The sequence below is a fragment of the Mya arenaria genome, chromosome 13, assembly GCF_026914265.1.
Source record: "Mya arenaria isolate MELC-2E11 chromosome 13, ASM2691426v1".
Classification (NCBI taxonomy): Eukaryota; Metazoa; Mollusca; class Bivalvia; order Myida; family Myidae; genus Mya; species Mya arenaria.
In genome coordinates, this window is record NC_069134.1 from 68,452,232 (window position 1) to 68,573,361 (window position 121,130).

A 121,130-nucleotide genomic window follows, 5' to 3' on the forward strand; every position below is an offset into this window, starting at 1 on the left:
ACTGCGACAGTAAGTGTTCTCCGTATGGTTGTACAGTGGCATTGTTACAGTAAGTGTTCTCCGTATTGTTGTACACTGGCACTGTGACAGTAAGTGTTCTCCGTATTGTTGTACAGTGGCACTGTGACAGTAAGTTTTCTCCATATTGTTGTACACTGGGACTTTCACAGTAAGTATTCTCCGTATTATTAGACAGTGGCATTGTGACAGAAATTGTTCTCCATATTGTTGTACAGCGGCACCGTGACAGTAATTGTTCTCCGTATTGTTGTACAAGGGTACTGTGACAGTAACTGTTCTCCGTATTGTTGTACAGTGGCATTGTAACAGTAATTGTTCTCCGTATTGATAGACAGTGGCATTGTGACTGTAACTGCTCTCCGTATTGTTGTACAATGGCACTGTGACAGTAATTGTTCTCCGTATTGTTAGACAGTGGCATTTTGAAAGTCATTGTTCTCCGTATTGTTAGACAGTGGCATTGTAACAGTAAGTGTTCTCCGTATTGTTAGACAGTGGCATTGTAACAGTAAATGCTCTCCGTATTGTTGTACAATGGTACTGTGACAGTATTTATACTTCGTATTGTTGAACAGTGGCACCGTGACAGTAATTATTCTCCGTATTGTTAGACAGTGGCATTGTGACAGTAACTGTTCTACGTATTGATGCACAATGGCACTGTGTCAGTTATTGTTCTTCGTTTTGTTATACACTGACACAGTGACAGTAATTGTTCTCCGAATTGTTGTACAGTGCCACCGTGACAGAAATTGTTCTCCGTGTTGCTGTACAGTGGCATCGCGACAGTAATTGTTTTCCGTATGGTTGTACAGTGACATTGTGACAGTAATTATTATCCGTATTGTTGTACAGTGGCATTATGACAGTAATTGTTCTCCATATTGTTGTACAGTGGCATTGTGACAGTAAGAGTTCTCCGTATTGTTGTACACTGGCAATGTGACAGTAAGTGTTCTCAATATTGTTTTACAGTGGCTTTGTGACAGTAATTGTCTTCCGTATTGTTGTACAGTGGCATTGTTCCAGTAATTGTTCTCCGTATTGTTGTACAAGGGAACTATGACAGTAATTGTTTTTCGTATTGTTAGACAATGGCTTTGTGACAGTAATTGTTCTCTGTATTGTTAGACAGTGGCTTTGTGACAGTAATTGTTCTCCGTATTGTTGTACAATGGTACTGTGACAGTAATTGTTCTTCGTATTGTTTTACACCGGCACAGTGACAGTAATTGTTCTCCGTATTGTTATACAGTGGCATTTTGACAGTAATAGTTCTTCGTATTGTTAGACAGTGGCATTGTAACAGTAACTGTTCTACGTATTATTGTACATCCGCGTTGTGACAGTAATTTTTCTCCGTATTGTTGTACAGTGGCACCGTGACAGAAATTGTTCTTCGTATTGTTAGACAGTGACATTGTGACAGTAATTGTTCTCCGTATTGTTGCACAATGGCACTGTGACAGTAATTGTTCTTCGTATTGTTTTACACCGGCACAGTGACAGTAAATGTTCTCCGAACTGTTGTACAGTGGCACCGTGACAGTTATTGTTCTCTATATTGTTGAACATTGGCACCGTGAAAGTAATTGTTCTCCGTATGGTTGTATAGTGTCACCGTGACGGTAATTGTTCTCCGTATTGTTGTACACTGGCACTGTCTCATTGATATGCCTGCCTTTATCCGTCAACTCACTTGCATAACATAAGCGCATGTGATGTTACTGTGCACAGAGTTAAATGAAGTTATTTCTAAAATTTCCTCTTAAACATTGTGCTCTATTGATTTAAGGCGAAACCGATGTATCGAAAGTTGAAGCCAATTGTTTGCTGATATTTAAGTGGGCTTTTGCGTATCGTATTAGTTAAGTTTGTCGTAATAACTAAAGCTTCCTAATGATTTTTTTGTTTTTTACTTTTCAATGTTTATTTATAGAGGATATATTCTAACAAAACAATACATTAAAAGTTTATTTGAAAAGATTACAAAATATAATTGTCAAAAATTTCAAGAATGGATTTAAAGATTTTGTGGATATTAAATTTAGTGATTATTTTGAAAGAAGGTAAGCTACCGTTACTATATGAACTTGTTTAAAAATAAAGAATACTAGCTTATAATGGCTTAGCAGTCATTTAAACATCAATATTACGACACAGGGAGTGACTTATTATGTATTATGTTCATAAATAGCTTGAAAATATCAATGATGAAACATGAAAAAATAGAAATAAAATAGCCTTAGACGTTTACAATGAAACATGAACCTATATTAACTTTTAGAAAAATAGTTTGATTTTTGTATATATACGGCCAACCTGATAGCTATACCGGTATTATTTTCAGTAGTATTTTAAGTTTCTAAAATAATTATGCTATATTCATGAAACTATCGATATGAGGACAACCTTTGCTTGTAACGGAGTGTTATTGGTACATTTTATGTACTCATGTCAATAAATATACTCATAAGCATAAATTTTTAAAAAGTGTCATTTACAGTCAGGAGGAAACCACTGAACACATTGATTTCAGCACGAATAATTTATAAGGTAGAGGAATAAAAGGAACATATTGACTGATTCTCTTAATTGATTGTCTTGGGAATTAAAATGTGTTTATAATATATTGAATATTGATGACATTAAAAAACAGATTTTTATAAACAAAACAGATTTATGGGTTTTTCAAACAAACACAAGCCATATGCCTTTTTACATTACAGTCAAATGAGTTTACCATATTTATGCAGATAATTTATAAAGCCACTTTTGTGAATTTATCTAGACTTTTAACGTTTTATGTAGCTCTTGCTGAAACTCAACATGATGTTTATCATGTGCATAATTTGTAAGAAAAGAAATCTTGGTAAAGGGCCACTTAATGAGATTATACACCAAGTATCAAAGTTCTGAGAATTGAGATGTCAGAGAAAATGATTTTCAAAGATATTATTATATAATATACAGAAACATTACACCCTTGGCGCATGGCCACTTTAGACATCAGGGCCATGATTTGAACAATAATGGTAAAGAACCACTAAATTAGACTGTATGCAAAATGAAAGCAGATGTGGTAAAATCTTCTGTAACCGCCCGGATAGCTCGGTACCTCTACAAATGAATAAGGTGGTAGGTTCAGTATTCCCCAATATGTCATACCGAAAGAAGACGCTGACAATGGATACCAGTTGATCAATTTCCTTGCACTCGGATTTAAATGAACATTGACACATAGAATGCTCAGTATTTGTTTTAAACTCAGAAAACATGCTTCACGCATGTCGGTACTTTGCATTGAGCAGGTACTTTAACCCGGCAAAGGTCTATTAAAAATGCTAGAGTTTCGCAAATTATTCATTGTATCTTTATAGAACAGTGTTTCAATACTTCTGATTTAACTAGATGTGACTAAAATAACACCAACTTTGAACTCAAATCTTGATGGCGTCTCAGCTGATCAACCAATAATGCAGTCTTTATTTCACATACAACACAAATTAATATACGAACATTTTCTTTCAAACTAACATTTTATATCTTTTGATATAAACCATTCCTTTATATCTTTGATAATTCGTGAATCACTAAAATTCATGTCTGAATTGAATCGTAAACTATTTATCTGGACAAGTTGTCCTGTACGTTTGAAAACCTAGTATACCTAAAGACGAAAGTGTAAAACACGTAATACCATACAAAGTCATACCTAGCATACATTAAGTATACCATTAATTTCTATTCTTAAGTTTTAGTCCACATTAGCTTTAGTAACATTAAATTAGCAATGAATTTAAACATTTTGCATAACATAGCAATACAGTATGATTTCTATTAGTGACGATCAGAGATTTCAAAATTTTCTTCACGTACAATCAATAATTTAACTATTAGAACAACTATTCTCATCATATTTCTAATCAATTAATTGTTTCAAAAGGCGGAAAAGTGGGGATACTATATGTATTATATGTAGAGGTAGCTATCGTGTTACTCGCGTTGTTTTATTTCATTTAAGGGATGGATTGCGGGGCTGATGTCTTTATCGGGTTATTAGCGCAATAGGGCTGGTCAAAGTATGTGGAATCCGAAAGGCAGTTCTTTTTAGGAATGGAAGTTGAGGTGTTAATATTATGCAATAACTTCGTAAAAATGCACAAAACTAAGATTGAAAGGAAGAAATAAACATGCTTATCATATCTACCATAAGAATTTGTTCAATGGAAATTGACAATCAGGTTTATAATCAAAATTTTCCATCTATGCAAATGATTAAAATCAAATTACAAAACGTGTATTAGGTATGACTGTTATCATTCAATTTTGTAACCTACATGTTGCTTGTGATAGTAATTTTGCATTTCATTTAATTTTGAAAATATTTATTGCAAAAAAACAATACGGGTTTTTTAATAATAAAGATAATTAATCAAAACTGTATAAAATAAGCTATTTATCTTAAAGAAAAGAATAATAATAGCTGACTCCATCAAGTTTAGACATCTATTTTCTAAACAAACATTGTGGATGTTTACTTTAGTTTCCAAAGGAAAATTAATACAGGTTCTGTTTACCTAGCATCTTCGACAGGGATCAATAACATCCTACTCCCAGCTGACATTGAGTTTCCTAATAGAGACTTTTCATCTTTGTAACAAAGGTTTGAAGTTATAACGTAATACTTTTCTTTTGCCTTTTACACATGAAACTATGTCTACCTAAATCGAATATGAAATTTAATCAACAATAAGCAAAATAAATATTGTATTTGCTTTTAATGTTTCGGGTAACCAATTTTATCTTGATCTAAATGCCAAGCAGAACTTCTGTATATTCTTATTATCTGATTCTTTGTACTAATCAGATGGCACTTACTTGGGGATCACGTGACAAAGTTGGCGTTGTCCTATGGCTATCAACATGATGTCAATGTGTCAGGTGCGTGCTTAAACCCTCATTCTAAATACACAAGCCAAGCGGTTGTCTAGTTTAAAATCGCCAGATTTGGCAGTCTCGCTCTGACTTGTTATGAATAGTGCGTTAATTTTATTTTGTGGCAATGTGTATTTCACTGACCGTACCGTACCGTACCGTACCGGCTCCTTAGTATTTCAACAGTTCCAAAAGATGAGATTGAACTTTGAAACATTTTGAAATGCCATTTAAAACTTGCCAATGGGAAATATTAAGATTATAATTTTAGCATTCCAAAAGAATTGAGCAATAAACTGTAAAGGGAGTTAAACATAAGTGAGGTCTTACATGTGAGGTATGCATTCCGACATCTTCACTCTGAATTTGATATCGGGAAAGTAAACAAATAGTTATTAACAATATTATTGTCATTTATATCTAAACAAAAGCAATTTGTTGACCTTTAAGCTGTCTTTTATTACTGACAGACATTAAATCTTCATAATTTAACCACATGTGAACTTCAGAACTGTCACTCAGACGAGCAGAACGCCTTACACCTTTATTCAGATTGAATCCAAATTTTACAGTCAAGACCATCGGACCGATGGCATGGTTAATCGTAATGTCTGTGTTTAATGTATGAAGTTAAAATGTTATTATCCTGAAAAATGTTCCAAAGACTTTTTTCAAGGCGCCAGTTATTTGCCATTATTTTCATGATCTATGTGCATTGTACCTATTCATACATTTAGTTTCGTTGAGAAAGTTACCATATGAATACATATGATTTTATTTCAGATATGTTTAAAATTTCTAATCTAATTCCTTTTGTAGAAGAACAATGACTTTGATTTGACATGTGCTTGACCACGTTTTTGATCGTGCAACGAATTTGTATTGTTTGTTATATTTCGTGTCATATGTTTCATGCTACTAACGATAAGTTGTAAATGAATTCGTATAATGATGCAAACATTCCAACCATGGGCGGCTTAACTGCTCAATTACTTCTCTTGAACTTGAAAAAAATCAAGTTATCCTGAAGAGGTATTGACATTGTCCATATTTTACAGATTTGATTGACCGTTGTTATATCATTTAATCGGTTACTTTCTTTTTTATAAATATTACTTGATTATGTCATACATTCTGCTAAGCGTGTTATCATTTGTATGTTGTTGACTTCGTTTAATCAAACAACATCATGGCTGCGGTCAGTTTCAGTTTAAGAATGGTCAACTAGAAGAACTATTTTCATCATTTCATGTTTTACATTGTTATCAGATCTGGTACTACTTTGATTATTCATATCTGGCAACAAACATACAATCAAACTGCAGAGCGTAGTGATACATGACGTAAGTGAAGTGAAGAGCTTGCCAAATACCTGGTTCACTACTACGAACTGTGCACAAGTGACCTTGTCCAAACAAGAGGGTCAAGATTAAGCAGTAAAGAATAACTGTTAATCTTCAAAAAACAAGGAAAATCGCCATTGTTTTGTATAATCATCTAAATTAAAAGAATTAAAACAAATTATCTGACGATCTATGGTACTACAAAACTTGTATAGATATACATATTCTGGGGAAAATGGCATATGTGGCAAGGACATTTTGAGAGACACTGAAATTCTAGTGTCATACTTGTTTCTTTTCAAAGAATCAAATGCCGACGATGATAGTAAGTAAAAGTACAATTTTCCCTTCTGCTCTTAATGATATCAAATCAGACGCATACGTTGCGTTTAAAAATATTATTCTTGTTTGCATGTAAAAATAGTACGCTCTTCAAAATGTAAACATTCGCAACCATGTAGATATTATATAGTATATGTACTCTTGTAGTATTTCATCTTTTGTATTTAGATTGGTTTGATGTTATAGATTTCCATCTCCACACAAGAGGTTGTGTGTTAAATCCAAACCAATGAAGGTGCATCATATGTCATGTTTTGTTTGTACTTTAAAGGTATCTTGTCTTATATGACACGATTGATCATCAGATACAATTGATACTCTTACATTACCTATTAACATGAGTGACAATTTTACATTTTATCCAATGTTATGTCTTGTGATTGTTTCATTGCGTGCATACTCGTCCTTTGGAAAGACAGAAACCAATCTTCCAGAAAACTCTTGCAAAATCGACGAAGGGTCGCGAAAATAAAATAAAAGAAGTATAGCACTGTTTACTGCAGAAAACATACGGCTATATAGAATGTACCAGCACCTTTAACGTCTCTCCAAAACTGTACATACATTTAAATGCCGTTTAAAACGCATTTTATAACAGGAAAGTGCCTGTGCATGCTTGATTGTAATATAGAAATGCGTCATAGTTACAGTCAGTATATTCCAATAACATGATTGCTCGCATTGAAATGGTAATATACCGTATGCATATAACTGAATTGAATATTCATATATAAACATGTATCAATAAGGAATTCTTATATTTGACTCAATAAGGAAGTCTTATATACTTACCTTAATAGGGAAGTTTTATATCCAACTTATTTTGCATTGCTTTTTTTAGTTTTGGACTTCTTTATACGCATGAGCAATATTAGTAAGAAACATTGATACCGCCAAAGGATATTCACTATTTTTCTCTTTTTTTGTAAAAAGTCATTATCTTTTTTTGAATATTCATCTTTCATCAAAATTTATCGAAGCAATTTAAAAATAATGTTTGTTTCCTACTACACAGCCCAAATATAGGTAGGTCGGGATTTCTTGTGGTAAAGTTGTGTTTGATTATCGTTGTCTCCCTAAACAGCGCCAATGCGTCTGAATTAAGAGCGCTAGATATAAAAAAAATACATTGAGGCGTCTTTTCGAATCATGAAACAACCAGAAATATGGTACCAAATGGCAGTCAGGAAAAATGTCAGATAGCAACATTAGGGTCTGATTAGAAAGGTAACGGTAGGTCGGGAATCCGGAAACAAACAAACACGTTTTGCTACGCCTCAGCTTCTGTCAATCTGTTATCAATAAAATGGTATATATGTTTTATTTACAGACAATTTTAATAGGAAAAATCTTCACTTGCAACTGTTAACAAACAATTACTAATACGTTACTCTGTTGTTTGTTGTATGAAAAAAACGTTTCGATGGTAAAACAGTACCTGTCTTTTCCACAGCCTCCTCGGACGAGAAAGTTATATGCCGGGAACCATGGATTCGCATCCACCGCTCATGTATCTACTTCAACAACACTTTGACAAACCAATCAGAAGCAGCCGTAACGTGCGACACAATGGGCGGGTACCTGCTTGTGATCAGTAACGTTGCAGAACGAGTAAGTGCATTTTGTTTTAGAGAAATAAATATTTCCTCTCTTGTGTCTGTTATTGCAAATGAATGGCTGCTATAGAAGTATGCATGTTATCAAATAGTGTGAAAACCTTAATAAGTATTATATGCAAGTTAACCAGTAGTGAGCTATTGTTAACGAATACTTTGTATCTGTATATGAATAGTATGTGACTGTAATTAAATACTGATTGCCTGTTAACGAAAAGTATATGTCCGTCAACAAATAGTGCGTGTCTGTTGTCGAAAAGTGCGGGTCTATTACAAAATTTGAATGATTGTTTTCGAATAATGTGGGTATGTTATCGAATGGTATGTGTCTATTCTCCAAAAAGTGTGAGACTGTCAACAAAATATTTGTGTCGTTTATCAAAACATTTGCGTATTTTAATGAATAGTGTGTATCTGGAATCAAATAATTTGTGTTTGCTATCGAGTAGTATGTGTCTGTTATTTTATTTTCTGTTATCAAATACTATGTGTTTGTTATCAATTTAGCATGCCTGTTATCCAATTATGTGTCTGTTATCGAAAAATGAGTAATTGTTACCGAAATAGTTGTGCCTGTTATCGGTAAGTGAAAAGCTGTCACTGAAACATGTGTGCCTGTTATCGGTATGTGAATAGTTGTTGCCGAAATAATTGTGCCTGTGAACTAAAAGTGAGTAGCTGTAACCAAATATGGGTGCCTGCTACCGATAAGTGAGTATTTGTTATCGAACTATGTGTGCCTAAAATCGATAAGTGAGTAGCTGTTACCGAAACATTTGAGTCTGTTATCAATAAGTGAGCAGCTGTTACTGAAACATGTGTGTCTGTTATCAGTAAGTCAAACATGTGTGCATGTTATTAATAAGTGAGGTACTGCAACCGAAACATGGGTGCCTGTTATCGATAAGTGAGTAGCTTTTACCGAAATATGTGTGCAGGTCATCGATAAGTGAATAGCTGTTACCGAAACATGGGTGCCTGTTATCAATAAGTGAGTAGCTGTTACCGAAACATGTGTGCCTGTTATCGATAAGTGAGTAGCTTTTACCGAAATATGTGTGCAGGTCATCGATAAGTGAATAGCTGTTACCGAAACATGTATGCATGCTATCGATAAGTGAGTAGCTGTAACCGCCACATGTGTATCTGTTATCCATAAGTGGGTAGCTGTTACCGAAACATGTCTGCCTGTGATCGATAAGTGAGTTGCTGTTACCGAAATATGTGTGCCTGTTATCGTTAAGACAGTTGCTTTTACCGAAATATGTGTGACTGTTATCGATAAGTGAGAAACTGTTGTCGAAACATGAGTGCCTATTATCGCAAAGTGTATATATGTAACCGAAACATAAGAGCCTGTTTTCGATAAGTGAGTAGCTGTTACCGAAATAGGTGTGCCTGTTATCGGTAAGTGAAAGATATGTGACTGTAATCGATAATAGAGTACCTTATAATATGTACCTTTTTTCGATAGTGCATGTATGTTATCAAATTGTTTGCGAGTATTGCATTTCCGTCTAACAATAAGTGCGTCTGTTTTCGGATAATGTGTGTCTTTCCTTATTCGGTAAATTTCATTTTTTGGGGGGGTGGGGGTGGCTTTTGGTGTTTCAAAGAGCCCATATTAAATTGCAGAATGGTGTAATAAATGAAATGAAGACGAAATTACTCCAGCTTCGGTCAAACAAACACCTGGATTGGTGGATGGGGCTAGAGTTTGATAGCGAAACCGCGAAATGGAACTGGACTACCGACGAAGACTTTAACCGTAGACTTACGTGAGTAACTTGACGTATTTTAAAATGGGAAGGAATCACGATTTAATTATTACTATATAATATGTTATATACCAATCGTTTTCCCTCTTTTATTTCTCAAAGTTCAAGGTCACATTTCGAGGTCAATACATGACACAAGTAATGTGCGTCCAAATGCAGGTAAAGTTCAGGAATAAGTTTTGACGGTGAATTATTATTTAAAAAATCATCTCTGGAAGCAATTAAATTGTTTCATCATCAGTTTTACTTATTATTATTGGTGATATTTCATTACTTAAGACATACTACGACTAGTGTTAAACTTATGTATATACAACTTTCAAATTCTGACTGGAAAACCCAACAATAACAACAACACCAATAACACCACCACCAACAACAACAAACAACAACACAACAGCAGCAGCAGAAGCAACAAAAAAAACTATAACATCAATAACAACAACAACAACCACAACACAATCTTGGACCATAAGATGTTTATAGAAATATTTACTTCAGGGAATGGGAGCCGGGATGGCCGAGGAATGAGTCCTGTGCTGTGTTCCACTACAAGTGGAGTCTTAAGGATGACAAATGTACTATGGATCACCCGTCCATCTGTGAACAAAACCGCACAGGTATATAAGAGATTTTGCCTTGTGAAAAAGAATTCTGTAATCTTAGGGTTTTTTTCTCAACTATTAAATGGCCGACAGTTAAGGATAATTCATCATAACTTTTAAATGATCTTTAAATAGTAATTAATATCACTGTTTTACGAAATCAGGAAATAAAACTAATATAGCCGTCATATTCCTAAGTATTTAACATAAACAAATATAACTAACTTTGTTTTCTTTTTAAAGTTTTAACAACCACAACCGCCCCCATAACTCCCACTTTTACTGTTGCGCCAGTCACCACCACTGAGGAGATGGTAACGAAACAAGAACCAACTAAAAACATAACTGGATCAACGGATAAATCACCGAACACCAACAAGCCTACCAGCAAAACCAACCCGCCAGCGCCGACGACACCGTCTGAAGAGAGAGAAAGGGAAGCTGAATTGGAAAATTTTAATGTATGTTTGCCGCTCAATTAAAATGTAACACGTCGTAAAACACACAAAGGTCGACACAACCATACATTATTGCAAATTCAAAATACTATCTACATAGGCAACCCAATGGGTTGCAATTTTTTTACTACACTACTGTCTACTTGTAAATTTTAATCAAAAGCATAACATTCAAAAATAAAAATATAACCATATATAATTATTAACTCATTTGTTTTACTTTCAAATGAGAAACCTATTGTCTAACTTAAAAGGGCTGTTACGCTGTAAACTACGAGAGCATTTGCCCACCCGTGCAGGCATTCGGGATTTCGTGGCCGCGCTCAAACCCCGGACTTGTGCGGGTCCAGTGTGGACAGGGTTAGTTACGTGATTACATTGTATCCGTAATTCACGCCCCGCTTCCTTTCTAGATAGTTTAGTACCTTTCGTACAACAACGTTTTATGTCATAAATGATTAAATTAATAATAAAAAGAATGATCAAACATGTGTTCTTGTTTGTACAAATAACAAATTGTTTACATTTACATAGGAAAAGCAATGTGGCACTGTTCTCAGAACCCAGTTGTGTGCTGGCGAGGGGAACCAAATGTTCAACAATGTACTTCACCGGCTGTCCAGATTCTTACCAGACAGGTAACAGTTTTCTAATTACAATATATGTGCAAAAAATAAACCAAACATATCCCTCTCTCCGGTTGAGACCTAGTATATAGTACCAAATATATCCCTAGCTCCGGCTTAAGCCTAATATATAGTACCAAATGTATCCTTTGTGTCCTGCCGAGGCATGATGTAATGTACCAGATGTATTCCTCGTGTCTTGTCTAACAGTGATATAAAGTGCCAAATTTATTCATCAAGTCTTGTCGGGGCGTGATATATAGCACCAATGCTTCCCCCGTGTCCTGCCGATGCGTGATATATAATACCAAATGAAAGGCAATGGTTTGTTCATTGACATAAGTTTTTCATTGGTGATGGAACATCAATGGTAGTGGTCAAAAGACGACCCCGGTTCGAATTTTATTCCCGGCCTGGGTGCATGTGAGTTTGGCTAAAGGTCACCAACTCGGTCACGTGGGTTTTCCCCGGATACAACGGTTTCCCCTAAAACACAAGACTACACACTCGCGCAACATCTTGCCTACTAGAGTGATGACTTCGTAATAGTTATCATAGCTTTCTTAACAATCGTAGCAAAATATTTAATGTTTAAACTGACATGCCGTATATCGTCACATTAATGCAGAAACTCTATAACTGTTGCTTTTTTACATGCAGTTATTGTAAAGGTGTCTGCTGTAGGATGACGATACGATACACGGAAACATGTGAAAATCGTTTGTGATAAACGCATTTCAATCTTGATTTATCTCGATGAATGTTGTTTAGTTCGTTTATCAAATATGATAATGGAGAAATCAATGTATTTAACAATGAGTGTTGCTTCATTTAACTCCGTATGTTATCAAGAATATACTGGTTATTTGCAGCGCTGCATAATTCTGCTACTTGTGAAAGTAATGCATGCATGCATCAGTTATAGATTCCCCGGTAAAATGTCCTTAATGTTCATGTCTGCCGAATCTGTTATTTCATAAAGTGCCATTATGCAATTAAATGCATTTGTAGATCTAAATGCATTAATGCTTTGGTTAATGTAATTCCCGCGTACAAGATTTAATCATTAGACGCTGCAGTTTTCCATTATTTTACGGACGCTTTCAGTGATTGAGAAATCTAAAAATGCATTAAATGCAATGCCATATCCTATTATCTTAACTCCTTTCCAAACATTATTCAATAATTATATGAACTGTTTTTTTTACAATTTCTTACAAATAACTCGTATGTTCGTGCTTTCTTCATGTTATTGGCTTCATTGCCGTTCGTGTTTGCCGGATATTGAAATTGAGGGAGATTCAGTTAAACCATAGCAATCCTGTGATTATGTGCCCCATAAAGCACAAGTCACGTGATTTACACAGTCTTTTGTTTTGGGATTGATTTACAAATGCACATTTCTTGTATTGTCTGTTTTCAGAGCGAATCGTTTCTGGAGGACCCCGGTAACGAGGAGGCGACGCTGGCGTTCACCGGAAGTTTGGCGGCCGCGGCCGAAACCCCGGCGATGTCGGAGCAGGATCTCTACCAGACGACCGTCCTCTTGGAGACGACCGGTCGCGCCAAGCCCAACAACGCCTCACAGGCCAAAACCATCATAGAGGTTATTATTTAGTTTGTTACTTTAATATTTAACATTCAGACCATGCAGTGGTAGGGTTGCTTCAGTTCATTACAAGACAGGCCAGTTGTTTACGATGTTGGTAATGGTGGTGGTGATGCTGCTACTGCTGCTGCTGCTGCTACTACTACTGCTGCTGCTGCTACTATTGCACCGGAACCTCTGCAATCAGATTGAATCCACAGTTTTTGAAATGTAATAATGCTCATTTTAGGACGTCCTAAAGTGTGGTAGCGGTCTTGTCTCCAATGACAAGAAGAGCACGTGGGCGGGAATGGAGCCGGCGACACAACGGATCGTTGCCGCCTCCCTCATGCGTTCCGTCGAGAACGTGACGTTGGCGATGGCGGAAACGTTCACGGAACCCGGGGTTCAGACGATTGAGGACGAGAACATAGGTAACAAGGCGATGATCTAAGATGTATCTGACGTGGTGTTTGGTAAATTAGGTAAACAAAGGTTCAACAGTATTATTTTTTTTTAATTTCATCGAAAATTCAATAATATTGCCAATATAAGCCGAACGGCTACACAAATATGTTATTAAATACAGTATATGTAGTTTGTACATATAATACACGCTAAATATATGTAGTTTGTACATATAATACAATCTTAATACGGGCTTGAAGAGTAAAGCATTTGTCTGAACAAGCCCTCTTACGATTTGTACGTGTATGCAAGGGAGTACTACCTTTTTGCCAGAGTGATAGGTATGAACAAATTTGGGCACCACTGAACCATGAAAATGAGAACCAGAAAAGTTTGTCATTCATTGTTCATATAAAGCGCTTGCATACCGGCAAGCAAATTGTACATGTTTTGGGCGGGGTATCGCTGAAACTAAATGCTTATGGAATCAATCTTGAATATATCAATCTGCGTTTCACGCTACAATGAACTTGATGAAGATTTCAATCGAGCATTGGACGCAATTGTGTTTATATATGGAAATGGAGCCATAACAAATCCCGGAATTTGGAAGCAGAACCAATAAGTCAGGTTTATTTATGTAAAGGTGAGTTTATCTGAGATGTTTTTATTTTTTATTGAATTACGTATTTTGAAAACTGTTCACTAGAAACTTCACGTTTTATCTATCTTCGCGTTCCAATCGAGGTACGGGGGTTTCCCGGATTTATGGAGATTTCGTACTAGTAACCACTACACTATCGTTTCAGGAGCATTCGCCGATAATTCGGCTGGAAAGAATGTTAAGATATGACAGTGGTATGATATTGAATGGGATCGACATCCGTTTTCCTATACGCTTCTGAAACATTGTAAATATTGCCTTTTCTAATTTTATTTCACATGGTTTTCTCATTTGTTGTTTGAAAGCATCAGTTGAAACGGTTTAGTATCGGCTTTACAACGTTTGTTTGCGATATTAAGCTGCTAAAAAGGTTCAACAAGGCCAAAAATTAGGTGAAATAATTGTTGATGTCATGCCGACGGCTGCGGCAATTTTGAATATTCAGAACGATCTGCATTATGACACATAACACACAAACACAAACCAGAAACGTTACTTAGGCTGTACTTTCTAAATATGTGAGTCGCAATGCTTTTCTTTTTTAAGATTGAATGAATTAGTGAATGAAATAAAAGAACAGTAATTGAGCTAGTCTTATTTAATTGCAGTATTGTTTTCAACTGACAGGTACACATTGCAAATTGTGATATGGTTCAAAAGAGAAATCAGAGTCCATTTAAACCTAATTTTGTACATGTAGATCGTATGGTTTGTATATTCATGTGTCTTTTTTATCTTATATAAACAACTTCTGCACTAGTCAATTGTAACCACTGCCCCCCCATCCCCTGGTCCGGGGAATAGCGGGACTTCAGCTGTAGTCCAGCCTGGGAGTAAGATTGAATTATTGGTACCAGGTCCAGCCAATCCCAGTAACATCCCTGCCCTGCAGGGACAAACTGCTGGTAAAATCCCCCCAAAATAGCCAGGCAACCGGGGAACATCCTAGGTAAGACCCTTTCCTGCATTTTTTAGCACAAAAACAAAACAACACGCATTTCCCCAGCTATCCCCGGACTAGCTTCAATAATGAGGGATAATTTTTTATTATTTAGACATTTGTTATGTATCCCTGTCTTGAGTCTACGGTAGTAAACAAAACGTCAAAAGACTCGTTGATGGCCATTTAAGTGGACTAATTCCTAGTCTAAAATAATAGACGTGTTATACGGGGTTCTTTAAATCCCTAACTACGTGATTGAATTGCCATATCATAAATCGTAAAAAATCTGTCAACGTTCAATTATTTGGACTAGACTAACCCCTTGACCTTGAGGAGCCGTAATAACAATTGGCTGGTGCATGACTGACTTTTGTATTGATTATAAGGGCTTTAATGATTGTAATTTATTGTAAGTATTTGGTGGTGGTTGGAATTACCGAAAACACTCTTCAAACCCTACCCCATCCTCTCACGCACACAATAGTCAGTACATTCAATAAGTAATACTCATTTTACATTCCGACCCCAATGTCAACTCAGTGCTTCATTAAAAAGAAATGTATGGAAATGTCCAACAATATCAGTGACTTGATTACTATTTTGTATAAGCTATATAGGTGCTAAATTTAGAATATACTTTCAGCTCTGTTGAATGATGATTGTAATTGCAATTTATCATTTCTTTTATCAACCTGTGGGTTAATATTTTGTGAGGGTTAGAAGTAATTGTCTGTAATTACGCCTTGATAAGTTTAAACTTCTCTTACATAATGGGTCTTACATGATATGGTAATTTGGTTTTGACTATTTCCATGCTTAATTCAGAATAGACTTGATGTAAGAAATGTTAAGACAAGGGCAGTAATGTCTGGTGCGTCCATATTTCCTGGTTCATGGTTTTGGCTGAAAAACGTCCTCGATTCGGTGATTATTTACACAGTTTTCTATATGTTTTAATGATATTCTTTAGAAACGTCCTTGTGCACCGAATGAAGAGCAATTGCTTGTTTACAATGATGCTGGTTTTCGATGAAATTTATGAATGTATTAAAATATCTCGTGAAAACAATTCACGTACTTACTAGGCTAACCGACTCACTCAATGCATTTTATTTTTCAAAACAACGATTTAGAACCATTCTTTTTCGTGCAAACCTCATTCCATACCTTGTTTTGGTCAATGATAGCATTATTACTATACACTTGTATAATATGATAAGTTTACATTACTGAAACATATCGGGCTTTAAAAGTGTAGAAAATTTAAACATGAATTTATTAATAGAAAGCTGTAAAAATATGAATTATTTGAAATTTAGTTAATTTTGATCATTAAACATGATGTTTGTCAAATTCATTTTTCATTTAAAACACAAATTATTTTAAATGTTTATAGAAAACATTAGATAATTCTGTAATGTAAGCAGTATTTGTATTTGCCCTTAAAATCTAAACAACACATTTTTTTTCATATTTAGCATTTGCAACCTTTTTTGGGTGGTTATGTTTTTTTGTAACAAACAAATAATATATTTTGTATTCTCGCTGAGATATTTTGCAGATGTTTGCCATGTTTTACCATCATATTTAAATGGATTTTTGCCCATTTAATTCTAGTGAATATATATTAAGCCCTGATTGTAATAAACCGCAGTGTAACATTATTGTTATGAGATCATTTTTATTTATTTTCTGTTTGTAACATATTCTCCAATTGCGTTTGTATACTTGGTCTCAAATGCATAGTAGTTCTATTTTAGTTAAATAAGAAGAACAACTCTAAACTTCCATATAATATATATAGAAATGCATTTTATATAATGTATACAATATTATTGTTGATGATTGTGAATCTAATAAATAAATTGCCAACAACAGCAGAAGTGCTTGTTAATTAAAATGGGGTGGAGACTTCCAAGTTTCATTAACTTCTACGAAAAACGTTTCCCTTTTACTCCTAGTATATTTCACTTAGTCATTAAGTAAACTTTAACTTAAAAGTGTCCGGCAATAACACTTCAAACCCGTAGAGGCAGCGCCTTAGTTCATATTAATTAGGCTCGCTCCACAGAGAGAGCCTTTTTTAGTGATTGTTTTATGAGATCGCACTGGAGACGGAAATGAATGATTTTAGCCTTTCGATTTTAAGTGTATGCACAAAAAAGTGTTGTTGAAAATTTAGAATTAGAGAATGATATTATTTTGATTACTGTTGGGGTGATATCTATTTTTTTTTCTTTTACCTAATTGGCAAAAAGTGTAACGAAATAATGTAATTTGTCTATTTCGAGGCGTATAAACAAGGGCCCTGAGGTCAATAACTCCTTTCAATTCTTGAGCATGCGCAAAGTAATTCTACGCATGCGGTGCGGGGTGATACAGGAATCCAGTGGATCACGTGAAATCACTCAAAACGTGAAATCCATTCATAACTCATTTAATCTAATGAATAAATTATTTTTGTTGTATTTATTTTGGGAAGTGCCCATGAAGGGTATATGATTTAAATTTTATTGAAATCTGTCAAACTATGAAGAAGTTAGAGCATTTTTTCGAATTATTTTCGAAAATAGATCGGAAATCGAGGTGAAATCCAGATTTCGAGAAGTGATATCTACTCATAATTCATTAATTTTAATTAATAATTTTACTTTTTTGTAAACATTTTGGAAAGTGCCTCATAAAGGGTTTATATTTTAAATTTTATCGAAATTGGTCAAAATATGAAGAAGTTAGAGCAATTTCCACAGGTGCAAATCACTTCTTACGGCTATATATTGACATTGCAACTTTTGCAAACCTTAGTATTTGAACTTTCGCTTTTTGTTTTAAATACTTCCCACAGTTGCAAATCACTCTTACGGCTATTGGCATTGCAGCCTTTGCGAACCGTAGTATTTGAACTTTCGCTTTTTGTTTACAAATACTTCCCACAGGTGTAAATCACTATATTTTGCACACACCTAAGTATTTGAACGTTGATTTTATGCTAAGAAATACTCTGCACAAGTGCAAATCCCTCATAATGGCTATTGACTCAGCCACTTTTGCACAACTTTGTATTTGAAGTTTCGATTTTTGCTAACAAATACTTTGCACAGGAGCTAATCACTCTTTAAATAATGACTATTGACACACCAACTTTTGCTCATTTTAGTATTTTAACTTTCGAACATGTTGAACAAACTTTGAACAGGTGCATTTTAATCTATTTTATTTACCATTGACACAACAACTTTTGCACTCCTCATATTTAAACTTTCTGCATTTTGACACCAATATTAACACGATGTGCACGTTAATACACAGATTGCAACTGATTTTCAATATTGATCTCCAACAGAAATTTAGCCAAATTGTTGTATATTCTCTGACCGTTGAAGGCCGCAGTTTGATTAACATGCTATTGTTAACTACTCTTATGTATGGATCTCCAACAGTAATTTGGCCACACTTATACTTGTATAATGTCTGACGGTTGAAGGCCGCAGTTTGATTAACATGCTATTGTTAACTACTCTTCAGTATTGATCTCACACAGTAATTTGGCCACACTTATACTTGTATAATGTCTGACGGTTGAAGGCAGCAGTTTGATTTACATGCTATTGTTAACTACTCTTCAGTATGGATCTCCAACAGTAATTTGGCCACACTTATACTTGTATAATGTCTGACGGTTGAAGGCAGCAGTTTGATTTACATGCTATTGTTAACTACTCTTCAGTATGGATCTCCCACAGTAATTTGGCCACACTTATACTTGTATAATGTCTGACGGTTGAAGGCCGCAGTTTGATTAACATGCTATTGTTAACTACTCTTCAGTATGGATCTCCAACAGTAATTTGGCTACACTTAAACTTGTATAATGTCTGACGGTTGAAGGCAGCAGTTTGATTTACATGCTATTGTTAACTACTCTTCAGTATGGATCTCCAACAGTAATTTGGCCACACTTATACTTGTATAATGTCTGACGGTTGAAGGCAGCAGTTTGATTTACATGCTATTGTTAACTACTCTTCAGTATGGATCTCCAACAGTAATTTGGCCACACTTATACTTGTATAATGTCTGACGGTTGAAGGCAGCAGTTTGATTTACATGCTATTGTTAACTACTCTTCAGTATGGATCTCCCACAGTAATTTGGCCACACTTATACTTGTATAATGTCTGACGGTTGAAGGCCGCAGTTTGATTAACATGCTATTGTTAACTACTCTTCAGTATGGATCTCCAACAGTAATTTGGCCACACTTATACTTGTATAATGTCTGACGGTTGAAGGCAGCAGTTTGATTTACATGCTATTGTTAACTACTCTTTAGTATGGATCTCCAACAGTAATTTGGCCACACTTATACTTGTATAATGTCTGACGGTTGAAGGCAGCAGTTTGATTTACATGCTATTGTTAACTACTCTTCAGTATGGATCTCCAACAGTAATTTGGCCACACTTATACTTGTATAATGTCTGACGGTTGAAGGCAGCAGTTTGATTTACATGCTATTGTTAACTACTCTTCAGTATGGATCTCCAACAGTAATTTGGCAACACTTATACTTGTATAATGTCTGACGGTTGAAGGCCGCATTTTGATTTACATGCTATTGTTAACTACTCTTCAGTATGGATCTCCAACAGTAATTTGGCCACACTTATACTTGTATAATGTCTGACGGTTGAAGGCCGCATTTTGATTTACATGCTATTGTTAACTACTCTTCAGTATTGATCTCCCACAGTAATTTGGCCACACTTATACTTGTATAATGTCTGACGGTTGAAGGCCGCATTTTGATTTACATGCTATTGTTAACTACTCTTCAGTATGGATCTCCAACAGTAATTTGGCCACACTTATACTTGTATAATGTCTGACGGTTGAAGGCCGCAGTTTGATTTACATGCTATTGTTAACTACTCTTCAGTATTGATCTCCCACAGTAATTTGGCCACACTTATACTTGTATAATGTCTGACGGTTGAAGGCCGCAGTTTGATTTACATGCTATTGTTAACTACTCTTCAGTATTGATCTACAACAGTAATTTGGCCACACTTATACTTGTATAATGTCTGACGGTTGAAGGCAGCAGTTTGATTTACATGCTATTGTTAACTACTCTTCAGTATGGATCTCCAACAGTAATTTGGCCACACTTATACTTGTATAATGTCTGACAGTTGAAGGCAGCAGTTTGATTAACATGCTATTGTTAACTACTCTTCAGTATTGATCTCACACAGTAATTTGGCCACACTTATACTTGTATAATGTCTGACGGTTGAAGGCAGCAGTTTGATTTACATGCTATTGTTAACTACTCTTCAGTATTGATCTCCAACAGTAATTTGGCCACACTTATACTTGTATAATGTCTGACAGTTGAAGGCAGCAGTTTGATTAACATGCTATTGTTAACTACTCTTCAGTATGGATCTCCAACAGTAATTTGGCCACACTTATACTTGTACATTTCACACATTCATTTTCTTACATGTCCTTTTTAAACATTTTCTTTAGTTTTCAATAACTATTTGCCAATGTATAAAACTGTGTATAAAGTTGTTTTTTTGTTCTCTTAATGAATGCTCATAATGTCACTCTATTGTATACCAACATTTCCGTTGAACTTTTGTTACACAATGATAACATTCATTTGTGCAAACAACTAAATTTATTCCATTTATAAGATTTTTCAATAATCCTTTTATTAATACTATTGATTTAAATATTCTGACATGATCATTCCCATTTGTTATCATCGAACGGCTAGAATAAAATGTAAAAACCTTGCACATTTGCAACAAATGTTCATTTCATTAAAATGTTCCTACAAATTGTTCTGCTTCTTTACCCTTTGAAAGCATTCATTTGTATGTTAATGTTATTCACATTCAAAAAATTACCAACATTTGTTTTGCATTTCCTTTTAAAATTTTGAAATCATCTATTTGTATGTTGTTGTTAAAATTCTTCATCTTAAAAACTAATGTACTTTAATCTTTATTTCTCAAATATCCTGCCTTTTGTATTGGACTCTTCTAAATACTGCTTCACTGCGTTGTGCTTTGTTGTATATAAGTATGTATATATGTTAACATCCATTTATCCAATTTCAAACTATTCATTTGAAGGGACTGTAAACCAGATTGGCACCAAAAAAGGTGTTCTTTTTGAAACAATTTTTTGTAAAAGCAGGACAATTATTGAACAGAAGGTGTTACGCTTTGATAATCATAATTGAAGAAAAGGAACCAAAATGTAAAAAAAAATTGTGTCGGAGACCGGGTTCGAACCCGCGTCGCCAAAATTGCAGTCAAACGTCGTACCCACTGAGCTACGAACACTTACTTTGATATCAAGACATAATTAAGCTATAGACCTAACTCGGTAATAACACGTGATAACACCAACTAGCAAATCACGCTAATTTAATGGAAAATACGAACTAACTGCTAAACTTAAATAAATTGTAAACTATGTGGTACCTCAGTTAGTAAGTTTCAATGCATTGTACACATCAATACCAAGTTTATGACAGCTTTCGAAAATTTTCTTTTTTCCGCAATTTTATCATACGGACTGTAAGACTTTAAGTTTGCTATTTCTCAGGGGTTTTATTAGTACCTGTATATGTAATGAAACTGTGTATTTCATGTTGCATATTTCATTCTTGAAGGACACATCTGTGTTTCAAAACCATATATTGTTGATTGCATTCTGATTATCATGTCACCTTCAATTCTAGTCACTTCTTTTTTAACTTGCATTTATATTGTTTCAATTTCAAATTTTGAATAAAAGTGCCATTTTTTATTTCTCAGTTCATTTTGCCCCATTTTACATTGTTTTCCTGACTAACATGACTAGAACATATTAGCCTTATAGTCATTTATAGTGCCTATTCGTTCTAATTTCAGCACTTTAAAATACACAAAGTGCAGCTTTTTTATTTCTTCAAACAAAGTTCTCATTACAAAATGTTTAATGTATATTACTCAAAATCTGTCTTAAAGTAAAATAAAGCTTGAAAGATATCCTGCATTATTTGAATACGATTTGTGAACTCATCCATGTTTGCATTATATATATATATATATATATATATATATATATATATATATATATATATATATATATATATATATATATATATATATATATATATATATATATATATATATATATATATATATATATATATATATATGTTATAAAACGAACCTAGGCTGATTAAAATTTCCATGTGTTAGTACTGAAACTGCCCATTTCACAAAACACTATCTGTACATTGCTATGGATCGTTTTAGAGCGAGCCTTTTTTGCTGTCTCCTACAGCAATTTTGTACTTGTATTATGAAGTCGTCTGGTTTTAGCCGCTGAAGTGCACGTGTGGGTAATGGCGAATACGCTTCCAGGGGAGGGAAATGTGAAGTTTCAACGGGAAGACAACTCTTTCTACATACCTGAGGAAAATATACTAGCTCATAGCTCAGGTAGGGTCAAATAAAGTGGAAAAATAAACATTAAAAGATATTCAAAATTTATAAAGATTCTTTATCAATTTCACGAAAACAGGTTTGAACAGATGTTCAGTTAAGTGCTTTTTTATTTTTTATTGTTATAATAAAAATGGTGTATATCGAATTATAAATAGTATTTCAAAAGCAATACCATATATAGTGTTTAAATGAAGGAACCCTTATAACCAAGTACATAGACATGAACAACATAATCTGCAATTCAAGGCGGCATATCGCGGGCGGTATTCCTGGAGTATCGAACATTTGGCGTTCTGTTGGAACCCCAGCAGCCAGCGGATGTGAGGTCAGAGCGTCGTGTGGCCAGCCGCGTGTTGAGCGCCACTCTCGGAGGAACGAAGGGCCAGGTGCAGCTGACAGAGCCGGTTATTATAGCCTTCAAAACGGAAAAGGTACATTGCTACATGTTTGTCGTAGCCACAGCACTTAGCCTACGGTAACCTTCGGACGGATAAAATGCTATTTCTTGAGAGGAACAAATAGCGCTGCCTATAAATTATATCATGCTAATTTACACAGTATGGGGTCGACTTTTTAGTCCTTTGGTATATTAGAGCTTCAAATTACCAAGTGTACTTCCATCGGAGCTGTGTCAAAAGTAAACTAACAAAAGCATGTATTCACTCGGTACGCAGGTGGACGGGGTTGAGCGATACCAGCACAAATGTTCGTTCTGGAACTATAGCCTTGGTTTCACGGGCTCCTGGTCCCAGAAGGGTTGTGCCCTGGACAAAACTAACGATACCCACACGTTGTGTCGCTGTAACCACCTCACCAGTTTTGCAGTTCTCATGGACATACATAAAACAGAGGTATTCCATTGTACTTACCAGTATCCTGTATATCGCGTTCCCTGCGGCGGCAGGTGACCACATTGGCGTTGAATTACTCATTGCTCTAATCATGTTTAAAAAATACAATTGGATCATAATTCTTTTAAGATATATGCAAATCTGTTTTTAAAGATAGTTATACGGATCTGATTTTAAAGGGACTATACACCAGATTGACACCATTTTTTTTATTTTCTGTAACGGATACCAGGGCAATTATTTAATAAAATGTTTTACTCTTTGAGATCAGAATTGTAAAAAAAAATACCAAAATGTAAAAAAAAATCGAGTCGGTCAATCGGGTTTGAACTGGTGTCGCCAAAATTGCAGTTCAGTGATGTATACACTGTACTACGAAGTCTTACATTAAACCGTTGGAATATTTAAGCTATATACCTAACTTGTTAATATCACGTGATAACACCGACTAGCCAATCACGCATAAGAATGAATTCTACTAGGTAAACATATTTAGTAATCTTTTTTAATTGGAAAAATACGAAAAAACTGCGAAAATAAATTATTGTAAACTAATAGGTACATCAATTAGGTAGTTTCAATGCATTGTACACATCGATACCAAGTTTATGTCAGTTTTCGACAATTTTCTTTTCTTTTTCGCTATATCATCATACGGTGTATAGCCCCTTAAATAGGGTATATAGTAATATAATAATATATTTCTAATGACATATGTTATCATCGTTTTCTAATAAAATTGGATCATATGTTTCTAGTTACCAATATAATCATCAGTCTCTTATAACCTATGTGCGTATCTGTCTATAATAGCATACATGCATATGACCATCTGTCTCTGGAAAATATCATCACGTGACTCTAATAACGTATTTGATCATCTGAATCTGATCAAGTATATGAATGCATGCCTCTAAAAGCAAATGTAATCATTTGTCTCAAATAACAAACGTGTATATGATCGTCTGAGTGTTATACCTAATATGATCATCTGACTCTTACAACCTATACACTCATCTGTCGCTAGATCAAGGGTGTACATGCGGTGGTCCTGTCATACATCACCTACGCCGGGATCATCATCTCTGTCATCTGCTGTTTCTTCAGCTGGCTTACTTTTGTCTGCCTCAGGTAAATAATTGATCCACATACCTCAAAATGATTTTAAACCTCAGTTACACAAATGATCTATTTACCTCGGGTAAACAAATTATCCATATAACTCAGGTAAACAACTGATCAATATATTCGGGTAAACAAATGGTCCATATACCTCGGGTGAACAAATGATCCATCAAATACCTCAGTTAAAAAAATTGATCCATTATTCAGTTAAACAATTGATGTATAAACTTTCGGTAAACAATTTGTCACCTTAGTGCAAGAACTCAATATCTGCTTCTATATATATGCAGTTATTGAGTTATTGCACTAAGGTGACGAATTGATCCATACACCTCAGATAAACAATTGATTTATAAACCTCAGGGAAACACTTGATCCACATACCTCAGGTAAAGTATTGATCCGCATACCTAAGGGAAATTATTGATCCATATATCTCAGGTAAACAAATGATCTATATACCAGGTAAACAGTTGATCCATATACCTCAGGGAAGCAATTGATCAATAAAGCTCAGGTAAACAATTGATCCATATACGTCATGCAAACAACGGATCCATTTATCTCAGCTAAACAATTAATCCATATTTCTTTGGGAAGTAATTGATCCCTATACCTCAGGCAAACAATTGATCCATACATTTCAGGGAAGCAATTGATCCATATACCTCAGTTAAACAATTGATCCATATATCTCAGGGAAGCAATTGATCCATATACCTCAGGTAAACAATTGATTAATATACCTCAGGTAAACAATTTATTCATATACATCAAGTAAACAATTGATCCATATACCTCAGGTAAACATTTGATCCATCATTTACCTCAGGGAAACAATAGATCCATCTGCCTCAAGGACACATACGTTATACGTCAAGGAAACAATTTATCCGTATGCCTCAGTGAATCAATTGAACCATATACCTCAGGTAAACAACTGATGCATATATCTCAGGCAAATAATTGATCCATATATCTCAGGGAAGCAATTGATCCATATACCTCAGGTAAACAATTGATTCATATACCTCAGGTAAACAATTGATCCATATACCTGAGGTAAAAATTTGATCCATGCGGAAAGAAGATATTTGTAAATATAGGGCTTATTACAAACGTGTTTGGTAATAATGTCCAGTTCCTGTACTTCTGTGTAAGGATTCAACCCATTTAATATAAGATTAGGAAAAACTTAAATAAAATATGTTTACACATGTGGTTCTTTGTTTAGTAAATGTTAACACTTCATTGTGACAGTTATAAAATTAATTAAATCTTGTAGGGGTCTTGAATGCATGACGGTTAAGTAGGCAACAGTTCGACTGTTCAGGAAATATGATGTAGATGATGTAGATAACGAGTCCGCAATGTGGTGATGACCTTATTTGAGTTATACCCAAGCATTGTAGAATAATGGTTATTGTTCTATACAGATAGCTTTTGTAGACGTAAACCTTAAGATCTTAGATGTCTTAATTAAAAGAAAATCTTTGACAGAGTGCATTTTCTTGGACAATTGTTTACAATGCAGTCTTAGTTATGTTTTAAAGGTTCTTAGAAAAGGCCAGTCTTTGTGCATACTGTACCGGGCATGGTTAATATGAATATGTTAGTAAAAATGAGTATAAATACTAGCAACCCGGTTCTAATTGAGTTAACTAAAGCATGGTACATTCCAACTATCTCGCATTGTGAAAAACACGTGACATTTGCTGCATGAGTGGTTCCCGTCTTACAGCTGTCGCTGCATCAAAGGACCCCGTAGCAGCGCCGACGAACGGGGTCACAGTGGTGGAAGTAGCTACGCGGGCTCCGCATCTCGGTACGGATTATTTCAGATTTAATCGAATGACTGTCTTGATTGTAGATTTCCAGGAGTGTATTTGCATGCAACACCATATTAAACCAAGTCATTCAAAAAGTAACTATTTAATTGAAAAGACCTGTGTTTCTTTCATGGATTTGCTTAAATAATATTTTCATGATTTAAAAACTTTTTCCAACAACTTATCTGTTCTAGACTACTGGATGCGCAATTGTCTGTGTACTTCTTTACTTACAAATTACTCATTTCATGTATAAGGAATTTATGAAACGCCTAAAATGTTTAAGTAAACTTAAGAGCCAACACTTAATCTTACCTCGTAGCATGTGCACTTTAACAATTGCCTATCATGTAGTCCTAAGTGGTTTGTGGTCCCCTGCTTTTCGTTATTCACGGGCATCTATAAGTTAAACGGTGCCAGTCATGTTTTGCTTAAATAATATAATATCGCAGATATACTAAGAAAAGTTAATATCTATTCCCAACCTCTACCCCATAATCTCCGGGCCAACCAACTTTACCCGTGCCACGCTTGTTGCAGGTCCGTTAACGGGGAGCGGAACTCAATCCACAAACATCTCGTGTTCACAATATTTGTGGCGGAAATCCTCTTCCTTGCTGGTATACAGAGGACAGATAATAAGGTATGTACAATAATCGAGGGTGATGGTGGTCTAGTAGAAGAGGTTTTGGGTTCGATCCCCGTCAGGTCGTGGTTGATATTGTGGTAATACTTGTCCGCCTCCCATCCAAGATGCTGTGGGTTCGATCCCCGCCAGGTCGCGAATGATATAGTTGTATATTTGTCCACCCCTCATCCAAAAGGTTGTTGGTTCGATCCCCTCCAGGTCAAGAGTGATCTTGTGGTATAGTTGTCCGCCTCTCATCTAAGAGGTTGTGGGTTCGATCCCCGCCAGATCGAGAGTGATCTTGTGGTATAGTTGTCCACCCCTCATCCAAAAGGTTGTGGGTTCGATCCCCTCCAGGTCAAGAGTGATCTTGTGGTATAGTTGTCCGCCTCTCATCCAAGAGGTTGTGGGTTCGATCCCCGCAAGGTCGAGAGTGATATAGTGGTATAGTTGTCCGCCTTTCATCTAAGAGGTTGTGGGTTCGATCCCCGCAAGGTCGAGAGTGATATAGTGGTATAGTTGTCCACCCCTCATCCAAAAGGTTGTGGGTTCGATCCCCGCAAGGTCGGGAGTGATATAGTGGTATAGTTGTCCGCCTCTCCTCCAAGAGGTTGTGAGTTCGATCCCCGCAAGGTCGAGAGTGATATAGTGGTATAGTTGTCCGCCTCTCATCCAAGAGGTTGTGGGTTCGATCCCCGTCAGATCGAGAGCGATCTTGTGGTATAGTTGTCCACCCCTCATTCAAAAGGTTGTGGGTTCGATCCCCGCCAGGTCAAGAGTGATATTGTGGTATAGTTGTCCGCCTCTCACCCAAGAGCTTGTGTGTTTGATACCAGGTCGAGAGTAATCTTGTAGTAAAGTTGTCCGCCTCTCATCCAAACGGTCGTTGGCATGGCCTCTGAAAATGGACACCTTTACTGGTTTCTACCTAGGAAAAGGAGTCGATCGTGATTCTATAATTATTTTCGTCACGTACAAAAAATGCCTATATACTCTAAGTTGTACTTTAAGTAAAATGATTTATATCTGCGAACAATCCAAACTTATGTTATTGTTAGAACCAAATACTTTCAGTTTCATATACAAGTATGTAATGCCAGATCAGTGACAATTGGCATAGACTTATGTTTTGGGAAATGGTGGCTTAGGGCCATTAAGGGTCTATTTCTATAATCAAAAATCCAAAACTGCACAGCAGGATACTCAGATAGGAGATCTTATTAGACAATAAGGCATCTTGATCCAATCATGTTGTATATTATAAATCATATTGATAGGCTGTATTATATACAACGTATATACTCTCAAGATTCTAAAGCACTGCAATAAAAAATTTGATATCATTTGAAAAAGAGAACAAAATTTACTAGTGTGATATAAAGAACTTGTTTTTATTATTTCTTTAATAAATCTACCATTACTTAAATTTAGGCCAACAGGACATTCAGATCTAAGATCTTATAGAAATGATAAAGATTAAGATCAAAACACAGAAATTGAGTACTTTACAAAAAAGAAATGGGGTGGGGGGGGGGGGGCACTTATAGGATGCTTTAACCAGGCACTTAAAGTTATTCGTTAGTTTGTGTTTGAAAAATGCCCGTTATCAGATCAATCGGGACAAAAAAAATTTTTTTTCAACTTGTCAAGTACTACCAGTAATCTTCAAACGGATTTTCTGATATGACGTCATATTTCAGATCGCGTGTGCGGTGATCGCGGGCGTGCTGCACTTCTTCTTTACATCAAGCTTCTTCTGGATGTTTCTAGAGGGTATCCACATCCTCTTCATGCTCGTCCAGGTGTTTGATGCCGCCAGGTCAAGGGTCAAATACTACTACCTAGTCGGATATGGTACGTGTAGTGGCCGGTCAAATACTACTACCTCGTCGGATATGGTACGTATAGTGGCCGGTCAAACACAACTACCTCTTCGGATATGGTACGTATCTTGGCCGGTCAAACACTACTCCCTCGTCGGATATAGCACGTATCGTGGCCGGTCAAACACTACTACCTGTTTTGATATGGTACGTATCTTGGCCGATCGAACACTACTACCTCTTCGGATATGATACGTACTGTGGCCGGTCAAACACTACTACCTCTTCGGATATGATACGTATCTTGGCCGGTCAAACACTACTACCTCTTCGGATATGGTACGTATCGTGGCCGGTCAAACACTACTACCTTTTCGAATATAGTACGTACTGTGGCCGGTCAAATACTACGACCTCGTCGGATATGATACTTAGCGTGGCCGGTCAAGGATCATATACTGCTTCCTCGTTGTATATAGTAGGCATCGTGACAGGTAAATACTACTCTCTCTTCGTATATAGCACGTATCGCAACCAGTCAAACATTACTACCTCGTCGTTATGGAACGTATCATAGCCGTTAAACACTACTTCCTCGTCGGATATGGTACATATCGTGGCCGGTCAAACACTACTATCTCGTCGTATATGGTACGTATCGTGGCCGGTCAAACACTTCTACCTCGTAGGATTATAAGTATCTTCCATGGCCGAGAGTTAAAGATAGGTTCGTTCCGACCAGAGCGTAGGGTGTTTTGCGGAAACGAGGTTTACCGAGTTTCTGCAAAACAACCTGCGCGAGGGTCAGGATGAACCTGTCTTACACGAGCGGCTATGGTAGAAGCTTTTTCTCCCACCTCAGTTAAACAAAATTAAGTAAAAATGTATTTTTTGCTGGAACTCTTTTCTGCTTAGTGAAATTAATTGCGTATGGATATGCGATAATTCGTGGTTGTCATGGATACGCGCGCAGTGATTCAGATTATGTTAATAGTCAAATCAGTCTTTAAATAGTTTTAAGGAGAGTGAAGCATTATTTCTTGAAAGGTGCGTGAAAACTGTTTTATGGTGACATTTGAAGCGAGAAATGATTAATTAGCGTTTTAAATATTGCCAAGGTTTCCATGGTGCTACAGACGACAGTCTGGGAGGTAATTACAATGTGGCGACCATTAAAAAGGAGGAATGTCACTCATCGTGGTCAGTCACACACTACTACCTCGTCGAATATGACACGTATCGTGGCCGGTTATACACAACTTCCTCGTCGAGTCCGGACGTGAATTTGTGGTTTGAATGAAATGTATAAGTAATCAACACACAAAAATAGGGATAGCAATTTATCTTTGAGGCACTAAATTGATAGTTTTGTATCACTGTATTGTATATTGTTTTCTGGGTAAACCATGTTTTTGTATAGTTTATATATACATATGAGCACAATGGATTGATTTCAGTATGCAAATGTATATTTAATTTTTCAGGATTCCCACTTTTGATTGTTGGAATATCTGCTCTTGTTTATCATGATGGATATGGCACTGAGAAATAGTGAGTGAATATTTTCTTACAATCATCTTCACAACAACATGCATTGAAACTGTGTTGTTCCATTGTGCAAATGCAAATACTAATTGCAATATACATGTTTGTGACTAATCAAACATGGCGGATTCTTTTGCAGTTGCTGGTTGACATCGGACAGAATGTTTTTATGGAGCTTCGCCGGTCCCGTAGCATTTATATTACTGGTACGTATATTGAAATATTAGTGTTGTTTTTATACGTTTTGTAAATACTTCTTCGTAAATACTTTTAGAACTTTTCTAACAGATTTGGATTGTAACTCAGTCTATATATATAACCGACAAAGCAAGTTAAAGGGTGTTGTTTTTTTAGTCACCATGTGGTTAGTCGTTCGGTCGCTCGGTCGTTGCATTTTTTCTTGTCCGGAGTATAACTTGAAAACCACCGAATGCAATTGAATAAACCTTCATACGATGGTAAAACATAATAAGAGGAAGTGCAGTGTTCAAGAACAATAACTTCTTTTTGTTATTTTTCTTGTCAATTAAATTCCATATAATAGTATAACACAACAAAATGAAGTGCATTTAATAAGAACCATATCTCCTTTGTAGCTAATTACAGAGTTATTGCCCTGTGTTTCATTTTCTTGTCCGGAGCATAACTTGAATGAAATCTACTTGCCGGATTTCATTTAAACATCACACGATGGTAAAGAACAACGAGCTGAAGTGCAGTGTATAAGAACCATAACTCTCTTTCCGTTAATTACAAAATTATCGGCCTATGTTACTCTTCCTTGTCTAAAACATAACTTGAAAACTACTGGATGGGATTTAATTAAACCTCATACGATGGTAAAGCAAGGAAGTGCAGTAAACAAGAACCATAACTCTAGTTCAGCTTATCATAGAGTTATTGCCCTTTGTGTCCTTGTCTTGTATGTCGATAAATTCAAAACAACTGTATATAATTCATTAAAGCTTCATACAATGATAGAACATAAATGAGAGGAAGTGATATGTATAACAACCACAACTCTATTTAAACTAACTACAGAGTTATTTCACTTTGTTACTTTTTCTTGTCGAAGCGTAGTTTATAATTTTATCAATTAATAATAATTAAACAACACACATTGGTCATGCATGATAAAAGAAAATGTAGTGTGCAATAAACTCGGAGCTATACATAATTTTGTTAAAGAGTTGTTCTATGACCTGACTAGTTGATAAATTCTTTTGCATTAAAATAGTTGTGGAATTTCCGATTAGGATGAACAGTTGATATTTCTCTTTCATATTGCAGGTAAACCTGTTTATACTGATATACGCCATGACAGCGGTGTGTAAACATTCAGAGTATGTTTTCACGAAGGACAAGTCCCCGACAGGAAACATAAGGTCGGTGGTTAATAGATCTGTATGATTAAGAAATAATATGTTTGAGAGCAATGAGCCTGGTATGTGGATATATTGTATGCATTTTGCAGGAGATTTGTGAACGAATTTAGTCAGTGTTCGAAGCTTGCATCATAGTTTGGAAGCATAATTTACCGGGTGAAAAAGCTTGATTCTGAAAGGATCGCCATGTTGTTGAAGCGCCCAAAAGATCGATAAAAAGATTGGTGCCATGAAAAATATTTCTCGGGCGCTTTTTCATACATGCAGTTCTAGGTCAAAGTTTACAATTAATCTTCCTAAAAATGTGGCTGTCTAATTGTAAAATCCCCCGTCCCAGTTTTCTTGTGGACGAACGCAAGAGCATCATTTTAAGACCCTCAGTTTGACTTTATTGAACTTTAACATTTTTGACTCCAGGGCGTGGATCCAAGGCGCCCTGGCACTTGAAGTGTTGCTGGGCCTCACGTGGGTGTTTGGCTACTTCTACATCAGCGATGAGGCCCTTCCATTCGCATACCTCTTCACCATTTTCAACTCCTTCCAGGGCCTCTTCATCTTCGTATTTCACTGTGTACTCAATAAAAAGGTAGAGGTCTCTTACAAGCAACAAACATACCTGTATTACTTTTCCTAATCATGCCTAAACCAATGACACATGCCTTATTGTAGAAAACCGTTTTCGGTTTAGTCAAAGTTATGCAAAACGTTTATTGGTTGGTCAATATTTATCCAATAATAACTAATAGCCAATCAATTCATTTTTATTAGTCCACTTGCCAAAAGATAACATGTGAACAACTTTTCAAAGTGTAATGCAATTGAATGCCGTTCATTTAATTTGATACTTGAACATACAACTTTGCATCTCTCTGAGTGGTAAGAACCCCCTTTCCAGATCCGCAAGGAATACCAGCGATTTATCGACTACAAGCGGAGACCGACGTCCAGCGGCACCCACTCCACCAAGGCGAACGCTTCCGGTCACTCCAGCGGCCTCCAGCTCCACCACCGCTCAGAGCCAGGCTTCTCCGACAGCTCTAAAACCGCCAACGGCAAGGACTACCGCACGTCCACTGATGCGTGAACGTCCGGTATCACGAGGACCAAATAACAAGATAACTATTATACTCGTCACGTGCGTGATAATGACACGTGTTCCATGTTGTTGTAAACCAGGCCTGTATGCGTTGGCTCTTTAACACATAGCGTGAGACTCGTGCAATTAAAGAATTGTGGATTATAAGTGCAAGCACGTTTAATACGTTGAAATATCGATGAAGATCCGTAAAAAGTTAATCTACAAATTTTTTTGAAAATAAAATATTCGTATGAACATGTGGACGGAGCTTTCTTGCCAAGGTTAACTTTGTGTATTATTTAAAAACTGAAAATTATGTACCGGTGTCTGTCTATTTAATGTGCTTGTTCAATATCGTGTGGACCATTTCTTTTTGTTCACAGAATGTTAAGAAAGCAATGCTTTACTAGTGCAGGGACAAGTTGCTATGTTTGTCCCTCCTAAAATACGAAATCGCTCCAAGAATTCTTCATGAAAAAACCTCTGAGTTTTTATCCTCTTTTATACCGATGTTGAACTCATATAAACTCTGTGATATCACTCAGTGTATAGTCATTTCAGCCCACATTTTGTTTGATACTTATTCTAAGTATATTCTTTTATCTGTACCAACATGCTTCAAATGCAATATACTCATTAAAAGCAATGCCTTGTTATAGTATATCCTTACAAAGACATCTTCAAGTGCCCAAACTTGTCACTAGTCGCCGAACAAAACATAAGCTTATGATAATAGTCATTTAGTCCAAAAGTACACTTGAATAAGAGAATTATGATGTATGGGATAAAAGATGACTCAATTAGTACATTTTGCAAAGACCCATAACTCTGGCTTTTATAAATATTGAGTTATGCCCTTTGTTTAGCAGAAAAACAAGGAACGAGCATTCGCATTTACATCCGGTTCTCTTCTTGAAACTAATCATTAACTCACTCCAGCTTTCTCCCTTCATCAAATCCTTGAATAAATAAAGTCTGTGAAAATCAAGTTCCTAATAAAGTATTATGTGAGTGTAACCTTAAAATGAATAGATAAAATCCTACAAGAAAAGGTACAATCTGGTATAATTCTGGAAACCAATTTATAAGTATGAACATTTCTTTTAATAGTTTCTTGTTGAGTATGAACATTTCTTTGAATAGTTTCTTGTTGAATCTCAAATTGTTTTGGACAATTATGATTTAATCGTTATAAAAGAAGAAATATCTTTTTCAAGATGCCTATATTTTTTAACTCAATAATTCAACACATTAAACAGTTAACAGTTTTTCCATAGACAAAATAGAACGGTGTAAAACAATATCACAGATAAAGACTAAGTACATTCACATTGATGCTTTTCAAAATCAAAATATTATTGTATTAAAAATTTAATATATTATACTTTTGTGCAAAACATGACCCGAGTGAAGGAAAGGGACATTTTCCAGTAATGCGCCTCATTAGCAGGTAATCATAGGTAGTTTTTTTAATTTTCGGAAATTATTTCTATTTATTTTTACATACTGATATTTTTTGGTCCGATTACTTGGTTTCAAGTTGATAACTAGAACACCTTTCATGACAGGACCCTTTATAGATTAAAACGATTGACATAGAACGCATTAAACAAAAATATCACTAACAAGACACATGAAACAACAACAAAAAACCCCACAAACAGCACAGTGTGCATATATACTATAAAAATAGGTATGTTTATCAAGGATTGTTAGGTACCGCCTCGGAACGGTCAGTAAAATGTAAATTTACTGGGGATTTTAACAAGTTTGTGTGCACAACCTCACTCATATTCTAACAATCCCGAATAATGTAAAAGAGTAAATTTCAAATTTTATCAACGTATGCATTAACTTGAGGAAATATTAACCCGGTTTAATGGCACAGGGTAAACGCCAAAGACATAGAACACAAAAACAATCATAAACCAGAACATGGAACAAGGGCACAAAACTCCACAAACATCTGTACATATATACTAAGTATTGAAAAAAACACTAGGAATGTTTATCAAGGATTATTAGGTACCGCCTTGGAACGGTCAGTAAAATGTAAATTTACTGGGTATTTAAACCAGTTTAAGTGCACAAACCTCACTCTTATCCCAACCTTCCTAAATAAAGAAAAAACGCAAAAGGTAAATCTTCACCGGGGAGTATCACGTGATCTCTATAGTACATTGTCCGCACAACATGGCTGAAAAAACCGTCGATTCGACCACGAAATAAGGGGTATGCTCATTGTTACTGATATTTCAGGATATGCAGAATAGGCGCAGAGTACCCGCCTAATGATATAATATACTTACGTGCCTTTCGTTCGTCCGAGGGCTTCTTGGTTTAGGCCTGAAACTCGATACAAATTTTATTTTTGTATGTACATCGTCTGAACAAGTACTTTATTCGGGTATTTCAGCGCTAAATGCAAATTTAAGTCGAGATCTTCTACAAAAAAATGATTTAATTAGTAAATGTATCATTCGTGCCAAGTTTCCATTGTTTTCTCGGTGTTTTAAGAAAGTTATTGATTCCTTTCTTACCGAGTACACAGTCTGAACAAAATATTCATGAGTACATCGTCTGAACGTTTTTTTTCAACGCATCTATTGCTGTCACGAAGTCATTAGGACTTATTCTGAATACAAAATACTACGAAAAAGTACTAGAATATCTCAGAATATCTCTTCGATGTGGTAATGTCTTTTCACATCTGATTCTTAATTGCATTATTTAATTTATTTCAGAATCCGATATACATCTATCAGAATGGTACGTATTTCTACATGATAATTACCATTAAACGTCTTTTAAAAATATTATAGTTGTTTTCGCTTACGGAATTATTTTCTTGATGTAAGCATAATTCACGAAAATTGTAAAGAGCGTCAGATTTAATGATCATATATGACAATACAGTTAATCTGCAAACTGTCAAACTGATTGTTAATGTTGTTTGTGCAAACGTTGAAATGCTGTATGATATAAAGATAAAGTCCTGTAAATGTTTGTAAAAAAATTGATCATAAACGTCTAATGATATATAAAGTATACGTAGAAAACGTATAATTTCAGGAATCTGGAAAGGAGTTGATGTGCCGTCACTGCGGAAAGTCGTATAAAGGCAGATCTGGGCTTTATCAGCACGAGAAAAGCCATGACGGAAGGCGCCGTATAGATGCTGTGGAAAGCTTTTCTACAGCAAGTCGAAAGTTCAGAGGCACAGGTTTGCACAATTATTTTCTTACTCAGTATTTCAATAGGCAAAGATGATTTAATCTGGTCAATAGATGTTATTTATACAGTATCTATGAATACATGAGTGTTGTCTTGTGGACGGCACATGGTTAATATAACAGTATCAAAAATGCATTGTTTATATGCATTATTTTCAATATAATTAAGTTGTGTATTAATAGCAGGGCAGAAACCCAAACATAAATTATCAGTGTGGCAATGCTGTGAAGTTTGTGCTTGGTAATGTGTTAGTGTATTGTATTAAGCAATGTGTTTTCACTGATAACCACATTTTACTAATTTTAGGGCTTCGGTACACGATGGTCCCAAGTTGTTTTGCTGTGACACATGTGGTCACAAATTTGCCACTAACGGTGACCTGAATCAGCACAAGGTCCATCATAGTGAACCAAAGTGGAAATGTAACGATTGTACCAAGACGTTTCGGTTGAAGTCGGCCCTAATGGACCATCTCTCCGCTCATACGGGTGTAAAGAAACACAAGCGACAACGACGGCTTCTTTCGGCGCATTCTAAAATAATATACCATTATTTGTATATTGAGTTTAAATAGACGATCTGACATGAGTGGTCATTTAATACGGAATGTATAAAACGAGTATTTTTCTTCTAAATTTGGTATAAACGAGCCTTCTCGTATTTAAAGAACACTAATTCGATATTCTAATAAACGCTAAATACATAACACGTCCCTATATATAGCGCATATTGTCATTGCTATTTATTTATTTTGTTACGTCAAATACGTTTATACTAACTTGCATATTTATTACACTAGTTAAACGGTAATAGATCGTATATAAAAATATATATAACGACGTAATTTCAAGACGGCGACATCTATGTGATATAAATAACTAAGTACGATAGTATATATTTTGAATTTATATCTAGTGTAATAACTGTGTTTGGAATAATATCATTTGGCGTAACATTGAAAAACGTTTTAACTATCAGCGCTATATTAAAGGACGTGTCATGTATTTAGCGCTGTAAATCATCAGCCAGATATGTATTTTATAAAAATAATACTAAGTATTTCATCCGTGTTCATGCAATACAAATTTTGTTAAACTCGTTGATCAATTTAGACAAGAAAATAGTTCAGTAAAGACCGTTTTGAATGACCACTTATGTAATTGCATCTACATATCAGTTGGTTTTAAATTCTTAAAGACTTTACTATACAAGAACATGAACACAAACTAAATGCTAAATAAGAATATGAATCGCAAATGGTGAGTTTATTCCTGTTCAAGTGTCGACAATTAAACTATATATTTTAGGGTAATATTATACAACTACAGGAATATTCAATCAACAACACAAAACTACAAAAACTGTTATAAGACTATTGTTAACCAAAGACTGACTCATTTTCATTAAGATAGTACGATTCCGATTGAAACAGATTGGTTTAAACTATATTCGTATAACGTGTAAAGTAGACCAGATATACTTCACAAGTACACTTGTTATAATTTTTTATATTACCTTCTTATCTGTGTATCCCTTGGTAACCATGCAAGAGCAGGAACGAAACGCTTGTTGTGTTGCCCCAAACTACAAAGAAGAAAGTATAGATGAGAAAAACGGCGTTGAATAAATTAAGAATCAGTTGTGTAACGACATTATCACATCGAAGAGATATTCTGTGATATTCTAGTACTTTTTCGTAGTATTTTGTATTCAGAATAAGTCCTAATGACTTCGTGACAGCAATAGATGCGTTGAAAAAAAACGTTCAGACGATGTACTCATGAATATTTTGTTCAGACTGTGTACTCGGTAAGAAAGGAATCAATAACTTTCTTAAAACACCGAGAAAACAATGGAAACTTGGCACGAATGATACATTTACTAATTAAATCATTTTTTTGTAGAAGATCTCGACTTAAATTTGCATTTAGCGCTGAAATACCCGAATAAAGTACTTGTTCAGACGATGTACATACAAAAATAAAATTTGTATCGAGTTTCAGGCCTAAACCAAGAAGCCCTCGGACGAACGAAAGGCACGTAAGTATATTATATCATTAGGCGGGTACTCTGCGCCTATTCTGCATATCCTGAAATATCAGTAACAATGAGCATACCCCTTATTTCGTGGTCGAATCGACGGTTTTTTCAGCCATGTTGTGCGGACAATGTACTATAGAGATCACGTGATACTCCCCGGTGAATCTTATCAAAGTTTGCATTAACATGAGGAAACTTAACAATAAAACAAATAATAATTAACTTATAGGTAAACCCAATTACTTATATGATTAGAGATCCCAACTCTATCTCCAGACGAAGAAATACAATTCAGAGCACCTAATGCAAAAACATTTCAAAGATACGATGCAGTCATTGTTTGAAACTATGAGCATCACACACAGTCTGCCTGTGAACATAAAAGGTTTAAAACTGTGTGATCATAGGGTTTCAAAATAAAAAGCATCAATGTACTAAAACTGGGAACCGATAATAAAACATTATTAAAAATAAAAGCGACAAATATATGTCCATTTTTTTCTTGCAAATGATTACCTATGTAAAATATCAACACACGCAGACTCAGTCTGTGAAAAAAGGAAATATAAAACAAACAGGCAAACAGTTTTCGAAAATGTTTTAAATGTGTGTGCATGCTCAGACAAAATCAGGAAACAGTATTAAAATTGAAATTATTTATTTTATCATGGACAATCTTAATTTATAGATGTGTTTCGATATTGAGCCTACGCGATGATAATCTCATTTTGCTGAGGGCATTCCTATACTTTTCAATATTAACACACTTTAAATTAAATTGGAAAATATGTATATATAAAAATGAGACCCTAGAAGAATCGTTAAGTCTTCCATAAACAGTTTGGACAAAGTTATCTGTTAGTCTTTTTTTAAGAAGTAGTAACACTTTAAGGTAATCTCCAACAGTTTGTGATAACCAAACATGATACAATACCAATAAACTTAGAACAAATTTCACTTGTTCAGCCCAGTTATTTTAGAGGACGATTTTCAATATCATCTAACATAAGTTTATAAATAAGCTTAATGTATTTGTTTTCCGGCAATCAGTTTACTTTCAACCTGTACTTAATCATGTTTAATGTACTTAACGTCATATGGTCTAGTCTTCCCGTCTCTGATAGTATAAACTCGTTATGTGTACTAGTTCTTACTGAAAGCTAATTTGTGTAAATTGCGTATGTATTCGTTCCATATGAATTATTTTCACGGAGCCCCATACTTCAGACCTATACTACAAAATTGGCTTAACCAGTTTATCAAACAGTTCAATTTTATGATCAGGAGTAATACTGGAAAACTTTTTGAAATATTTTCTTACCGTGTAGATTGCCTTTTGCGCCTGAATAGGTAGTGTTTTTGTGGCCTGCGTAGAAGATACCTCTTTTGTAAAAACTATTCCAAAGTAAATACAATCTTTAATAATTTCAATGGCGGTACCATCATTTAAATTTATCTTATGCTCTTTGTGATATTCCGCCTTTCTGAAAATTAGCACTTTTTTATTTATATTGACCTCAAGCTTCAATTGTTATTATAATATTGAAGTTTCTCTGCAGAATTGGTCACATTACATAATCATTTGCGTACATTAGTAAGACAAATTTAATAACCCAGTATCGACTCCTTTGTCTCCTTTCAGATAAAGCGCAACTTCTAAATCATTAATATAAAGAGAAAACAAAATTGGAGAACGGCATTCACCCTGCCTTAACCCTAGATGAGTTTGAAATATTGCACCTTTGTCATTTTGAAGCTTAATTCTTTTATATATACGGTTATACATTGACTTTTACCACGAATACCTAATCTATACATCTTAAACCAAAGGTTTTCCTATACAATATAGTCAATGGCTTTAGTAAAATAAATAATGTGCAGAATAATTGCATACTTTGGTTTATAAAATGAGTTATTAGTTCATGCAAGGCAAACATATTTTCTGAGGTTCCCATCTTATCTCTTAAACCTGAATGAGCTTCAAGAAGAACATGATAATTTTCTGCCAAATTTGACATTCTACTATAAATTAATTAAATTCGTTAATTTTCTAATTACACTTAAAGTGTAATATCTCTTAAAAGTTTTTGATCATTGATACTCCGTTTTCTATGAATTGACACAATCAGGCCTTTAGTTATTGAACAACTTTAACAAGAAAGGTGAAAGTTCATTATTCCCATTGATAAGAAATTCATTCAACATTAGATCTGGTCCTGCATTTCTTCCAGTACTAATACTTAATATACCCCCTTTGCATCATCGTAAAAGGGAATACCCCATTCTTAAAACATGCTATTTCTGCACTATAGTACTATATAAATAAATTAGAGAAAACCTCAATTATAAAACAGTCATTGTTTTTATTTACATTAACAATCCTTATTTAAAAGAAATCTCTGCTGAAGTCCAACTGAAACAATAAAAATGAGCTCTTCAACGAAAATTGATCGTAGCATAACTTTGACTGTTTGAATAGCATTTGCTTCAATGATGTCACATTTTTCACGGACGTTAGTTTCGATCATTCAGCTGAATTACGCCAATACGTTCGCATTGAACGGTTAGGACGTAGATCAGATGTATACGTCTTCATGATCGCGATCAAATGCTCGCCACATATTTTGTCGCCACATACATTTGTAGCGTGCGAGCCCTACAAGGGTAACCGTTCCTTTCAGAGAAAAGCGTGCTCGACCACTGGTCTTTATATACAGTATATTTTCCATCCACACGGAGACCTGGACATGTCAATTTGCATATTAAAAAGTATATCAAAGTACTATATACGCACTTCCGCCTACAGCGGAATGTTGAATTACTTTTTTCCTCCGAGAAGACTCGTCCCGAGTTTTGGTCTGGAAAACTCGTGGGTTGGGAGACTCTGGCCCGGCAGTTGTCTTCATTCCACCGCTGCCACCATTTGTAACGTGGGCGGCCCAACAGGACGCAACAAATCCCTTCTGATAAAAGCATGCTCAACCATAAAGGGGTCGACTGGTCTTTATATACACATATTCGCCATCCACACGGTGACCTGGATATGCCAATTTGCATAACAAGTACATCAACGTATTATATACGCACTTCAGCATCTAGCGGAGCGTTACACATTTAATCTAAATAACAGGTCATTTGAAAACATTTTTGTAAGATCCGGGGTGTTCTGAAGATGTTGAAGTCATCGGAATATGAATGCAATTGAATAAATATGGTTTCATCAAAGGAAGCGCAATACTTGCAAGTGTTGATTTCTATGCACGCCGAAATATATATATAAATTTGCATTGAATAATCATTAGCTCCGACATTAATATGGCAGAGCAAAAATGTTAAAAAAAGATGTTTCTGTTCTCTGCAAAATGAAAAATTAATGTATACGTTTTATGCTAATTCGTGAAAGCAAGAGAAACATATTTTTTTTTAGTCCTTTGCTTGAAGATCCTTTATCGGGAGCACAGATTTGCTTTTGGACTTAGCAATCTCGTGCTTCTCATCTGCTGAATGCAATATTATGCATTATTCATATAACGAAATATACATTATTCAAACAATTGATAACGCTTTCTGCAGAATTTTGACGACATTTCTTTGAATTGTAACACTCTTTTATACCCTTCCGTTTTGGATGGGACGCATATTCATTTTCTAAAGAGAAAAATTGTGCGTATTTACGCAAATTTCGCTCATCAAACTACTGATCTAAGACTATTTAAGGAATGTAGGAAATCTTTTAAGATTCATAGCGATGCCAACATTCTTGAATTACAAATACTAAATAGACAAGAACTAGTCAATTGTCGAAATAATTCATGTCTTATGTTGAAGAAAGTTATACAGGCGAAAACGAAGCAGTCTTTTGATGCCAGTATAGAAGCCAGATAGTGGAATGATCATTTTCGTAATTTGTTATATGATGATGGAGTCATGCCTAAATCTGCAAAATAAACTCTATGCATAATACTAATATTAATGATAATGAATCCGAGAATTTAACAAGCCTATAACACACTCTGGAATTGACATGAGATCCACAAGCTGCGGAAAAGACGGAATTCTATCTGAATTTTATAAAGCACTTTCGATAGTATTGCGCCTTACTTATTGACTATGTTCAATAGAATGTTTGAATCAGAGATGTTCTCAATTTGACTGGGTAAAAGTATATTGTGTCTTATACATAAATCAGTACCCACACATGATCCTCAAAAATATCGCAGTATCTCACATACCAATACTATGAATCAGATATTTCAGGTATCAAAAACAAGCATTTATATCAATGGGCTGAAAATAATAACAAAATAGATGAATCACAATCAGGGTGTCGCTTTGGTTATTCAGCCATTAAAAATGTATTCTGCCTCCAAGCAATGGTTAAAAAGTGTAACAAAATAGAGGGGTGAGCTTTATTGCTGATATGAATCGTAAAGCTTTTAATAAAATAAATCACCAGATTCTGTTCCAATCGTTGTAAAATAGTAATATATTGAAAGTTCTTACAAGTTTTATAGGAAATGTATAACACAGTGTACTCTTATGTGAAAGTACCAAATGAGGGCTCTGACTCACATTCAAACTAATAACGTCCGAATAACGATTACCGATTTCTTTAAATTTTATTTAGGGACAAGACAAGGAGTAATTTTGTGCAAACATTGTTATGGAATTTAATTGAGACAAAACTGAAATAATAGTTTCTAGAAATGGCGGAACGCTAAGAAACTACGAAAAATGTTGTTAGATAGCACAAAAGTCAACACTGTATCTTTCTATAAATATATGGGTTTACTAGGTCCTCAACAATTATCTTGGAGTGACAAATTATCTGCACAAGCACAAAAGGCATTCATTTCAATATATAACTATAAGAAACTTTTTGGAGCATTTTCAACTAAAGAGTTATTTATATTCTTTGATAGCATGGTTAAGCCAATTTTGTGTTACCATAGAGACAGTTCAAAACAAGTTTTGAAAAAGACATCTGTATGTAAAATATATATAAAGACATGTATAACTCTGGCCGAATTGGACATCTTCCTCTGTGTGTAACTTATTTTGGTACTTGCATTAAATACTGTTGTAAGCTAATTATGTCATAGATACTCTGCTACAAAATGTTAAAATCACTAGATGACGCCGAGCGAAATGTTTTGGCGACCCCCATTCAAACTTTAAAGACATTATTGAATACAGAAAGGTACCTACATCTGGATATTACATTAAAACATAAGATTGCTTTTGCTAGATTTCGCTGCCAAAACCATAAACTAAACATCAATCTTGGTAGTTATATTAATACTCCACAAAATTGGAGACTTTTTATATATTGTCTATATCAAATGTTGACAGTTATTTAACGTGAATATCATGCATTTTTTAATGTCCTTTATTCGATACTATCCGTAGAAAATATTTTGTGAATTGATATTCATCTAGTAATAAATTAAATGATTTCTACTCTTTAATGTCTACTACGAATGATAATACAACATTAAAGCTAACAATCTATGTACAACCTCTGTTAAACATGATCAATATGTTAATCTTATTGTGCAACTACAATACTATTTTTTGTAATTGTTGTGTATTTAGGCCGATGGCCTTTGTTTTTTTTCCTCAGTATTGTACAGTGGCGCTATGACAGAAATTATTCTCCGTATTGTTGTTCAGTTGCACGGTGACATAAATTGTTCTCCGAATTATTGTGCAGTTGCACTATGACAGAAATTGTTCTCCGTATTTTTGTACAGTAGCTCCGTGACAGTAATTGTTCTTCAATTTGTTATACAGTGACATTGTGACAATAATTGTACTCCGTATTGTTGTACAGTAGCTCCGTGAAAGTTATTGTTCTCCGAATTATTGTGCACTGGCACAGGGACAGAAATTGTTCTCCATATTGCTGTATAGTGGCACTGTTGCAGAAATTGTTCTCCGTATTATTTTACAGTGGCACTGTGACAGTAATTGTACTCCGTATTATAGTACAGTGGCACTGTTACAGTAATTGTTATCAATATTTGTGTACAGTGGCACTGTGACAGAAACTGTTCTCCTTATTGTTATACAGTGATACTGTGACAGAAACTTTTCTCCGTATTGGTGTACAGTGGCACTGTGACAGTAATTGTTCTCCGTGTTGCTGTACAGTGGCACGGCGACAGTAATTATTCTCCGTATTGTTGTACAGTGGCACTGTGACAGAAACTGTTCTCCATATTATGATACAGTGACAGTGTGACAGAAATTGTTCTCCGTATGGTTGTACCGTGGCACTGACACAGTAATTGTTCTCCGTATGGTTTTACAGTGGCACCGTGACAGGAAAAGTTCTCCGTTTGGTTGTACCGTGGCACCGTGACAGTAATTGTTCTCTGTATTGGTGTACAGTGGCACCGTGACAGTAATTGTTCTCCGTATTGTTGCACAGTGGCACCGTGACAGTAATTGTTCTCCGTATTGTTGTACAGTGGCACCGTGACAGTTATTGTTCTCCGTATTGTTGTACAGTGGCACCGTGGCAGTAATTGTTCACCGTATTGTTGTACAGTGGCACAGTTACAGTAATTGTTCTCCGTATTATTGAACAGTGGCACTGTGACAGTAATTGTTCTTTGTATTGTTGTACAGTGGCACGGTGACAGTAATTGTTCACCGTATTGTTGTACAGTGGCACCATGACAGTAATTGTTCTCCGTATGGTTGTACAGTGGCACCTTGACAGTAATTGTTCTCCGTATTGTTCTACAGTGGCACGGTGACAGTAATGGTTCTCCGTATGGTTGTACAGTGGCACCGTGACAGTAATTGTTCTCCGTACTGTTGTACAGTGGCACTGTGACAGTTATTGTTCTCCGTATTGTTGTACAGTGGCACTGTCTCGTTGATATGCTTGCCTGAATCCGTCAACTCACTTGCATAACAATAGCGCATGTAATGTTACAGTGACAGTGTTAAATGGTGTTATTTCAAAAGCTTCCTCTTAAGCATTGTGCTAAATGGATTTAAGGCGGAACCGATGCAGGAAAGTTGAAGCCAATTGTTTGCTGATATCTAAGTGGGCTTCTCCGTATCATATTAGTTAAGTTTGTCATAATAGCTAAAAGCTACTTAACATGATGATGCTGTTGTTTTTTTTTTTGTTATTTACAATGTTAATTGATGGAGGATATTAAAAAAAATTGTGAAGGATTTCAAGAATGGATTTAAAGAAATTGTGGATAATAGTTTTAGTGGTTGTTTTGAAAGAAGGTAAGCTACCGACACCATAATTAATTGTATAAGTTCAAAATAATGAGTAATACCTAATTATGGTAGTGACTTTTGGTGTATTATGTTTATAAACAGCTTTAAAATATCAATGATGAAACGTGTTGAAAAGAAGAAATGAAATAGCCTAAGACGTTTTTAATGAAACACGGACCTAGATGAACTTTATCATTACAGTCAAATGAGTAAAATATAGTAATGCATTAAAATTAATACGTTTCTTTTATGAATATTTCTAAACTCGGTACGTTTGATATAGTTCTAGTTGAAACTTCACATGATTTCTTATCATTAAAAGAAATATTTTGTTTACGATTTTTTTGGAAGTATGAATTACTCCATTTAAGCTTTGTTTAATTTAGTTTTAAACTGTTTCAAAAATAAATGTTTCCAATGTAATGTTTCATATATCTTATCAAAATCCCTGTTTTAATATACTCAAAAAACATTCTAAATATGTGTTACTATGATAAGGTACGAAATTGTTACCGTATAGCCGCAATAATCAATTTCAAACAAATATATTATTTTTAAAACGAGATCCAAAGTCAATTTTGCTCTTTTTCTTAAGTACATTGTTCAAGGGTAAAAAACACCAATTTGGAAGTGCCTACTCATTGTTACATGCCTTATTTCTTTTAATTAACATATATCATTTGATCAAAGCATGGTTATACCATTTCAGACCATTTGCTTTCTTCCAAATTTATAGGTTTTAAAGCTGAACGATTGGTGATTTCAAAAACAGGCTGAATATGTTGGATCTTCTTGATCTACTTTTTAAAGTTAACATTTTCACCGGATTGTTTATCCTCGTGCATCAGATTTAGCCATTTTACCGATTACACAGTGGTTACGTTTACCCAATTTCATTTTTCTAAGGAGAAAACTTACCTATTGCTAACGTTGTTAAATGTTTAGTACACAAGTGTAGCTTTCTTGCCATATATGGTGTTGGGGGTCGTGAAGCGCTTGAAATCATTGCAAAATAATTTTGCTGCTTTTTTCAATGATTCCAAGCACTATATTTCCCCTTCTTGTTAAGATTTTTATTTTTATTGATAAATGAAGAATTTATCCTGAGGCATGGTGCAAAGGCGTCATTGTACCTATCTTCAAAAATGGTGATCGTTATTCAGCTGCTTACTATAGAGGGATAGCATTAATAAATAGTATTGGAAAAACATTTTTAATTACCTTTTGCGAAATAGAACAAACAAGTGGTGTGAACGAGATAGCCTTAGTACCACTAGTGTATTTTATAGAACAAACTATTATTCGGAATGTTATTAATAAGTAATCCAAGTTGTTTTGTGCTTTTATAGACTATGAATAAGCGTCTGATATTTTCAAACATGAATCGCTTTGAATTGAACATTTGAAAACTGGTATGCGTTGCAAAATGCTTAAAATGATTCGAGCTATTTATCTCAATGTTAAGTCTTGTATTAAAGATTCTGCTTGTATGTCATATTGTGAAATGTTTAATGTTACTCTTGGTATTAAGCAGGGCGAAACCCTCACTCAATCAGTGTTTATATTATTATAAATGAAGATTGTTTAGATTTTACCAACCTTACTGAAAAGGACCTACGCTTGCTTTCAATATTTATGTGACTATTTGCTGACGAATATATATATATATATATAATTGATTTACGGTGCAGAATATGTCACCTTTCATGTAATGAGATTCAAAGGTAAATGCAAAAAAAGTATGTAAAGTTTGCGAAAAGACAAAGCAACTGTGCATTCAATTGGTCTTATAATGGTGATGTTGTTGAGAATGTCAATCAATTTTACTACATAGGAATTAAGTTGCATTACACTGGTCACTTGTAATACATACTTTAAATGAACAAGCTTTCAATGTAGATAACCATTTATTATCGATATTTAATTGTGTCAATATTGATGTTAAAACAAGTCTTTCTTTGTTTGATGCACTTACTGTACTAATCATTGTATATAGCTCAGAGGTATGGGGATTTACAACTCAAATGGCGTTGATAACTTGCATTCGCAAATTTGTAAATTGCTCTTATGTGTATGCACCATAGACTTCGAATGCAACTGTTTTTGGTAAACAGGGTAGATTCCCACTATCTGTGATATGTAAACAAAGAGCCCTGTGCTTCTGAGCTATGATCATGAATAACGCAGACTCACTTATGTTTAACGTTTATACTGAACAAAATGCAATTTGTATACAGATATCAGACTAATATTGTTAACCTGGGCTGTTCATCAATCAAAAGTGTGTTAGATAGTCTAGGATATGGTATTATTTTCTATGATTTTAATGTTGATATTAATAATATACCTAACTTTGTGCAAAGACTAAGATATTAGTGCGTACATCAATGGATTTATATATTGTCTAATCAGCCCAAAATGGAATACTATAAAGCATTTAAATGCGAAGTTAAATACAAAAAATAATCAGATTGCATAAATAGTATTACATTAAGACATAAGTTGTCACAGTTTAAATTATCTTCACATCATTTGGAATTGAAAGAGCTAGGTTCAACAATGTTATTAGGGGCAGAACGTAATAATAATAATAATAATAATAATAATAATAATAATAATATTAAGAAGAAGAATAATAAAAATAATGATAATAATAATAACAATGATGATAATAGTAAATTATAATAATTGTTACTATAATAATGATGATAAAAATGATAATTAATCAAGAATTATACTATTAGAACAAGCACTCTAATCACATTTCTAATCAATTAATTGTTTCACAAACCGGCAAATGGTTTGCAGTGGTAAAACTATATGTATTATATGTAAAGGGAACTTATGTGTTCAAACTGGTTTTACTCGCGTTGTTTCATTTCATAATACAATAACTACGTGAACATTCACAAAATTAAGATTAAAGGAAGAAATAACCATGCTAATCATACTTACCATAAGAATACGTTCAATGGAAATAGACAACCAGGAGGTTTAAAATCAGATAGTTCTATCTATGATAATGATTAAAATTACTAAACGTGTATCAGGTATGACTGCTATCATTCTATTTTGGAACCTACATGTTGCTTTTGGTAGCAAATTTGCATTTCATTATTTTGGATATATTTACATTGCAAAGGTACAATACGGTTTTTATTTTAATAATGACAATTCATCATAGCTGAATAAAACGAGCCATTTATCATGGAAGAAAGAAGAACAACGCCGGAGAATCCATCGAGTTTGGACATCTCTTTTCTAAACGAATATTGTGGTTGTTTACTTTAGATTCCTCAGATCTGGGACTGGGATCATTAACATCATACTCCTAGCTGAAATTGAGTTTCAAAATAGAGATCCCGTGACAAAGTTGGCGTTGTCTTATTGCTATCGACATGAGGTCAAAGTGTCAAATGTGTGCTTAAAACACTCATTTTGAATACACAAGCCAATCACAGGCCAAGAGATTGTCCGGTTTAACATCGCCAGATTTGGCAGTCCCGCACTGACTCGTTATAAATAGTGTGTTTATTTTATTTTGTGGCGATGTGTATATCTCTGACCGTATGGTAACGGCTTTAGGTAATCGCATAGCAAGTTCCAAAGATTAAATTAAAGCTTGAAACGTTAGGAAATGTCATTTAAAATTAGCAATGATTATGAGAAATATTAAGATGATAATTTTAGCATTCCAAAATGATTGCGCGATAAACTACAAAGGGAGGCAAACGTTTGTGAGGATTGACATGTGATGTACGCATTCCGACACTACACTCTGAATTGGATATCGGGAAAGTAAACAAATAGTTATTTGACAATATTATTAGTATTGAGATTGATTTTCAAACAAAATCAATGTTTCATTATGAACAAACATTAAATCTTCATAATTTAACCACATGTGAACTTGAAAACTATAAGTCCAACAAGCAGAACGCCTTACAATTTTAATCAGATTGAAGCCAAATTTTACATTCGAGACCGTCGGACCGATGGCGAGGTTTAAACCAATGTCTGTGTATAATGCAAGATAAGATGTTCTTACCCTGAAAAATGTTCCGAAGACTTTTATGAAGGCGCCAGTTATTTGCCATTATTTTCATGATCTTAGTGCATTGTACCTATTTATAAATTTAGTTTCATTGAGAAAGTTACCATATGAATACGTATGCACTTATTTTAAATATGTTCCCTGCTACTGGCGTTAAGTTGTAAATGAATTCGTAAAATGATGCAAATCATTCCATCCATGGACGGCTTAACTGCTCAATTACTTCTCTTGAACTTGAAAAGATTACGATATCCCGAAGAGGTATTGACATTGTCCATTTTTACAGATTCGATTGGCCGTTATTATATCATTTAACTAATTACTTTCTTTTTTATAAATCTTACAAGATTATGTCATGCATTCTGCTGGGCGTGTTATCATTTGTATGTTGTTGATTTCGTATAATTAAACAACAACATGGCTGCTGTTAGTTTCAGTTCTAGAAAGCTCAGCTAGAAGAACCATTTTAATTATTATGTTTTACATTGTTATCAGTTCTGGTACTACTTTTATTATTCAAATTTGCTAACGGACATCCAATCAAACTGCATAGCGTAGTGATACATGACGTAAGCAAAGTGAAGAGCTTGCCGAAATAGTCGATACCTGGTTCATTACGACGAACTGTGCACAAGTGGCCTTGTCCAAACAAGAGGCTCAACATTTAGCTGTAAAAATAACTGTTAATCTTCATAAAACAAGGAAAATCGCCATTGTTGTATAATCATCACAAATCAAACAAATCATTCTAACGAGCCATGTTACTTCAAAAATTGTATAGATATATAGATTCTGGGGAAAATGCCATTTGCGGCATGGACTTTTTGAGAGACACCGAAGATCTATTTTTCATACTTGTTTCTTTTCAAAGAATCTAATGCCGACGATGCTATCATTGTTAGTACATCCACACTTTTCCCTATTGCTCTAAATGATAATAAATCAGACTCAGGCCCTTCGTAGAATCAATCTTGTACTTGATATTTGCACACAAGAATGGTCAGCACTTGAAAATGTAAACATTCGCAACCATGTAGATAATATATAGTATACGTACTCGTAATGTATTTTATCTGCTGTGTTAAGATTAATCTGGTGGTATAGATGTCCGTCTTCACACAAGAGGTTGTGGGTTCAGTCCAAAACAGTGGATTCCTATTGGCTACTTAACATGGAATGGAGTCTAGAGTAATTTCAGTAGCCATGTTTTGGGTAATGAATTATATGTATTTTGACTTATATGGCACGGTTGCACATAAAATACAATTGATATTTTAATATTACCTAGTCACATGAGTGACAAATTCACTTTTTACCACATCATATGTCTTGTGGTTGTTTCTTTGCATGCATAATCGTCCCATCGAAAAGACAGAAACCAACGATCCAGAAAACTCTTGAACAATCAACCAAGCATTGCGAAAATGAATTAAAAGTTAAACTTATTGTCCACATCTACAAAAACACAGATGCCCGTTTTTAAAATTAATAACATTATTTTTCTCATTTGTTAACGCTCACTTAACATACGACGGAGATTGTAAGACTTTTATGGTATTGTACATTGTTTTACAGTATAACATGGATTATTTCAGAAACAAATGGCTAGATAGAATGTACTTGCATTTTTGAAGTAGTCTCGCCAAAACTGTACATACAGTTTAATGCCCTTTAAAAATAATCTTACAACAGGAAGTTATGTAGTTCATTAAGTGCCTGCCCATATTTGAATGTTATATAGAAATGCGTCATTTTTGCAGTCAGTATATCCAAGTACATGATAGCAAGTATTTAAATGGTAATATACAGTATGTATATATATATATTAATTGTATATTCATCATGTATCGATAAGGAAGTCTTATATTTGATTCAAAAGAGAAGTTTAATACTTAACTCAATAAAGAAGTCTTATACTAGTACATGGCTTAATAAAGAAGTCTTATATTTAACTTATTATATATTGTTTGTATTAAGAAGCATTGATACCGCTAAAGGATATTAACACTATTTCACACTATTTTGTAAGGAGTAATTTTACTTCTTCATGGATATTCATCTCTCCTCAACATTACTAATGTCACTAAGCCAAATAACTTAATAAATATGTGTCTTTTTTCCGATTAATCTGTCCCAAAATTGGCAGGTCGGGATTTTGTGCGGTAAAATTGTGTCTGAATATCATTGCCTCCCTTAAAACAGCGCCATTGCGTCTGAATTTACGTTAACTAGAGCACTAGATATTAAAATAACCAAAACCAAAAGATGGTGCCAAATGGCGGTCAAATCACATGTCAGATAGTTATAATAAAAAAGGGTCTGTTAAAAAAAGTAACGGTAAGTCTGCAAACAGTTTTTGTTACGTCTCAGCTTCTGTTAATCGGCTATCAGATAAATTTCCTAAATTAACATTTTTTTTTATTACATTCAGTCTTAATTAGGAAATTTTTCACTGACTGATGTAAACAAACAATGACTAACACGCTCAATCTTTATTTTTTTGGTCTGAAATACGTTTCGATGGTAAAGGTACCTGTCTTTTTTCCACAGCCTCCTCGGAAGAGGAAGTTATATGCCGGGAACCATGGACGCGCATCCACCGCTCATGCATCTTCTTTAACAAAACTTTGACGAACCAATCGGAAGCAGCCGCCACATGCGACACAATGGGCGGGTACCTGTTTGTGTTCAGCAACGTTGTAGAACATGTTAGTGCATATTGTTTTATAAAGTATTAAATGTGTTGCATATGTCTGTTATCGAAAATTGAATGGCTGCTATAGAAAAATCATGCTATCAAATAGTTTGTTAACCGCAATCGCAAACCATCATCGAAACGTGTTTGTTTCTTAATAAATATTGTAAGTCTTTCAAAAAATGTGTTATTGTTAATGAATAGAGTATGGATGTTGTTATCGAATAGTGCCTGTCCGTTAATGGATAGTGTGTGTCTACTTACGAATATTGAGTGTTTGTTATTGAATAGTGTGTGCCTGTTATCAAATATGGAATATGGAATAACGATAAGTTTGTGTCTGTCAATAAATAGTGCGTGTATGTTATCGAATAGTGCGAGTCTGTTAAAGAAAACTGTATGTCTATTTTCGATTTGTGTGCGTTTGTTATCGAATAGTACGTGCCTTAACATGTATGGCTATTATCAAAACATTTATGGCTGTTAACGAAACGTTGTGTATCTCGAATCAAAGAATGTGGCTGTTATCAAAATATTGGTGTCAGTTATCAACAGATGTTTGCTTGTTGTTGAATAGTGTGTGTCTGTGTTCAGTGTGTGTATGTTTGTGCGTGCGTGTTTGCGTGCGCGCGTGCGTGTGTATGTTCGTGTGTGTGTGTGTGTGTGTGTGTGTGTGTGTGTGTGTGTGCGTGTGTGCATGTGCACGTGCGCTGGTGCGCCTGTGAATGTGTGTAATTGCATGTCGTGTCTTGCTTGCTTGCGTGTGTGTGTGTGCGAGCGTGTTATGTGTGCGTGTGCGTCTGCGTGTTACCAAAACATGTGTGCCTGTTCTCAATAATTGAGTATCTGAAAATGTGTATCAATTGTGGGTGTCTGTAATCATGTTGTTTGCGAATAGTGTTTATCCGTTAAACCATAGCGTGCGTCTGTTTTCGGATAATGTGTGTCTTTCCTTATTCGCCAAACTGCATTATGTCTAGTGTTTCAAAGAACCCATATTATATTGTAGAAAGGTGTAGTAAATGAAACGTGGAGGATATTACTCGAGCTACGGTCAATGAAACACCTGGAATGGTGGGTTGGGCTAGAGTATGATAACGAAACCGCAAAGTGGCACTGGGTTAGTGACGAAGAATTCAACAAGAAACTAATGTAAGTAACTCGACGTCCTTTAGGAGTTTGCTTTAAGAATTAGTTTAGGTAGGAATTAACAATTATAATTACTAGTAAGACACCGATCGTTTCCCCATTTTACTTTCTCAAAGATCAAGGTCACATTTAGAGGCCAATTCATGACACAAGACATATGCGTCCAAATGCAGCTAAAGCAAGGTTATTGAATAAGTTATTGTCGGTGAATTATTATTAAAAATTCTCAATATTGGAAGCTATTAAATTGTTTACGTAATCCGTTTTTATTTTTTATTATTGGTAATATTTCATAAAGACATACTACGACCAGTGTTTGCCTTATGTACATCTATATACAAGTTTCTCATTCAGACAATGACACAGCAACACCATCACAGCAACAGCTGCAGAAGCAGTAGTCACAACATCAACAACAACAACAACAACAGCACAAACAACAACACACTATTTGCCCATGAAATTTCATATAAATATTTACTTCAGTGACTGGGCGCCGGGAGGATCGCAGAAAGAGAAATGTGTTGTGTTCGGCTACAAGTGGCTTCTTAAGGATGACAAATGTACAATGGAACACCCGTTCATCTGTGAACAAAACCGTACAGGTATGTACGGGATTTTCCGATTTGAAATTCGCGATTTTTTTAAATGTCAACACTTTTTTTGCAATCCGTTGTTTGGTAGTGAAGGTTTGGTAGTCTTACGGTTTGTACGTGTATGCAAGGGACTACTTCTTTTTTGCCGGAGTGATAGGCATTAAAATATTTGGGCACCACTGAACCGTGAAAATGAGAACCAGAAAAGCTCGTCATACATTGTTCATGTAAAGCGCGTGCATGCCGGCAAGTACATGTTTAGGGCGGGGTTTGACCTCCGTTAACCAATGAAAATCAATACGGATATACCCGAGGTACATGTACAATCCACCTTCGGCACTTCCATAAAAGGAGTGGATAACACATATAATGAATACACGTCTAAAGAGTACTTCTTTTGACCGGAAATTATATTTCATAACTCTGCAATAATAATACAAAACGAACAGGGTTTGTCATAACAATTGTGTTTTTTTACCCCACATCTTAAAAAATACCGTTTAAACTGGATATCTAAAGAATTAAGTTAAATGTATTTATGCGCATTTTACGAGAGCTGATGTAAACAATGATTTGCATATAGGCACATTGCAGGTGCGCGTGACGTCTTCCTTCAATGTGTCTATCATATAGAAACTTTCATCATGATGCAATAACACGGATTTAACGTTGCTTTCACGGTGAGTTGTACTAAGAATTATACTTGTTATTGTGAATTCAATCGTTCATACGTTGCTGTTTGGACACCATAATGACATAACGTTGGTTTTTACGGATAATGAACAAGCTAAGTTGATGCAATCGGTATCCAGATATAACCTTCAGGTCATAATTTATGAATTATCACTATACATGCCAAACTAACTGTTAACTGTGCGATTGTGTACTTTATTGTATTGTAAAATTAAAGTAATGAATAAAAATGTTAAAACTTAAGTAGTGAAAACTAAATAAAAAAACACATTCCTTTTTCATTAGAAATCATTGTTCATGCTTATGGTAAACCTGAGAAGAAAAGTGAGCCTGGTGTGGGGCTCAGACTCACGACCGCAGGAACACTAGCACGGCGCTCTTGCCAACTAAATTAAATGGGCAGCTGGTTTCAACTCACACAGACTAGACTCGTCCGCCAATTAAAGGGGCTGTCCCACAGATGATAAAATAGCGAAAAAAATGAAAATTGTCAAAAAATATCATAAATTTGGCATCTATGTGTACAGTGCATTGAAACTTACTTACTAAAGTATCACATAGTTTACAATTTATTTAAGTTCAGGAGATATTTCATATTTTTCGATTAATAAAGATTACCAGGTAGAATTCATTCCTTATGCGTGGTTAGCTAGTGAGTGTCCTGAGATTCGTTACAGAAAAAAACTTTTTTTGGTGCATATAGATCTGTGACACAGTCCCTTTAACCATTTAGGCCGACATGTAGGCACTTCTGCTCTTTTACTGCTGTGGGTAACCTGAGTGTAATTATGCCCAGTGAGGTGATTAAACACAACACGGCAGCCGGAACTCTATATAGGGCCTAAAAAATAATACATTTGGTTCGGGTTACCCGACCCTACCTACGGAATAGGCGCGGACCCTACCGTTTTTTATAGTCAGTTTGAAAAAAAAAAAAAATTTTTTTTTTTTTTTAAATATGGAGTTTAAAACCTTAAATGGTTATACTGGAGATAACTTTAACACTATTCTCCAATGATGGTAATGACATTTTTATATAAAGCCTAATTAGTAATAAAAGTAATAAAGCCTACCTACCCTACCTATTTTTGAAAAGGATGTAACCCTTACCAAACAAAAAAAATTTAGGCCTAGCTACTCAGAGCTAACTCGGCGGCTGGTCTTAACCCAAACACACTTCAACCCAGTTTAAAAATTAAAAATGTTTATTGAATAAAAAATTCTGTCGTGGCAGAATTGGGCAGATGACTCGCGAATACTTTAAGCGATAAAGATGTATGAATGAAATTACAGAAAAAACACTTCAGCACAAATAATGAAATCAAATGTTTAGTAATTCATAATTTGTTTTAGGGGGGAGGGTTCGGTAGGGGTTTCCCCTCCCGACAACCATCAAATTTGGCATGTTTGAACTGGTTTCAACAAGCATTATAATGTGAGTATTATAGATTATGAACCCAGGGGAGGTTTCAGCATAAAAGGCAGTGTTTCTTTTTGGCAGAATTACATGATAACACTAGAGCTACAATGTCTAACTGGTGATTTTTTTACAAAGGTTTTCAGAAGGATAGCTTTAGGCTAGATGAAATGTATTGACATATCGTGCTTAAACTGGCACATATTTCCGCGCAGAATTTCTAACTTTACTGTAAGTTAACTCTTTTCAAAATTATTCAGCTGAAGGCATGACATAAGCATGCAAGACAGTTTTAGACAAACTCTTTCCTACAAAGTAAAAAATGACAGTTAAGTTATTAATTATGTAAATGGGGTGGGTTCGGGAGGGGTTTCCCCTCCCGACAAGCAATGTTAATAAAACCTTTTTTCTCCTGCATATAATCAGAAAATGCGGGGTCATCAGCACAAAAACAGTGGCTTTTTTGCAATATTTTTCAGAAGTTTTTAACATGCTTGTAGGTGTGCAATTTACTCTTCCTAACAGCTGTTTTGACTTGAGATAGAATATGGTAGAGAAATATTTTCTTCTCAATATGTTCTTAAAACACAGTCTATATGAATTACTAAAAAAGCAATATTGTTCATGTAAAATTAACAAGACATTTACAATGCCAGCTCTAATATAGTAAAGCACTAGGCATAGCAAAATTCAAAACATTTTTAGCTCGACTATTCGAAGAATAGGTGGGCTATACTACTCGCCCCAGCGTCGGCGCCGGCGTTTGGTTAAAGTTTAAGGGCAAGTTGGGATTTTCACTTATAAGTCCAATACCCTACATTCAATTGACTTAATACTTCACATAGTTGTTCAGGACCATCGCACAATGAGGTTACATAACTCCATATTATCCTAAATACAAGTTATGGCCCCTGATTGACTTAGGTTAAAGTTTTAGGGCAGGTTAAAGTTTTAGGGCAAGTTGGGATTTTCACTTATAAGTCCAATACCCTACATTCAATTGACTTAATACTTCACACAATTGTTCAGGACCATCACCCAATGAGGTTACATAACTCCATATCCTTAATACAAGTTATGGCTCCTGATTGACTTAAGTTAAAAATAAAATTCAAAATTATTTACGACCATCTTACAACAAGAAACATAACTCCGTTTTTAGCCTAAGTAAAAATTATGGCCCTTGAATTTTTTTTAATTTCCTTTGAAAGGCATATTTGTATATTCTTAACCACATTTTCATAATGGGAAATCAAGTTATTTGAATGACTTGCGTCATTGTTTGGGCGGGCTGGTGGGAGGGCAGCATCAAAGTCAACTTATGTATCGAATAATTTTAGTTAGGTTTGACATAAAGAGACCAAACTTATTATTACATCGTTATTGTATTCTAAGATAAAGCGGTGTAGTCGAGCGCGCTGTCTTACGACGGCTCTTGTATTATATATGCTTTGTGGTGATTTATAGACATATATAAACAATAAAAACAATCTTTCACTGTTTCAAACATATTGATATATTTTTTACTGTTTGAAATTAAAGCCAGCTCTCAAATAGATATTGAATCCGATCAATTTAAACTGGTATGCCAGAAATGTGTTGATTGAGTATGTTGTATAGGCTATAAGGGTGTCAATGATTGTATGTTTGAGTAGGTGTTGTGCGGTTATTTATTCTCATTTCTTATTATTTTAAACAGACCCGGGAGGAAACGATGATGAACCAGCCAGACAGCCCGCCCGCCACCCGGCCGAGCTGTACTTGGTGTATGCCAACATGCTGACATGCTAAAATTTGTTCAAGATCTTAAAATGGAAAATTGTATCCAAACTCAAGTATAAAGTGAGTAAGTTTGGTCATATAAGACCATTGATACTGTTTGTTCCATTCCTAATGAATTTCTTTCATGTTGTTTGTCAATGATTTCTGGTGCGGCTTTGATAATTATAAATAATATTATTTTCTAATGAAACTGCTGACTTGTATTAGTCTTTGGTCTGTATTGTGCATCTATTTGCACATTTTGTTTGCTCTTTTAAGCAAACATTACATTAATTGCAAATTCTATAAGCCATTGATCAAAACTTTCTACACATTTGATGCAGCATGATGTTTTCTTCATGCACCAGTTAATTGTTACCACGCCCCCCCAAGGTCCGGGGAATAGCCGGGACTTTGACTTTTGGTCCAGCCAACCCCGGGTAAAATCCCAGCCTGCGGGGACAAACTGATAGTTAAACCCCGGCCAAATGCCCACGCACCCCAGAGATTCTATATAAGACCCAATCTCCGCGGTCACCAGGCCCTGCGGGGCCACCTGGAAAGTAAAAACATGGCCCTTTTCCCCGGTATACCCCCAGACCTAAGGGGGCCGTGGTTACAATTGACTGGTGCATTAGTGTGCATATGATTTTCAGCTTATGGACAAGAAAACATCTACTTCAACAATCACAGCAACACAATGAGATCCCTATTTTAAAGAAATAATGCCACCTTTCATTAATTTATTAATTCATTAATTATATATTCATTCATTTATTCAGTTTATACATTTAAAAACTTGCCATTTCTCAAGGCAAAAGAAATAAAAAAAGTGGGAAGTTTTCATAAAGATTAGAGCCTTTTCCCTTCATGCATTTAAAAAAACAACCTTAATACATTATAAATGTCTTAAAAACCCTAATTTATTGCCTTTTTCAATAGCCAGCCTGGTTGCTGTAGCCACAGAGGAATTTTCATGGACAAGAACCAGTGCTGGTCAAAATGTGGTCTCAAGTGGTTTTCCATACCGGTTCTCGGCAAGGATTTCCGAGAAAGGAATACCGTCTACAAGTAAGAAGAAATTCTAAGCATGTCTGGTTTTAATGCTTTCAAAACGCATCTGGGTACTCAATAAGATTAGGTTAACCTTTAAGTTGTTAATAACTGATTGCAAAATGTCCAAAAGACTATATATTTCATAAAATTGTCCTGAAAATCCTTGAATTCATGAACTTTTCTGCATATTTATCACATTTATGATTCATAAAAGATTGTGTATGCCTCAAATGAGTGTTTACAGGCCTTTTTCAAACTTTAACAGTAGTGGTAGATAGTTTTATTAGTGTAAAACATTGCTTTTGTGTCTTGCTTGCAGATCATGATGTGCCAATAAGCTCCAGTTAGCTGTGGCTTCCCCCCCCCCCCGGCGGTAGTCCTGAAATCTAAATCCAGGAGATGCAGCTCTAAATCCAATATTTCAAAAAAATGAAGATGTTAGTCATGTCTGTAGTACTTGTTTGTGTATAAATGATTCCAAAGAGTGAGATTTATAGCAAATCAGGTGTAAATAAGCAACTTATAGACATTATGGTGAAGTGCTGTACTCTGAATTAATAGTGCCAAATCTGCCCTTCATAACAGATACTTAAAATATTTTTTTTAAATGGGCATAATAATGCTATCTCTGCATTTTCTACATCATGTAGCCACCTCATACATGAAAACACTAGCAGTTTTCATGAATCTTTCAGTTTTGGTGTTTTTTTGCCTTTTCCTTTGTTGCGCCATTTGTCCCAGAAGCATACAATTTGGCATATAGTGGTGTTTAGACTGTCTATAAACACATAATCACTAAATTTCTTTTGTTAAACTGAACAGTTCTGTTACCTTTGTATATAAGTGGACCAGAAAAGCAAAATTTTGACAAGTTGAAGCATTTCAGTTTGGCTCTTTGTCTTTTTTTATATAAAACACTAAGCCGATGAAGTGGAAAAACCTAATTTTGCTTAGAAATAAATCTTAAAAGAGTAGGCAGGCCATTTTTGTGGTCTGTTCTGTAGACACTATTGAAAGCTACAAGGAAAACTACTTGGTCAAATTATTCCAATGCATAAGGAAATAATGGCTCTTCAAAGGTTTGCGGCTTACCATTTGAGGGAAATGGCTGTTTGTGCTTTTTTATGAAAATACCACAGGTGCTAATACTTGTCTCATTCATTTAGTGTTTAATTAATCATTGTTAAACCTCAGTATGTGTTGCATATAGCCTGCATTTAGCCTGAAGTTGAACTATAGGAGTTTTGAAGTATGTTTCTGAAAAAATGTTGCTTCAATAGGCTCAAGACCACAGTTATCTGCCCCCCGTTGACCAAGATCCGGATGTGAATACAGAAAAAAAAGTGCTTGTGTTCAAGTATCAATATTTTATTAAAGTTGAAAAGAAGAAACAGGTGGCATAGAGCTTAACATAATTTGACACTGTAATGCAAAAACCGATAGTTTTCAGTGTAAAAATTGGAAAAATCATTGCCTGTGGAACTATGAAAATTGCCTACATGTATTAAAATGTATTGTGAATCTGGTTTACAACCGGTGTTTGCCTTATTTCTAAACGACCTTTCCAATAAAAATGACAGCTAATGTAAACAAACAATAATTACAGAATGAATTGATTAAACTTGAAAGTTGTGTTATGGTAAAAATCTTATATATGTATATAAATGTAACTGTGTTCGGTATAATAAAATAAATATTTCATGACTTCCAGTGTGACAGTACATATTGTCAACATTCGGGTAAATACTGTACTGTCAAACTGGAAGCCATGCAATATTTATATAATGTCATATTTTGGGATATTACTCAGAACAAATACATCAAGAAGACTTTATATCAAAGTAATAGCACTGTTTTTGTCATAGTTTAGAGAGTTTCTATCCTATTTTATCAGAAATTAAACAGCTTTTTATGTAATTTACTTTCTGACATGTGTGATACCTGTTTTTTTTCCATTTATTGTGATATCTGATGTTAAAGTGAGAGTGCAGCTTTAAGTAACAGCAAAACTTTTATGGCATTTTGATATTTTCCGCCATAATCAAGTGTGTGCAGAAATGACAACCTCAAATTAGTGGATTTTTCTTTATTAAATATCAATGCTTTAAAGGAAAACAATCAAAAGCAAAAAGTACTTGCTTTAGTTCATGTACAAACAGGAAAGTTATTAACAACTTCTAAACTTGACAAACATGTACATTACACTGCTTAATTAAGACCATGTAGTTTACTTTCAATCCATTATTTTTCAATAGATTATCAGTTATTCTTTGTATAAGCCTTAAATATATTTTAGCATTAACTTATTCATTCACTTATGTTGCCCTCCACATTCAAATGATAAAACATTTTTGTTGAAAATTGTAAGGCTCACTTTTGTTTTCATTTTCAATTAAAAAAAGATCCATGCATTTTTTCTGTTACTTTTTATATATTTATTTTCTAATTACAGACTTATTTTTCAATCATACTTACTATAAACAAAACACTTATGTGATGGAAATATATTGCAGATATTGAAATGTGCTTTAAAAATATACTAGTTACTAGTTTTTGAAAATGGAAGTAAACCCCTTAAATCTTTTGGTTTGAAAAAATGAAGTTTTAATAAAAGTTGAGTAATGTTCTTATGTTTGACCTCAATGGGCAATTTATTGCATTCATATTTTTCCTTAACTATTATTTTATTTTTTTCTGTGTAAACAATATAGTTTTTTTCAAATGTGATAATGCTTTTGACATGTGATATTAAAAATGATTGTTTTATTTAGTGTTAATCAGTGATTATACTCATGCATTTGGTCAAAGAAATGTTTTACTGATGTTGCAGTTAAATCGACATATGTTATGAAATGGATAGTGTTGAAGTTAAATCTTCAAATATGAGTATTGAATGTTATTGTTACAAGAATATGATAAATCACCTTAGTGCAATAACTCAATAACTGCATATAGATATAGAAGCAGATATTGAGTTCTTGCACTAAGGTGACCATATACTCATCTTTTACTTTTTTTAAAATGTCTTCAGTATCAGCTGAATGCTCATGTTTTATCCTCATTATACTTATATGCTACCTTGTTCTTGTTTATAATAATTAATAATTTGTCTACTGCAACATAACTGTATGAATATCACATTACTCATTTACAATGGCCATGTGCATATTTATCTTATATTTTATAGCTTTAGTTTATAAATGTATGTAGATAGTGTATCTATGTAAATTAAGGACTCATAAATGAACTGTGAAATACTTACTGCTTGCTTTATGGAAGGTGTGAAAGACCAATACTTATAAGGATTTACATCTGGTAATAGGTACGATTTCCTTCACACTACTTAGCCGATTTCTTTCACTATGGTCTTAATTACTAATCAAAATACTGAGAGATCATGCAAAGTATGTGGCGTGGCAAGGAAGATGGCGGACAATGGAGATATGCCTGTACTATCATACTAGTATTCATTAAATCATGGGCAAATAATGGTCTGTATCTTTTACTTATTCAAAAAATGTTTTTCTGGTAACTGGAGTGTAGACCCGATATCAAAATAATTATACAGCTGAAAAGCACATTCAAAAAAGCCTCTTCGTCCTTGCCATATGAATATTCATAAATTAAGGCTCTGTGCTTAACTTTAAAGAACATGTACTGAAAAGTTTTTCGACTTTTTTGTCTATATAAAACAGCTAGTTGTTCTTGATGGCCCGAGAGGCCAAATATGCCGGCCGCCATGTATTGTAGAACACGTGTTTCATAAAAAGAACTACGATTCCGGCAATAACACTTCATGCCCGTAGAGGCAGCGCCTTAGTTCATATTATTGAGTACATCTTTACAAAGGGATGCAAACGAATGGCGAACTTAAAATCCGATATTCGGTAATTCTTTCGATCGAATATAATCGATCACCAAAATGAATATTTAAGAAGTGTACTAAACTACTCTATTAGTTATCGCTATAGTTATAGCCGTGGCCTTTTAAACCTTATTCGTAGTTTCCAGTACACACGACGGACCCTGATTTTTCTCAAAATAAGCCTCTGCAATTTCCCATTTCCCAAAACAACAAATCTCACAAAAAGCAATTGATTCTGAACAAACAATCTACAATTCCACTGAACAAGGCTAAAATAATCGTATATTCCCGGTTGAATGTCGCGATGAAATCGGAGCGTCGTTCTGTTTCTCGAGCAGCCTCGTTCTGGGATTGACCTCTATTAATAAACCAAGCCTACTCGGTAACTGGTTAAAAATTAAATCGAAAATAAACCTTTATTTTGCCTGACTTATTGTAGAACAATGTCCTTAAAAAGCTTTTCTATAAAGTTGAATTTCAAAGAACGAACGTTATAATGAAACATGGAAAACAGTTTAGAGCACATAACTAGCACATGTCATTCCTATCATTATGGCGATTGGAGAGTTTAATTGGCATAATTCAGTATATCCATTATTGGCATGGTCATAAATTCACCGACAATAATTGAAACTTGTTTGATGTCACATGTCCTATAGCTAGTTTTGGTAAGATTACGGGTACTGTTTATAATCCCCGACGATATGTCCCTAATTGACATATGACGCGTTAAAGTCTATAGTGTCATCACGTTCACGCCTCAGGAATTATGGGTCAATCCTTGTAAACAACACAGCTATAGGCAAAGGGATTATTATTTTATATATCAAACAAAAAACATTGAATATTCGAATACCGATTTTGACATTCGAATATTCGTTTGCATCATTCTTTAGCCGTTATATTTCTAAATCTTTCACAAACACACATACGATATATGTATCTTTCTTTCTATCTTTTTAAAGTTTTAACAAGCACAACCGCCCCTACAACTCCCTCTACTACTGTTCCGCCAGTCACCACCACTGGGGAGATGGTAACGAAACAAGAATCCAATTCCGGTGATCCGAAAATCATAACGGGATCAACGGATCAACCACCAAACTCTGTTAAGCCTACCAGCAAAACCAACCCGCCAGCGCCGACGGCAACGTCTGCTGGGAGAGAAAGGGAAGCTGAATTGGAAAAATTTAAGGTATGTTTACCTTGTAATTCAAATGCAACACGTCGTAAATACAAAGTTGACAAAACTATACCAAATTATTTCAAATTTAAAATACTAGTTACAAAGGTACTTCATCGTGTTTGTCAATTGCCCTATATACTTCTGTCTACATGTAGTTCTACATTCAAATCAAAAGCTAAACATTTAATTTAATATTTAACTCTATATCATTAACAATCCTTTTTCACTTTCGACTGAGAATCATATTGTCTTCCCCGACAGGACTGTTACGCTGTGAACTACGAGAGCACGTGCCCGCCCGTGCAGACATTCGGGATCACGTGGCCGCGCTCAAACCCAGGGCCTGTGAAGGTCCAGTGTAAACACGGTACGTTACGTGATTATTCGTATTTCTGGCCCCACCCGCTTCCTTTCGTGATAGTATGATACATTTCGTACAACAACTTAATTCAATATGCGAAGCTAAAATGCCCTGCAAAATAGTTTATGATCAAACATGTGTTAATGTTTGTACAAAATCTTTTTTTTTTACATTTAACCAGGAAATGCAAAATGGCATTGTTCTCGGAACCCAGTTGTGTGCTGGCGAAGAGGGCCCAATGTTCAACAGTGTACTTCCCCGGCTGTCCAGAATCTTACCAGACAGGTAACAGTTTTCTTATTATGTGCAACCATGTAATACAAATGTGTTCACTCGTTGCAAAGGGGTTAAGGATTGATATACAGTACCAGTTTACCTCGTGTCCTGCCGAGGCGTGATCTATAGTACCAAATGAATTCCTCGTGTCCTGCCGGGGCGTGATTTATAGTACCAAATGAATTTCTCGTGTCCTGCCGGGCCGTGATATATAGTACCAAATGTATCCCTCGTGTCCTGCCGGGCCATGATATATAGTACCAAACGAATTCCCCGTGTCCTGCCGAGGCGTGATATAAAGTACCAAATGTATCCTTCGTGTCCTGCCGGGCCATGATATATAGTACCAAATGAATTCCTCGTGTCCTGCCGAGGCGTGATATAAAGTACCAAATGTATCCCCCGTGTCCTGCCGGGGCGTGATATATAGTACCAAATGAATTCCTCGTGTCCTGCCGAGGCGTGATATAAAGTACCAAATGTATCCCTCGTGTCCTGCCGAGGCGTGATATATAGTACCAAATGTATCCCTCGTGTCCTGCCGGGGCGTGATATATAGTACCAAATGAATTTCTCGTGTCCTGCCGAGGCGTGATATAAAGTACCAAATGTACCCCTCGTGTCCTGCCGGGCCGTGATATACAGTACCAAATGAATTCCTCGTGTCCTGTCAGAGCGTGATATATATAGTACCAAATGAATTTCTCGTGTCCTGCCGAGGCGTGATATAAAGTACCAAATGTACCCCTCGTGTCCTGCCGGGCCGTGATATACAGTACCAAATGAATTCCTCGTGTCCTGTCAGAGCGTGACATAAAGTACCAAATGAATTCCTTGTGTCCTGCCGAGGCGTGATATAAAGTACCAAATGTACCCCTCGTGTCCTGCCGGGCCGTGATATACAGTACCAAATAGATTCCTTGTGTCCTGCCGAGGCGTGATATAAAGTACCAAATGTATCTCTCGTGTCCTGCCGGGCCATGATATATAGTACCAAATGAATTCCTTGTGTCCTGCCGAGGCGTGATATAAATGACCAAATGTATCCCTCGTGTCCTGCCGGGCCGTGATATACAGACCAAATGAATTCCTCGTGTCCTGCCGAGGCGTGATATAAAGTACCAAATGTATCCCTCGTGTCCTGCCGGGCCGTGATATACAGTACCAAATGAGTTCCTTGTGTCCTGCCGAGGCGTGATATAAAGTACCAAATGTATCCCTCGTGTCCTGCCGAGGCGTGATATATATTACCAAATATATACTTCGTGTCCTGCCGAGGTGTGATCTATAGTTTAAATGTATCCCCCGTGTCCTGTCGAGGCAAGATATTTAAGACCAAATCTCAGCCGTGTCCTGTCCAGAAGTGTTAAATGTTTGTTATTACACGTAATGAAAGTCAATTGTTTTTCATTGGAATAAGTAATGTGATGGAACATTAATGGGTTGGTAATATTTTCAACATGCCATTTTCGTTTGTCCGGTTAACGCACTAAATTCTTACGCTATGACCTCGTTTCGATTCTCATTTCCGGCCTTAGCGCATGTGAGTTTGGCTAGGGATCACCAAGCCGGACAAGTAGGTTTTCTCCGAACACTCCGGCTTCCCCGAAAAGGCAAGACCCAATTCTCGCGCAACATCGTGCCTACGAGATTGACTTCGTAATATTTATCATAACTTTCTTCACAATCGTAGCAAATATATAATGTTTTAACTAGGGATGTAAACCGGATACCAAATCGGTATCCGGATATTCGTATCAAGTATTCGAATACTATCCGGATACTCGTATCAAATTGTTTTCATAATAAGTAAATTTCCTATTATATGTCACCCACCTTCTGTTATTTGACATAGTTGTCCACTTGGTTACTGCCACGTGCTTTCGAGTTTGTTATTTATCAGCAGGTTTCATGTTAAATGACGCTTTGATTATTTGAAAGTCGATTGTAATTTTATTTCATTACATTGTTTGATTTAATGCAATACCTACAATTTCTGCGGTGTTTTGTATTGAAGGATATAATTGCGGAAAAGATAAAAAGACAAAAAGACGATCTGATTTTTCTTTATTTACATGCGTGTACTTTTTTATTTATCAATAAACTAAACAGGTTTACATATCGTATGAAAAATAAAATACACTACACAACATAACACGTGAATAAATACTAAATAGGAAATAAATCATTTATATATTTGATAATTTAATTAAACATTGTACACACACTACTTTCAAGTCCGAAATGTTCGAATACTTCACAACAGTTTTCATTCGATGTCGCACTTAATCGAACGCATGTTCTTGTTCAGAAACAAGATAGCGTCCACCATGTTACTGTTGATGCGATGATACAGGAATAACGATTAATAATTCAAAACACAATTACAAGATGCAAAATGATGGAAATTTGATTGAAAAGTGAAAAGATAAACAAATTTATTTTTGTATTTATTGTTCAGATAGCAATAATTTCTTCATGTATATTCATCAAAAACACGATTGGTCATTAATAGCTTTGATTGCACGACCCTTAACTTGTGATTGGACGATCAATCCGTTTAGTATCAACTAGTGCCAATTAGTGTCAATTAACCGCATCTGAGATCATAAAACAACACTTGTCATTGTAAACAAGGTCATAGAATTTCACAGGGTGCTGCACAAGGACACAATATCACGCCTTGTGCAAACACCCAATTAGCAGACGATTTATGACATATACCCGCTTCGCGACAGACACTGTTGATCACCTGAAATATTTCATCTGAAAAGTTTTATAACAATTGCTATGTTTCTGCTAAGCTATTTCATTGAACTTTTAATTCTTAACGAATATTCGAATACCCATTTTGGTATCCGAATACTTGCGTGATATCCGGATACTCGGATATTCGCTTCCATCCCTAGTTTTAACTGACATGCTATATATCGAAACATTAACGCAGGGACTCAATAGGTCCGTGTATATACCGTCTTTTCGTTGTTCGTTTTTTACAATTTAAAGTAAAAAACGAAAATGGAACATACAAATCCTTTTTCGTTTTTCTAATAATTGAAGAGAACACCAAAATTGATAGTTTTTTTTCCATTTCCGTTTTTTTAATAATAATATCTGCTTCTATTTCTACATGGAGTTATTGTGCGGGTGTCTAGGGTGACGATACGATACACGGAAACATATTAAAATCGTTTGTGATAAACGCATTTCAATCTTGATTTATCTATTGTTGTTTAGTTTGTTTATCAAATATAATAAAAGAGAAATAAATGTATTTACAATGAGTGTTGCTTCATTTAACTTTGTCTGATATCAAGAATATACTGGTTATTTGCAGCGCTGCATCATTCTGCAGATTGTGAAAGTAATGCATGCATGCCAAAGTTATAGATCTCCCGGTAAAATGTCTTTAATGTTCATGTCTGCCGAATCTGTTATTTCATAAAGTGCCATTATGCAATTAAATGCATTTGTAGATCTATGTACATTAGTGGCTTGGTTAATGTAATTCCGGCGTACAAGATTTAATCATTAGACGCTGCAGTTTTCCATTATTTTCCGGACGCTTTCAGCGATTGAGAAATCTAAAAATGCATTAAATGCAATGCCATATCCTATTATCTTAACTCCTTTCCAAACATTATTCAATAATTATATGAACTGTTTTTTTTACAATTTCTGACAAATAACTCGTATGTTCGTGCTTTCTTCATGTTATTGGCTTCATTGCCGTTCGTGATTGCCGGAAATTGAAATTGAAGGAGTTTGTCAATCCCGCAACCACAGTGTCAATCTGCGTTTGGAAAAATATTCAGTTAAACCATAGCAATCCTGTGATTATGTGTCCCATAAAGCACCGGTCATGTGATTGACACTGTCTGTTGTTTTGGGATTGATTTACAAATGCACATTTCTTGTTTTCAGAGCGAATCGTTTCTGGAGGATCCCGGTAACGAGGAGGCGACGCTGGCGTTCACCGGAAGTTTGGCGGCCGCGGGCGGCAACCCGGCCATGTCGGAGCAGGATCTCTACCAGACAACCGTCCTCTTGGAGACGGCCGGTCGCGCCAAGCCCAACAACGCCTCACAGGCCAAAACCATCATAAAGGTATTTATTTAGTGTGTTACTTTAATATTTAACATCATCATTGTCGTCGTCATTATCATCTGCATCATGATTCGAGAGCGCATCGAAACTGCAATCAGATTTAATCCACAGTTTTTAAAATATAATAATGCTCGTTTTAGGACGTCCTTACGTGTGGAAGCGGTCTTGTCGCCAATGACAAGAAGAGCACGTGGGCGGGAATGGAGCCTGCGTCACAACGGATTGTTGCCGCCTTCCTTATGCGTTTCCTCGAGAACGTGACGTTGATGATGGCGGAAACGTTCACGGAGCCCGGGGTTCAGACGATTGAGAACGAGAACATAGGTAACGAGGCGATGTTCTGATACGAATTTGACGTGGTGTTTGGTAAATTTGGAAAAAGCGGGGAAAAGGTGTCAGGAATACAATCAAACCAGGTTTTTTTTAAAAGATTAATTGACGGTTCAACAGTATTCTTTTCTAAATTCAGCATCGATGTGATAATCTTGCCATGACAACCCGAACTATTACACACACATGTTATTAAATACAGTATTAAAATTTAATGTGTTTATTATTTGATAGCTTCCATGTTCATAGGAGAACTGCAGTTTATATATATAATATATGCTAGATTTATGTACTTTGTACATATAAAACACGCTAAATATATGTAATTGTTACATATAATACACGCTTAATATATGTAATGTATACATATAATACACGCTAAATATATGTAGTGTGTACATATAATTAACGCTTAATATATGTATGTAATCGTATGATTTTAGCCATTGAAGTGCACGTGTTGTCAATGGCGAACACGCTTCCAGGGGAGGGAAATGTGAAGTTTAAAAGGGAAGACAACTCTTTCTACATACCTGAGGAAAATATACTAGCTCATAGCTCAGGTAGGGTAAACTAAAGTGGAAATAAACATGAGAAGATATTCAAAATGAATAAAGATTCTTTATCAATTTCACGAAAACACGTTTTAACAGATGTTCAGTTATTTAAACTTTTAAAGTGATATATTTTTTTTTATAATAAAAATGGTTGATACCGAATTAGAAATATTATTTCAAAAGCAATGCCATATTTAGTGTTTGTATGAAGAAACCCTTATAACCAAGTACATAGACATGAACAACATAATCTGCAATTCAAGGCGGCATATCGCGGGCGGTATTCCTGGAGTATCGAACATTTGGCGGACTGTTGAAACCCCAGCAGCCAGTGGATGTGACGTCAGAGCGCCGTGTGGCCAGCCGCATGTTGAGCGCCACTCTCGGAGGAAGGGAGGGCCAGGTGCAGCTGACGGAGCCGGTTATAATAGCCTTTAAAACGGAAAAGGTACATTGTTACGTGCTTGTCGTAGCCACACCACTAAACCTACGGTAACCTTCGAAAGGATAAAATGTTATTTCTTGAGAGGAACAAATAGCGCCGCCTATATATATATCATGTTAATTTCCATAGTCTAGGGTCGACTTTTTCATAAGCGGTAGTCTTTTTGTATATTAGAGCTTCCAATTACCAAGTGTATTTCCATCGGAACTGTGGCAAAAGTGAACAAATAATAAACATGTATTCACTTGGTACGCAGGTGGACGGGGTTGAGCGATACCAGCACAAATGTTCGTTCTGGAACTATAGCCTTGGTTTCACGGGCTCCTGGTCCCAGAAGGGTTGTGCCCTGGACAAAACTAACGATACCCACACGTTGTGTCGCTGTGACCACCTCACCAGTTTCGCAGTTCTCATGGACATCCATAAAACAGAGGTAATCCAACATCATGTTGCAAAAAAACATACAATTGGATCATCTTTCTTTTAAATAGATATGCTAATCTGTTTTTAAAAATAGTTATACTCATCTGACTAATAACCTATATAATAATATGTTTCTCACAACATATGTAATCATCTTTTCCTAATAAAATTTGACCTTATGTTTCTAGTAACCAATATAATCATTCGTCTCTAATAACCTATATGCTTAAATGTCTGTAATAACATACATCCATATGACCATCTGTCACTGAACAATATGATCATGTGACTATAATAACGTATATGATCATCTGAATCTAATAACGTATGTGAACACATGTCTCTAAAAACAACTATAATCATTTGTCTCAAATAACAAACATGTATATGGTCGTCTGACTCTTACAACCCATACAATCTTCTGTTACTAGATCAAGGGTGTACATGCAGTGGTCCTGTCATACATCACCTACACCGGGATCATCATCTCTGTCATCTGCTGTTTCTTCAGCTGGCTTACTTTTGTCGGCGTCAGGTAAATAATTGATCCACCTCAATAACAATTGATCCCTATACCTGAAGGAAAGAATTGATCCATATACATCAGCGAAACAATTGATCCATATATCTGAAGGAAACATTTGATCCATAACCCTCAAGGAAACAATTGATCCATATTCCTCAAGGAAACAATTGATCCATATATCTGAAGGAAACATTTGATCCATAACCCTCAAGGAAACAATTGATCCATATTCCTCAAGGAAACAATTGATCCATCATATACCTCAAGGAAATAAAAGATCCCTAAACCTCAGTGAAGCAATTGATCCCTATACCTCAAGGAAACAATTGATCGATATACCCCAGGGAAACAATTTATCTATACACCTGAAGGAAACCGTTAATCCATATACCTGAAGGGAACATTTGATCCATATACCTCAAGGAAATAATTTATCCATATACCTGAAGGAAGCAATTGGTACATATAGCTGAAGGAAACAATTGATCAATATAACAGATGGAAATAATTGATAAATATACTTGAAGGAAAATGTTTGTCCATATACCTGAAGGGAACAATTGATCCATATACCATAAGGAAACAAATGATCTATATACCACAGGAAAACAATTGATCCATCATATACATCAGGGAAACAATTGATCCATATACCTGAAGGAAACATATGATCCATATACCTGAAGGAAACAATTTATCAATATAACAGAAGAAAACAATTGATCCATATACCTCAGGGAAACAATGTATCTATATACCTGAAGGAAACAGTTGATCCATATACCCGAAGGAAATAATTGACCCATATACCTCAGGGAAAGAATCGATCCATATACCTTAGGCACACAATTGATCCATATACCTGTAGGAAACAATTGATCCCTAAACCTGAAGGATATAATTGATCCATATACCTCAGGAAAAAAAATTGATCCATATACCTCAAGGAAACAATTGATCCATCATATACCTCAAGGAAATAATTGATCACTAAACCTCATTGAAACAATTGATCCATCTACCTCAGGGGAAACAATTGATCCATATTCCAGAAGGAAACAATTGAGCTATATACCTGAAGGAAACAATTGATCCATATACCTGAAGGAAACACTCGATCCATATAACTCAGGGAAACAATTGATCCATATACATCAAAGAAACACTCGATCCATATAACTCATGGAAACAATTGATCCATATACCTCAGGGAAACAATTGATCCATATACCTGAAGGAAACAATTGATCCATATACCTCAGTGAAACAATTGATTCATATCCCTGAAGGAAACAATTGATCCATATACTTCAAGGAAACAATTGATCCATATCCCTCAGTGATACAATTGATCCATCATATACCTGAAGGAAACAATTGATCCCTACCTGAAGGAAACAATTGATCCATATACCTCAGGGAAACAATTGATCCATATACCTCAAGGAAACAATTGATCCATATCCCTCAGTGAAACAATTGATCCATCATATACCTGAAGGAAACAATTGATCCTTAAACCTGAAGGAAACAATTGATCCATATACCTCAGGGAAACAATTGATCCATATACCTCAGTGAAACAATTGATCCATCATATACCTGAAGGAAACAATTGATCCCTATACCTCAGTGAAACAATTGATCCATCATATACCTGAAGGAAACAATTGATCCCTATACCTGAAAGAAACAATTGATCCATATACCTCAGGCAAACAATTGATCCATATACCTCAAGGAAATAAATGATCCGTAAACCTCAGTGAAACAATTGATCCATATACCTCAAGGAAACAATTTATCCATATCCCTCAGTGAAACAATTGATCCATCATATACCTAAAGGAAACAATTGATCCCTACACCTGAAGGAAACAATTGATCCATATACCTCAGGGAAACAATTGATCCATATACCTCAGGGAAACAATTGATCCATATACCTCAGGCAAACAATTGATCCATATACCTCAAGAAAATAATTGATTCATATACCTCAGTAAAACAATTGATCCATCATATACCTGAAGGAAACAATTGATCCCTATACCTGAAGGAAACAATTGATCCATATACCTCAGGGAAACAATTGATCCATATATCTGAAGGAAACATTTGATCCATAACCCTCAAGGAAACAATTGATCCATATACCTCAGGGAAACAATTGATCCATATATCTGAAGGAAACATATGATCCATATACCTGAGGGAAACAATTGATCAATATAACAGAAGAAAACAATTGATCCATATACCTCAGGGAAACAATGTATCTATATACCTGAAGGAAACAGTTGATCCATATACCTGAAGGAAATAATTGACCCATATACCTCAGGGAAACACTCGATCCATATACCTTAGGCACACAATTTATCCATATACCTGTAGGAAACAATTGATCCCTAAACCTGAAGGAAATAATTGATCCATATACCTCAGGAAAAAAAATGATCCATATGCCTCAAGGAAACAATTGATCCATCATATACCTCAAGGAAATAATTGATCACTAAACCTCATTGAAACAATTGATCCATCTACCTCAGGGGAAACAATTGATCCATATTCCAGAAGGAAACAATTGAGCTATATACCTGAAGGAAACAATTGATCCAGATAACTCAAGGAAACAATTGATCCATATACCTGAAGGAAACAATTGATCCAGATAACTCAAGGAAACAATTGATCCATATAACTCAGGGAAACAATTGATCAATATAACTCAGGGAAACATTGATCCATATACCTCAGTGATACAATTGATCTATATACCTGAAGGAAACAATTGATCCATATACCTCAGTGAAACAATTGATTCATATCCCTGAAGGAAACAATTGATCCATATACTTCAAGGAAACAATTGATCCATATCCCTCAGTGATACAATTGATCCATCATATACCAGAAGGAAACAATTGATCCCTACCTGAAGGAAACAATTGATCCATATTCCTCAGGGAAACAATTGATCCATATACCTCAAGGAAACAATTGATCCATATCCCTCAGTGAAACAATTGATCAATCATATACCTGAAGGAAACAATTGATCCTTACACCTGAAGGAAACAATTGATCCATATACCTCAGGGAAACAATTGATCCATATACCTCAAGGAAACAATTGATCCATATCCCTCAGTGAAACAATTGATCCATCATATACCTGAAGGAAACAATTGATCCTTAAACCTGAAGGAAACAATTGATCCTAATACCTCAGGGAAACAATTGATCCATATACCTCAGTGAAACAATTGATCCATCATATACCTGAAGGAAACAATTGATCCCTATACCTCAGTGAAACAATTGATCCATCATATACCTGAAGGAAACAATTGATCCCTATACCTGAAAGAAACAATTGATCCATATACCTCAGGCAAACAATTGATCTATATACCTCAAGGAAATAAATGATCCGTAAACCTCAGTGAAACAATTGATCCATATACCTCAAGGAAACAATTTATCCATATCCCTCAGTGAAACAATTGATCCATCATATACCTAAAGGAAACAATTGATCCCTACACCTGAAGGAAACAATTGATCCATATACCTCAGGGAAACAATTGATCCATATACCTCAGGGAAACAATTGATCCATATACCTCAGGCAAACAATTGATCCATATACCTCAAGAAAATAATTGATTCATATACCTCAGTAAAACAATTGATCCATCATATACCTGAAGGAAACAATTGATCCCTATACCTGAAGGAAACAATTGATCCATATACCTCAGGGAAACAATTGATCCATATATCTGAAGGAAACATTTGATCCATAACCCTCAAGGAAACAATTGATCCATATACCTCAGGGAAACAATTGATCCATATATCTGAAGGAAACATATGATCCATATACCTGAGGGAAACAATTGATCAATATAACAGAAGAAAACAATTGATCCATATACCTCAGGGAAACAATGTATCTATATACCTGAAGGAAACAGTTGATCCATATACCTGAAGGAAATAATTGACCCATATACCTCAGGGAAACACTCGATCCATATACCTTAGGCACACAATTTATCCATATACCTGTAGGAAACAATTGATCCCTAAACCTGAAGGAAATAATTGATCCATATACCTCAGGAAAAAAAAATGATCCATATGCCTCAAGGAAACAATTGATCCATCATATACCTCAAGGAAATAATTGATCACTAAACCTCATTGAAACAATTGATCCATCTACCTCAGGGGAAACAATTGATCCATATTCCAGAAGGAAACAATTGAGCTATATACCTGAAGGAAACAATTGATCCAGATAACTCAAGGAAACAATTGATCCATATACCTGAAGGAAACAATTGATCCAGATAACTCAAGGAAACAATTGATCCATATAACTCAGGGAAACAATTGATCAATATAACTCAGGGAAACATTGATCCATATACCTCAGGGAAACAATTGATCTATATACCTGAAGGAAACAATTGATCCATATACCTCAGTGAAACAATTGATTCATATCCCTGAAGGAAACAATTGATCCATATACTTCAAGGAAACAATTGATCCATATCCCTCAGTGATACAATTGATCCATCATATACCAGAAGGAAACAATTGATCCCTACCTGAAGGAAACAATTGATCCATATTCCTCAGGGAAACAATTGATCCATATACCTCAAGGAAACAATTGATCCATATCCCTCAGTGAAACAATTGATCAATCATATACCTGAAGGAAACAATTGATCCTTACACCTGAAGGAAACAATTGATCCATATACCTCAGGGAAACAATTGATCCATATACCTCAGGGAAACAATTGATCCATATACCTCAAGGAAACAATTGATCCATATACCTCAGTGAAACAATTGATCCATCATATACCTGAAGGAAACAATTGATCCCTATACCTGAAGGAAACAATTGATCCATATACCTCAGGCAAACAATTGATCCATATACCTCAAGGAAATAAATGATCCCTAAACCTCAGTGAAACATTTGATCCATATACCCCAAGGAAACAATTGATCCATATGCCTCAGTGAAACGATTGATCCCTATACCTCAAGGAAACAATTGATCCCTACACCTGAAGGAAACAATTGATCGATATACCTCAGGGAAACAATTTATCTATATACCTGAAGGAAACCGTTGATCCATATACCTAAAGGGAACATTTGATCCATATACCTCAAGGAAATAATTGATCCATATACCTGAAGGAAACAATTGGTACATATAGCTGAAGGAAACAATTGATCAATATCACAGAAGGAAATTATTGATCAATATACTTGAAGGAAAATGTTTGTCCATATACCTGAAGAAAACAATATATCCATTTACCTCAAGGAAATAATTGATCCCTAAACCTCAGTGAAACAATTGATCCATCTGCCTCATTGAAACAATACGGAATGAAGATTTTTATTAATTTAGGGCTTATTACAATAGTATTTGGTAATAATGTCCACTTTTTGGAAGTTTGTGTAAGGATCCATACCTGTTATATTTAAGTTTCAAAACTGACTGAAATATGGTTTCACATATTCTTTCTTTGTTTTATACGTGTGAACATCTCATTTTGACAGTGGTCGAATATAATGGATTATTGAATGCATCAATATGTTACCGTACAAAAATTAATTAAACCATGTGTAGGAGTCCTGGATGCGTGACGTTGTAGTATGCAAAACTTCGACAAATCATGGAATATGATATAGATAACGAGTCCGCAATGTGATTTGATTTATGCCCAAGGATGGTAGAATAATGGTTATTATTCTATACAGTTGCTTGCCTAACCAGATAGCTTTCGTAGACGTTACCCCTGAGATCTTAAATGTCTTAATTAAAAGAAAATCTCCCAGAGAATGCATTTTCTTGGACAATTGTTTACAATGCAGTCTTAGGTATGTCTTAAAGGTTCCTAGAAAAGGCCAGTCTGTGTGCATACTGTACCGGGCATGATTAATATGACAATGTTAGTGAAAATGAGTATAAAGACTAGCAACTAGGGATGGAAACCGGATACCAAAGCGGTATCCGGATATTCGTATCAATTATTCGAATACTATCCGGATACTCGTATCAAATTGTTTTTATAATAAGTAAATTTTCTATTATATGTCACCCACCTTCTGTTATTTGACACAATTGTCCACTTAATTTATAATTCGTCATATGGCAATTTCACTTTTTCATTCATTCTTTCTCAGTCTTAATAATTTATAATGTTATAATCAAAGCTAAACAACTCATTTTATGTTATAAAACTCATGATGAATACCACATAAACACCTCACGAATTTGATAGTCACTTCGGCCGAGGTGGTTGCTTGGTTACTACCATGTGCTTTCGAGTTTGTTATTTATCAGCAGGTTTCATGTTAAATGACGCTTTAACCGTCTCCGTGGCCTTGTGGTTAAGCGTCCGCTTACGGTGCGGGAGGTCGTGGGTTCGATCCCAGGCCGCATCATACCGAAAGACGTTAAAAATTGGTACAAGTAGCTCCCTTGCCTGGCGCTTGGCATTTAAAGGGTAGTGCCTGGGAAAGTGGTGTAATCAGTACTTCAACACAGGAAAGTTGTATCCCGTGTATCGGTGCTTTACACCGAGCACGTTAAAGAACCAAGAGGTCTCTTTGCAAAGATCTAGGGTATCGCACCCGGATTTTTTTTATCTCACTCTGTTTCTTCAAGTCTTCCAATGCCTGGATTTGACTGCGAATTGCTGTCACTTCTATCTCATGTCACTTATGGCATTTAAACACAATTTAAGTCGTGATGGCGTCACGGCGGGGTCAAGCCATAATGCAGCCAATGGGCCCGGGCAGACCTTGATAAACTCAAATAAACAAACATAAATGACGCTTTGATTATTTGATAGTCGATTGTAGTCGGTGGACTGCATACGGGTTGTTTTTTCATGTGATTTCTAAGATTTGAAGTTCCACCACAATATACCAGTTTAACCTTACACAAATGACACACAACACTTTTTCCATCCTCGGATTTTGTGAAATACTTCCAAACACTTGAAGTCAATGTTGGAGGCATATCTCCGTAGTCGTGATACAGGAATAACGATTAATAATTCAAAACACAATTACAAGATGCAAAATGGTGGAAATTTGATTGAAAAGTGAAAAGATAAACAAATTTGTTTTTGTATTTATTGTTCAGATAGTAATAATTTCTTCATGCATATTCATCAAAAATACGATTGGTCATTAATAGCTTTGATTGCACGACCCTTAACTTGTGATTGGACGATCAATTCCTACGGATTAATGATCAATCCGTTTAATATCAACTAGTGCCAATTAGTGTCAATTAAGCACATCTGAGATCATAAAACAACACTTGTCATTGTAAACAGGGTCATAGAACTTCACAAAGTGCTGCACAAGGACACAATATCACGGACCAAGTGTGCAAACTCCCAATTAGCAGACGATTTGTTACACATACCCGCTTCGTGACAGACACTGTTGATCATCTGAAATATTTCATCTGAAAAGTTTTATAACAATTGCTATGTCTCTGCTAAGCTATTTCATTGAAATTTTTATTCTTAACGAATATTCGAATACCCATTTTGGTATCCGAATACTTGTGTGATATCCGGATACTCGGATATTCGCTTCCATCCCTACTAGCAACCCGATTCTTATTGATTTTACTAAAGCATGTTAGATACCAACTTTCTTGCATTGTAAAGTAACACGTGACATTTGCTGCATGAGTGGTTCCCGTTTTACAGCTGTCGCTTCATGAAAGGACATCGTAGCAGCGCCGACGAGCGGGGCAACAGTGGCGGTAGTAACTATGCAGGCTCCGCCTCTCGGTACGATTTACTTCAGATTTAATCGAATGACGGTCTTGATTGTAGAATGTAGAATGCATGCAACAGCAAATTAAACCAAGTCATTCAAAAAGTAACTATGTTATTGAAAAGACCTGTGTTTCTTGAAATCATGGATTTTTTTGAATAATATTTTCATGATTTTAAAACTGTTTCGAAAAACTTATTTGTTCTAGACTACTAGCTGGATGCCTCAGTTGTCTGTGTACTTATTTACTTACAAATTACTCATTTCATGTATAAGGAAGTTATGAAACGCCATAAAAGTTTAAGTCAACTTAAGAGCAAACACTTTATCTCAACTCTTAGCATGTGCAATATAACAATTGCATATCAAGTTGTCCTAAGTGGTTTCTTGTCCCCTGCTTTTCCTTATTCACGGGCATGTATACGTTTAAACTAGCCAGTCATGTTTTGCTTAAATAATATCATACAGCAGATGTACTAAGAAAACAAGTTAATATCTATTCCAAACCTCTACCCCATAATCTCCGGGCCAATCAACTTTACCCGTGCCACGCTTGTTGCAGATCCGTTAACGGGGAGCGGAACTCAATCCACAAACATCTCGTTTTCACAATATTCGTGGCGGAAATTCTTTTCCTTGCTGGTATACAAAATACGGATGATAAGGTATGTATTATAATCAAGGGTGATATTGGTCTAGTGGTAGAGGTTGTGGGTTCGATCCCCGTCAGGTCGTGGATGATATTGTGGTCAGCCTATCATTCAAAAGATTGCGGGTTTGATCTCCGCTAGATTGAGGGGATATTGTGGTATAGATGTCCGCCCATTTACCAAAAGGTTGTGGGTTCGATCCCCGCCAGGTCGAGAGTAATATAGCGGGATAGTTGTCCGCCTCACATCTAATAGCCTGTGGGTTTGATCCTCGCCATGTCGAGAGTGATTTATCGGTATAGTTTTTCCGCCCCACATCAAATAGGTTGTGAGTTCGATCCCCGCCAGGTTGAGAGTGATATAGCGGTATAGTTGTCCGCCCAAACTCTAATAAGCAGTGGGTTCGATCCCCGCCAGGTTGAGAGTGATATAGCGGTATAGTTGTCCGCCCCACATCTAATAGGCTAGCAGTGTAGCAGTGGTCTAGTGGAATAGGTGTCTACCTCTCAACCCAAGAGGTTGTGGGTTCATTCACCACCAGGGGAACTTTTGCATTGCCACTCAAAATGGACAGCAGTACTGGTTTCTACCATCGACCGTTGTTCTATAATCAGTTATCGTCGCCCTCGTGAAAAAATGCTTATATACACAGTTGTACTTGAATTATTTATATCTGCGAACAATCCAAACTTGTGTTAATGTTAGAACCAAATATTTTCAGTTTCATATACAAGTATGTAATGCCAGATCTGTGACATTTGAAGTAGACTATATGTTATGTGAAATGGTGGCGAACTGCCGATATCTGTTGGTTTGTCATGGCATGCCTATTAAAGTCCAGTTTAGAGGCCAGTTTAAAGGCCTAGTTTAAGAAATGTTTGGCCTGCTGTGCATCTCCTCTATAGTGCGCTGGTGTCACAGTAGGGGCCATTTCCTGTGTATTTGTTTATTGGCTCAGGGCCATTTAGGGTTGATATATTTTGAGTAGATAATCGCATTGTCTGACTAAAACATATAAACAATATGCATATCTAATGTATTTATTAATTAAACTGATTGGAAATAAATGATAAACCAAAACGAGTGATAAGTATTTAAATAGATACATAATATATATCTTTAAATCCATTTTAAATGCATTGTCACCATTTTTATATCCAAATTGTGAAGCATCCTGGTTAAATAATATTTATTGGCTATTATATATAACATTACTTTTAATATTATTCAAAGGGATGGTAACAATAAGTTTATTATCAATTGAACAACAACAACAACAACTAAAAGACATCTACAAATAAAAGACATGTATTGTCCATTTCTATATTATATAACACATCTACAACTGCACAGCTGGACACTTGAATCGGAGATCTGATAAGAAGCACAAGGCGATTAAGATAACTATCAATACACAGAAGTTGCGTACAATACACGTTTTTTGTGTGTGCGTGTGCGTGCGCGTGTGCGTGTGCGTGTGTGTGTTTTAATCCCCCGCTGTGCATCGACTGCTTATTGCACTGGTGTGACCACAGTTTTCAAATTCCTGTCTATTTGTAAATTGGCTTATGGGGTATTTAAAGTTGACACTTTTAGAGTAGATAATCGCATTGTCTCACAAATACTTTACTAATTCTTGTTTAAACAAAATGCATGACGTATAACATTACTCTCTTTATTCTAAAGCACTACAATAATAAATAAAATATAACTTGGAGAAGTGAACAAAATATACCAGTATGATATTAAGATGTTTTGTTCATTTCCTTTAATAAATCTACCATTACTTCAAAGTAACCCAGCAGGACACTCAGATCTGAGATCTGAAAAACAGCATAGGGCAATAAAGATTCAGCTCAAAACACAGAAGATGTGTACTATACAATGACTTTGGGAGGTGGGCCACTTATAAAAGGCTTAAACTAGGCCTTTAATGTCACACGTTAGTTTGAAATAGGCCCCTTGTCAGATTAATCGGGACAAACATGTTTTTTTAACTTATGATGTACTATCAGTAATATTTAAACATTTTTTCTGTAATGACGTCATATTTCAGATCGCATGTGCGGTGATCGCGGGGGTGCTGCACTTCTTCTTCACATCAAGTTTCTTCTGGATGTTGCTAGAGGGTATTCACATCCTCATCATGCTCATCCAGGTGTTTGATGCCGCCAGGTCAAGATTCAAATACTACTATCTCGTCGGATATGGTACGTATCCTGGACAAATACTTCCATCACGTCGGATATGGTACGTATCCTGGACAAATACTTCCATCACGTCGGATATGGTACGTATCCTGGACAAATACTTCCATCACGTCGGATATGGTACGTACCGTGGTAAAATACTACAAACCTCGTCGGATATGGTATGTTTTGTGGTAAGTCAATAGTGAAATACTACAACCTTGTCGAATATGGTACGTATCTTGGCAGGTTAAGGGTCAAATACTACTTTCTCGTCGTAAATGGTACGTACCTTGGTCAAATACTACTTCATCGTCGGATATGGTACGTATCGTTGCCGGTCAAGGGTTAAATACTAATATCTGGTCTGATATGGTACGTTCCGTGGCCGGTCAGACACTACTATCTTGTCGGATATGGTACGTATCGTAGCCGGTCAAACACTTATTTCTTGTCGGATAAGGAACGTTCCTTGGTAAAATACTACTTCTTCGTCGGATAAGGTACGTATCGTTGCCGGTCAAACAATACTACCTTGTTGGATATGGTACATATCGTAACAGGTCAAACACTAATATCTTGTCGGATATGGTACGTATCGTAGCCGGTCAAACACTACTATCTTGTCGGATATGGTACGTATCGTAGCCAGTCAAACACTTCTATATTGTTGGATATGGTACGTATAGAGGCCGGTCAAACACTACTATCTTGTCGGATATGGTACGTATCGTAGTCGGTCAAACACTACTATCTTGTCGGATATGGTACATATCATAGCCGGTCAAACACTACTATCTTGTCGGATATGGTACGTATCGTAGCCGGTCAAACACTACTATCTTGTCGGATATGGTACGTATCGTAGCCGGTCAAACACTACTATCTTGTCGGATATGGTACGTATCGTAGCCGGTCGAACACCACTATCTTGTCGGATATGGTACGTATCAATGCTGGTCAAACACTACTATCTTGTCGGATATGATACGTATCGTAACCGGTCAAACACTAATATTGTGTCGGATATGCTACGTATCGTAGCCGGTCAAACACTAATATTGTGTCGGATATGGTACGTATCGTAGCCGGTCAAACATTATTATCTTGTCGGATATGGTACGTATCGTAGCCGGTCAAATACTACTATCTTGTCGGATATGGTACGTATAGAGGCCGGTCAAACACTACTATCTCTTCGGATATGGTACGTATCGTAGCCGGTCAAACACTACTTTCTTGTCGGATATGGTATGGTACGTATCGTAGCCGGTCGAACACTACTATCTTGTCGGATATGGTACGTATCAAAGCTGGTCAAACACTACTATCTTGTCGGATATGGTACGTATCGTAGCCAGTCAAACACTACTATCTTGTCGGATATGGTACGTACCGTAGCCAGTCAAACACTTCTATCTTGTTGGATATGGTACGTATAGAGGCCGGTCAAACACTACTATCATGTCGGATATGGTACGTATCGTAGCCGGTCAAACACTACTATCTTGTCGGATATGGTACGTATCATAGCCGGTCAAACACTACTATCTTGTCGGATATGGTACGTATTGTAGCCGGTCAATTACTACTATCTTGTCGGATATGGTACGTATCGTAGCCGGTCAAACACTACTATCTTGTCGGATATGGTGCGTATCGTAGCCGGTCGAACACTACTATCTTGTCGGATATGGTACGTATCGTAGCCGGTCAAACACTACTATCTTGTCGGATATGATACGTATCGTAGCCGGTCAAACACTAATATTGTGTCGGATATGATACGTATCGTAGCCGGTCAAACACTACTTTCTTGTCGGATAAGGTACGTTCCTTGGTAAAATACTACTTCTTCGTCGGATAAGGTACGTATCGTTGCCGGTCAAACAATACTACCTTGTTGGATATGGTACATATCGTAACCGGTCAAACACTAATATCTTGTCGGATATGGTACGTATCGTAGCCGATCAAACACTACTATCTTGTCGGATGTGGTACGTATCGTAGCCAGTCAAACACTTCTATTTTGTTGGATATGGTACGTATAGAGGCCGGTCAAACACTACTATCTTGTCGGATATGGTACGTATCGTAGCCGGTCAAACACTACTATCTTGTCGGATATGGTACGTATCATAGCCGGTCAAACACTACTATCTTGTCGGATATGGTACGTTTCGTAGCCGGTCAAACACTACTATCTTGTCGGATATGGTACGTATCGTGGCCGGTCAAACACTAATATCTTGTCGGATATGGTACGTATCGTAGCCGGTCGAACACTACTATCTTGTCGGATATGGTACGTATCAATGCTGGTCAAACACTACTATCTTGTCGGATATAATACGTATCGTAGCCGGTCAAACACTTATATTGTGTCGGATATGCTACGTATCGTAGCCGGTCAAATACTATTATCTTGTCGGATATGGTACGTATCGTAGCCGGTCAAACACTACTATCTTGTCGGATATGGTACGTATAGAGGCCGGTCAAACACTACTATCTTGTCGGATATGGTACGTATCGTAGCCGGTCAAACACTACTATCTTGTCGGATATGGTACGTATCGTAGCCAGTCAAACACTTCTATCTTGTTGGATATGGTACGTATAGAGGCCGGTCAAACACTACTATCATGTCGGATATGGTACGTATCGTAGCCGGTCAAACACTACTATCTTGTCGGATATTGTACGTATCATAGCCGGTCAAACACTACTATCTTATCGGATATGGTACGTATCGTAGCCGGTCAAACACTACTATCTTGTCGGATATGGTACGTATCGTAGCCGGTCAAACACTACTATCTTGTCGGATATGGTGCGTATCGTAGCCGGTCGAACACTTCTATCTTGTCGGATATGATACGTATCGTAGCCGGTCAAACATTAATATTGTGTCGGATATGGTACGTACCGTAGCCGGTCAAACACTATTATCTTGTCGGATATGGTACGTATCGTAGCCGGTCAAACACTACTATCTTTGTGGATATGGTACGTATAGAGGCCGGTCAAACACTACTATCTTGTCGGATATGGTACGTATCGTAGCCGGTCAAACACTACTTTCTTGTCGGATATGATACGTATCGTAGCCGGTCGAACACTACTATCTTGTCGGATATGGTACATATCAAATCTGGTCAAACACTACTATCTTGTCGGATATGGTACGTATCGTGGCCGGTCAAACACTACTATATTGTCGGATATGATACGTATCTTGGCCTGTCGAACACTCGTATATTGTCGGACATGATACGTATCGTTGCCGGTCAAACACTACTATATTGTCGGATATGATACGTATCTTGGCCTGTCACTACTACCTCGTCGGATATGGTACGTATCGTAGCCGTTCGAACACTATTACCTCGTCGGGTCCGACTTAGTTTTGCGGTTTGAATAATGCGTATAAGTAATCAAACACACACTAAACAGCAGTTTGTCTTTGAGGCACTATGTCGACAGATTGTATCACTAAAAATAAACCTATTACAAATCGTAATTGCATTTGTTTTTAGGTACTTGATACTCTAAATGTGTATTCTGCATTGGATGGATAAATTCTGTATTATAACTAGGTTCTTGATAGAAATGTATTTCCCTATTGCATACATTTGTTATACCCGTAGAACTGTACGTATTGTATATTTTTTTCTCAGTAAACCAGTTTTTTTTTTATAATTAATGTTACATATGAGCACAATTAGTTAATTTCATTATGCAAATGTTTTATTATTTTTTTCAGGATTCCCGCTTTTGATTGTTGGAATATCTGCTCTTGTTTATCATGATGGATATGGAACTGAGAAATAGTGAGTTGTTCTTTCCTAACAATCATCTTTACAACAATATGGATTTAAATGAGTTGTTTCATTGTATAAAAGAAAATGTGAATTGTAATATATTAGTATGTGACTTACCTTATATGGCGGTTCCTTTTGCAGTTGTTGGTTGACATCGGACAAAATGTTTTTATGGAGCTTCGCCGGTCCCGTAGCATTTATATTACTCGTACGTATGTTGAAAAATAGCTGTTGTTGTTGTTGTTGTTGTTTTGATACCTTTTGTAAATACTTCTTCGTAAATACTTTTAGCACTTTTCAGACTGATTTGGACTGTAACTCAGTCTTTATACCCCCGACAAACGAAGTTTGAGGGAGTGTATATTGGAGGAACCCGTTGGATAGTCGGCCGTTGCATTTTTCCTTTTTCGAAGTATAACTTGAAAACTACTGAATGGAATTTAAATAGTAAAGCACAACGAACAAAAGTGCAGTGTACACGAACCATAACCTCCCTTTGTTACTTTTCTTGTCCGGAGCATTATTTAAAAACTACTTGATGTAATTTAATTAAACCTCATAGATGGTTAAGCGAGGAAGTGCAGTGTACAAGAACCAAAGCTCTATTTCTGCTTATCGCAGAGTTATTGTCCTTTGTTACCTTGTATTGTTTGGAGCATAACTTCAAAACAACCTGATAGAAATCATCAAAAATTCATACAATGATAGAACATAACGAGAGAAAGTGCAATGTTCAAGAACCATAACTATATTTTAGCTAACTACATCATTATTCCCCTTTATTACCTTTTCTTGTCAGTACCGTAACTTCTTAAGTACTCAATGGATTTAAACGAAACAACATACATTGGTTAATCATGATAAGTGGAAATGCAGTGTGGAATAACCTCGGAGTTACGGACTCTTTTGAAAGAAGGAGTTTGCCATTCCTGTGTCCAGGCAAAATTCGGGGTATGCTTCATTCACACGACAGCTCTAGTTTTATTCAAATTCCATTTTATTGCTTTAAAAAATGTGCGCTTCAATCCTATAATATGATAATTGTAAGGAACAAAAGCCCGTTTGACATTTAAAAGTAGTAACAAAAGACGTGTACATGTAATGTTTGTTAGAGAGTTGTTCTATGAACATTCGCTTTACATTATTTATACATTCCCGTACTTCTTGGTGGGATTTACGATTCGGATGAACAGTTTGTATTTATCTTCCATATTGCAGGTGAACCTGTTGATATTGATATACGCCATGACAGCGGTGTGTAAACATTCAGAGTATGTTTTCACGAAGGACAAGTCCCCGACAGGAAACATAAGGTCGGTGGATAATTGGTCTCTATGATTAAGAAACAATATGTGTTTCTGCAATGAACCAGTTCTGTGGATATAATGTATGAACATAACAGGAGATTCGCTGGAACACAAGTTTTCATTCACATAATGCCAGCGTGTTGTTGTTTTTACCGACTAAAAAATAAGCCGAAATTCGGCATCCTTCAAAATATAAAATCTTTATTTTTTCATAAATTTAAAGTGGACTCGAATTTTAAACTTTATTTCTTGAAAAGTCAGCTAGCACATAATGTTTAAATGCAGTTTTCCCAGAATCGTATATAAGGCTTTGTTTTGTTTCTTATGTTAAACTAAATTCACAATTTTTGGCATTTGTAGGTATTTCACAATTCTAAGAGCCCTGGCCCCATTCGTCAAGAGGGCAAAAAAACACAATATATACTCTACTAATATCAGCCTATTCAAGGCAGATGAGTATCAAGTTATTTCGTCATATCGATATTAAAACAAAATACAAAACACATGTCTGCATGATACCATTGAAACTTTGTGAACATGTTTACAGAGATTTGTTTTAGCCTGTATTGATTTAGTTCATTATTGGTATATGTAAAGTTTCACTGGAAAAAAAACAACATCTATGGTTTAAATATGCATATACATTGCTTATTTCAGAATTTCTTAAAGAATAATAATGTATTCTTTTCATTTTCTTTTTATATTGTTGTATTGAAAGGAACGATCCATGTTTAAGAAAAAAATCCAATAATAAATTTAGTATAACGTGTCCTATGTACATAATGCGCCACGTTCCCATCGCACTTTAAGCGCTTTGATTGTAACATTTGTCCCTGTTACCGTTTTTCCCGTTCCAACATGCTCAGCTAATACAGCTTTTACGACAAGTACAAGCAAAAGCAATATGCATTGTAAGAAATCAGTGTTTATGTCAATACGCCACAAGAGATCCCTTCATGCATGCATGTTTACAATTGTGTATGTTGATATGGTCATTTAATTATTTGGTGTGTTCACCTGATTGTGATGTAGGCCAACAGTGTTGGTTTTTGTGGACTGTCAACCTACCTTTACTGTATTTACAACCGTATATGTCATGCCAAGATGTGGCTAAACGAATTTAGTCAGTTTTCGAAGGGTGTCTCGGAATTCGAATGCATAATTTTACGGCCGCTCTCGTGAACAAAGCTGGGTTTTGGAAAGAACGCCATGTTGATAAAGTGGTCTAATGGTCCCAATAAAAATGGTGTCATGAAACAAGTTTCTCGTGGTCTGTAACATCTTATTGTAAAATCCCCCGCCCCAGTGTTCTTGTGGACGAACCCAAGAGCAAAAGCAGAGCATCAGTTTAGGAGGCCCTGTCCTCGATTTGACCTTATCGATCTTTGCCATATTTAATTCCTTTTTTCAGGGCATGGATCCAAGGAGCCCTGGCCCTTGAAGTGTTGCTGGGCCTCACGTGGGTGTTTGGCTATTTCTACATCAGCGAGGAGGCCCTTCCATTCGCATACCTTTTCACCATTTTCAACTCCCTCCAGGGCCTCTTCATCTTCGTATTCCACTGTGTACTCAATAAAAAGGTAGAGGTCTTGTACAAGCAACAAACATGTCTGTTTTATATTTTTTTTAAATTTTAAAGTTCATTGGTCGTATCGTTTAACATTAAATATCGTTGCGTTGAATTTGATATTAGTTATGAAAGTCTGAATTAATTTGTATAGCATACAGTCGCGGCATTGCCTATGCATGCCTTATATGCCGTTTGTTTTGTGTGTGTGTGTTTGTTTTTTTTGTTGTTGTTTTTTGGGGGGTGTGGGGGGGGTCCATTATAATACCTACCAGTCAGCAGCTTATTGTAGAAAACCGTTTTTCGGTTAAGTCAACGTTATGCGAAATGTTCATTGATTGGTCAATATTTATCCAATAATAACTAACAACCAATCAAATAATTTCAATGAGTCAACTAGCCGATAAGTTACCTGAGGACACTTTGTCAAAGTATAATTTAATTGGCTGTTGTTCATTTAATTTGATGATGGGCCATACAATATCCACATGTACAGCATACACTTGACTTTTTAGATCCGTAAGGAATTCCAGCGATTTATCGACTACACGCGGAGGCCAACGTCCAGCGGCACCCACTCCACCAAGGCGAACGCTTCCGGTCACTCCAGTGGCCTCCAGCTCCACCACCGCCCAGAGCCAGGCTTCTCTGACGACTCTCAAACCGCCAACGGCAAGGACCACCGCACGTCCACTGATGCGTGAACATCCGGGTCCGGGTATCACAAGGAAGAAATTACATGATAATTATTAATCCAGCCACGTGCATGATAATGACACGTTGTCTATGTTATTGTAAATTATACCTGTATGCATTGTCTCTTTATCAAAGCACGTGTGACTCGTGCATGATTATGACACGTGGTCTATGTTGTTGTAAATCATACCTGTACGCGTTGGCTCTTAAACACATAGCGTGTGACTCGTGCAATAAAAGAATTGTATATTAAAAGTGACAGCACGTTAGATACGTTGAAATATTGATGAGGATCCTAAAAAGTTCATCAACAAATTATTATTTTGAAATATTCGTATGAACATGTTGACGGAGCTTTCTTGCCAAGCTTAACTGTGTGTATTATTCAAAAACTGATCATTATGTACTGGTGTCTCTCTATTTAATGTGCTTGTTTACTATTGTGTGGACCATTTTTCTTGTTCACAGGATGTTAAAAAAGCAATGCTTTACTAGGGCAGGGGCGAGGTGCTATGAAGTACCTATGACGCTTTTTGTTCCTAGGAGCGATCTTGTATCTAGGACGCATTTTGTTCCTAGGAGCGATCTTGTATCTAGGACGCATTTTGTTCCTGGGAGCGATCTTGTACCTAGGACGCATTTTGTTCCTAGGAGCGATCTTGTTCCTAGGAGCGATCTTGTACATAGGACGCATTTTTCCTAGGAGCGATCGTGTACCTACCTATAGGACGCATTTTTGAACAAAATGTTTTAGCAATATTGAACATAGGAGCGATGTTGTACCTAGGAGCAATGTTGTACCTAGGAGCGATGTTGTACCTAGGAGCAATGTTGTACCTAGGAGCGATGTTGTACCTAGGAGCGATCTTGTACCTAGGAGCGATCTTGTACCTAGGAGCGATGTTGTACGTAGGAATAATTGTGATTTCTACATTGCTGTAATCTTGTTTAATGTCCTTCCTAAAATACGAAATTGCTCTAAGGATTTTTCATGAAAAGAACCTCAAGTTTTTATGTTGTTTTTTTTATACCGATGTTGAACTCATATGAATTCTGTGATACCACTCCATGTAGTCATTTCAGCATACTTTTTGTTTGAAACTTATCTTTAAGTATTTCCTTCTATCTGTATAAACATGCTTCAAATGCAATAAAATCTGTAAAAACAATGCCTTGCTATTGTATTTCCTAACAAAGACATCCTTAAGTTTCCAAAATTGTATTCACTAGTCGCGGTACAAAACATAAGTTTATAATAATAGTCATGTAGTCCAAAAGTACACTTAAACAAGAGAAGTATGATATATGACGATAAAAGTTTACTCAATTAGTACATTTTGCAAAGACCCATAACTCTGGCTTTAATACTTATTGAGTTATGCCCCTTGTTTGGCGGAAAACAAGGAACGAGCATTGGCATTTACATCTGGCTCTAGTTTACACAAATCAAAAATTCACACCACTTTTCTCCCTTCATCAAATCCTTGAATAATAGATTCTGTGAAAATTCCTCAGTTCCTAATAAAGTATTAGGACAGTGTAACCTTAAAATGGAAAGTTTAAATTAGTGTTGAATAAATTACAATTTTTTACATCATTCAAGACATATATAATAGTTTATTAGTGTATATATGAACATTACTTTGGGTAGTTTCTTGTTGAATCCCAGATTGTTTTTGACAATAATGATTTAATCGTTATAAAAGAAGAAATATCTTTTTCAAGATGCATATATTTTATTACTCAATAATTCAACACATTAAAACAGTAAACATTTTTTCCATAGATAAAATAGGACGGTGTAAAACAATATCACAGATGAAGTAAGTACATTCACAATAATGCTTTTCAACATCAAAATATTCTAGTATTAAATATTTATGAAATTATACTTGTGTGCAAAACACGAGTCCAGTGAAGGAAAAGGACAATTTTCAGTTGTAGCTATTTTTCTTATTTTTTGTAAAATTTACTTACATTCCTTTTTACATGCATGTATTGATATAAGTTTGATTTTTGTTTCGATCACTGGGTTAAATATTGTTTAAGTTGATTATCAAAAAACCTATCATGACAGGACTCTTTATTGCTGACAACTTAAAACAATACTATACATACTATCAATAATTCACATTTGGAATGTTTAACATTTGCATAAGTTTTCAGACCATTCTAAAAACAAATGTTATCACAATAAGATTTGCATGTATATAAACATTATAAAGTTTTATATGTAAGGAGGAAGTTAAATGATAAAGTGACCATAGAAACAAATTTCAGTTTTTTATCTTAAATAAATTACATCATGATAAAAAGTGACATCCATTCATTCTCCAATGTAACACATTTCAATTGTTCTCAAAAACTCTAAAATCTATCATTTGAAAGTGTCTATAAGGCAGTTATGCTGAAGAATCGACTGGATGCATTGGGGGAAGCCGTGACGATGACGACGGTCGAGAACCCGTATCTATTTCGTGACGAAGCTTGCGAATTTCAAGCTTCTGCATATTAATGATCTTATTTCTCTCCTCAATTTCCGACTCCGCCATAGCGTTCGGCGCTCGTAGCATGACAGTGTAGATATCGGGATACTCTCCACCTTTTTCCTTCTTCATGTTCTGTTTAATCGCAGCCTCAAGGTCATGGATCTGTGTTCTGGCAATCTTCAACTCCTTACGAAGGTCATTTATTTCCTTGATCAATGAAACATTTTCCTGAAAGAATCAAAGGACAACATTTAAATATTTTTTTGCATGTGTTTTATCATTACATCAAGATATGATCACGCTGTTTAGACTCGTAAAGATTAAAGCAGAAAATAAATATATAAATTTTGAAGGATGAAGAAAAACAGCTCACATTATTATTTATCACTTTGGAAGGTTATTGTGAAAATTGAAAGTATGGATCGAACAGCATATCTTCTAGATATAGATATTTCAAACTTAAATTTAGCTTTATCTACAATATGACTAGGAATACATGGGATCTGGAGGCTGTTGCTATTTATCTACAATATGACTAGGAATACATGGGATCTGGAGGCTGTTGCTATTTATCTACAATATGACTAGGAATACATGGGATCTGGAGGCTGTTGCTATTTATCTACAATATGACTAGGAATACATGGGATCTGGAGGCTGTTGCTATTTATCTACAATATGACTAGGAATACATGGGATCTGGAGGCTGTTGCTATTTATCTATAATAGTTGTACTGCTTTTTGGTTAGAGATAAAATGAAAGACTCTGAATGATATGGCCCTCTGGACCTTAATAATGTTCATAAACTGAAGTCTGAGTTTGAGATTCAGTCTGATATAAGTGAATTCTGAAATGTTAAAAATATCTTTAATACAACATCTTTTTTACAAAATATCTGTTCCTGTTTGTAAAACAAGTCATTTGTAACAGATACAGTACTTTTTACCATTAATTTCTCCTGGGTTAAAGAGTAATTCTTAAACAAATAAAAATTATGAATTTTTGAGTCTCGAATCCCAACCTCGGCTTCAAGAGAGTAGATATGAACCCTGGACTTACAGTTATCAACCTGACTCTTCCAAAATAGCATCGTTAAGTATGTACATTTACATCTAACTGGTTAAATATCGTTATGTACATGTGCATACCTGCATGATGCGGACGTTGTCAGCTCGGTGAATCTCGGAATCCTTGGCGAGCTTCTTCCTCAACGAGGCCACGGAGCGCTCAAGATGCTCCCTCTGTCGGCTGTACTCCTTCTGGATATCGGCGTCAACACTCGCAGACTCAGTCTGTGAGAAAAAACAGGGAATATTTTAACATTATAAATTGTAAAACAGTTTTAGAAAATGTTCCGCATGTTTGTACATGCTAAGTCAAAATCAGGAAGCAACATAACAATTGAAATTACTTATCATATGAGAGACAATGTTTTGGTCATAGAAAATACAATGCAATTAGTTTGGTTTAAACTGTCGCTTTTTTATATTAACAAACATTTCAGAAAAAAATGCCATTATTTCATAGAGCTTTAGAGTTGTAAAAGTTTTAATGATAATCTTACATCAGAGATATGTGCTGGAAATGGTTTTCTAATTTAATTCTGTCAAAAGATCAAACAGATTCTTTCAAGTGTTTGCACCAACATCCACTTATAACAAATTGAATTGCAAAAAAACACACAATAATTTCAATGGCAACAGGATATTAACTTCAAATATTTTTTGTAACATTATGCAGATAACATCAAAATTAATTTGTGTTCAATGTTATTTTCTTCCTTTTTGTTGCAATTAAATTGCCATTTAGACTGCTATATTGAAAAATGTGTGCGACTGTAGCCCAAATGACTCAAACACTGTGTGTGCATTTGGTACTTACAAGTTTAGTCAAGAAATCCTACAAACAATTATGCAACAGTAAACAACATGAATAAGGAAGTGAAAGTTGCCTCTTGTGAAATGAGAGAGGCGATATTATGACTCATAATTGAGATGAAATACAGTACTTTATCACATGGAGCAGCTTATTTGGAGTGTAATAAAACCATATAACATATGTTCTTGTATATCACTTTTGTAATACAACTTGACATTCATGTCATTTTACCCAACTAATTTAGTAGCAAACTTTTCATGGAAAAATGAAATGTCATGTGAAAAGGAATCTTCCATTAATTGCCATTTAATAATAACATTAAAGATACTCATATTGGAATTGTTATTCATGTTTTAAAAAAATCTCTCTTTACAACTTTACCCAAACTCATATAATAACTTATGTTTTGAATGGTCACTCATGTACAAATGTCGGATCTTGCAAAAAGTAAAGAAACTAGACTGAGCTAGTCTTACTTTTATCTAAGATCAGTGAAAAATACTTTGTAAATAATGGGAAAAAGAGCAATCACATCTGAGGATAAATTCCCAACTTACAATGTCTTCCTGGACGTGTTTAGTGTAGAGAGCCTTGATAGATTCCTTCAGCATCTTGGGGTCCTGAATGTAGCCGACGCAGTTGTGCAGGTCCGTCTTGAAACGCTTCACAACGGCCTCCTTGTCGCGTACCTGTAAAATGCAAACTCATAATTGTGAAATTCGCTCACACAGAGCCAACTACAAGCATTATCTTCTTTCAGTTACCTGAATAAACAGGGAGCTGTCATTGAACGTTCATATACAACATACATATAATAAAGAGGAAAATAAGTCTAATATTGATTGAACAATATATCGCACCCTTCAATATATTGTTAATAATGGATAGAAGTCTAGCTATAAATTCAATATAAAAATTTATTGTACATGTTTATGTTCGACAAGAGTTCCACACAACGCAGTGTTCATAACCCTTAATTTAATTGCTCAAAACCGTGTGGAGAGAACATAACGTCAATTTGTTTAACTTCGTAAACAGGCAATCTTATCAACATATTGTACGAGTGAATTTTCAAATCTTTGATATTTTGTTTCATCGAGATATAAATCGAATCAAACAGTTTGGAAGGAAATGCTACACCAAGTTTATTATACCTTGCCAGCTAATACCTTTATTTAATTATATTGGCACACACTAAGTTATCATGGAATTTCTTAATGTTATGATTTTTGTATATATTTGTTCCAAAGATGATCGCAAAGTTTAGTCCGAACATACCCGCTGTCTTTCCTGGTGCATCTCCTTGTCTGTGGCCTTTAGTTTCTGCCTCAACTCCGTGATATTCAGCTCAAGCTGAGTGTTCAACTTGTCAAAGCGATCCAACTCAGACTCCATCTACAGGTTTGGAAAATAATGTTTGATTAGAAATATAGATTTTGCAAGAAATTTTATTTTTGCCTTACAGACCTGCATTTGACTACAATGTAACCAATCATAAACTGACCAGTTGATATAGTATAACCATAAATTACAGTAAAAATGTAGGATTATTAGTTCAGTCTTCTTTTCTTATTAACTTCCACCTGATGAAAAATTTGAACTTATTTCCCATAATCAAAACACCAAAGTTAAAGAAACATATGCTATGATTGTTGATGGAATTAATTTTCATATCACCAACATTGGAGGCAAATGATCAGTTTTTGACAATACTCCATCAATATTTCATCAGAAGACAGATTGGAGAACTGGTCATACCTCCTGTATCTGTTCCTTCATGTTCTTGATGTCGGTCTCGCGTGGCTCGATCTGTTTCTTGAGCTCCTTGATCTTGTAGTCCAGCACAAACTTGAACTTCTCAAGCTCCTGGTTCTTCTTCTTCAGGTCGTAGATACGCTTCTCCTGAACAAGGAAAGTACAACAGATATTAGAGTTGCTTTAAGTTAGTTACATGTAAACCTAATAATATATAACTTGATCCTGAAGACAAACACAAACGTTATCTCCATTATTCTTCTTCGGGTCCCTATTTCTCGACCAATCAAATTATTTTGTATACCAAGATCAGACTTGGCACTATCTTTTTTTATAAATTGCCTATTGTGTAATCTTCCACATATGCTGATACATATACTTTTATAGGAAAATATTTACAGGATAATTTCTATTTTTTAAAAACAAGTTTGAGAAATTGGGGCCTAGTAAATACAACACATCTTTAAGATATGCACTCAGTACAATAGGCTGTACAGGTGATTCATGACGAATATATATTACATGAGATTTGATAAATTTATACCAATATAGTTCAAAAAGTACTAAAACAGGGCATTGACTATTATAGATCTCATTTGTCCATTTATTATGCAAATTGAGCATGCTGAAAATTAGTCTGACTTATATACCAGGGGAGGTAATACGATTTATATTCAAGTTTTCTTTCCAATTTCATTTACAAATAGAAATATCTATTCAGATTTATTTAAATTGGTTTTGTTTGTGTGTCTCACCTTATCCTGGATGGTATCATCACGCTCCTGGATCTCCTTCTTCAGACCGAGAATGTCCTTCTCCAGGTTGCGGATGATCGACTCCAGTTTAGCCTTCTCAGCCTGGTACTTCTTGATCTCCTCCTTGTGGTCGTCAATCTCTTTCTGCAGACTTGTGAACTGTACGGGGAAGACAATAGAAAGAATAAATTCTCTAACCTAAACAACAACTTGACTTTTTGTTCTCCGAGTAACTTATCATTTGGGTGACATTGTTTCCTAAAGAATATTTTGCATTTCTCAAAGTTTTTCTCACATTCAAACAATAAGTTTACATCCTAAAAAGGCTAAATGATGAGGTTGATCATAAAATAGAAGGCAACCTTCTCCCCTTAAAGTTGTAGAACATAGTCAGTGAAAAATGCCTACTTAAACTGTAAAAAATGTCATTATTTTCTAGTTATTATGAGTAATTTCTTTTTTGTTTGAAAATAAAAAGTTTAAAAACTTATACTCTATTCTAATACATACACTTACTGCCTAGTGATATAACATGCAGAAATTAATCTAACCTTTTTCTTCATGATGCCTGTCTCTCCCTTGAGTCTCATGTTGGCCTCCTTCTCATCTCTAAGTCGGCGCTCGTACTTGTTCTTGATGTCAAGAATCTCGCGGTCAGCATCTTCCTCGATCTGCTTCTTAGTTTCCTCGTACTCGTGAGTCTGCTGGCGAGTCTCGTCATTTGCCTGGAAAATACAATGAATAATCAAATGCTCACAACAACATATTGAAACTATTTATTTGGAACTGGTAGTCTTAATGAGTCGGACTTTGAATTCATCAATATTATTTAATTTCATAATAATGTGATTCAAAAATGTAATTTATTCACTGGAAATTTATGAAACCATACTTTCATACAGTACATGTATATATCTGTTATTCTAAATGGAAGAGATACTCCCTTGATGAGGAGATATTTTATAATCAATTGTTGCACACTCCAAGTTAGTACGCTCTATACACGGATGAGCATTAAGTTTATATTGTTTATTGTTGATGCATGGTGAAGTCATCTGAAAACTGACAAGAATCAGTCTTGAGTCAGTGTTTCCTCGGTAGAACCTAGGTGTCCCTTTTGAGAAGGCATGAGAAAGTGCCCCTGGTTGGGTTTGAACCCACAACTTCTTGGATGAAAGGAAGACACCTTTACCATAAGACCACTCCCATTATTGTTTGAAATGGCCTAAACCCTCACCTGCTGGAGTTTGGTGGTCATCTCCTGTTGTTTAGTTTCATAGTACTCTGTGAGCTCCTCGAGTGCTCGTTGTTTGCTCTCTTCCATCTCAAGGAGCTGACGATCGTAGTCTTCCTGCATCTTCATCATCTTTGCCTGCTGCTCCTGGAACTTCTCATACTCCAACATCAGCTTTTGGTTGTTTGCAGACTCTGAAAGGTAAGTTTTTATGTTACAACAAGGGTTCACAGATTCCATTTGAATTGTTTTTCAGTACCATACATTTATATTATTATATGAGTCATTTCCCATTACGCATTTTGTCTTCCTTCACTATTCTTAAACAATATAATCAGTCTCTTTTGGAACAAGATAATATCCTTTATATTCTAAATCCATTTACTCAAGCCATTCAAATATTTGCTACAGTATCTCCATATTTGGACATTTCTATCCACTCACCGAGGTCGGTCATCTCCTTGCTGTGTTTCTCCATTAGTTCAGCCATCTCTTCCTCATGTTTAGCTTCCTCTTTGTCTTTATCTGTCTTCAGCACCTGTCAACATAGCAACAACACATCATATAAGTGGTCATCATAACAGCAACGTGTTTACATCAAGTTCAGCCTTCACCTCCTCCTGGTTAGCCAACTATTTGTCTTTTACTTTTTTTTAAATTTCCAATAAATAAAGATCTTTATAGAAACATTTAAATTTTAAGACTGAATGTTTTGTGTAATTAATAAATACTCAATATCTTGTCTATCAGAAGTATCAATAAATCGTATGGGCTTTACTCAATTAAGAACTGAAATCAATAAAAGAATGAATTGCGGTAGTTCATGTCATTATCGGGGTATGAAGGCAGTTGGGCTGGTTCAAGTGTGTGGAGTCCGAAAGGGGTTATTTTCTACCCATTATTTCACATACCTGATTCTTAGTTTTCAGAGACTCCATTTCCTGGATGAATTTCTCGGTCAATTCTTTAATCTTCTCGTTATAGTTCATATCCTTCAGCCTCAGCTGGTAGCCATTTTCCATCTTCAACTCGTCAACACGCGTCTTGAGTTCTGCCATCATAGAGTTTTTCTCCTCAAGATCGCTCTTTGTAATAAGAATTTCCTCTGCCCAGCCAACTTCCTTGTCACGTTTAACTCCACGGCCTTCCTTGTCCTGGATTTTCCACAGGATGATTGAAGCGTCCTCAGAAACAGTCACAAGGTATTGGTCGTCATATGTGATCTTCATCTACAAGGCAAAGAAAATTGTGCTTCCACATAAACATTTTTTACAATAATTTTACAATTTGACTTTTACAATTTGACTTCTTTCTAACTTATATTGCTTAATTCAAATAAGATAAGTATGAAAATTAGAAATATATTACTAGCAAAAAATGAACATGAATAGCATTTTCTGTCAACCAAAAGCAATATAATTTTAATTTGAAATAAGGCAAATGCTGTTTTATTTTAAAAGAAAAAAATGACACTATTGTAAAATCAACATACACATTGATGAACAATTTTAGAGACAAACTATAATTGATTATAATTTTTGAAAACTATCATACCTTTGCGATCTGTGAGCCGTGACCCTGCAGCTCCTGCCACTCCCCAGGGATGGTCAGGGGGAACTTTAGGGACCAGAGCGTACCCTTGGCCGTACCCCCGAACAGCATACGTCCAGAGTGGGACAGGGAGACACTGCTTAGGGTCGTCTCTCCAGCATCCACTTCACGCAGGATCTGGTTGTAATAGAAATAATTGGTGGTTAAGTTTAAATCTTTTAAAATGAATAAACATATTACCTATATTTGAATATGCATTTGTATTTATCAGAAAAATAGAGATGGCAATAAAGAAAATCAAACTTTTTTCAATGTAAATTAAACATTTTTACCATTATACTTGCTACATATTATTTATCACAGACAGCTTTATATGTCATAAAAAAGAGACCTAGAATCGCTCTTTATTAACTTGCTACTTTAATACAATCCAGACATTCTCAATTTTAAAAAAAACCAATTAGAATAGTAAGGCAAAATGTTCTTATAAATATGTTTAATTACCGAAGAATCTGAAATTTCCTTCAGTGTCTTGTCAGACCCAACAGCAAAGGTTGTTTTGCCATCAGAAGTGACAGCTACGCCTGTGTACTGACACGACTTGAGGACAGACTCTCCAACCCTCTTCCCACTGTAGCTTTCCCACTCGTAAACAGCTCCATCGAGGCCACAAGACACGATCTTACTGTCATCTGAACTCCACACGAGAGATCTGACCTTGCCATTGTGACCTTTCAGGTTGGCTACATTATCGAAAGTTATCGTGGAGTAAATCTGTATCACGTTTCCATGGACGGCAGCAAACAGGTTACCACCGTTACTGAACGCACACTGAAAAACAAAAGAAAATGGTAATCTTTACAGACATTATTAAACAATCTAAACAAAAGAAAATGGTAATCTTTACAGACATTATTAAACAATCTTTTGATAACAATTAAGTTTGCTGGGTTCATGTACAGTGATTCAAACCCGACATTATTTCTAGTAAGGACAAATGAATTATAATCAAGAAATAAAAATCATAATTTATAGACCTTTTTTTAATATTTCAATTTCAAATACTGTGAAAAAAATGCAGTCAGGTTGATTTTACGCCATATAATTAAGTCCTTTTATTCATTATAAATTACAATATCATTTTGAAAACTTCTTCAGCCTCAGCTTGACTATTCAAGATTAAGGAGTCATCAAAATATAACTTTTAGAGGAACAACCCTGATTTCTTGATTGCTAAACATATTTTTTTTAACAAGGCTTGTTATATAAATTCCAGAATTTGAAAAAAAGGCAAGAAAGCATTATACCAGTGCAGGGCTTGCTGGCTCAGCTACTTTTGATCACTTGGTAAGAGTTTAAAAGTTTAATCTTCACAAAATTGAGTAAGTATACATATCACAATAATGCTGGCACTGACCTCTCTGCATCCTCTGATGGTAAACTCCTTGAATGTTCGTATGTCATCAATGAGGAGGTTCATGAGACGAAGCTTGTCACTGAACCCTACTAGGATGTACAAGCCGGACGGGTGCAGGGCAATACTGTACGCCTCCTCTGCAAACTCCCGATACAACTCCAGGTTACTATAAAGGAAATACATGTTGATACTTTGTTAATGCTTGCCACTTTCCTGCTTGTAATTACCTGTAGTTACCTGTTTTACCATAAATATAAAATGTTAATGTCTCGCGCTTGTTCACAAAAGTAAGAGAAAACAAACTGACTCTCTTTTTAAATCTAAAAGGTTTAGCAAGTTTTTGCAAATTTTAATACAACAAAATCTGTATTAATTCCATGTACTTTTAAAAGCGAATAAGAATTATAAACTAAAAAGTGCCACTAACCATGTCTCATAGTTCCAGATCCTAACAGACTTGTCCATGGAGCAAGTAGCCAGCAGTGGCTTTCGGGCACACACATCAAGCCCCATGATCTGACCGTAGTGGAAAGCCTGAGCCAGCACCTCAAACTGGGCCTGGTCTCCCTAAAATAGAGAGAAAAGATTGTATTATAAACCTTATTTTAAAATAGATGTTTAAATAGAACACTATTAATTAGGAAATAATTAAAACAACATGATATATACAGTCATCACTGTTCTTATACATTTTTAGTTTTAAACTGTGCATTCTTTGGGAAAACCCATGAAGAGTATACATGTTAGTGGTAGGTGTCCTAAGAGGTTTGGAATTGAGTCCCACCAAAGTCCCATTCTCTTGGCCTCTCATGAAGTATGTATCTTGGGCGGTATTCATAAAACTTTTTAAGTCATTTCTTAAGTCAATTTTCTAAACTTTTCACAGTTAAATTCAAAGAAAAGTATACAATTTCAGATATTATTTTATCGTATGTTAAGAGAGATACTTAAGTTAGGAAAATAAGTTAGAGAATGACTTGAGATGTTTCATGAACACCAGCCAGTACTGGTTTCTACATACATAACAAGCTCATACAATATTCATATCAAATAAGAGATTAAAAATAATTGGTATAAACAGAAAGCTAACCTTGCCGATGTCAGCGCTGGACAGTGTGATATAGTAGAGTTGGCTGAGATCTGTACTGGCTACCAGGGTCTCCTCCGATGGGCTCACAGTCAGACTCATGATTACCTGCAGCTGGGACTTGGCGGGGTCAGCACTGTTGGAATCCTGTGGAATCTGTGAAAAAAGAGAGACACCATGGATATCATTTCCAAATCTCAGTGATTACCTTCTAAAAAACCGCTCAGGAATCTTCAAAAATAAATAAGTTCAGTTTGAATGTTTGTCTTTTTATACATCCATTTGTTGTTGTTGCCAGATTTAAAGGAGTACATTTTCAATTTGAAAAAGTTCCATTTAGACTTTTTCTTTCCTTCTAAAAGGTACTCAAACTTCCGTTACACTTACCCTGATCTCTCTTGCTTTCTTGAAGAAGTCCTTGTCATCAGTTTTCTCAAACAAGTGGACCACGCCGGGACCACAGGCACACGCAAAACCCTTGGAATAGGCAACAATGGCTGTAATCTGCGGGGGACCACTGGATAAATCATCTTCTTTCCTTGAAAATAATTAACCTGTTTATTGCCATGTCTTATGAAAAAAATGCAGTGATCTTAAATATTGCAAAGTTAATGATGTAAGTAAAAATTAGTCTTGATTAACAAGTTGTGAATGCCATCTTCACAATTATATAATATGCCATAATAACACATATTGAATATCCAGTGATTTGAGACACTCACAAAAGTTTATATTAAAAAACAACAACACAAAATTCATACTTTTCTTTATCATGGGCTGCAATGTTAAACTCATGTTTCATTTCTCCAGCCTCAAACAACATGAGCCTGCCTGTATCCGTCCCCACAATGACTCTCTCCTCGGACACCCAGGCATGACACAGGTAATTCTGGGGCTCGACCTTCTGGATGTTGAAGGTCTTCAGGTTTCCCTCACTGTAGCGGAAGTTCTTGAATATGCCATTGCCAACAACACACAGCTGAGTGTTGTCTTGAGGATTGAAGCTCACCTAATGACATTGTGAAGTATTGTATTAAAAAACAAAGATTTTTTTTTCAAATTAATATGGCAATCAGTATACTTAGTTATTCTACAGCTAAATTAGTTTGAATGGTTATAACTATCATTTGTTTAAAAAAAAATATAACAATTTTTATGAAAAAAGAAAAAAGTCTAACCTGGTATATTGGTGGATTGGTCTGTGGGTTAGATGTCTTGGTAACAGCCATGACTTTTGACTTTTCCCATGTCCAGTACAACAGCGTGTAGTCTGGCTTGCCTCCTTGGGCAACCAGGTATTTGGAGTCAGGTGAAAATGCTAGGCTGACATATTCACTTGACATAACATCTGGTGAGCTAAGCACTTTACGCTTACGAAGACTGTGAAGGTCATAAATGGTAATGGTTGGCTTCTCAAGCTTTTCTGCGATGGCTACATATCTTCTGTTAGGACTGACTGCAACAGCAGTCATTCCTTCACTCTTGTCAGTGCCAGGAATGAATTTTTGAACCTTCTGGTCAATGTTGTACAAAATGCAGTTAGCCCCAGAGGGGTAGACAATTGTCTGCTCGTCATGGTAGCAGATGTTTCCGCTGACACCAGACTTGAGACCAAAAATGTGCTTGGCCTGAGCAATTGCAATTGACATTTTTCTTCTTTTTTAGGTGATGATCAATCTGAAAGGATATATGTAAAATTGTTTAAAATTTTACCTTTAAATTAAAAAACAAAACAACAACAGGAAAACAGCAAGCTGTTAAAAGGTCCAGTGATTTCAAGGAAACTATAAAGTCAATACAAATACATGTTTGTAATGTAAAATTTTCTGTGTTTTAGGTAACTTTCTACTAAAAGCGTTAACATGATTCAATGAGTTTGGTAGAAAAAATAATAAACATGTAACTTTGACTGAATGTCTTACTAATTGTGGAAGCTATGCAAATATGCTTGCTACATGTTTATGACTAACAGGTAAATTATACACATATATCAATAAAACTAGAAATACATATACGATGATAATACTTGCAAACAGATTAAGAACCAAATCACACTCATCAAAATTAGGCTTTTTGATGAACAAGCCCGAATTTTTATAATATTGCTTGGCATCAAATTTTGAACAAATCCTGATGTATAAAATTCAGAATTTGAGCAAGCCCGGAACACATTTTACCAGTGCAGGACTTGCAGCTTGTGCTAATTTTGACTACTGAAATCACCTTTCATCAAACCACTGTGAAATCCTTGTCTATCACTATTGCAGTAACAGAGTTTTGACTGATGATAAGGCTTATCAATTATGAATTCTTTGTAACAATTAATAGCGCAAAATCAATTCAATAAATCATGAAAATCATATTAAAAATAAAAGATACAATTCAATGGAAAACTAGTTTAACACTCAAAATTCAAGCAGATAAGGCAATAAACGACACTTTATTAATAAAGAAGAAGAGTTTTAACAATACATCCTTAATGACACGGACATCTTTCAATAATTTAACCGAAAAAACACAATATCTTACTAAATGAAGTTTCTGCCATGTCCACCATTTGTAATCAACGTCACTATGGGCAACAACTGCGCACAACTTCGTTGCGCAGCCTTTACTTCCGCATCCGCTTTCATCAGGATCAATTAGACGCTCTGCACAAAGCGTTTGTGTGACAATAACAAATGATCAGAAATGTCAAAGGAAACAAGTTATGGTCTGACATTTTTAGAATTTGCTTTAATCTCGAGCTTATTCGGCCTTGGTCAAATAAAAAAAATGAGTGGAATGATGCTTGTCACGTTCAGAAATTACTTTTCTAATTTTGGTAAAACAGTGACCAAAAAAAATGTAAAAGGGTTTCAGACATTCCTAAAGCTACAAAATAATTTTCACTGCTCAAAACTGACTGAAGTACACCGCTGCAGATGTTCACTTGGCAAATGTAGACAATTATTTCCGACAAATAAATCAAATCTGTTACTTTCTAATATGCATGGGAAATACTTTTCCTCAGATATTAAACAAACTACAGTGCCTGCATGCTCAAAAAACAATAATGAAAACAGTTATCTTCAGTGTAGTGACAAAAATACTTTTGGGGTACTTTCAAAAGATATGAAAGTCATCAAAGATTTTATCTCAGAAGAAGAGGAGCAGCAGATACTGACAGAAATTGAACCATACCTTAAAAGACTACGATATGAAACAGCACATTGGGATGATGTAAGTTTCTGGCTACGATTATCCTACTGTTTCAATCGTAACTTTTGTTCTTGGAGAAATATATATTACTTTGACGTTATTAAATTGACATTATTATAGCTTCAACACAATACATGTAATAAATAATAACTTTTATATATTATTTTTTTCAGGCAATACATGGATTTCGAGAGACAGAAAAAAGTAAATGGACAGAGAAAAATAATGCCATAATTCAACGTGTACGAGATGTGGCATTTCCTCCCGGTGTAAAGCAAATATCATATGTGCATGTTCTTGATCTGAAGAAAGATGGATTCATAAAACCACATGTGGACGCTGTTAAGGTTATTTCATTATATTTCATACAGGGATATACTTTTCCCACCTGTTAGACATAATAGCAACATCTACTAAGATTAAATAAGGAAATGACAGTGCCATTTATCAAGTATGATTTTTTAAATGTCATAAATGAAATTATAAAAATAATTATGTTACATTACTTGAATATTTACATTCTTATTCATATATTTTTGGTATAATCTTGTCTATTCTATTGTAGATTTGTATTTGCATATAAAATAGATATTGCTCTCTGTTTCATCATTGAAACAATTTTGTTTTCAGTTTTGTGGCAGCACCATATCCGGCATATCATTGCTATCTTCATCTGTCATGCGCCTGGTTAACTCAGAAGATAAAAGCAAGTTCGCAGATGTTTTGTTGGAGAGAAGGTCACTCTATATCATGAAGTAGGGCCAAGTTATTTCCTACAGTTTACTTGTACTTTCTTTTTAGCTTAACTATTCAAAGAATAAGGAGACCAGTATTACTCACCCTGGCGTTGGCATCATGGTTCATACCTTGGTCAAGGTTTTGTGTGTTAGCACTTTTAAGTCATTATCTCAGCAAACCCAACCATCCAACATTTTAGAAGTAAGGTTACTGTTACTAACACTAATTTGAATATAATGCAAATTATAATATGGGCCTTTATTATTCAACTTAAATATTGAGGTTTTTGCATTTCAGCAAATGTATGGTTGATATCTCACCGACTACTTGATGTATTGCTTTGAGACTTTATACAATGGTACTCAACCATCCAACCTATTTAAATAACCAAGTAAATAATAATAATGGCCCTTTATTATTCAACTTAGTAATTCTGGTTAAGGTTTTGCATGTTACCACATTTAAGTCAATGTCTCAGCAATTATATCATGTATTTCATTGTAAATTTATACACAGGCTCCCAACCATTCAACCTTTATACTCTATCTTGAATATGATATATATATATTTTGGCTCTCTATTATAAGAAATTCTGGTTAAGGCTTTGCATTTAAGCACATACAAGTCAATAACTTAGCAATAACATGTACTTTTTGTATTGAATGGAAACTTTAAATAATCAAGTATGATAATTTTATCTTGTATATATATATATATAATGCAAATGTTGCCCTTTTATTATTTGACTTAGAAATTCTGGTTAAAGTTTTGCTTGTAAGCACATATAAGTTAATAACTCATCAACTACTTGATGTATTGCATTGAAAAAATAAACAGTCAAGTATGATAACCCTATCTTGCATATAATGCAAGTTTTGCCCCTGTATTATTTGACTAAAATTTTTCTGGTTAAGGTGTTGCATTTAATCTAATTTTACAGTGGATTATGCATCATAGTTTCATTAAAACTTTGCAATCCTTAAACTCAAAAGCAGTAAAATATTCAAGTGTACTGTCTCTGTGACTGCTCGTTTTTAGTTCACTGCTTTTAACTGGCCAATTACACCTATTTAGCATTAAGTGCACTCTATTTTTATTGTTGGTGTACATAACTGAGTCTATTCATGTATACTTATAGATGATGCACTATTGCTCATTTGGATTCCAGGCTTAAAATGAATTTATTTTATTTATAATGCTGTATTACATGACCTATAACCAATATTTATTACTAAACCCAGCAGTATTAGGTAAGGTATTCATAACAACTTTCTATTGTACACGTTCCTTGAAATTAGCTGTTACCCTCTCCATGAATTCTTCGCAAAGCTGGAGTATTTACCTATACTGTTCAATTTTGTTTAAAACATGTTTTTTTTCTCATTGATATATTTATAAGTATATTCTGTTTAATATTATCTGACTATGAAGAACTTCCTGTGTTTTAATATCAAATAAAGGTAAATAGAATGACACTGACACAGATATCATACCTGGGCTATATTTTATGACCCAGGAAAGACTCTATACCCTCGCTAATGAGCTTGCTGAATAGATTCTGGTATAATCATTTAGAAAGCGTCTGATGAAAATGAGGAAGTCTGTTGGGTAGATTAGAAGCCTCCACAGTCATATAAAGTCAGTTATATTCATTTACTGTGCGAAACCAAAATTTGGCAGTCAATCTGCAGCTGTCTTTGTTGATTTAGTTCAGTTTATACTTTTTTCTTTTAACTTGATTTTGATGAAAGCGAATAGTTTATAGAATTACTCTCGAGTCCGTTTTCTGGGTAGAAACCATTACTGGTGTCCATTTTGAGAGGCTGTGAGAAAGTACCCATGTTGGGGAACGCTGAATTAGTCAAATGGTTTAGCAGCATAAACAGTAATTGTAACATAGTAAACCTGTTCTGTTTTTCTATTTGCAGAGATGAAGCCAGGTATAAGTACTCACACGAAATTCTAAAGGAAGAAGAGTCCATCTTTAAAGGCAAGGCAGTACCAAAGGATAGAAGGATATCTGTGATTTGCAGGAATCAACCTTAAAACAGTTACTAAGATGTGTAATCATTTAATATGCATAAGCATTACAAACAGACATACAGAATAACAACTTTACTGTTAGCTATATATATATATGAGCTTAGCTGAGACAAGAAATGAGAATACCAACAATTTGATGACCAGATAGCTATATATATATATATGAGCTTAGCTGAGACAAGAAAAGAGAATACCAACAATTTGATGACCAGCATTTGTCACTGGCTCCCGGGTTCCCAAGAAAGTCAAATTTTACGGAGGGATACCTGAGAATCTCCAAGTCAGATTTCCAGCCAGGACACCATAGTTATCAAGCAGAAAGTTCGATAGAAACCACAGACATATCATGTTATAGCATTTCCTCCATATGCTTGTAATATAGCTGGATGCGTTTTCTGCACTGTATTTCTTTGTGTACAAGGTTATTCAAAAAGTTCTGGTATAAATGATATAACATGTTAAACTTGGCCATTTTACTCAACACACCATTTCACGTCCACAACTCCGGACAAAATTATACTACGTCTTAATACTATTAATGTCTTTTTGACACTGTTGTTCAATCATACGTTTCTTTATGTATGACGTGACGGCTAAGTGAAATAAAGATGCTTGTTCTGTATTTGTTGATAACTGGAGAATAATTGGACCTAAGGTTCTCAAACTTAATAGGGAGGCAGTTGGCCCCTATTGATTTTAAGGTCAGTAGGCCAATAACCTCGCTCACGACCTTGAACACCAGAACTATGTCAAATTGATAACTAGAGTATCTTGAGTCTAAGATCCTCAAACTTTGTATGCAGGTTGGTCATGACCTGCAGATGACCTCGATTGATGTAGGGGCATATATGTTTTGTAAGCTGGCCTTGGGTCATATATAATATGCATATAAAATGGCAAACCAGTTACTAGTTGTTACTACGTATTACTTAGCTAATCAGTAGTAAGCATGTATAGATTTTAATCCGGTAAATTGGTAAAATTAAACAGAATTAGGGTGAGTAGACAAAATATATTCTTGACCACTAAGCTGGCTAAAGGGTTATTAGTATGCGTTTACTAAGATAAAATGATAATATCATATTTGTCGCATTAAATCATTTATTGTTTGCTAATTTATACTGATAACCTTCAACCAGTATATAGTATGTGACAGTTTGTCATGTGCTGGAAATCCAAAAATAGAAATATCAGTTCGGATAAACCGTTCACTAAAGTTCACATGTGTTTACTTTCACATATACAGGTCATGTTAATTACAAGTGTACCCACATATAAATGCACTTAAATCACATGTGATCATGTGAATGTAGTGTCCGTCTGTCCGTGTTTTCATTGATAACCCCCTGAGAAAGGCCAAACAAACTACCATTAGTAATATCATTTAAGCGACAGAAGATACAAAGTGAAGACAAAGTTTGTCTCTAACAATATTATGGTCAAATTATATATGTGAAGTACCATGGTATTTATACATTGTTAATCCCCCGCCACGCCGTGGGGAGGTGGTTATAGGAATGCACTTCATCCGTCCGTCAGACTGTCTGTCTGTTCGTAACAATTCGAGTCCGGGCTATAACTTACTTATGCATTGATGGATTACAATATAACTCGGTACAAATGTTATCCTTATTTAGAAAATGTGCAGTGACCTTGACTCGGGTCCATTCCTGAAAGGTAAAGGTCACACGATATATTTAAAGATCAGAGAACACATGCTTGTGTCCGCAGTATTACTTACGTATGCATTGATGGATTACCATATACTTTGGTACAAATGGATCTGATTGAGTTACCTACTTATTGGGAACTTTTGTTGTAAAAACATAAACATTTCTCCTGAATCTTATCAATTTCCTAGTATTTTGAAAAACAACGGCAGTTGACATAGCCGTCCTTAGGACTGCCTTGTATATCTTGTTTTGGTACATTTGAATTATAGTCATTGAGTTTATCCTTTAATAAGTTTAGATTTTTCAATTCAGTGATGATATTAATAAAAACACGCGATGTAGAATGATTCTGCCTTTCATTGCAACAAGAGGAGGATTTCCGACCCTCCCAAACCCTTATGGCCGGACTTTAACCCAATAATTGCATCAGCTGTCAATTGACCTTGCTTAAGGCCAATTTGTCTCGTTATCACGATAATGCGCACTCATAATCACATTCTTTTACATGTAATGTTTGTGTTGAACATAATTGGGATATGTTTTTAAGGTTCATTGTTGAATTATCCCATGAATGGAAATTGGATTTATTAAATGTCCGTGTTAATACGTATGCGTATTAGTCAGCTACTCTATCGTTAAGTGTTATGTTCAAACTGGAACGCTGAAATAACATCATCTGCCTATTATTTATATCGATGACTTTCATTTCTGGAAAGCCCTGTATTTCATTTGTTTTTGAAAAATATAAATGCGTATTTCTCATGTTGTGAGAAAAGCAACACGCTGACTTGTGTTTGTGTAAGCATGTACTACTTACATAATATATATATTAAAAACTCTTAGTTCCATTAACAGGTAATATAAAGTTACGCACCTGCACAATTTGAACCCATCTTTAAAAAACAACTGTTCCCTGTTGGGTAGCGATGGTAATTTTTGTATTCGTATAATTTGCATCTGCAGACTGATATAATACTTAATTCTTAATCATCCAAAATATAATTTCCTTTTATTCGACAGTTGTGTGCTTTAACTCACAACACGAAGAAAATTTGAGGAAGTGATACAAATTAGTGTTTTATCCTTTATTTAAAGGGAATGTATAATATTACTTCGGATTACCATGCCGTGGAATTAAACACACTTCTGAAAGGAATTGAAGTAAGTGGACATTCAAGTATAAATGTATTTTTGTTTATTGTACAATGTATATAATTTAATATGTAATTTGGACTTAAACAGTATGAATGAAAAAGGAAATAATGAGACTTTAAGTTAACATAATGATTATATTTCTGTTAACTTTGTCTTCTAAAGAATAACATATTTATTTAATTAAAATATACATAAATAATAGTCATCAGTACACAATACGATAGAAGCCCTTTAAAGGTATACATAACATGAAATCGGTTGTCTAATTCTTAGTATCGAAGAAAACATATTTTCTCTCTCGGTTTCAGTAAGAAAACAAATCTTAAGACAAAACAAAACTGCGACATCAGCAAACCGACTGTTTCACGGAATCGTCGGTGGTCTGTAACCATGACAACCGATCTTGCTTACAAGGTTGTGTTGCTAGGCGACCAGTATGTGGGCAAATCTTCTATCATGTTACGTCACGTTCACGGCAGATTTACACCTAACTACGTACAGACGTACGGTACGTGGAGTTATTTAATATATTCGCCCGCCAATTGTTTTTTCGGAGTAGCCGTTTAAGATTGATTTTGACCTAGTTTTTAGACCAAATGTATGTGTACATATAAAAGGTATTTATAAACACAGCAAATAAATCGTTTTGATTGGTTAATATCTTAATTGGAGAGGCACCAAAACGGGTGTGTCTTGAAAATACCATTCAATTATTTTTTCAACACTGAATGCCATTAGAAACATGAACTATATGGGAATATTTCTGAAAACAGTTCAAATTCTTGTCACGGTACTATCAAGATGAACCAACTCCACGGTAATGCGTAAAAACAAAATTTCTGAATAATTTACACTTTGAGCATATTGATCGTTAAAACATGTTATAAAGGTAAAATAAAGCGACATCTTCCTTATACAAATCAGCATTTCACATGGTACGTGATTTTAATGCATGAAACCAAGGTTGCTTGTAAATGTTCCTATCATAGTTATGATCAGAACACGTATGGAAGTGTTTGTTGCACACCTCAGAAAGGTAGAATGAATCAATATTTGCTGATATTAATGGTGCTGCTTATTCACAACAGAATGGCAGACATTCAGATTGTGTTTGTCATCGGAAGGATTTTTCAGGATAAGTAGTTGCGGAGTATGGGATAGGTTCACCTTGATTTTCTTTCCTGTTGCCGGGTTTAAGAAGGAACTGTGCTAGGCTCTAATAAAATTATTATTCATTCGGAAGTTATGTTGTGTTCAACATTCTTCGTTTAGGTTGCCCTCTTGTATACCACCTAGATGTAAACAGTCAATTGTAACCACGGTCCCCCAGGTCATAACTCAAACTCTAATTTGTATATGAAGCTGAAGAAAAGTGCCAAAACCATTAGACACAATTTCAGCACATGGGTACTCAAAACCTGCAGGATTTCCTTAAATCAAAAAGTATTTCACATCGTCAACAGAACCTGATAAGACTAGACTGAATACCTGACCTAACTTCCATGAAACTTGTATGCGTCTATGAAAAAAAAATAAGGTCAAATATGGGTCGTGTTCGTTTTAATAGTAATAATGTTTACACACCCTTATCAACACCCCAAGGGTCACGTGTTGTCCCATCCTCAGACATTCAGAATAGTTGGTTGGTTCATGTACGGTAATGTATGCCACCGGGTCAAATTGTCTGAATACTTTGATTGCCCTACACATATAACCTACAATCCACTAGCAGAACAAGGCGAAGGGAGAGTCCACCACCCCTTAAATCGTACAAGTTTACTTTTTATATCAATAAAGGAGAACAAAAGTAAAAAAATACGCCCAAACTTCACCTTGTAAGTACAGAATTGTTTATAACCACCATATAAACACTTTAAACCAAATAAATTTAGGTTCTGAGGGAGGGGTGTAAGTCAAAAAGGTAACGCCCCTATGATACGACCCCTCGTCAAATCCTGGATCCGCCCCTGTGAATCTGATTGCAACTTCATCAGAAAGTCTTTATAAAATCAGGCGAAAATGTGTCATTTTCATTCAACTAGTAGTCGCTGGATTACATGTTAAAACAGTTTCACCCCACTATAGAGATATTAATTAATAATACTAATGTTGAATGGTTTTATAATACTTCTAATCAGTTGTTTTGATTTCAATGAAACGCCTATAGCCTGATGAATGTCTACGAAAGAAACGAACGTACATATAAATGGTTTATTCGGGAAGAAATTACCGGTTGCGGCAAATAATTTTTTTGTCATTTCAGGGACAGAATTCGATAAATGGCGAACAAATGTCGATGGCGTTTCGGTGTTGCTGCGCATTTAGTAAGTATTCCATTGTGTTTGATTCTTGTTGTGGTTGCTACTGGTCGGATACCGGGTTCGAGGGCAGTGCCGGTTCCCAGTCCGATTATAGGTTTACTTGAATCAATCAGCCAGTCTGTCCGTCGTATTGAGCCCTTTTCTAAGAACGCAGAAATACGATGTGTTGGGCAAATAACCTACTTCTGTGAGTGCAAGGTCAATGTCATAAAAGTAGTTATTAATTTCATTGTGCGTCCGTTCTGTTACTTCAAAAGTGATGATCCAAATTCAATAGTTTTCTTAGCACTAATACTTACAACAGAGAAGGTATGTGTCGCACACTACACACTGGTTTGTCGGTTAAAAGGTAAAGGCGGCTTTGTGCTTGTCGTTTCGTAAGGCCAGCTTTGTAACAACAAATGTCATAACAATTTGATATAACTTAGCACACATATTCGCCACATGCAGGCAATGTGCTGCATACTGCATACCCCCACCCCGACAAAAACAATTGTATAGTAAACAAGCTCTGTGTATTGACCTTAATCTAATTGCCTAATTGTCTCATCAGATCTCCAATCTGAGTATCCTGCCGTGCAGTTTTGGAGGTTTTATTACAGAAATGGACCATAAATGGCCTTAAGCCAATAAACAAATAAACAGGAAATTGGCCCCTACTGTGACACCAGCTGAAATAGCAGGAGATGCACAGCTGGGGATTATCATGCCAAACATTCCTTAAACTAGGCCGTTAAGGCTCTGAGCAGTTCTTGCGTCTATTAACTTGATATACAGGTAGAGTCATCACCAACACTACCACAATCTCTATATGCGTAACGGACCTTCTTAATCATGACATTTTTTCAGGTTAGTTTGGTGGGGTATGTTATCATTGAAATAATTTCAGCGACTCGATGGGGCAGACGACCGGTTATCAAGAGCGTCTACAAGGACGCACTGGGGAGTATACCACCGGAAGTCCAAATTAACGTAGATGTTCATTTCAGCATTATTGTAGGGCATGAAGACATATTGACGATGGTCAATATGTCAACAGGAACGTCCTGGTTACCCTACCGACGGACGCTAATACTATATTATACAGTCGAACCCCGATGACTCGAACTTCGAGGGACCGGCGTTAATACCTCGAGTCTCGGAAAGTTCGAGTCAAGCGGGAATAAAAAGCGTTCAGTTTCAAGAAATCGGTCCTTGACATTCAGTTCGAGCTAACCAAGAATTCGAGCCAAGCGATTTCGAGCCAACGGGGCTCGACTGTATGTCCATTTCAGCGACTCTGCAATGGGGCAGGCTGACGCGCGGTGGTCAAGAGAGTCTTCAAGGACGTCAATCGGATCTTTATACGCAACATCTTTAATATCGTTGTTATAAATTTCAGCGACTCCATGGGACAGGCAGACATGCGGACGGTGGTGAGGAGTGTCTACAGGGACGCCCACGGGATCCTTCTTGTGTTTGATTTCTCCCGGAAGTCAACACTCGATCAAGCGAAGGAATGGCTGAAAATGATTGAGGAGGTACTGATGCAAAAACATATTTATTTATAAGTTAGATGACATGAAGGTAATTTCTAATTATTTAGAATAGTCGAAGTGTGCGTAGCGAACGAGCCCTTCATAATCATAAAGATATTACTTCAGATTACCTAACTGACTTAGAGTACAACCTTATTGGCTGACACATTGTGAACGCAAAATCTGACGAGAGGGAGAATTTGTTTCGGAAGAGATGAGTGGCAGTAGTTGAAGTTGAGATTCCTAAAGATTAAGCCTTGTACTTATAATAACTGCCTATCTGCAATTTCATTGGCTGAAAATGAAGATTGTATTCTAAACACCATCATACATATATTTGAACTAAATTGTTTCGTTTGAATGTCTTTATGATGAAATCTTAATATAGCTGGAACATGATTAATTGATAATTACTATATTGTATCGTTTTTCATATCGAAACCTTGCCTTTGTTGATGACCTAACATAATGATAGAACTTTTTCCTGTTTATAGAACAACACGAGGTGTGTTGTTTTAGGCAACTCCTTTAAATAATGCAACACATTTAAATGCATGGATATCTACCGACATTTTAGACCTGTCCAGAGCGACCTGAAATGATTCTGGTCGGGAACAAGGCGGACCTCGACGAGAACCACGACTCAACGAACTTGAAGTCCGCGAAACAGGTACGTCATTAAGTTTGAGGCATTGATATGTTTTATATATTCCGAATCCCTGATGTAACGAAAGGATGAAAAACAAATGCTTACGTGTTATAGGTGTCAATATATATCTATAGTTTTTCTGATTTGATAACCCTTATGGTACGTTAAATATCAAGTTCATTGAAAACAGAGGACGGGTTAATAACTTCCAAGTCACGGTTCAATACTCAAACAAAGTACTACACATATTTTGATCAAACTTGTATAACTGTTCACTAAGTTCTAATACAGGCGTTGCGCTACGTCGGCACTTTAGGCCCGTGTCTTATACATTTTTTTATAAAAGCAATTGTGTCGCTGTTGCCTCTGATCTAAAAACAATTGTATATAGTAAATACAATTTTGATTAGCAAATAAGTATTGCAAAATGTTACTGGATCAACCAAGTGTGCTGTCGAACGTTTGCACTCGCTTTCAGTGATATTGGGCTTAGAAAGGTTGTGTTTGTTTTGCAGACTGCGGAATCTCTGGGACTGGAGTTGGTCACTGTGAGTGCCAAAACTGGGGAAAATCTCGACCACGTCTTCTCTCTCATCAGCCAAAAACTCGTCAAAAACACACCAAAAGTATTTTAGTAATTCCTCTTTCGTGTTTGTTTACTGACATGTCTGTGGTTTCATGGCTGGTATATTTTTTTCACTATTTCTGCTTCCGTGACCTTTCAGATAATCTATTTTGACCTTTTTGGAGTTCATACGCGTTTGTCTGAACCATTGCTTTTTGCTTGTCCCAAACGTTTGTGTTTGTAATACTTTCTAAGTGTCGTCATGGGCTTGAGCCCAGGTGTCGTTGTGGGCTTGAGCCCCGGGTGTCGTCATGGGCTTGCGCCCGGGTATCGTCGAGGGCTTGAGTCCGGGTGTTGTCATGGGCTTGAGTCCGGGTGTTGTCATGGGCTTGAGTCCGGGTGTCGTCATGGGCTTGCGCCCGGGTGTTGTCATGGGCTTGAGTCCGGGTGTTGTCATGGGCTTGAGTCCGGGTGTTGTCATGGGCTTGAGTCCGGGTGTCGTCATGGGCTTGCGCCCGGGTATCGTCGAGGGCTTGAGTCCGGGTGTTGTCATGGGCTTGAGTCCGGGTGTTGTCATGGGATTGAGTCCGGGTGTCGTCGTGGGCTTGAGCCCGCGTGTCGTCATGCGCTTGAGCTCGGGTGTCGTCGTGGGCTTGCGCCCGGGTATCGTCGAGGGCTTGAGCCCGGGTGTTGTCATGGGCTTGAGTCCGGGTGTTGTCATGGGCTTGAGTCCGGGTGTCGTCATGGGCTTGAGCTCGGGTGTCGTCGTGGGCTTGCGCCCGGGTATCGTCGAGGGCTTGAGCCCGGGTGTTGTCATGGGCTTGAGTCCGGGTGTTGTCATGGGCTTGAGTCCGGGTGTTGTCATGGGCTTGAGTCCGGGTGTCGTCATGGGCTTGAGCTCGGGTGTCGTCGTGGGCTTGAGCCCGGGTGTCGTCATGCGCTTGAGCCCGTGTATCGTCATGGGCTTGAGCCCGGATGTCGTCATGGGCTTGAGCCCAGGTATCGTCATGGGCTTGAGCCTGGGTGTCGTCGTGGGCTTGAGCCCGTGTATCGTCATGGGCTTGAGCCCGGGTGTCGTCATGGGCTTGAGCCCGGGTATCGTCATGGGCTTGAGCCCGGGTATCGTCATGAGCTTGAACCCGGGTGTCGTCATGGGCTTGAACCCGGGTGTCGTCATGGGCTTGAGCCCGGGCGTCGTCGTAGGCTTGAGCCCGGGTGTCGTCCGGGCTTGAGCCCAGGTGTCGTCATGGGTTTGAGCCCGGGTATCGTCATGGGCTTGAGTCCGGGTGTCGTCATGGGCTTGAGCCCGGGTGTCGTCATGGGCTTGAGCCCGGGTGTCGTCCGGGCTTGAGCCCGGGTATCGTCATGGGTTTGAGCCCGGGTGTCGTCATGGGTTTGAGCCCGGGTATCGTCATGGGCTTGAGCCCGGGTGTCGTCATGGGTTTGAGCCCGGGTATCGTCATGGGCTTGAGCCCGGGTATCGTCATGGGCTTGAGCCCGGGTGTCGTCATGGGCTTGAGCCCGGGTGTCGTCCGGGCTTGAGCCCGGGTATCGTCATGGGCTTGAGTCCAGGTGTCGTCATAGCCTGAGTATCGTCATAGCCTGCTAGTCGCCAGGCAAATAAAACAATGCTAGCCATACATTGGTGAACGTTTACAGATTTTGAAATTAAACTTGGTACAGGTGTGTACTGTGACAAAGCACAAATGTGAACCAAGTTTTTTTTAATATGGTGTTTGTTTTAGTTATGCCTTTTCTTTTAAAAAATAAAGTAAATAAAAATATATACAATAAACACTAAAATGAGAAAAACGGACTGGCGTGATGCTCCATTTTATGTTTTATTGTATTATTTAAACAATATGCATTTTTTCAATGACCTGTAAAATAATGAAATGTTTTCAACAATTTACATTATTTTCAGAGTCGAGGTAACAGCATATCGGCGAGCATCAAACTAACTGGGAAATCTAAGGGAGTTAATAATGATTGCTGTTCTTAACCAAATAAAGCGTTGCCTCCCTTTTGGATGTAATGTGTTGTGGGTTGTGAAAACAATGTGTCAAGTCGGACAATCTAAACGGACGCTTCTATTTCACAGAATAAACTTTGAATCGAACAGCCGATACCAAAGGTGCTGGGACAACACGGTTCAACGTTTAATAAAGTATTTTGTAGAGAATTTTGATATATTAACAGAAGGTATTCTTCTAAAAATGTAATTATGTGTTGCCGTTTGACTTTACATAGTTTATCTATGCCTGCCGTGGAGTCTTGTTTACGTTTGTCATGTATTTTCCCACGACAAGATGGAGTGTAGTTCTCTAGCGTATTCCGCATGCGCTGTTCCAAGTCAATATTGCAGAAAACTACGCATAAAATCACACCATATGAACCACGTTATACCAAAATTGTTTTTGAGGAGTTTCCCGCCAAAAAGACATTACCACGTTTGGATTATGTAATTCGGTGCCTGAGGGGGTGGAGCGCATGACTCAGGTATGCAACCTTCAACGGGAAATGCTGTAACCAAAAGCCCTGTAGTTAGACTTCAAATGAAGTCCTGCAAGACTGTCATAAAACTGTAATTATGGTTTGTGGCATGACTTTGCGATACTGTGATGATATTGTTATATTATTCTTAAAATAATCCCTCTACTTCAATATAAAACCCATTTTCTCATAATGTTTTCATTCAATCATATTTTAAAAAGATTATTATACGCTTTTATCCCTCCATTGTAATAAGTTACAACCTTCTTGTAACCTATGCAAATATGCCCCATTTTGTATATAAAAGCGAGTTTTCAGTGAAGACTTCAGGCTTTATTAGCTTATTATATCAAGGGCTATTCTGAATGTTTACTCGGCCCTTTGATAATAAGCCAGGCCATTATCTACTTGTTAATACTCTTCGTTATAAATACTTTTTCCCGATTTCAACTGAATAAATATCATCAAAAAGTTGTAAACTATCTGTGAATGATTCATTTTAGTGATTTCCATTTGTAAATAATAGTTTTAACACTTCAAAATATTTGGTATGTTTATTTGACCAGTTGCCAGAAGTACTTCACAACATTTCGTGTATTATTTCTCCTACTGCTGGACGTAGAATTGTGTGAACTTTTAGAAAATACCACGAGTTTATCCAAATAGTACAGGTATTTGTAAATATTGAGAGGAAAATGAGAAGCGGACACGTCCGATATAAATGTAAGTAAAAGTCGAGACGGTGGAGAAATTGCCGCCGCGGGGATTAAACCAGGGTCGCAGAAATATATATCAAATACGTTACGTAGCAACGAAGACATTTTGTTATTGCGATTTGCCCTGAAAAGCATGTTGCGAAACCAGGGTTCCCTCTGGATTTTGAAAAAGTTGTCGCCACTTGTTCGCCGGGTGATTAGGGGTCCGCGTAAGGATACCCTGACCCTAACCCAAACAAATGTGATGTCGTTATTTTTTTTATTTATATTTATAAAATGTTTTACAATTCCTTGTTCAAAAGATTTGATGTATTTGTTAATTCGATAAATATATGTATGTAATTTGACGAGAATCTTTTTATACATGTTTACGACAATAAAATATTCTGTCTGTCTGTAATGTTTTGTGCTGTTTTTGTTTCATTTGTATGTCAATAATTTCTACATTCCGTAGATTTGAGGCAGTATTAAAACATTTTTTGTTTACAATCCCTAACCGAAACTGCCACCTATTGGACAGTCCGCATATGGACTATTTATATTTATAGCTTTTATAAATGTCGCTCCAACAAAGAAATAAACTTGGTTCATGTAAGGTCAAAAATTACCAGTAATTAGAGCATCCTAGGATTGCCAACACCTCGAGTTTTGTTTTATTTTAGCAGAAACAAAATCCAAATCTCCGATTTTTTGTTCTTGTCGACCATTTGTGTTGTTTCAATTGAATGCATAATGTATAACTAATTTAATACACAATATACCGAAACGGCATGGTAAGCGTTCGCCACGTGCGTGCTGTTTTGACTGGAACCAAACCGTAATCTTAAAATAACCATGTCCCGATCCTACCTAACATTTTTTTAGATCTTTGCCCTAAATTCGGATATAGTTTAAGGTTTAATATTTTGTTTCAGTATGCTTTTATGACTAGTTTTTTATGTGTAAATATTTTTACGAAAACCAACATTTGTTGTTTTTTTCTGTTGCTACCACAATTATTACAGAAACAAGCCGTTAAAATGGTTTGTTAAAAATCATCAAAATGATATGCGCGAACAGCGTGACATAATTATGTAAAAAAAAAAAACGCGCCTTGATTAGTGTCTGTTTTAAAAATATTAGCCTTTGTAAATGTTTATTAATCGATAGCTACGTGGCCACGAAATCCCTGGTTTAAAATAAACCCATCAAACTATCGCTTATATTTTTTATCTGTACTTTTTTGTGTTCAGATCACTAAAGTCGAATAATTGAAACATAATAATGCATTAAAATGAAAAGAAAATTGTTTTGCCTCAACTTTGATGTACGTGAAGTTAGCGGCCTAGCGGCCTAGCGGCGTGAAGTTAGCGGCCTAGCGGCCTAGCGGCCTAGCGGCGTGAAGTTAGCGGCCTGGCGGCCTAGCGGCGTGAAGTTGACGGCCTAGCGGCCTGGCGGCCTAATTATTTTTTCTATTTCCAAGCAATTGTTAATGCGTTTTTTTTAAAACAATGATAAATCAAGGTTTTTTATTCATATAGTTACATAGCGGCCTTAAATTGTATATTCAGAATATTTTTCTTTACCTTTTATTCTAAAACAATTTTAAATTAACTGTTTTATGCACAAATTATCACTCTGAAGCGTTTTTCAAACTTTATTCAAAATAGTCGATCAAGCACTTCAGCGACTTAGCGGCATAGAAGCCTGAAATTAGCGGCCTAGCGGCCTAGCGGCCTAGCGGCCTAAATTGAATCCTATTTCAAAGCATGTATACATTCATTTTCTTCTAAAACAATAACATTTTAACTGTTTTTATGCACAAATAAGCACATTGAAGCGATTATCAACAGTTTTTTTCCAAAAACGTCGATAAAGCAGTCAGCTATTTCAAAGCATTAAACATGCCTGTTCTTCTTAATCAATGATATATTAACTGTTTATATGCACAAATTATCACTCTGAAGCGTTTTTCAACTTTTTTTCAAAAAAGTCGATCGAGCACTCTAGCGGCCTAGCAGCGTGAAGTTAGCGGCCTGGCGGCCTAGCGGCCTAAAATGGTATCCTATTTCAAAGCATGTATACATGCATTTTCTTCTAAAACAATGACATATTAACTGTTTTTATGCACAAATTAACACTTTGAAGCTATTAGCGATTATCAATATTTTTTTTTTTTTAAAGCGTCGATAAAGCAGTCAGCTATTTCAAAGCATTAAACATGCCTGATCTTCTAAAACAATGATATATTTACTGTTTTATGCACAAATTATCACTCTAAAGCGTTTTTTTTTTTTTTTTTTTTTTAAAGTTGATCGAGCACTTCAGCGGCCTAGCGGCCTAGCGGCGTGAAGTTAGCGGCCTGGCGGCCTAGCGGCCTAGCGGCCTAAAATAGTTTCCTATTTCAAAGCATGTATACATGCATTTTCTTCTAAAACAATGACATATTAACTGTTTGAATCCACAAATTAACACTTTGAAGCTATTAGCGATAATCAACATCTTTTTTTTTCAAAAAAGTCGATTAAGCAGTCAGCTATTTCAAAGCATTAAACATGCCTGATCTTCTTAATCAATGATATATTTACTGTTTATATGCACAAATTATCACTCTGAAGCGTTTTTCAACTTTTTTTCAAAAAAGTCGATCGAGCACTTCAGCGGCCTAGCGGCCTAGCGGCCTAGCGGCCTAGCGG

The 121,130-nt window shown here is 35.9% G+C and overlaps 5 protein-coding genes across 8 annotated transcripts; 4 read left to right on the plus strand and 1 right to left on the minus strand.

The window, feature by feature from the left end:
- The first annotated feature begins 10,560 nt into the window (after positions 1-10,560).
- LOC128214767 (adhesion G protein-coupled receptor L2-like) lies at positions 10,561-33,117 on the plus strand. The gene is made up of 18 exons (XM_052921406.1): positions 10,561-10,658; positions 10,938-11,104; positions 11,356-11,461; positions 11,636-11,739; positions 13,151-13,333; positions 13,566-13,749; positions 22,722-22,841; positions 23,094-23,278; positions 23,522-23,698; positions 24,726-24,829; positions 26,565-26,648; positions 27,193-27,295; positions 28,981-29,134; positions 30,588-30,654; positions 30,788-30,854; positions 31,939-32,033; positions 32,451-32,619; positions 32,929-33,117. Exons 1-18 carry the CDS (start codon positions 10,622-10,624, stop codon positions 33,115-33,117), a joined length of 2,295 nt encoding a protein of 764 aa, XP_052777366.1. The 5' UTR covers positions 10,561-10,621.
- A 12,176-nt stretch (positions 33,118-45,293) lies between these two features.
- Positions 45,294-90,387, plus strand: LOC128214768 (adhesion G protein-coupled receptor L2-like). The gene is made up of 21 exons (XM_052921407.1): positions 45,294-45,639; positions 52,238-52,395; positions 53,392-53,534; positions 54,018-54,136; positions 63,885-64,114; positions 64,367-64,472; positions 64,648-64,751; positions 68,667-68,849; positions 68,990-69,173; positions 69,623-69,742; positions 70,000-70,184; positions 70,438-70,614; positions 71,036-71,139; positions 78,912-78,995; positions 79,544-79,646; positions 81,688-81,841; positions 85,590-85,656; positions 85,789-85,855; positions 86,866-86,960; positions 88,366-88,534; positions 89,037-90,387. The coding sequence occupies exons 1-21, from the start codon at positions 45,588-45,590 to the stop codon at positions 89,223-89,225; spliced, it is 2,793 nt and encodes a 930-aa protein (XP_052777367.1). The 5' UTR covers positions 45,294-45,587; the 3' UTR covers positions 89,226-90,387.
- Positions 90,388-90,939: 552 nt separating this feature from the next.
- LOC128214069 (cilia- and flagella-associated protein 57-like) lies at positions 90,940-104,003 on the minus strand. Of its 2 annotated transcripts, XM_052920320.1 has the most exons (20): positions 103,914-104,003; positions 102,563-103,061; positions 102,146-102,393; positions 101,772-101,922; positions 101,388-101,540; positions 100,725-100,864; positions 100,298-100,463; positions 99,385-99,711; positions 98,884-99,057; positions 98,241-98,558; positions 97,774-97,867; positions 97,333-97,523; positions 96,647-96,820; positions 96,096-96,254; positions 95,344-95,487; positions 94,864-94,980; positions 94,143-94,274; positions 93,589-93,606; positions 92,856-92,999; positions 90,940-91,934 (listed from the first exon to the last, which is right to left on the minus strand). In XM_052920320.1, the coding sequence occupies exons 2-20, from the start codon at positions 103,031-103,033 to the stop codon at positions 91,620-91,622; spliced, it is 3,636 nt and encodes a 1,211-aa protein (XP_052776280.1). In that variant the 5' UTR covers positions 103,034-103,061; positions 103,914-104,003; the 3' UTR covers positions 90,940-91,619. The 2 variants fall into 2 exon arrangements, with proteins under 2 accessions (XP_052776280.1, XP_052776281.1); XM_052920321.1 differs by lacking the exon at positions 93,589-93,606.
- Positions 104,004-104,033: 30 nt separating this feature from the next.
- On the plus strand, positions 104,034-107,984 carry LOC128214070 (alpha-ketoglutarate-dependent dioxygenase alkB homolog 7, mitochondrial-like). Its single transcript, XM_052920322.1, has 4 exons — positions 104,034-104,606; positions 104,759-104,932; positions 105,216-105,340; positions 107,252-107,984. The coding sequence occupies exons 1-4, from the start codon at positions 104,076-104,078 to the stop codon at positions 107,367-107,369; spliced, it is 948 nt and encodes a 315-aa protein (XP_052776282.1). The 5' UTR covers positions 104,034-104,075; the 3' UTR covers positions 107,370-107,984.
- A 1,531-nt stretch (positions 107,985-109,515) lies between these two features.
- Positions 109,516-118,844, plus strand: LOC128212912 (uncharacterized). Of its 3 annotated transcripts, none has more exons than XM_052918304.1 (8): positions 109,516-109,894; positions 110,135-110,200; positions 110,503-110,702; positions 112,458-112,518; positions 113,897-114,035; positions 114,610-114,702; positions 115,197-115,307; positions 117,171-118,844. In XM_052918304.1, exons 3-8 carry the CDS (start codon positions 110,585-110,587, stop codon positions 117,246-117,248), a joined length of 600 nt encoding a protein of 199 aa, XP_052774264.1. In that variant the 5' UTR covers positions 109,516-109,894; positions 110,135-110,200; positions 110,503-110,584; the 3' UTR covers positions 117,249-118,844. The 3 variants fall into 3 exon arrangements, with proteins under 3 accessions (XP_052774264.1, XP_052774262.1, XP_052774263.1); XM_052918302.1 differs by having other exon boundaries at positions 109,516-109,837; positions 110,060-110,200; XM_052918303.1 differs by having other exon boundaries at positions 109,516-109,837.
- The last annotated feature ends 2,286 nt before the right edge of the window (positions 118,845-121,130 follow it).

Excerpts from the sequence above, each read along its gene's own strand:
- LOC128214767 (XM_052921406.1), top strand. The coding sequence starts at position 10,622 with ATGGATCACCCGTCCATCTGTGAACAAAACCGCACAG. Across the intron at positions 11,105-11,355 it reads CTGAATTGGAAAATTTTAAT|GGCTGTTACGCTGTAAACTA; the intron begins GTATGTTTGCCG and ends CTAACTTAAAAG. Across the intron at positions 24,830-26,564 it reads CTTACTTTTGTCTGCCTCAG|CTGTCGCTGCATCAAAGGAC; the intron begins GTAAATAATTGA and ends CCCGTCTTACAG.
- LOC128214768 (XM_052921407.1), top strand. The coding sequence starts at position 45,588 with ATGGATTTAAAGAAATTGTGGATAATAGTTTTAGTGGTTGTTTTGAAA. Across the intron at positions 68,850-68,989 it reads AGGCCAAAACCATCATAAAG|GACGTCCTTACGTGTGGAAG; the intron begins GTATTTATTTAG and ends TGCTCGTTTTAG. Across the intron at positions 88,535-89,036 it reads ACTGTGTACTCAATAAAAAG|ATCCGTAAGGAATTCCAGCG; the intron begins GTAGAGGTCTTG and ends TTGACTTTTTAG.
- LOC128214069 (XM_052920320.1), bottom strand. The coding sequence starts at position 103,033 with ATGTCAATTGCAATTGCTCAGGCCAAGCACATTTTTGGTCTCAAGTCT. Across the intron at positions 97,868-98,240 it reads CTCTGAAAACTAAGAATCAG|GTGCTGAAGACAGATAAAGA; the intron begins GTATGTGAAATA and ends CTATGTTGACAG. Across the intron at positions 94,275-94,863 it reads TGCACCAGGAAAGACAGCGG|GTACGCGACAAGGAGGCCGT; the intron begins GTATGTTCGGAC and ends TGCATTTTACAG.
- LOC128214070 (XM_052920322.1), top strand. The coding sequence starts at position 104,076 with ATGTCAAAGGAAACAAGTTATGGTCTGACATTTTTAGAATTTGCTTTA. Across the intron at positions 104,933-105,215 it reads CACATGTGGACGCTGTTAAG|TTTTGTGGCAGCACCATATC; the intron begins GTTATTTCATTA and ends TTTTGTTTTCAG. Across the intron at positions 105,341-107,251 it reads AGGTCACTCTATATCATGAA|AGATGAAGCCAGGTATAAGT; the intron begins GTAGGGCCAAGT and ends TTCTATTTGCAG.
- LOC128212912 (XM_052918304.1), top strand. The coding sequence starts at position 110,585 with ATGACAACCGATCTTGCTTACAAGGTTGTGTTGCTAGGCGACCAGTAT. Across the intron at positions 114,703-115,196 it reads ACTTGAAGTCCGCGAAACAG|ACTGCGGAATCTCTGGGACT; the intron begins GTACGTCATTAA and ends TTTGTTTTGCAG. Across the intron at positions 115,308-117,170 it reads TCGTCAAAAACACACCAAAA|AGTCGAGGTAACAGCATATC; the intron begins GTATTTTAGTAA and ends CATTATTTTCAG.